A 108,961-nucleotide genomic window follows, 5' to 3' on the forward strand; every position below is an offset into this window, starting at 1 on the left:
CACTACTGCATACAAACACGTCACAGCTTAAACCAATGGTAACAGCTCAGCAGGGCTTAAAAGTGCCACAAAACTGCAATTCCCACCAACCAAAAGAGCCACATGACTGTCTTCCCTGTGCACCCCCCTATCAATACTGACTAGATAAGCATTACCTTTTAAATTACCAAACTAGCTCTTAAGTGTTGTAGTGTTCTTTCCCCACTACTGCAGAACCATAGCCAGCCCTTGCGCATCTGGAGTAAAGGAAAGGCTTTGCAAAAGCTGTGACGTGTGCAAGTTGTTGAGTTCTCTGGAACCCCTCATTAGACTGGGTGTTCAAAAATGCTTCCCTAGGTTAGAAATTCCCTTCAACGTGAATTCCAGTTTGACAGGAGTCCGGGTAGTTAAGACTCTCACTCCATGCCGAGCTCTCGGCTTTAAAGTTGTTTCCAACGACACCCCGTTTAGCGCCACATCAGCCCCGTCTCGTACACCAAACCCGTCTTCCACAACCCCTGACATAATTATCCTTTCCCTCCTCCTTTATTTATTGTCAGGCTATCAATCATTCTGTGTGCCCACAGGTCTGTTTTCCAGAGCACAGAGCGTAGACATAGCCTGTTTCTCTTCGCCACCTCATGACACAAGCAAAGCACAGCAGCCAGGCTTGTAACGCCTCGAGGGGCAACCTCGACATCGTTGTCATGTATTTTAAAAAGGCAGGTTTTGTCTTAGACCCAGATGAATGAGAAAACCCTCCAATTTCTGAAGAGCTCCTCCTTTTAAACTGGAGTCGCCGGGGATTGAACCTGGGTTTTTCTCCATGCCAAGAAGATGCTCTGCCACTCAGCCCCTTCCCTGTTTCATCACCACAGGAAGAGGGCCACCAGCCCTGGGACCCCCACTCACAACACCACCCTATATATGTGCTCCTGGAAGCATGTTCTAGACCAGGGGTGGCCAAACTTGCTTAACAAAAGAGCCACATAGAATAAATGCCAGATGCCTAAGAGCCACAAGACATGAACGTCAGATGTTTGAGGGAGGGAGGGAAGGATGAGTGGGAAGAAGTGGAAAGAAGGCAACTTTAACTTTACATGCGTTCTCCAAGCTATTGGCTGGCCTGGCTTGGAGAAGCGATTTAAGGAGACAAATGCAAGTCAGCCTGAGGGGCAGAGGGGCTTCGAGAGCCTCACAATGTGTGTGAAAAAGCCATACGTGGCTCCCCAGCTACAGTTTGGCCACCCCCGTTCTAGACTTCCAGATAAGGGGGTAGAGGACTGAAGACCAAGCAGTGTACAATGCAAATGCGTGCAGGACACTGCAGGCTCATTCTGCAGGCGGTGTGCTCTCTTGCTGACAACCACCTGGCTACTGGGACGAGTAGGCAGCAGTGAAGGATGGGGTGGGGGTTGCTGGAGAGGCTGGCCCCATTTACCTCCATTCCCACTGCAAGATCTGCAGCTCATGGTCCAGTCCCTCCATCTGCAGCTGTTTCAAGATGGGCCCCAACTCCATCCTATACTCACTTTCCTAGAGGGCAGGTGCCACACGGTGCAAAAGAAGTGCTAGCGGCAAACCGGAATTATATGCAGCTCCTGAGCCAGTTTGGTGTAGTGGTTAAGTGCCTGGACTCTTACCTGGGAAAACCAGGTTGGATTCCCCACTCCCCCACTTGCACCTGCTGGATGGCCGTAGCTCTCGCAGGAGCTGTCCTTGAAAGGGCAGCTGCTGTGAGACTCTCAGCCCCACCCACCTCACAGGGTGTCTGTCGTGGGGGGAGAAGACAGAGGAGATTGTAAGCCGCTCTGATTCAGGGAGAAGGGCGGGGTATAAAGCTGCAATTCTTCTTCTTCTTCCACAACTGAAATGAACAGATGTGAGTTCAGACCGTGCCTGCAGGAAACAAATTCCAAAACTGAAGGCAGGTGGGGTGAGGTGTCAGCAAAGAGAAAAGCAGGGCTGCAGCCTGGCCAGATTCAGTCCGAAGAACTTGACTCAACCCTCTGAATATCATGAGGGAAACCACACCAGCGCATTTTAACCTGCATTTTACTTACAGATAAACCACAAGTAAACCCCCCTCCCCAAAAAACCAAAAACTTCTAGGAAGCCAGTCATGGTTTTGTCAGAATTTTACTCTGATGTCTCCGTGCTTATTCAGAAAACCAATTTGTGAGGGTAGACGCCGTTGGAGAGCGAAAAAGTCGACCGCAGGTAGCCGTAAAGCTGAGGCGTCTTCTTGACGATGGGGAGGATCTGGGAGTCCACGGCCTTCTGGTCAGCCTTGCGCCTCTCCGTCACCTCGTATTTCTGAGAGAGCGGGACAGCCATTAGTGCCCTTTCGAGAGAAGAACTCATGGGGCCCCAGTCAGAGGGCTCCCCCAAGCCAGGAAATCTCTCGCTCCTTCCACCCATCCCATTCTGGGGGGTGGGATCACATGACCTACTCTGGGCATATCACAAGACTTGCGTGGGGCATTTTTAATTGGCTTCTAACAACAAAATTATCAATCACGGAGGACACCCGGGGCCCTGAAAGTGCAAAGGGACTCCATGCTGAAGGGCAGGGACTAAAAAACTTGATTCCGCAGAACGGATTTCATATTTGGCAGTCCAAGAGCAGCTGAAGATTGTGCAGACTGGAATCCTTGCTCAACTTGTCCCCCCGGCTCTGCAGGTGGCAGGTTTTGCTCTGCAGCTTGGCACAGAAGCAGCCCAGGAGGCCCAAGCGCCGGCAGGCTCCGCTCACTGGGCAGCGTGACCGTCCCTCGGATTCCACTGAGGACTGCAAGAGGCACCTGCACGTGACTATAAAGCAGGGGTCTCCAACATGCTTGAGCCTCTGGATATCTATTGAATCCTGTCAAGGGGTGGTGGACACAACCACAAAATGGCCACGGTGGGAGACGGAACCAACCAACCACACACACACATGCGCACACACGCAGGCACCCCAAGCGCCCAGGACAAGAGCACCGATTTCGAAGGAACACACTGCGGATAGTAGATTCAGGTGGGTAGCCACATTGGTCTGAAGCAACAGAACTAAGTTGGAATCCAAGGGCACCTTTAAGACCAACGGTTTTATTAAAGGCGTAAGTTTTTGTATGCAGGTATTTGAAGAAATGCGCATGCGCACATAAGCTTATACACAGAATTAAACTTCGTTCATCTTCAAGGTGCCACTGGATTCAAACCTTGCTCTAGTGGGGAAAGCACGAGAGAACAAAACCGCAACCAATTCTTGCTTGCCTGTCTGAGGGCACCGGACCAACCTTCAAGGGAGTCATACCCTAAAAACCCAGTCCCTCCCAGAACTACCGCCCCTTTCACAATGACAGCCCCACGTTCTAACGTCCGTAATGGAAACCAGCCGACCACTCCCCCCCACAAACCTCTTTCTCGGTGTCAAAGATTTCACCCTCTTGATGTTTGGGTTTGCGCAGCCTCTTCTTTTTGAAGTAAAGATCACTGAGGTGCTTGGGAATCTTGACGCCGGAGATGTCGATCTTGGTAGAGGTGGCGATGACAAACTTCTGATGAGCCCTCCGCAGTGGGACGCGGTTGAGGACCAATGGCCCTGAGGACAAAGAGGAGACAAAAAGCTGCTGACTTCACGTGCCAGGAAAGCCACAACACAGCTAGACAAGAGGTGACTCTCCCGCCATTCGACACGGCAGCATTTCCAACAGAAACCAGCAAACACCCCCAGAGACAAACTGTGCCCACTCGGCAATCCTAATGGTACATTATAAAACCATCTTACACTGTGGCTCCACTACATTTGACATCATTTATTCCAGCAGGCGGCAGCTCTCCAAGGACCTGGGCAAAAGAGGGTCTTTCCCAGCAATGAGGCCCTTTAACTAGAGATACCAGGGATTGAACCTGGGACCTTCTGTGTGCCAAGCAGGTGCTCTACCACTGAGCAAGACAAAGAAAAACTGAGCAGGGTGCACCCCTCCCCCCGCCAGCTGACACCAAAAGAGCAGCTTACCGGTCACCAGCAACAGTCCACTTCCCAGCTGCTTCAGGAAGACCACGCGCTGGAAACACAAGGAAGAGGGCTTGTCAGAGCGAAATGGGAGAAAAACACAGCAGGGCACTGTTCTGCTATCAAGTCTGGGGCAAAAACACCTTGTCTGGTTTTCCTCACCTTGCCTCGGTGGCGGCCAGTGAGAAGAATCAAGATTGTTCCCGGGGTAATTGAGGCCCGCAGTTTCCTCTTGTGCAGGGCAAAGTTCTTTTTCCCATGACTCAGGAGCTTACGTGGGACATCTTCTGTCGGGTAGTATCTAGGCTATCAGGAGGAAAACAAAAAGCCAATGTAACACGGCACTCCAAGAATCCCTTTCGGCGGCACAGTGCTTGCATTTGCCATATAGTAACCTCCAACATGTTTAGCTGGTTACTAAAAACGAAAGCCCAGTGGCACCTTATAGACCAGGGGTGGCCAATGTGAAGAAAAAGGGCAACTAGAATGATTAAAGGTTTGGGACACTTTCCCTATGAAGTAAGGTTAAAATGCTTGGGGCTCTTTAGCTTGGAGAAATGCTGACTGCGGGGTGACATGATAAAGGTTTGCAAGATTATGCATGGGATGGAGAAGGTAGAGAGAGAAGTACTTTCCTCCCTTTCTCACAATACAAGAACTCATGGACATTTGATGAAATTGCTGAGCAGTCGGGTTAGAATGGATAAAAGGAAGTACTTCTTCACCCAAAGGGTGATTAACATGTGGAATTCACTGCCACAGGAGGTGGTGGTGGCTACAAGCATAGCCAGCTTCAAGAGGGGATTGGATAAAAATATGGAGCAGAGGTCCATCAGTGGCTATTAGCCACAGTGTGTGTGTGTGTGTGTATATATATACACACACAGACACACACATATATTGGCCACTGTGTGACACAGAGTGTTGGTCTGAATGGGTCATTGGCCTGATCCAACATGGCTTCTCTTATGTTCTTAATGGTAGCTCTCTGGATGCTTTTTGCCTACAACTCCCATCAGCCCCAGTCAGCATGGCTAATGGCTGGGGCTGTTGGGAGTTGTAGGCCAAAAAAACACAAAACAACCCATCCGGAGAGCTACCGTTGGCCACCCGTTATAGGCCAACATTTGCGGCAAAGGATCAGTTTTTGTGTGTCACTGTTCACTTTGGTGTCTGAAAAAGTGGGCCATGACTCACAATAACTCACTCCCTGGCACAGATTTCGGTCTGGGCCCCTACCTAATGGAATGAGCTCCCATTGGGAGATCTGGGCCCTGCAGGACTTATCCAAGTTTCGCAGGGCCGGTAAGATGGAGCTCTTCTGCCACGCTTTTAATTGATCCAGCGGGCGTCCCTTGAAGTCATTGCTTCCCCCAGCACCTTACTACCTAGGTGCTTAAGTTATGCTGAATACTACCAGCCTATATGAAGAGCCCCGTAGCGCAGAGTGGTAAAGCTGCAGTACTGCAACTCTCTGCTCATGACCTGAGTTCGATACCAGCGGAAGCTGGTTCTCAGGTAGCCGGCTGCAGGTTGACTGAGTTTTCCATCCTTCCGAGGTCGGTAAAATGAGTACCCAGTTTGCTGGGGGGAAAGTGGAGAGGACTGGGGAAGGCCATGGCAAACCACCCCGTAAAAAGTCTGCCTGAAAACGTCATGATGCGACGTCACCCCAGAGTCGAAAACGACTGGTGCTTGCACAGGAGACTACCTTTTTGCCAGCCTTTATGTGGCTTTATGACTTGTTGCCAATGATGTGGATCATGGTTTTGATCTAATTTGATAATTTTGTAATTATGATGTTGATTAGCATGGATGTGGTTTATTTAATCTTGCTGCAAAGCTTTTAATATGGTACGCTGCCCTGAGACCGCTTGCAGGATAGGGTGGGGTATAAATTAAAAAATTAAATTAAATTTTGTTAAGTCTTTTACGACGCTTCCGGACTCTTGCTCTTTCCTGCTGCTACAGACAGACTAGCACAACTACCCCCTTTGATCTAGCTGGTTACTAAGCATTTAACCGCGGTAATCACAAAACTCCAAACATTTTCAATTCCTGCTCAAGCTTCCTCAGATCCGCGGCACAAAATGCTTGCTGAGGGATGGAAGAAAAGGATTTGTTATAATGCCCATTCATTCCTCTGAGAACGCGGTGCTATGCACTGACACACTGAAAATGACAAGAGCGTCAGAACAGAACTGCAAAAAAACTGAGTTCAAGCACTCTGCTCAGTGGGTGACTTTTGAGCAGATGCACATTCAGCCCAGTTTTAATTCCTGTGCATTACAACCCTAGATGCGCAGCAGGCAACAGGCATTCAGAAGTTCTGTGGCACATGCCTTGGACTCTGGCTGCAGGGATATGCCCAGCCACAGTAAACTGACAAGAAAAACAAAGGGTCACCGAGCTCATGGAATAACGGCAGTGCGAGAACTGGGCACTGAACTCACACCGTGGCTTTTAGCCAGCATGGCACAACGGGTCAAGTGCCAGACTAGGATCTGGCTGACTTGTGTTCAAATCCCTCTGCGCCATGCAGGCTTGCTGGCTGAAATTAGGCAACACACAGCCACGTTGCACACAGCTGCTATGAGGATAAAAGTGGGAAAGACACCAGCCGCTTTAGGTCTCCGCTGGAGAGAAAGTCAAAGCATCAGTGAAGGAAATCAATCTACTGACTAACAATTAGTGTGTACTTTATCCTAAGTTTCAAAATACCATTAAAAGTTCTATTTTAAGAGCCAGTCTGGTGTAGTGGTGAAGTGCGCAGACTCTCATCTGGGAGAACCGGGTTTGATTCCCCACTCCTCCACTTGCACCTGCTGGCATGGCCTTGGGTCAGCCATAGTGGTTAAGTGTGCAGACTCTTATCTGGGAGAACCGGGTTTGATTCCCCACTCCTCCACTTGCAGCTGCTGGAATGGCCTTGGGTCAGCCAGAGCTCTCATAGGAGTTGTCCTCGAAAGGGCAGCTTCTGTGAGAGCTCTCTCAGCCCCACCCACCTCACAGGGTGTCTGTTGTGGAGGGAAAAGATAAAAGAGATTTTGAGCTGCTCTGAGACTGATTCAGAGAGAAGAGCAGGGTATAAATCTGCAGTCTCCTTTTTACTCAATGAGCTCAGGGCAGTGCCATGTCCCCCCCCCCCCATTTTATTTCCACAACAATCCTGTGAGGTAGGTTACAATGAAAGGCAGCAACTGGCCCAAGATCACCCAGCAAACTTCATGACCGAATGGCAAGCTGAACCCCAGCTCATCCCTCTCTTCAGTCTCCTCCGGAAATTCTGCAGCATGGCACCCTTTACCCACCTTGTGTGCAACCAGACATGTTCTTACAGCCGCTTACTGCTTTTACACCCACCAACACGCCAGCAGGTGCACTGTCCTTCCCAAATAACCCAGCCACAAGCAACTTCCATAGATACACTTAGTCCTTATTGCTGCATAGGGGCTAGCCGCTTGCTCCTATCGGCCGGTCTCGAATTTGCCCTTTTTGGGCAAACTTATTGAGAGGGCAGTGGCGTTGCAGCTACAGAGTTTCCTGGAGGACGCTTCTGTCCTTGACCCCTGCCAGTCTGGCTTTCGCCCGGGCTATGGGGCGGAGACAGTACTGGTCGCCCTGGTGGATGACCTTCAGCGGCATCTGGATCAAGGCGGCTCGGCGGTGCTGATGCTGTTAGACCTATCGGCAGCGTTCGATACGGTCGACCATCGGTTGCTGGCCTGCCGTCTTGCCGATGTGGGGATTCAGGGGCTGGCCTTGCAATGGCTTTCCTCTTTCCTTGACGGTCGGGGACAAAGGGTGGCGATTGGGGATGAACTGTCCCAGAGACACACGCTTGATTGCGGAGTGCCTCAAGGGGCGGTACTCTCCCCGATGTTATTTAACATCTATATGCGCCCCCTTGCCCAGATTGCCCGAAGGTATGGGTTGGGTTGTCATCAGTATGCTGATGACACCCAGCTCTATCTACTTATGGACGGCCGGCCTGCCTGCGCCCCAGAAAATCTGGACCGGGCGTTACAGGCAGTGGCTAGGTGGCTTAGGCTGAGCAGGCTGAAGCTGAATCCGGCGAATACAGAGGTCCTTTGCTTGGGTCGTTGTGGCCCGGGAAGGGAAATCCCCCTGCCAGTTTTTGACGGAGCGCCGTTGACAGCGTCGGGCAGGGTCAAAAGTCTGGGGGTACTATTGGAGCCTTCATTGAGAATGGAGGCTCAGATAGCAGCCACTGCCAAGTCTGCATTTTTTCATCTTAGGCGGGCGAGGCAGTTGGCCCCTTTCCTGGAGCACGACGACCTAGCAACGGTGATTCATGCCACGGTCTCCTCGAGGTTGGACTACTGTAATGCCCTCTACATGGGGCTACCCCTGTGCCGAACCCGGAAACTGCAGTTAGTGCAGAATGCCGCTGCCCGGCTGTTACTAGGGCTCCCAAGATGGGAGCGCATTCGGTCGGGGCTTCGGGGTCTGCACTGGCTGCCAATAACATTCCGAGTCCGGTACAAGGTGTTGGTCATTACCTTTAAAGCCCTATATGGTGTAGGACCTGCCTACCTTAGGGACCGTCTCTCCCCACATGTTCCCCAGAGAGTACTACGATCGGGCTCACAAAATCTGCTAGTAATCCCCGGGCCAAAGGAGGCCCGTCTGAAATCCACCAGGGATCGGGCCTTCTCGGTAACGGCGCCTTACTGGTGGAACCAGCTGCCGGAAGAGGTGAGGGCCCTGCGGGACCTAGGGCAGTTCCGCAGGGCCTGTAAAACAGTCCTCTTCCGGCTGGCCTACAACAACTAACTGACACTGAGAATTTCTGGATGGAATTAGAATGCATTTAACAGAGCGCTGGTTTTTATGTCTTATGTCTTATTAATTTATTGTTTTAATCCTTATTATGTAAATGTTTTTAAGATAAACTTATGTAAGTTTATGTGTTGCGAGCCGCCCTGAGCCACTTCGGTGGGAAGGATATAAGTCAAAATATAAATATAAATATATATATATATATATCTAGGCTAGCCGCAGACGTGCCTGGCAATGGGAAGCAGTGGCCCCCAAAAGGCTCACTTCAGCCAGTCCAGCAGCTAAGCCCACCATGGCTTCCACAAGCCCCCCTTCTCACACATTACCAGTTATCTGTAGCCCGTCAGGGATCAAAAAGCCAACTTCTCTCAGGAGTCCTTGCCTGATGGGGAGACTTCAAAGTCTGGGACAAGCGACCACTTAACAAGCAGATACTTGTAATTAACACATGCCCTTGACTTTGGGCGAAGACTTCTTACCATTTTGCGAAGCTTGACCACCCGGTTGCCTCCATTCTTATCCCCACCGACAGGTTTCGTGATCGTGGCCGGCTCCTTCTCGCGCTTTTTCTTTTCTATCTGCAGACAAAAAGACGTGGGAACATTAATCTCTTGCAAGGAACCGCTTTGCACAACAAGCAAACCTTGCTAGATCAGTCTAAAGGGCTGTCTCGTCCAGAAAGCAGCCAATCAAAAGCCACTGGGAAGATTACGAGGGAGGCGTGATGCCAAGAGCGCTTCCCTCTCTGATTGCCCCAAAGTGTAACATTTGCAGATACACTCGGGGATGCTCCATTTAGCTGCTATAGCTAATTTCTGTCAATAGATCTCTTTGCTACCACGAATGCACCCAGTACTTTTAAACAGCCACTGCCCACAGTGATAAACACTGTTTCTAAGGGGAGTAAATTCCCTGTGTTATACTCAAGATCCCTTTATTCTGAGGAGCTTCCAACCCCCCCTACCTTTGTTTCTGGAGCCTTGTACTTGCGCTTATACATGGCCTTTCTGGCGTACATGGCTGATCGGGAAAACCTCCCAATCCCCCGGATCAGCATGGGGTTTCGGCTGGCGTGGCATTTCCGAATCCTCTTTGCTTTTGGCTTCTTCTCGTCCGCCATCTAACCAACGGAAAAATGAAAATTAGCAACCGGGGGAGGGGGGGGGGGAGAAAGTAAAGAGAAAACAGATGACAATTTTGCACCTTTTGAGAATAAGCATGTCTTCAGCTCTTACACCCTAATTCTATAACTTCCTCCAAATAAATTACAGCACTGAATACTTATGAAACCCATGAATACAGCACTGAATTCCAATATGAAGTTCAGCTTTGCTCTCCCAAAAATTCATATCCATACAAATCAGAACAGGCCAACTATAATATGCAAAGCCGCTTGCCTGTCCAAAAATGTGAGCTTCCCCAGGTGCTGTAGCATAAAGTGCTCCTTTCCAAAATGAGATACTTGAGCAAGATTTAGGAGTGTATAAAATCTACTGGTCACAGAACTGAGGCACAGTTCAGTGATCAAACTGATCCTCTGCCCACATCTCTCAACAAATCAGAGAATCATTGTGGAAGCTCATAATGCAAATTGGGAGGGATATCTGAACCTCTCCCAGCTCATCAATAAGAGAATATCCCAGTTTATCAATAAGATAATATTCATAAATGATCATCAATCACAATGAAGAGGAGGAGAAAACCAGGTGAACAAAGGAGTGAGGGTGGGGAGAACCAGATGCTGGTTGAAATGGCACTAGGGCAGAGTTGGGGAACCTTTTTTCTGCCAAGGGCCATTTGGATATTTATAACATCATTCGCGGGCCATAAAAAAATTGTCAACTTAAAAAACAGTGCTGCGTTGAGGGAGAATGATTCAGGCCAGCAAAATTAATGCAAATAATTGTTTTTCTATTTGAAGTCATGAGGGGAGAGCCTAATCTGGCACACACACACCCGGCCTGCCCCCTAGGCAAATGCAGAGGTCCAGGGCTTTTTTGTAGAAAAAGCCCAGCAAGAACTCAGTAGCATATTAGACCACATCCCCTAATATTAGCATATTAGGTCACACACTCATTAGCATATTAGGTCACACCATCTGGGATAATCAAGTGCAAACTGAACGGTGACAGTAACTTTTCCAGGTCCTGCAGCAATTCTGGCCGGCCAGTCAGGCCCCAGGGAGGCTGCCACATGGCAATCTATGTACCTGTCCAGCAATCCCCGAGGACCACACCAAGTGACCCCAAGGGCCGTATATGGCCCTCGGGACGGAGGTTCCCCACCCCTGCACTAGGGTGTCACAAGGGGCCTTTGGCCCCATCATATACTTTGTGGACAAACCCAAAGGAACTACCTCAACCAGCCCCTGTAGAACCAAGTTTGAGTCCAGTGAGTACCTTTAAGACCAACAAAGTTCAGTTCTGGGTATAAGCTTTTGTGTGTGCACACAAAACTTGGTTGCTCTTAAAGGGGCCACGGGACTCAAACTTGGTCCTATTGCTTCTGACACGCATGGCGACTCACCCGAATCCTACAGTTACATTTTATGTTCAGGCCCACCCCTGGTGCAATGAGTAAAACTGATCGCTTGGAAGAAGGAATACACAACTAGGTTTCACACATGCAAGGGAAGGAGGGAGAAGAGCCGACTGGGCCACTTCCAGGGGCAGATAAGAACATAAGAGAAGCCATGTTGGATCAGGCCAATGGCCCATCCAGTCCAACACTCTGTGTCACATAAGAACATAAGAGAAGCCATGTTGGATCAGGCCAATGGCCCCTCCAGTCCAACACTCTGTGTCACAAAAGAACATAAGAGAAGCCCTGTTGGATCAGGCCAGTGGCCCCTCCAGTCCAACACTCTATGTCACACAAGAACATAAGAGAAGCCATGTTGGATCAGGCCAGTGGCCCATCCAGTCCAACTCTCTGTGTCACATAAGAACACATGAGAAGCCATGTTGGATCAGGCCAGTGGCCCATCCAGTCCAACACTCTGTGTCACATAAGAGAAGCCATGTTGGGTCAGGCCAGGGGCCCATCCAGTCCAACTCTCTGTGTCACAGTGACCAATTTTTTATATATATATACATACACACATATATATACACACACTGTGGCTAATAGCCACTGATGGACCTCTGCTCCATATTTTTATCTAACCCCCTCTTGAAGCTGGCTATGCTTGCAGCTGCTACCAACTCCTGTAGCAGTGAATTCCACATGTTAATCACCCTTTGGGTAAAGAAGATGCCAGGCTTTTATTACACGCTTATTTCGCTATAGCTCATCTTTTGCACCAAGTCGATCAAGCTAGTGTAAGAAGCCCTGTGCAAACAACCAGCACCTAGAAACGTGCACTTTCCTCCAGCCTTCCGCAGACTGGCTTAGCTGGGTTTCTATCTGCGAAGATCCTTTGATTCCAAAGCTGCGGCTTTTTCCAATACGCGACTCTCCGGCGTGTTGCGAGGCCCGGCTCTCTACCCGACGCTCGCATTCCCTTGCATGTGTGAACGCGGGTTTCGAAGCACGCCGCGCACGCCACTCGTCTTCTCATTGGGGAAGGAGAAAAACCCACGAGAAGGCTTCCACAGGGAAGACTAGCTACCACCGCGGCTATTTTCACACGCAGCCTGCTCTGCGGCGCGAGACTCGCCGGTGCAACCCGCAGCCCCCCCCCCCCCCGGCTTCCCAGTCAAAGCCGCGGCAACCCCCGCGGCCTACTCCGACCCCCGCCTCCGCTCAACATAACCACCGCGCACCGTCCGCCATGCAGCCCCGAAGTGGCCTGCCCACGTCCGGCGGGCGGAAAGCGCCCCATTGAGGCGGATGGCGGTGGATACCAACTGCCGGGCCCGGCTGCGAAGCACTCGAGGGCCGCCATTCTTACCTTCGGAGAAGGGAAAAGGAGGCAATATCCGGGAACTCGACTCTAAAGAGAAGCGGATGTGTGACGTCACTGCATGGCTCCTCTAGGCCCTCTGGGAGATGTAGTTTCTGTAGTTCCATATAGGCGGTTAAGTGGAATTCAGGAGGAGAGGGTAGATTGCTGCTATGCGAAACTATAGGGGCACGACTCCAGAACCTTCGCCGTTGCTTTGTGGTTGTTTAACAGCTGCGGGAATTTATTTCAGAGAGGCGTCACCTCTCTAGTCTATTGCCTCAAAAACGAATACAAATATACAGGACTTTTTTTGGCAGGAAAAGCCCAGCAGGAACTTATTTGCATATTAGACCACACCCCCGACATCACTGTTGTTGCACACAGGGGTTTTTTGGTAGGAAAAGCCCAGCATGAACTCATTTGCATATTAGGCCACACCCCCTGACAGCACTGTTGTTTCACACAGGCATTTTTTGTAGAAAAAGCCCAGCATGAACTCATTTGCATATTAGGCCACACCCACTGACATCACTGTTGTTTCACACAGGGATTTTTTTTGTAGGGAAAGCCCAGCATGAACTAATGTGCATATTAGGCCACACCCCCTGACATCACTGCTGTTTCACATGGATTTTTTGTAGAAAAAGCCCAGCATGAACTCATTTGCATATTAGGCCACACCCCATGACATCACTTGTTTCACACATGGATTTTTTGTAGAAAAAGCCCAGCATGAACTCATTTGTATATTAGGCCACACCCCCTGATGCCAAGCCAGCCGGAACCACGTTCCTGTGCATTCCTGCTCAAAAAAAGCACTGCAAATATATTCCTGCAGAAGCGCGGGGGGGGGAGGGGCTCCAGTCGACTAAACTCCTGTGCAATTTATGCTGCCAAGCAGAGGTGGTTTGCCATTGCCTTCCGCGACAAGAGGCTTCCTTGCAGGTTCCTCCAAGTTTAAAAAAACAACGCAAAACTATTGATACTGGTATTTTAACGTTGCTTCATTTTTACAACTTTATTGTATTTCTTTGATTTAAGCTGTCCTGAGCCATTCTCGCGGGGAAAGGTGGCCAATAAACTGAATCGATAAAATTAATAATAAAATAAGAACAGACCCTGTTTAGCTTCTGAGATCTGATGGTGTATGGCAGTACCGTGCCGCCTTTTCTACGAATGACGTAAGACAGGAAAAACAATGTCTTCTGCCAGCTTGGATTGTTCACAGATGCAGGCAACTTGACTGCAGTGGACTGAATAGAGATGAAGCGTTTCGCCCCTGCACTGAGGTTTATATTAGCCTAGCTAGGGGATTTTATTGTTGTTGTTGCTGCTGCTGTTGTAGTTGTTTTTCAATTATATTATTTGTAGTCTGCTTTTCTTGCTGAAACTTAGATTACATAGTGTAAGTTAAACACAATCAACAGGATGAGACAGTGGAATTGGGTTTGGACTATAGAAATCTGATGACAAGTAGAGATCTGAAACGGAGCTGAAACGAAGCAGAAGCATTTAAACATATGTAAATGGTGTCACAATGACCTAAACTGGAGCAGATTTACATTGATAGACAACGGTGTAGGAGTACAGGCCTCCGTCCTTTACAAGTGCAGTTTTCTGAATAATTTAATTATAGTACAGAACTATTTGTGTGTGTGAAGTGCCATCAAGTTGCAGCTGATTTATGAAGCCCCCGTAGGGTTGTCAAAGTGGTTTGCCATTGCCTTAATGAGAGCCGGTTTGGTGTAGAGCTTGGGTGTGCAGACCCTAATCTGGGAGAGCTGGGTTTGATTCCCCACTCCTCCACCTGCTGGTATGACCGTGGGTTACTCATAACTCTGTCAGAGCTGTTCCTCTCAAGAGCAGTTTCTGTCAGAGCTCTCTCACCCCCACCCACCGCTAGGCTTCCCAATCCCCAGGTCCCAGAGGGGGATCCCCCAGTTTTACAGGCTTCCCCCTTCCCCCAGTCAGCTGGCTGGCGGGGGAAGCCCCGCCCCCAGAGCCATCATGCACCTCTATTAACGATTCCCATAGGGAATTATGGGGAATTGATCTGCGGGTATCGGGGGCTCTGGGGGGGCTGTTTTTTGAGATAGAGGCACCAAATTTTCAGTATAGCATCTAGTGCCTCTCCCCAAAATACCTCCCAAGTTTCAAAAAGATTGGACCAGGGGGTCCAATTCTATGAGCCCCAAAAGAAGGTGCCCCTATCCTTCATTATTTCCTATGGAAGGAAGGCATTTAAAAATTTGTGCAGTCCCTTTAAATGTGATGGCCAGAACTCCCTTGAAGTTCAATTATGCTTGTCACACCCTTGCTCTCGGCTCTGCCCCCAATGTCTCCTGGCTCCTCCCCCAAAGACTCCTGGCTCCACCCCCAAAGTCCCCAGTTATTTCTTAAATTGGACTTGGCAACCCTACCCACCGCACAGGGTGTCTATTGTGGGAAGGGGAAAGGCAAGGAGACTGTAAGCTGCTCTGAGACTCCTTTGGGTAATAAAGGGTGGGGTATAAAGCCAATCCCTATTCTCTTCTTCCTCCTCCGCAGAATCCTCTACTATGGTTGTCTCTGTCGGAGCGGGAGTAGCAGAGTGAGGGAGATGACTTGCCCGACACAGGGCTTCAGGAAAGAAAATCAGGCCGACACGTGCAACTAGTGCCAAAAGGTGTATTAACATATATACACGACAAGTGCTCTCTTGTGCAGTCTATACAATATCACCTCCACGGACAAAGTGCTTCGCCTAACCACCATCTCACAGGGAGAGACCTGTGTGATGCACACACAGATCATATATAGTCCAAGCAGCCAATCCTGGCCGTGCTGACTCAGCAGATTGCATCACTTGGCTTCTGCCGGCTCAAGCCGGTCTGCTGATCAGGTCACTGTGACCTAGCCTGGCAGCTAGATCACCAGCTGTCATACTGTAGCTGTCAGACTGGGTTTATGTAGATTCTTGCTCCAACACACCTCCTAATCTATTTAAACCCAGTGCACCAAAACACTTTACACAGTTTACATACATGTCCACCAGCAACATTACAGTTCATATTTACGTAGCTCGGAACCCTTTCCGGAATTCGTTCAGGAACTCATCATGATTGTAAAACACATCATCGTGTTCCTGTTCAGCCAGCTCTTTCAGACGCTTGGCTTCAGCCTCCTTCTCCCTTGCCTCGCACTCTGCCACCCAGGCTTTCCATTTCTTAGCCTTTTCTTTTAACATTTCCTCAAATCCGGGTGGGTCTGGATTGACAGTCAGAGTGACATAGGGACACTTGTACCTAGCGGGACGTTGGCCTTTGGTGGACCTGGCAGACACCCGTGGCCCTGTGCTTGGACCAGCTTTGTCTTCTTCGGGTTGCTCTGTTCCCACCTCCTGGGCTGGTTGCTCTGCCCCTGTAATTGGGTGTTGAACCTCCTGACTCTCACACTTTACCTCCAGTTCCTGCATTTGAGGCTCTGCCTCCTGACTCTGCTCGTCGGGCTCTGTGCCAGCATTCGGCTCACCTTCTCCAGCCCCACTGGGTGCCACCTCCTGGGCTGGAGTTCTGGGCTGCGCTCCAACATCGTTATCGCTACTTGGCAGCAGGACAAATTGTTTCTGCAAGGAGTGCAACCTTGGCCAGCTGCTTTCTTCATTGAACTGGGCACTCTTACTAAGTGTTATCTTGCTTTTGCTATTGCAGAAACGATAACACCTGGCCCTTGGCTTGTAGCCCAGAAAAATTAGGCTCTCTGCCCGGACATCCCCCTCCCCGCTACTCGTGGAGTGGATGCCAACCCGAGCCCGTGACCCAAAGACTTTTAAAGAACTCAAATCTGGGGTCTTGTTCAACAGTAACCTGTAAGGCACATTTTTCACAGTATTACACCAAACCCTATTTTGCAAAAAAACAGCTGCATGTATGGTTTCTGCCCAATAGGTCATTGGCAGTTGTGCATCCTCTAACATGCAATACATCACATTCTGCAATACAGCCCCATGCCCATTTTCTCGGGGCGTTGCCGGGTTCGTCAGACGGTGGGCAATGCCCTTGTTCTCCAGCCAACGTTTCATCTGGTTAGATAAGAATTCCCCCCCTCTGTCGGTTTGTACAGCTAGGAGATTAACCCCTAATTGTCTCTCCACTGCTTTGACCCACTTGGTGAATGTCTTATACACCTCAGACTTATACACCATGGTGAAAACCCACGCGTACCTCGTGTGGTCGTCGGTGGCCACCAAGCAGTATCTCCTCCCCGACAGACTCTTTGGCAATGGGCCAATAACGTCTAAATGGACTAGTTCCAGGGCTCGTGTGCTTTCCCTTGAGCTTTCTTTAGCAACAGCACACGCCTTGCTTTTGGTCTTCTTGCAGACCTGGCAATCCAAGTAACATGTGCAAGGATTCACTTTCAAACTAGGCACAAGCTCCAGGGTTTTCTTTAACGCCCTAAATCCGCAGTGCCCAAGTCTCCTATGGAGCAAATGTATACAATTATTGTGCACAGGCTCATTCGACACCTGAGCCACCTGGGCACAATCACTCTGGACCACATACAGTTTACCTTCCCTCTTTCCTGTCACAAGCAACTTTCCCCCACCTCCCAGGATTTTGCAGCAGGTTTTCTCAAATCTCACCTGGTATCCCTGGTCAAACAGTGTGCTAACACTCAACAGGTTAGACTGCAGTGAGGGTACATACAACACATTTTGCAACATACATTTCAGTGCAGGAAATTCCACATTGCCTGAGCAAACAGAATTGGCAGTGGTCCCGTCAGCCAATCTCACATACTTATGCTCAGGACTGTCAATGTTTTTCAACAACTCCTTCTCGCAGCAGAGATGGCTCGTTGCCCCGGAGCCTAAAATCCAAGCAGACCCTGTGCTCTCTACTGCAGACGTGACCAGCCGGGTTGCTTCCTCACACGGGCTGGCGGTCCTCCGCTCTCGCCGCACACGCCCCCGCCTCTTCTCCCTCTCAGGGCAAGCTCGGAGCAGGTGCTGCGACGACCCGCATCCATAGCAGCGACGGACTGCAAACGCAGTCGGCTCCACTTCCTCCACCTTCGGACGCCTGCCAGCAGCAAAAGCTGGCTCATTCTTGGCTGTCTTCCCGGACACACCGATAACAGCACGCTGCCCGGCCGACACCCCCGGACAGCTCACGGCCGCAATTCTCTCTTGGAAGTCAAGCAGGTGGGCACAGACGTATTCCATGGTCAGGGTCGCTACGTCCACCGTCTCCAGAGAAGTTATCAGGGGAGTGTACTCAGGTGGCAACGACGACAGCAAAATGTACACTCTGTCGTCTGGAGCTACAGTCTTGCCTCTTGCCTCCAGCTCAACGAAACAGTCCGTTAGCCGTTTGATGTGATCTTTCACACACCCTCCAGCCGGCATAACGGTGCGGAACATCCTCCTTGTCAAGGCCATGAGGGAACCAGCAGTGGTGCTAACATGCACCGCACTCAACGCGTCCCAGGCAGCCTTGGGAGTGTCCTTCCCTCGCACATAAACCAGCTGGTCATCTCCTATAGATAGCACTATGTTGGCCAGTGCCTTATCCGATAACACAGTCTCGGCAGGAGATAAGTCAGCAGGGGGGTTACTCACGAACAGCCATTGCCCTTCACGCTTGAGGTAGTGTTGCATTCTCAGGCTCCACACCGCGTAGTTGGCTGAGGTGAGCTTCTCAACGGCTACTCCAAGCTGTTGCTGAGCCATCGTGCCGACTCCTCCTCACAGCTGGCTGCCGACGTCCCTCTGGCTCTCAAACAGAGAACGGTGGTGCTTCTGTGTCCTTCACCGGCGTTCCTCGCCTCCGGCTCTTTCCAACCTCACAGTCAGCTCAACTCTCAACTCTCTCCTCCGCGCAGCGGAACCGCCCTGGGCCCATAACCCTGTCGGAGCGGGAGTAGCAGAGTGAGGGAGATGACTTGCCCGACACAGGGCTTCAGGAAAGAAAATCAGGCCGACACGTGCAACTAGTGCCAAAAGGTGTATTAACATATATACACGACAAGTGCTCTCTTGTGCAGTCTATACAATATCACCTCCACGGACAAAGTGCTTCGCCTAACCACCATCTCACAGGGAGAGACCTGTGTGATGCACACACAGATCATATATAGTCCAAGCAGCCAATCCTGGCCGTGCTGACTCAGCAGATTGCATCACTTGGCTTCTGCCGGCTCAAGCCGGTCTGCTGATCAGGTCACTGTGACCTAGCCTGGCAGCTAGATCACCAGCTGTCATACTGTAGCTGTCAGACTGGGTTTATGTAGATTCTTGCTCCAACAGTCTCCCATCCAAGTACTGCCCCAGCTTTGCTGGCTTGGCCTCATGGGGTGTGGCCTAATATGAAACTGAGTTCTTGCTGGGCTTTTTCTACAAAAAAGCCCTGTGTGAAACAATGGTGACATCAGGAGGTGTGGCCTAACATGCAAACGAGTTCCTATTGGGCTTTTTCTACAAAAAAAGCCCAGACTTTGCTGGAAGCCAGGAGAGAGGGAGTCTTGCTGACTTCCTCAGGCAGGTCATTCCACAAGGTGGGGGGCCACAACGGAGAAGGCACCGCAGTGTGTGGGCCACTTGCAGGTTGGCACTGCGAGACGCACCTACTGACGCGAGAGAGGCGGTGTCGCAAACATGAGGGTCCAAGACCTTGAGGGGCTTGAAACTGAGCCCAGATTCAGGTGGGCAGCCATGTTGGTCTGAAGCAAGCAGCAGAACAGAGTTGGAGTCCAGTGGGCACCTTGAAGACCCACAAAGTTCTGGGTGCAAGCTCTCATGCTTCGAAGAAGTGTGCTTGCACCGGTAAGCCTATACCCAGAATGAAACCGCGCTGGTTTAAAAGGTGCTATTGGACTCAAACTCTGCTCTGGAAAAAATAAAGAGTTAAATGCTTATCACTTCCGTTTTCCTCTGGAACGCCGCCATGCGAGGGGCTCAAGCATCATGCAAGCATTAAGCAAAAACGGCCAGCACTTCCTTCTCCCTTGCATCCAAGAAACACAGAGGCAGGTAACAGGGAGAAGAGCCGCTCTTCCTCCAAATCGCCACCTCCCGCCTATTCTTATGCCTGTTTTTCTGAACGGTCGCTTGAGAACCGGCCGTGTCCCTCTAATCCTCGCGGAATAGCCGGGCGATCTCTTGGATGCCGACAACGCGCACGCGCACCACGAGAGCGCCGCTCCCCGCCCGGCCGCCTTCCTCCGCCACCCCGCACTGGGGGGGGGGCGTGGCCCTGCGCGTCGCGAGCCGATGACGCGCCAGGCTCTGCGACGTGTTGCTCTGTGTGGCTCCCAGGCCCGAATGCGGCTGGGCCGGGGTCGGCGCTCGCTCTCCGTCCGGCGACGGGGCCTCATGTGAGGAAGCTGGAGGCGGGCCGAGGTGGGAAGATGACCTCGAGGAGGTGAGGCCCCGAAGGCGAGGAAAGCTAGGCCCCGCCTCGTCGCTTCCCCCTTCCGTTGCTATGGCAACGTTTGAGGGGGGGTCTAATCCCTCCGGGCCTGGGGGGAGGGGCAGCTGGAGAGGGGGAGGGGCTGCCTGATTTAGGAGGCCGCCAAGGCTTCGCTCCGTCCAAACCGAGGAGAGGAGGGCTATTCCGCCCTCCCGCCTGCGGAACTCTCTGCCACAAGAGAGCTGGACGCAGAGGAGGAAGCGCGGCAATGCAGTGTTATCTGTGGTGAGGAAAGGACCCGGATCTACATGTTTTTTGAAGGGGGCAAAATTTGAAAAAATGACATCCCCCTATGAGCCTATTCTATCTTATTGGACCATAGAATAGAATGATGATGATGATGATATTGGATTTATATCCCGCCCTCCACTCCGAAGAGTCTCAGAGCGGCTCACAATCTCCTTTCCCTTCCTCCCCCACAGCAGACACCCTGTGAGGTAGATGAAGATATTGGATTTATATCCCGCCCTCCACTCCGAAGAGTCTCAGAGCAGCTCACAATCTCCTTTACCTTCCTCCCCCACAACAGTCACCCTGTGAGGTGGGTGGGGCTGAGAGGGCTCTCACAGCAGCTGCTCTTTCAAGGACAACCTCTGCCAGAGCTATGGCTGACCCAAGGCCATGCTAGCAGGTGCAAGTGGAGGAGTGGGGAATCAAACCCAGTTCTCCCAGATAAGAGTTCGCCCACTTAACCACTGCACCAAGCTGGCTCTCCGTGCTTTCCTGGGAGTTAGCCCACTCAATTACATGGGGCTTAGTTTCCAGCAGACCGATTGAGGTTTGCTTCCTACAGTGCAGGTCTTCTTTTCTTGTTCAGCTGATCTGAGTCCTTCTGGTTGATGGGTATTTTCCAGCCTACCACTAGCTCAAATACTTTGGCCCCCATGACCCAGTTCTCCCAGATAAGAGTCCGCACACTTAACCACTACACCAAACTGGACTCCATACACAATTTGGTGCCCCCCCTTCAACAGCACCCCCTCTGCCCCCCTGCTAGATCTAGCCCTGGGTGAGGACGACAAGCCCAATCTCGTCAGATCTCAAAAGCTACCCAGTCGAGAGGACATGAGCACGCGGTATTCATTTATTTATTCCTTCAGGGCCCCCAATCGGGGTCAGTCACCGGAGGACATGACTTCCAGGTGCAGATACACACACCCCTCCCCTAAAATATACGAACCCCCAAAACAAGGTCCTGTGCAGTGTTCCCTCTAAGCTGAGTCAGCGTGAGCTAGCCCACAGTTTTTAGCCTCCGGCTCACACATTTTTGTTTCAGCTCGGGAAGGATGGCCCCAGAGCACACTTCATTTTATGCAGCAGCTCGCAACTTTAATGCCAACAGCTCACAGAGTAGAATTTTTGCTCCCAACACTCCGCAGCTTAGAGGGAGTATAGGCTCTCTGTGTTTTAGCCATAAGAATGGAACTTCTACATCAGAAGATAATGTACTTCTAAATGCTGTTGTTGAGGAAATGGTTATTGTGTTCCTCAGTTACTGGGCTCAGTTAAAGGTATTGGCTGTTCGTGGCCTTGGACCTGCAAGACCGCCTCTGCCACTGTGCTTCCCCCCCTCCCCCCAGCTTAGCTTATCTGAGCGGGGCCTTGCGCAGGTGGTGCCTTCTGGGAAATGGGCAAAATTAACAACTGTCTCTACATGTGCTTTCTCTGTTGTGGCCCCCACCTCCTAATAATAATAATTTTTAATTTATATCCCGCCCTCCCAGCCAAAGCAGGCTCAGGGCGGCTTACAGGACAGAAATACATCATTACAGTAATACAACAATAAAATTCATAGCATTTAAAAGTACAATTACATTTAAAACAACATTTAAACTAATAATTTAAAACCACAGTATGATATGGTGATACAGTCTTGGTATATACCTATCAACATAGTTTTCATGGCAATGATACAATGGTTCCACCTTAAAAGGCCAGCTGGAAGAGGATGGTCTTGCAGGCCCGACAGAACTGATTAAGGCTCCGCAAGGCCCGCACCTCTTCTGGTCGCTGATTCTGCCATTGGGGTGTTATAATCGAGAAGGCCCACTCCCTAGTCACTTTTAGTTTGGCCTCCTTTGGCCCAGGAATTTTTAGCAGATTTTGTGTGCTAGATCTCAGTACTCTCTGGGGAACATATGGGTAGTAACCAGCACCTTGTAATGAACTCAGTACACAATTGGCAGCCAGTGCAGTTCTCGTAGCCTGACTTCTGGCAAACTATGCGGAACTGACTTATTCCAGGAGGCTTTTCTACACAAGCAGTAAGATTGTACTGTACAAAAGAATTTGTAAAGTTACTTGGATAAATGATTAGGCACTGTCGTCTTTATTACTGTTTTTATTGGTTTATTACTATTGCTGAAACAAGGATCCCACTATGTGATTTTTGCATTGCTTGATGTGTCAGGTTGAGTAAGATTTATGCTTTGCTTCAGCTCTGTTTTTAGGCTTCTGGTTGGTTCTACAACCCTAATTCCTCCTGCGCTGTTTATTGAATGACCCAATAGTATTGACCATTCTGTGTAATCCGCCTTGAGTCCCAGCGGGAAAGGTGGACTATTAAAAGACGTAACCGAAATTTTGTATTGCCTTCATGACCTGCTTGTTGGCTTTCCTGGGAGCATCTAATGGGCCGCTCTTGGAAACGTGGTGCCTTGGGTCTGATCCTGCAAAGCATCCCTAAGGGCTTGTTGTATCTGGAGCCACAGCACCTGCTTCACAATGAGTTTTGTGCTTTTCATGCCCTTTCCCTTAATCTTCCTGCCCCCCTCCTTTAGAGTTTTTTCCTCATTTCAGGGAAGGCACCCTCAACGGCAGTAGAGATGTAATAAAATTGTGTTTTTGGCTTCTTACCAAAGCCTTGTGCTTTGAACAGCTGCAAGACAGGCAAAAATTCAACAGAGGATACTTCTCCTGACAGTTCACTATTTGCAGGGCTGCCTGCTGCGCCACACTTAAAGGAACAGGCCTGTTTGTTAGTTGGAAAGAGGTTATATGTGTGTGTGTGGTTTTTCTAAACATAAAGGGTATCTGTTGTTTGGGTAGGCAGTGAAGGAAGTTAACAGTATTACAAATGTAATAATTTTTGAGTGATTTCCTGTCCTTCCTTTGATGCCTTATTTCCCCCCTTCTTACAGTGGGTTGGAAACCATGACTCTGTTTTCTTAAAGACAGGCTTTTTTGCCCAGTGCAAAGAGCCTCCCCCTGTTGCAAGTGGAAGGAGCTGTTTGTTGGGCAGAAAACCACCCTGTTAAGGAGGCTGGTTCTTCGGGATACAGCCCATAGAACGTTCACAGTTTATTCACTTTTTAAAATGTGCAATGAACTCATTATTATTATAAAGCAAGAGTCAAGTCGTACCTTTAAGACCAACAAGGTTTTATGCAGAATGTAAGCTTTCGTGTGCTCTAAGCACACTTCATCAGACAGTGAGCACATGAGCCCACGAGCCCACGAAAGCTTCCGTTCTGAATAAAACTTTGTTGGTCTTAATGGTGCTGCTTGACTCTGCTTTGTTCTGCTTCAGACCAACACGGCTGCCCACCGGGATCTATCATTATGTAATGATTCCAAGATGCGTTCAATTCCTGTCTCAGAAATGCCAAGGACAGGGCCTGTCTACCTTGAAAAGTATTGTTTCTCTCCCATCCCTGTTTAAAGTATGTGTTCATTTCATCAGTTGTGTTCCATGTTCTCCGATCCTGTTTTTGGCTGTATCTGATGAAGGGGGATGCTTTGACTCTCCAAAGTTTATACTCTGCAAATCTCGTTGGTCTCTCAGGTGCTCCTGGATTTGAATCTGGTGGTCCTACTGTAGACAGTAGAGAGCCAGTTTGGTGTAGTGGTTAAGTGTGCGGACTCTTATCTGGGAGAACCGGGTTTGATTCCCCACTCCTCCACTTGCACCTGCTGGCATGGCCTTGGGTCAGCCATAGCTCTGGCAGAGGTTGTCCTTGAAAGGGCAGCTGCTGTGAGAGCCCTCTCCAGCCCCACCCACCTCACAGGGTGTCTGTTGTGGGGGAGGAAGGTAAAGGAGATTGTGAGCCGCTCTGAGACTCTTCGGAGTGGAGGGCGGGATATAAATTCAATATCATCTTCTTCTTCTTCTAGACCAACATGGGTATCCTCTGAAACTGTTTTCAACCATGTTAGCATCTGAATTCTATATAAATACTGTCTCTGCTCTAGCAGTGCCTGTGAGATCAGAGGTCTTAGCAGGAGGTCAGATGAAGTTACTTCATATGGACTAGTGTGGACCATTGATTCACCCAGGTCACGGGTGGCCAAACTTGCTTAATGTAAGAGCCGCTTAGAATAAACGGCAGATGTTTGTGAGCAACAAGGAAGGAAGGAAAGCAAATAGATGGGGGGAGGTGGAAAGAAAGCAACTTTAACTTTAAATGCATTCTCCAAGCCACTGGCTAGCTTGGCTTGCAAAATGATTTAAAGAGAGAAATGTCTTCTCCAGGCCAGCTGACGGACCAGTGGGGGCTTCGAGAGCCACACAATGTGAAAGAGTCACATGGCCACCCCGACCTCTGTCAATGTTGCCTGTGTTGATTGGTGTAAGCGGTAGCCAGTCTTGATGGTCTCAGACAGAGAGGGGTCTTTCCCAGCTCCTGCTGCCCCGGAGGCCTTTAGCTGGAAGGACTGGGGACTGAAGGATTAACCATAGGTCTTTCTATTGTCTGTCTTTTCGGAAGGGATGGTGGCTCAGTGGTAGAGCATCTGCTTGGTAAGCAGAAGGTCCCAGGTTCAATCCCCGGCATCTCCAACTAAAAAGGGTCCAGGCAAATAGGCGTGAAAAACCTCAGCTTGAGACCCTGGAGAGCCGCTGCCAGTCTGAGTAGACAATACTGACTTTGATGGACCCAGGGGGGTCTGATTCAGTAGAAGGCAGCTTCATATGTTCATATATCTAGTACATACATGCAAGCAGGAGCCTTGAAATTGAGCTGTGGCATATGTTCACAGCCGTGTCATTTTTATTGCATCCCCATCATTGTTTCTCCCTTCCACGTATTTGTAGTGTAAAATTGGAACTGTCTGTATAACCCGCTTCACGAGTCGGGGTAGGCCGTATATCTTACAAGTGCCTAAAAGGTTCCAAGCGTGGTTGTTCCGATCACGTCTCCGGAACCACTTCTCGGCCCACAACTGACTCAGAACACCCCCAGATCCTTCTATTTCGAGCCCTTGATAAAATGTGCCTTCCCACTTCAAGCCAAATATATCCGGAGCACCAGATTGCTGTAAATAGTGCAGCAGCCTTGGGCAGCCCCAGTTCGGACTTCGGGGAGCTCTTTTCTCCCTCCAAGTTCCATTGGGCCGCTTGGATCTGAAAGTGAACATGAAACAAACAAACTCCGCACCCCCTTAATAGTCTCTGTTCTTCTGATGCTTCCTTTGAATCCTGTGCACACCGTCTTTAGCTCTGCAAAGTGCAGGTTTGCTGGGTTTTTTCAGGATTTGCCTTTGAAGCATCTGCACTAGGAAACTGTTCTCCTGGATTCTGACACTGGGTGGCAGAAGGCCAGAGGGGAGGGGGTGCTGGAAGGAAGAGGACAAGGGGGAGGTGGGTGAGAAGTGATCTGCAAGCTCCTTCCCCAGCTGTGCTCACCCTTTTTGCAGCAGTGAGGTGCAGATCCGAGGACAAGCTGCGGAGAGAAGTTGGTTGGTTTGCCATTTCCTTGCAAAACTGCTCAGCCCCCACCGAAATCTCACATTCTAGGGATGCCCTTTGGAAATGACTCGCTTGGAGGAAATGCTGGGTTCCTCTCTCGTTGCTGGCAAGGGTTCTGAATCCACGTCCTTCGGGTTGTGTGGGGATTGTAGGTGACGGGGTAGGTCTATAGACATATTCCACTAGCAGGAGGTGTGCGACAGCTTTTTATCTGGGCCAAACAAAACACAGCAAGGGGTTTTGTGTGCATGTGTGTGAGTGAGTGCGTCTTCCTCAGAACTTGGGGTGGAATTTTCCAAAGGGACAGAATAAAAACTGCTCTGAATTTCTGCTATATTTGGGCAGGGCTGGCCTTGGCAGGGATGTGTATCTTTCTAGAGCATCCCTGGCATATAGTGTGGCATTCCTTCTCAGAGGCAAAGACTTTCATAAGAGGGATATATAATAGCAGTTTTCAGAACTCCACTAGAATGTCCAGGTTTCCACTTTCCAATATTGCTTGTTCAGGATATTAGCTTTAAAAAAAATTATGCCTTTTTATATCTCTCCTTTTGATAAGATCTGTGAGATACCTTACAACAAGAATGTTAGCCTCATCATCAGGGTTACAGGAGAGAGAGAGAAAGAACTCATAACATAAGGCAATAAAAAACCCCTCAGGTTTAATTTTTAAAACTCAGAGATTCAGCAGAACTAGTTGCCAAGCTGATCAGAACTGCTCTTCCCTGTTGGATATGTGCTGTTATCCACAGCCAGCAAAATAGCATGCCGTGGCCCCGCATTTGACAGCAATAGATGGTAGAACCAACTTGATCTCACGTGGCATAACTGTGCCTCAGCTGGAGCTTCCCGTTGCAACCCCCTCCGTTCACTTTTGGCCTCCTTGAGACATTTATAAGTGGGAATAGGTGGGTTTCGCATTGGAAGCAGACAGTTGTGGGTGTTTTGGGCACCCCTAAATCACAAGTCTGGGGAAGGCAGTTGCAAACCACCCCGTAAAAAGTCTGCTGTGAAAACGTCGTGATGAAATTCTATGCCTGGCTAGATAAGAACATAAGAGAAGCCATGTTGGATCAGGCCAACGGCCCATCCAGTCCAACACCCTGTGTCACACAGTGGCAAAAAATTTTATACATACACACACACTGTGGCTAATAGCCACTGATGGACCTCTGCTCCATATTTTTATCTAAACCCCTCTTGAAGCTGTCTATGCTTGTGGCCACCACCACCTCCTGTGGCAGTAAATTCCACATGTTAATCACCCTTTGGGTGAAGAAGTACTTCCTTTTATCCGTTTTAACCTGGCTGCTCAGCAATTTCAACGAATGCCCACGAGTTCTTGTATTGTGAGAAAGGGAGAAAAGTACTTCTTTCTCTACTTTCTCCATCCCATGCATTATCTTGTAAACCTCTATCATGTCACCCCGCAGTCGACGTTTCTCCAAGCTAAAGAGTCCCAAGCGTTTCAACCTTTCTTCATAGGGAAGGTGTTCCAGCCCTTTAATCATTGCCCTTTTCTGGACTTTCTCCAATGCTATAATATCCTTTTTGAGGTGCGGCGACCAGAACTGCACACAGTACTCCAAATGAGACCGCACCATCGATTTATACAGGGGCATTATGATACTGGCTGATTTGTTTTCAATTCCCTGAGAGCAAGTGTGCTCTTCTAAGACGAAGATTGGGTCAGCTTATTGGAGGGGCGGGTGCGTGATTTCCCCTGGACAAGGTTGAGTCCTGTGGCAACTGTAAGGCCAGCAACGTTTTATTTGTATCCCGCCCTGAGCCTGCCCTGGCGAGGAGGGCGGGATACAAATAAAAATATTATTATTATTATAACCAAGACTTTTAAGATTCTCTGATGTGAACTTATTTTTTTTTCTTTTTCCCCTGTATTTTATATTATAAAATTTATCTTTACTGGAATTGTCAAAATTACTAGATAATTTTAACAAAAGGTGTATACTATAAAATTTGAAAATGGACTCTGTGCAGTTGAGACAAAATAATAGGGGACAATTTATGTAAAGAAATTATTGTAGAATTAAGCTTGTTGAAAGTATTCCTATGCAAAATAATACCGGAATGTATTGTGGTTTTTTTTATTTTCCCATTCCCCATCCCTGTCTTTTCTTGAAACTAATAAAACTTTTTGAAAATCGAAAACGTTGTGATGCAACGTCACCCCAGAGTCGGAAACGACTGGTGCTTGCACAGAAGACTACCTTGACCTTTTAAAATCACAAGTGTTGACTCGCTTGGACACTTACAGTGCCTGGAGGCTAAAACAGCACAGGGTTCTTCATCATGATGTTGAGGAGCTGACATCCTGGAAGTTGCCTGAGATCACCAAGTGAATTCCTGCTTCGCTGGCGATTTCTAGCGCATGCTTTGAAACCAACACCTTCCTTCCCCAGCTCTTCACTTTGTGTGTCCTTTTAAAACCGGCAATAATGTTCATCTTCTGTATTGATCTTTGTGAGAGGTTGTTGTACTTGCTCAGGGTCTTTAGTGTCAGAGAGGAGTTGACACAGAGCTGGTATGTGATGTTGGAGCATTTTGCCTTTCCCTGCGGTCTTTGGCTTGGCTCGCTTGTCAGAGTAATTCGCTGAGAGCAAGCGTGCTCTCTTAAGACCAAGATTGGGTCAGCTTATTGGAGGGGCGGGTACGTGATTTCCTCTGGATAAAGTTGAGTCCTGTGGCAACTTTAAGACCAACAACGTTTTATTTATATGAAGAAGTAGTAACTGGAGAAGTGTGTGCCCAGAATTAAATTTCGTTGGTCTTAAAAGTGCCACTGGGCTCAAAACTTTATTCTGGTGTTTCAGACCATCATGGCTACCCACCTGAATTCCCCTGGAGCAGAGATTTCTGACTGTGATTTTGTAAAGAAGCCAGGGCGCTTTTTTTTTTTTGCAGAAAAAGCCCAGCAGGAACTCATTTGCATGTTAGGCCACACCCCCTGGCGCCAAGCCAGCTGGGTTCCTGTGCATTCCTGCTCAAAAAAAGCCCTGAAAGAAGCAATTATAGTCGGTTTTTGCATTTGCAAGAGGGATGATTCTCTGCGATTTGAACAGGTTTCTTGGTAGGTCTACTCTTAGTCAGAGATGTCACCAATCCTCTCCGCTACTCATGTACTTCCCATTCCCGCATCTTAGTCTAAGGTCTTGTCTCTTCTTATATCTCTCTAAGCACCATGTGTGTTAATTATGCTCTATGACAGCATTTCCCATTTGCAGGGTCGTGACCCGGTACCGAGCCACGGAAACCTCACTACTAGGTCATAAGAAAAACCAAAGCTAGCCCCGCCCCCAGCAAAGCTAGCCCCGCCCCATCTCTGTGTTGTGCAGAGAGGAGCTGGGCTGCCTCTCCTTCCTTCTCCCCCACTCCCAGTGTTTGAGAGAAAAACTGGCATCCACTGGCACTTTAGACCCATGAAGTGTTCTTCACGGTATGAACTTTACTGTGCCTTGCAGTATGTTCTTTTGGGGAGATTTCCCCGGGAGGCCTGGGCAGCAAAGAAGGGTGTGTGTGTTATTTTTCAGCCGGGAGGGGTGGGGAGTGGGCATTCTAGTAGCTGGGGTTTTTTTACCAAATGATACCTGGGCAGAATTGTTGCTGGCTGCGGTCATCTGTTGGTGAGGGAGGCTTTTTTTTTTCTTTGCCCCCCCTTTCTTCTTTTCCCTGCAAGTGATGCTCTGTCTGTATTCTTGGTGCGGGGGGTGGGGAAGCAACAGTGGGAGGGTTTCTAGTGCCCTGGCCCCACTGGTGGACATCCTGGTGCTTTTTGGGGATTGTATGAGGGAATTTTGGACTGGATAGTCCACTGGCCTGATCCAACATGGCTCCTATTATGTTTATTCTTTCCTCTCCTCTCCTCTCCTCTCCTCTCCTCTCCTCTCCTCTCCTCTCCTCTCCTCTCCTCTCCTCTCTTCCCCTTCCCCTTCCCCTTTCTTTCCCTCCATTTTTGCTGGATGAAACTTTTCTGTTCATCATACTGTTGTTGCAGACATAGTAGCTCTGCCAATGAAAAGTTGGCACCCCCAGTTGTAGCCAGGTGGCTTTCTATGAGATTTCTGTGTGAGTGAGTGAGAGTAAGAGGTGTGGGACAGAAAGAGATTATTGGAGATTACTGTGGTATATCTCAACAGCACTGGAAGAGATGGTACTATGAACTTGGCACCATTTTACTGGTCCTGCTTTTAACAGCTGTCTGACACCAAAATTAAACTCCTCCTGTAGATATTACAAAGGATGAAAGTAGTTCACTGGCTGTATCTGCACAACAGGTTGCTTTTAAAGGCATGGGAAACACAGCCAGTAAAAAGCTGCAAGCCCCTCATAAATATCCTTTTTTGGATAACTGCAGAAAAGCTTGTATGAACTTCATATAACTTGAAATTAATTCATTAATTGCAGTATAATTCTCTGCTACCTTTCACAGCAATTTCTCAGTGTTTCAACCAAAGAAAAGTATGAAAAATAGCTGTCGAAAGATTTTTTTGAAACCAAGTAAGGTTGATTGTAGCTTGAGGCAGGGTTCCAGTAGTAGCAGCTGAAGGAAGGGCCTACTAAATGTGTCAGCATATTTTGAGGTAGAGCAACTGCCAGGGCCCAATGTGGGTGGTACACAGTGCTGGTATTTCTGATGGCAAGGGCAACAGCACTCCCAACTGCATACACTGGCCAGTGCTGTTGAGGAAGGGATGTGTAGGTGGTGCAGGCAATTGAACATGGACATTAGGAGTGCCTGCAAGCTAGAGAAGAACACACAAACAGATAGGTGCATGCAGGTGTGGGGGTGAAAAGAGAGGGCCGCCCACTTTCCACCCCCATTTTGGCTCAGCATGAGTTTCAGAGAGATTTTTCTGAAAATGTATTTACTTCCGAAGAAGAGGCAGGTTGGGGGAGTGCCCTGGAAGTGACATCACAGGAAAAGGTGGAGTTTTGGTTCAGTGTTTCCTGGAAGTGACATCACTTGGTCCTTGACACCACAGGAAATGACATAATTCCTGGCTCCACCCCCAAATTTTAGTGGGCCACAAAGGGAGAAAGTGTAAAAATAACCATGCCGCGGGAAAGAAAAGTTTGGGAAACCCTGTTCTAGAGGACAGCCTGCCCATGCACGACCCTGTTTTCTATGCCCCCTATCTTTGGGGTGGTGACTCTTGGAGATGGAGCCTTATCTGTGGTGGCACCTCATTCCTACAATTCTCTCCTCATGCATGTTTACCTGGGGCCTGCCTTGATGAATTCTGGCTGCCAGATAAAAAAATACAACCCAGGTCTTTAGGGGAGTGTTTGCGTCAGGCTGCTGCTGTCCTCCTATTGCTATTGTCAGTTTTTGTTGTTTTATGGACAGCTTGCCATGGGTTTTGATGCATCTTTTGAATTACTGTAAGCCTCCCCAAGGACCCTACGTGTCGGTTGGCAGGGCATAAATACATATAAAAAAATCAATGTATGCAAATCCACACTTCCAATAATAACTCCTTAGGCTTTTCAGGAATCTTGACTTTTCACTGTGGGGTGGGAAGCGTAGCATGAGCCAAACTGTCGGCGTAATTAACCAGATTTCTAATAATAAACTGGAGGAGGCTGACACCGTACCAGGTCCAAGGGGCAGTCCGTCTGGAGGCCTCTGCCGGCCGGATTCTATATTCGTCCCTGGGAAGGATGGCTGGCTGTGGGTGGCCAAAACCCCGGCCGATATATGGAGGGCAGCCGTGTCCGAGTGAGGCACTGTTGGGCTCTAGCGGGAAATCTCTTCTGCATTCTGCCAGCCCTGAAACTCTGGAGGGATTCTCCGGCCCGTAAAGCCGTTCCGGGCAGGGGCGTCTTCCCAGTTGCCTTTTGCTGCTGATTGACGTGCTGTCGGGAAGCATGAGGTTGTACCCGAGTTCCTAGTCTGTCTTGTTCTCTCTCTCTTCATACCTGTGGTCCTTCCAAGGGGTTCCTCCCCCAAATTGGGAGCCAGTTTGGTGTGGTGGTGAAGTGCGCGGACTCTGATCTGGGAGAACCGGGTTTGATTCCTCACTCCTCCACTTGCAGCTGCTGGAATGGCCTTGGGTCAGCCACAGCTCTCGCAGAGCTGTCCTGGAAAGGGCAGCTTCTGGGAGAACTCTCTGAGCCCCACCAGTTTGGTGTAGTGGTTAAGTGAGCGGACTCTTATCTGGGAGAACCGGGTTTGATTCCCCACTCCTCCACTTGCAGCTGCTGGGATGGCCTTGGGTCAGCCATAGCTCTGGCAGAGGTTGTCCTTGAAAGGGCAGCTTCCGTGAGAGCTCTCTCAGCCCCGCCCACCTCACAGGGTGCTTGTTGTGGGGGGAGAGGGGAAAGGAGATTGTAAGCTGCTCTGAGTCTCTGATTCAGAGGGAAGGGCACAGGGTATAAATCTGCAATTCTTCTTCTCCCAAATAAAGATGGAAGTAACTCAAGGAGAGAGGGAGCTTTTCAGGTGACTTCTCCCCACCCCCAAGCACCTGCACATTCTGATTTTGTCGCTTCTTCTTAATACATGTGAGAGCAGCTGTTTCCTTGGTCACCTGGAGTGAGGCATGGGCTCCACTGTGCGACACTGCGACAGCCACTTGGGCTCCCTTCTGCTCATCTCTCTCTTTTTCCGCAGCTTGGCTTCTAAAACGCACTTACCTTTTTTTTTTTTTTGTGGGGCGACTTTTCTAGATGGTTTCACCCCAACATCACCGGAGTGGAGGCAGAGAACTTGCTCCTGACGCGGGGAGTCGATGGCAGTTTCCTGGCCCGGCCTAGCAAAAGCAACCCAGGAGACTTCACTCTTTCTGTGCGGTAAGTTGCTTGCGCGTTAAGAGGGGTTCTCCCCCCCCCTGACGTCCAGAGTGAATCTGAGACACGTTTTGTGACCTTTGTGGATGGCCAGAGGAATATTCTGTTGCAATGGTGAGACTTACGCACCTCTTAAGGCTTCCTCCTCACAATCTTTTGGTTCTGTGCAGGGAAGCTGAGAAGGATTTCCAGCTTCCGAGTTTTTCGAGCCACTGGCTTCAGTGCACGTGCGAATGCCATATGCGTTGTGTGTGCTGAGTTGCACACGTGGATGGTTTGCACCCCTCCTTTGCCAGTCGTTTAGCACAGCCAACCCAACAAGCCCCAGGAGGAGGGGTACCTGCGGAGGTGACTCCTGTTCTCTGGGGCTGGATGTAGGAAGGAGAGAGCCGGGCCATGGAGAGGCCAGCAGAGAGCTGGTGGCATCGGTCTAGGGCAGCCTGTGGGGTTAGAGAAGCCAAGATGCTCTGGGATTCTCTGGGCAGCAGGAGGAGCGCTGCACGCTTGTGTTGGGAAAAGGCAGCCAGGATTCCCTTCCTCCCCCTCCCCCAACTTTCATTGGGTTGGAGTTTCTGTAGTGCCCAGTAGACCTTCTAGCCCCCTCCCAGCTCCCTGTGAGGAGGCCAGTCTAGGGATTTACCGCCAGGGCACTTTAAGTCTAATATCAAGGGGGAGGCAAAGCTCTTCCACCTTCCCTCCAGGTTGCTGCCACCAGACTGGTATTTTTTGCAGGGCCCAATCCACCCTGGTTCCTCTGATGGATCAACCATCTCCAGATAACCAAAGAGACGCTTACAGCGTTCACACCTTCTTCTGAGTAGGGCCGAAAGGCACCGGTCCCTTTGCAAGCCACTGACACCAAACAAAAGGTTAAGCGACATTTTATTCTAACGGGGAAATCAGTTCCTTCAATCAACCCGGGTCCTGCAGGCAACCCCCTGTCCCCTTGTCCCCCATCGGCTGACTTAATGGATCTGACTATGGAAGCCTCTCTAACTGGCCCAAGAGCACCCCAACATAACGGCTGTATTTTCACTGATGACGCCAGGGTGCTAGAAAGGATATCCATTATTGATGGACTACCAGCTAGGGAAGCCACAAGGAATATCCGCGTTGTCTCCTGGGACACAGCTGGGTGGAAGAGTCAAGTGAATGACTCCGATTGTTTTGGGCTTTTTGAAATCCTTTGCTTGTGTCTCCCTTCAGGAAACCTGGGCGGAAGGCAGTTTTAGATTTTAAAGTTTTTCATCTCCCTGCGTATAGAACTCATTCTAAAGGTCGCAGTGAAGCAGGCCTGGCCGCTTTGGTGAAATCCAACTTACCATTTAAGGTCGTCCTCTTGGATCCTTGCCTGCCATGTGCCCAGGTTTTTTTGCTGCCCTCTCCAGCACTGACTCTAATCATGATTAATGTTCATTTAGCCCCTTCTAACGGAGAGCTGGAGTTTGATGCTGTCGGGGAGAAATTTTTCTGATTGTGTGATGTCTTTGTCTAGGAAAATCCATACTGCTCGGCTCATGATGTTTGGTGATTTTAACGCTCGGATAGGCAGTAATAATCAGAAATGGATCTTTCCTTTTGGCTTTGAAGCGGCTGAATCCCTTCCGCTACAGTGATGTGTGCCCCGTTGTTCTAAAGATTCTTTAACGGATAAGGCGGGTCTTAGATTAATTGAATTCTGCATAGCGCACAATGCTCTAATATTTAATGGTCTCTCCAGATTTCCAGCCGCGACTGATTTCACTTTTTTTCCCGCACGGGGTTGCGGTGTGATAGATTTTCGTTCGGGTTCACCCAACCTTCCGTCATCTATTGATAACTTTTACATTGATTCGCAGTACTGGTCTTTTCCTAGTACCATGGAACAAAATAACAAAAAGCTTTAAAAAGCTGCCTGGTTCCCTTGACCCTCAGGCCAATTGTAGAGAGCGAAAAAGGTTCAGAGTTCCACAGGCGCTCCCTTCTGGGACGCTCCAGTCAAATCCACCAAGGTTCCAAGAACACTCTTACTAACCCTCGGGTCACCGCAGTTCCTTGCCTCTAAGCGAGCGGCCAGAAGACTAAAACTAGGAGGCAAAATTTCTTCTTTCCCTAGCCCGCCAGCCTCTAATTGGCGATCAAGGCCTGATGCCTTGCAGCTGGCGGCTCCACCCTGGGGCTTCCAACGGAAGGTGAGAGATCCTGTAGAGCTTAGGTCAACTTAAAACTTAACCCCGGCACTGCGGCTTCAACGTGGAGGTTTGCGAGTGCGGGAGAGCCGACCTGCTCTGCTCGGAGGGTGGCCTCGCGGATTAGCCCCGGAGCGTGCTTGGCTGTTTGCATTCTTTAGTCGTGCTCTCAGCCTGGAAGAGGGAGCGCCTGCAGCTTCCTGGAGCGCTTCCATTTCTCCCTCCTTTCCTTCAGCAGGCTGGCTCTGGTGGATCCGCCCCGCTAGGCGAACAGAAGGAGAGGAGGCTTCCCCTACTGCTAGAGGTCTCACGGCAGAGAAAGTGCCTCTGCTAGCGGGGCAACCGACGAGATCTCGTCTGCTGTCTCAACTCCGGAGGTGGTCTCCTTGGGACGAGGCCCACTTTCTTTCATCCTCCCCCCTTCCTCTGTAAAGAACCCCGTCGGCTGCCCAGATGGCAAAGCGCAGAGGGTGGCAGGGAGCGCTGTGCAGGACTTGGCAAATATTTGTGCAAGCATTTGGGTCTGTCTTAGCTTCAGGCGTTGAATTCAGCAGGCGCTCACAGGAGCCCAGCTCCTGAACCTGTCTGAAGGTTCCCCCTCCTCCTCCCCACCTACCTTGTCCATTGAATAGCAGGTGCAGCTGCATAACCATCCCTGGATTAGGAGAGCGGGCAGCCAGCCGGCCACCAGGGGCTTTGCCACGCCCCCAGCAGCCCTCATTAACCCCTGGAGAAGCCCACGCCACCCTTTCTCCTCTTCTTACGTGATTTTGGGTGACGGGTGGCTTGCTGGCCTTTTGACTGTGGAGGGGGTGGCCAAGGAGAGCCCCAGGTGAGCGAGGCCTGCTTGGGCTGGCTGGATCTCTAGCCACCCAAGCAGGCCTCGCTCACCCAGGGCTGTCCTTTCTTGCATCGGGTTGCTTTTGGTTGGGGTGGGGTGGCATATGCTAATGAGTTATGCTAATGAGCTCTGCCACCTATTTTTCTACAAAACCACCCTTGCTTAACTTACATGACCTGCATTTACCTTGCTGGGTCTACAGTGCTGTGCTTGGGATTCTCAGTTGTGTGTGTGTGTGTGGGTGTGTGTATGGTGGGGGAACAAGGGTGGAACGAGATCTCCCTCGTCTCTCTGTTCCAAAATCTCTTGTGTGGGGGCACAGATGTCTCCAGTTGTCCTCAAGAATTCATCTAGTGCAGGGGCGGCCAACCGGAGCTCTCCAAATGTTTTTTGCCTACAACTCCCATCAGCCCCGGCCGTTGGCCATGCTGGCTGGGGCTGATGGGTTGTAGGCAAAAAACATCTGGAGAGCTCCCGTTGGCCGCCCCTGATCTAGTGCAGTTTGTGTCACATGCCTGTCGGTTCAGAGAACAGAGGGTGGAATGCCATTTTGGAACTTGTTTCCCTTTGAAACGCTGCTGCCACCCAACAGAGGTGAATGCCTGCGCAGAGCAGACAGGAAGCCGTTCTGTTTCCTTCTTGGGTGAATAGCAGAAGCTTGGGGCTGGAGGATCGAGTCATTTTTTTGTCCTTTGTCTTTCTCCGTCCGTCCTTCCCATCAGGCGGAATGGAGCCGTCACCCACATCAAGATCCAGAATACTGGCGACTACTATGACCTCTATGGAGGGGAGAAGTTTGCCACCTTGGCAGAGCTGGTCCAGTACTACATGGAGCATCATGGGCAGCTGAAAGAGAAAAACGGGGATGTGATCGAGCTCAAGTATCCGCTCAACTGCGCCGACCCCACGTCGGAAAGGTGAGGCGCACATGAGTGCAGCAGGGTGTGGCCAGATGGACTGAATCTCCTCAGTAAGAGGGTTTCCCAAGATTGAGGCTAACATTTAGAGAGCCAGTTTGGTGTAGTGGTTAAGTGCACGGACTCTTATCTGGGAGAACCGGGTTTGATTCCCCACTCCTCCTCTTGCAGCTCCTGGAATGGCCTTGGGTCAGCCATAGTAGTTAAGTGTGTGGATTCTTACCTGGGAGAACTGGGTTTGATTCCCCACTGCTCCACTTGCAGCTGCTGGAATGGCCTTGGGTCAGCCAGAGCTCTCTTATCTGGGAGAACCAGGTTTGATTCCCCACTGCTCTACTTGCAGCTGCTGGAATGGCCTTGGGTCAGCCACAGTAGTTAAGTGTGTGGATTCTTACCTGGGAGAACCGGGTTTGATTCCCCACTGCTCCACTTGCAGCTGCTAGAATGGCCTTGGGTCAGCCATAGTAGTTAAGTGTGTGGATTCTTACCTGGGAGAACCGGGTTTGATTCCCCACTCCTCCACTTGCAGCTCCTGGAATGGCCTTGGGTCAACCACAGTAGTTAAGTGTGTGGACTCTTACCTGGGAGAACCGGGTTTGATTCCCCACTGCTCCTCTTGCAGCTGCTGGAATGGCCTTGGGTCAGCCATAGCTCTCGCAGAGCAGTCCTTGAAATGGCCACTTCTGGGAGAGCTCTCTCAGCCCTACCTACCTCATGGGGGGTAGGGGAGGGAAGGTAAAGGAGATTGTGAGCCGCTCGGAGATTCCGAGTGGAGGGTGGTATATAAATCCAATATCTTCTTTGTCGTCTTGAAAGCAAACTCAGAGCTTGGCGTGGTAACTTGATCTATGCCTGGACATCAGCCTGCACAGTCAGCTGCTTTACAAGATCTGAATGACCCTTTTGTCATCTGTGCCCTTGATGGCTGCAGCTCCACCCTCCAGCCAGGGGCCTTGGTGGTGCAGCAGGGATCAAACTAGCCACACCCTTTCCCTGTCTGATGCCGCGCCGATGCCGGTTGTAGGGCGCCTGTTCCCTGCTGCTGGAGCCCTCCAGTTTGAGACCCCTGGCACCTTTGGAGCCAACCAAGATGGCTAGCTGTGTCTGCCCACAGCGGGAGAAGAGAGCAGCAGTCCTGTAGGCCGTTAGAGACTAACAGCGTTTGTTCTGTGAGTTCTTCACGGACGCCCCTGCCCTGCCCCAAATGTTGTTAGTCTTTACGGCATTACTGGACTCTTGTTCTTTTCTGCTGCTAGAGCCAACCGTGTGTGTCTGGAGGGGCTGCTTTGCCAGCTTTATTTATTTTCGAACATTTGGGTGCAGGCTGACTTGCCTGAGGCCTCTTGCAAAACACCTAAATACTTTGTATCCTGCTTTTGAGCCAGGACTCGATGGTGCGGTCTCATTTGGAGTACTGTGTGCAGTTCTGGTCGCCGCACCTAAAAAAAGATATTATAGCATTGGAGAAAGTCCAGAAAAGGGCAACTAGAATGATTAAAGGGCTGGAACACTTTCCCTATGAAGAAAGGTTGAAACGCTTGGGGCTCTTTAGCTTGGAGAAACGTCGACTGCGGGGTGACATGATAGAGGTTTACAAGATTATGCATGGGATGGAGAAAGTAGAGAAAGAGGTACTTTTCTCCCTTTCTCACAATACAAGAACTCGTGGGCATTCGATGAAATTGCTGAGCAGTCAGGTTAAAACGGATAAAAGGAAGTACTTCTTAACTCAAAGGGTGATTAACATGTGGAATTCACTGCCACAGAAGGTGGTGGCGGGCCGGCCACAAGCATGGCCACCTTCAAGAGGGGGTTAGATAAAAATATGGAGCAGAGGTCCATCAGTGGCTATTAGCCACAGTGTGTGCGTGTATGTGTGTGTGTGTGTATATATATATATATATATATATATATAATTTTTTTTTGCATGGCCACCTTCAAGAGGGGGTTAGATAAAAATATGGAGCAGAGGTCCATCAGTGGCTATTAGCCACAGTGTGTGCGTGTATGTATATATATATATATATATATATAAAATTTTTTTTTGCCACTGTGTGATACAGAGTGTTGGACTGGATGGGCCATTGGCCTGATCTAACATGGCTTCTCTTATGTTCTTATGACTTGCCCATGAGGCAGTTCATTCCCAAGCTCTGTGCTGCAAGAAAGAAACTAAAGAAGAAGCAGGGTTTGCCCTAAATCTTAAATAAGCCTCTCTTGGAGGAGTCTGCCTGTTGCATCTCTGCGTGAGTTGTTGCTCTTGGCAGTCAGGGGGAGCTCCTCTGAGGCCGTGTGAATCTTACTTTTTGCACGCTCTGGAATGGAAACCATTTGACTGGAATAATTAAGTACTGCAAGCTCTTCATTTTTAAAAGTTTTAAATTGAGGCTCACATCTGTTAGAGAAGAGGGAAATATTGTTCTGACCTTGACAACCCCTGGCTTGGGAGAGGGGGCCTGTGACTTTATAGCCAAGTTCCTGTGTTGCATGCAGGTGTTCCAGCAGGAAGGTCTTGCAGATTTTTTTTTGGCAGTCCTGAAACTTTGGAGAGCTGCTGTAAAAGGAGATGGGGTGGAGCAAAAAGACTAGTCCTTTGGTTTGCTCTAGGGGCAGCTCTGCGCGTTTGGGTGGCAGGAGCCGAGCACAGGTGACCCGCGGGGCAGCGAGAAGCCACCACCCTCCTCCTTTTCTGCTCTTTCTTCTGAAGGTGGTTCCATGGGCACCTTTCTGGGAAGGAAGCAGAGAAGCTGCTAACGGAAAAAGGGAAACACGGGAGCTTTCTCGTCCGTGAGAGTCAGAGCCATCCTGGAGACTTTGTCCTTTCTGTCCGGACGGGGGACGATAAAGGAGAGAGCAACGATGGGAAGTCAAAAGTGACGCATGTCATGATCCGGTGCCAGGTAAAGGAAGCGGGAGGGGTGTATTGGGGAGCATTCTTCCTGGGTACCCGGAGCTGAGCATCCCCCTTTCTGCATGGCTGCATCCCCCTCATATTTCTGCATTCCCCTTCACCTATTTGGATAAAGGAAAGGAAAGGTCCCCTGTGCAAGCACCAGTCGTTTCCGACTCTGGAGTGACGTTGCTTTCACAACGTTTTCACGGCAGACCTTTTTACGGGGTGGTTTGCCATTGCCTTCCTCAATCATTTACGCTTTCCCCCCAGCAAGCTAGGGACTCATTTTACCAACCTCGGAAGGATGGCTGATTCAACCTCGGGCCGGCTACCTGAATCCAGCTTTCGCTGGGATAGAGATCAGGTCGTGAGCAGAGAGTTCAGATCACAGTACTGCAGTACTGCTGTTTTTACCACTCTGCACCACTGGGCCGCTATTTGGATAAAAGGTGTGCAGAAACAGGTGTATTTTCATTATGGGGCTGATGCCTGCTCTCGGTTCTTCCGAAGGATCTGAAGTACGATGTCGGAGGCGGGGAGAAGTTTGATTCCTTGACGGACCTCGTCGAGCATTACAAGAAGAACCCCATGGTGGAAACGCTGGGGACAGTCCTTCAGCTGAAGCAGGTGAGAGCCATGCCCCAGACCGGCCCGAGATCTCCTGCAGCACACGTCAGTGAGCAGGGGCTTGCCAAAGGCAGGGGCGATGCAGGTGTGCTGTCATCGATGGGCAAGTGCTTCCTTGTCCCCCTAAGTCAGGAGTGTCAAACTCATTGGTGATGAGGGCCAGATCTGACATAAATGGGACCTTGTTGGGCTGTGTCAAGCCAGGCCACGCGTGTATCTATTTAAGATCAGGTAGCAGAGATATGAATTTTATAAAGGACACAGGCAAACACAATTAAAGATTTTTTTTAAAGAAACTTAAACCATTAGGGTTTGTAGAATCTTTTGGGCTCAAGTGCCGTGTTCTACTGGAGAAAGTTTTCCTTCCAGACGTTTCGTTCTCAGCTGCGGAGAACATCCTCAGTGGCGTTGCAGCCGGAGCAGGCGCTCTGACCTTCTTGGCTGCTGTGCGTTGAGTGGGGCCAGGGCTGCTGGAGAGCTGCTATTTCTAGGCTGGAGGGGGTGTGATGAAAGGGCAATTGGTTTGGATCCACAAACCAATTGCCCTTTCATCACACCCCCTCCAGCCTAGAAATAGCAGCTCTCCAGCAGCCCTGGCCCCACTCAACGCACAGCAGCCAAGAAGGTCAGAGCGCCTGCTCCGGCTGCAACGCCACTGAGGATGTTCTCCGCAGCTGAGAATGAAACGTCTGGAAGGAAAACTTTCTCCAGTAGAACACGGCACTTGAGCCCGAAAGATTCTACAAACCCTAATGATGTTACCAGCCGTGAAAACCTGAAATCTTTGAAAACTTAAACCATGCTTAAAACATTAGCACTTGTTGGTCTTAAAGGTGCTTTCTTTGAATTTCTCCCATAGGATTCAGGGGACTGGGCAAAGGAAGCTCTGGCTCTTTCCCTCCCTCCCCAGGGGACTCGGAAGGGGAGGCGCCTCAGTCTTGACTCAATAGCTCTGCTGTGTGATTGAGAGAGCCTGACAAAGCAAGCTCTGCTTCCCCCCCCCTTCCTCCCTGTGACGGAAAGCAATGGGTTAACCATAAACTGAAGACGCACAGGGCTGCGTCAGGTGACCTGAGGGTGGGGGCAAAGTGCTGAGAGCTCTCAGGGAGGGAGAAAAAGTAGTTGAGTGAGAGAAACTGCTGAGGCAGGAGTTCAGTCAATTGATGTCTGACAGAGTGGAGGCCTGCCAGAGAAGTCTGTCAGTGGTGAAGTCTGACAGAGACTGAAAGGGTCAGTTCGGGCCTGGTAGAGGCTGAGAGGACAGCTGATCCTGTGAAGAAGCTGGAGACGGAGACGGGGAAGTCTTCCAGAGACTGCCAGCTTGACCAAACCAGCCAAGAGGGCTGTGTGTGTGTGAGTCAGTTAAGACCGGAATGGTCACAGACACCAGGAAACTACTCTAAAGATCTAGTGAGGAGGTTGAGGGAGTGGATGTGGGTCTGAGACACCAAGAAGGGCTGAGAGGAGAGACTCCAGTCGAGGGGTGAGACTAGACACATCGATCCCAAGAGGCCAGACCTTGGCTAGAGGTGGAGAGTGAGTTGAAGGGAAACTGTGAACCGTGTAACTGTGAAAGATCCAAGAAAGAAAAAGTGATTGTAAGCTTGAAACAACTGAGCAACGTGTTAGCCTGTGTAAATATCTCCCATATCCCCAGTTTAAGACTTTTTGTTACAATAAATCTGTGGTTTAAGTTAAAGTTCTCGTGAGCCTATATATTTTGTGTAAAGAATAAACAAAGCTGCTGTGGTCCCATCAAAAGAAACAAGTAAAAATAACCCGAAGAGACGAAAATATAGAGATCCAGTGAGGCCTTGAGGCGGGCGCTGCTATACTCCCTAAGGGAGGACGCTCAGTCAATGGAGAAAATAGAGGTTTTGCTCTGTAGCTCCTGTGCAATTGAGCAAGCCTTGCAAAGCAAGCTGTTATGCAGAAGGAAGCAAGAGAGAGGGAGAAGGAAGCAGAGGACAGCCAGTTGCTTGGGGCCTGATTTGGCTCCTTGGGCCTTATGTTTGACACCCCTGCCCAAATCTTCAGCTCTTGCTGATGCAAGCAATTTGTGACTTGTTGGCAGCTCTCAGCAAGTATGTCGGATGAAAGGTGGGTGTTGGAGGGAGAGAGGAGTCGGGAGCAGGGGCCCTGGAAAAGCAGCTTCCACATGTCCATCTGAGAGGCTTCAAGGAAGGCAAGCAGCTGTCTCTCCCTGTGGAATGAATGCCTGAAGTTTCCTTGCTCCCAGTCAGTCCATCGGTCCATCTAGCTGTGCTTTCTCCGTCTCGATTGGCTGCAGTGTTCCAAGGGCAGGGGCTGAGAAAAGTCCCTGGGGGGGTCTTTCAGCTTGCAGCAGCGAGGGCTTTCCGTGGTGCTTGGGGATAAACTTGCAGTCCCTGCGGGGATGAAAAGTGGGGTGGAAAGGAGGAAAGGAAAGGTCCCCTGGGCAAGCACCAGTCGTTTCCAACTCTGGGGTGACGTCGCATCACAACGTTTTCACGGCAGACTTTTTACTGGGTGGTTTGCCATGGCCTTCCCCAGTCTTTTACACTTACCCTCCAGCAAGCTGGGGACTCCTTTGACCAACCTCGGAAGGAGGGAAGGCTGAGTCAACCTTGGGCCGGCTATCTGAACCAGCTTCCACTGGGCTCAAACTCGGGTCGTGAGCAGAGCTTAGGACTGCAGTATTGCAGCTTTAACACTCTGCGCCACGGGGCTCTTCAAAAGGAAAGGTCCCCTGTGCAAGCACCAGTCGTTTCCGACTCTGGGGCGACGTTGCTCTCACGTTTTCATGGCAGACTTTTTACGGAGTGGTTTGCCATTGCCTTCCCCAGTCATCTACGCTTTCCCCACAGCAAGCTGGGGACTCATTTGACCGACCTCGGAAGGAGGGAAGGCTGAGTCCACCTTGGGCCGGCTACCTGAACCAGCTTTCACTGGGATAGAACTCAGGTCATGAGCAGAGAGTTCAGATCACAGCACTGCAGTACTGCCGCTTTACCACTCTGCGCCACGGGACCGCTAAAAAGTGGGGCGAGAGTTACCTAAATAGACAAATGTGCTCCACTCTTCTGTATATGATGAGCTGAAGAATTGTGGGCCTCATTTCAGGCTTGTGGGAGTTGATGGCAAGGGGGGGTGGGTCTGTGTGATTCCTGGGCATTTTGGTGCTTAAGTCATGTGGCCAGTTCTGCCCGTGGCGCCTGGGCGTCTCAGTTTGGCCTCTCCTCCTGAAGAGCTCTGGGATTCCTGAAGCGCTCTTAGAGCTGTTCCGGCGTAACGCTTCCCTCCTCCGTTTAAATGAGGTTCTCGCGGTCAGTGTCCCCTCTAAGCTGGGATCCAAAATTCTGCTTCGTGCCGTTCAAGTCGTGAGCGAGCGATTTGGCTTCCGCATCAGTTCGTTTGCTCTGGGGGCCGTCCTTCCTGAGCTGAGGTAAAAAGGTGCGAGCCGGAGGCTAAAAAATCGTGAGCTAGCTCACGCTAACTCAGCTTAGAGGGAACCCCGCTTGCTGTCTAGTAGGGACCACGGAGTCACAGAGTTGGAAGGGGCCAGACAGGCCGTCTGGTCTATCCCCCTCCCCTCCCCTTCAAGACCAGCCTGGAGCATCCCTCTCAAGCGTTTGTCCAGCTGCTGTGTCAAGACAGCCAGGGAGGGAACCATGCTGTCTTCTTGCTCCTCTGTGGGTTTTGGGAGAGGGGGGGTGGCCTGAGGCGATACCTTTCAGGGCTGGGCCAGCTTGAGGGGCGAGGCAGAAGCTCAGGCCCGAGGTCATCCCAAAGAGGCAGTCTCTCGTGCGAGCACAGCCTTCAAGATCAAGGTGGCAGAGGAAGGAGAAGAGGTGCTGGGAGCTGGTAGAGGGGCAGGGACGGGCAGCGACCGATCTCAGCAGTGGGGCGGAGCAAGGCGAAGAGCCCGTTGAGCGACTTGGGTCCCTGTGGGTTCCCGTAGGGGTGCCACGGCTGAAAGCAGTAAAGCTTCCAGAAGGCAAACTGGGGACTCGAGAAAGCCACCCGCCTTCAGTGTCTCAGCAGAATTAATCGGGCTGCCAGTTTGGTGTAGTGGTGTAGTGGTTAAGTGTGCGGACTCTTATCTGGGAGAACCAGGTTTGATTCCCCACTCCCCTGCTTGCAGCTGCTGGAATGGCCTTGGGTCAGCCAGAGCTCTCGCAGGAGTTGTTCTTGAAAGGGCAGCTACTGGGAGAGTCCTCTCTAGCCCCACCCACCTCACAGGGTGTCTGTTGTGGGGGAGGAAGGGAAAGGAGACTGTAGGCCTCTCTGAGACACTGTCCTTGAAAGGGCAGCTGCTGTGAGAGGCCTCTCCAGCCCCACCCACCTCACAGGGTGTCTGTTGTGGGGGAGGAAGGGAAAGTTGATTGTGAGCCGCCCTGAGACTCTTTGGAGAGGAGGGCGGGATATAAATCCAATATCTTCTTCTTCTTCTTCTCTGACAGCCCCTCAATACCACCCGCATCAACGCAGCAGAAATTGAGAGCCGAGTTCGAGAACTGAGCAAGCTCGCCGAGACCACTGACAAAGTCAAGCAGGGATTCTGGGAAGAATTTGAGGTAATTGGGGGAAATCGGCCCTCCCCTCCCTCCCAGGCATTCTTAAGGGAGGGCCTTGTTTGCAGCGGAGCAGCTGTTCTGGCGGTGCCCATAAGGACACCAGAAAAGCCCTGCTGGGTCAGACCCAGAGGCCATCTAATCCAGCATGCTGTCTTCCACAGTGGCCAGTCAGTTCCTCTGGACTGCCTGCAGTGGCACAGAAACCATGGCCTTCCCCTGATGTTGCTGCCTGGCTCTGGGATGCAGAGGATTAGCGCCTCTGAATGTGGAGGTTCCCTCAGTCACCGCAGCTAGTAGCCGCTGATAGATTTCTCCTCCATGAATCTCTCTAATCCCCTTTGAAAGCCTGTGGCCATCGCTGCATCCTCCGGAAGTGGATTCTGCGTTGCAATCACTCTCGTCAAGTAGCATTTCCTTTTGTCTATCCTGAGACTACTGCCCGTCAGTTTCATCGGATGCCCTGGAGTTCTGGGAGAGGGAGAAACATTTCTCTTTGTCAACTCTCTCCATCCCAGGCGTCATTTTATAAACCTCTATCATGCCCTCCTCTCCCTCCCCCCCCCCCCCGGTTTAGTCGGTTTCCTTTCTAAACTGAAAAGTCCCAGACGCTCCAGCCTTCCTTCACAGTGAAGGTGCCCCAGCCAGTGGCTCATCATCTCGGTTGCCCTCCTGCTCTGCAAAACCCACCTGAGATGTGCGTGGAAATGTTGCTTCTTTCGTTTTCTTCCTGGCAGCCAAGGACCCACCCTGGGATTTTGAATAGCTGTCCCTCATTTGTTTCTGTTTTTGACTCACCGGTTTTAATGGGAAATACATTTCCAGCTAGAACTTTTGTTTGTTTGTTTTGCCTGACCTCCAGCACCGCTGACTGATTGACCACAGGATACTGAAGAGAAGGTGATTGTAAGAGAGACAGTTTGGTGTAGTGGTGAAGTGTGCGGACTCTTATCTGGGGGAACCAGGTTTGATTCCCCACTCCCCTGCTTGCAGCTGCTGGAATGGCCTTGGGTCAGCCATAGCTCTTGCAGGAGTTGTTCTTGAAAGGGCAGCTGCTGTGAGAGCTCTCTCAGCCCCACCCACCTCACAGGGTGTCTGTTGTGGGGGAGGAAGAGAAGGTGATTGTAAGAGAGCCAGTTTGGTGTAGTGGTTAAGTGTGCGGACTCTTATCTGGGAGAACTGGGTTTGATTCCCCACTCCTCCACTTGCACCTGCTGGAATGGCCTTGGGTCAGCCATAGCTCTCGTAGGAGTTGTCCTTGAAAGGACAGGTGCTGTAAGAGCTCTCTCAGCCCCACCTACCTTGCAGAGTGTCTGTTGTGGGGGCGGGGGGTGGTAAAGGAGATTGTGACCGCTCTGAGACTCTGAGATTCAGGGTACAGGGAGGGATATAAATCCAATATCTTCCTCATTCAGCAGCAACCTGAAAGAGCCATTGAGGGGAGAGCAGGGCACAGGGGAGCGGAATGGAGATATATGTGGAACATCCCATCTTGATCTGTGCAGACTGGATTTGTGCACGGGGACTTTGTTTCTTTTCTTTCAGTTTTATTGTTAATTTCAAAAAGGACCATTTTGTTACTGTTGTTTCGTATGGTTTTTTTTTTTGTTATCCCAAGTGCCATCAGGAAGTTCAGCGGAGGATTCCCCACTCCTCCACTTGCACCTGCTAGCCTGGCCTTGGGTCAGCCATAGCTCTGGCAGAGGTTGTCCTTGAAAGGGCAGCTGCTGTGAGAGCCCTCTCAGCCCCACCCACCTCACAGGGTGCCTGTTGTGGGGGAGGAAGATAAAGGAGATGGTGAGCCGCTCTGAGACTCTTCGGAGTGGAGGGCGGGATATAAATCCAATATCTTCATCTACCTCACAGGGTGTCTGTTGTGGGGGAGGAAGGGAAAGGAGATTGTGAGCCTCTCTGAGACTCTTCGGAGTGGAGGGCGGGATATAAATCCAACATCATCCATCAGTGGGGCCAGGACACTGGAAGCCCTCCCGCTGTTGTCCCCCCACCCCCAGGCACGAAGAATACAAGAGCATCACTGCCCCAGACAGAGAGTTCCATCTATACCCTGTGGCTAAGAGCCACTGATGGACCCCTGCTCCAGATGTTTCTCCAATCCCCTAAATTCTAGTATTCTCCAGGGACACTCCCATAGCCAGATTTCAGAGAGATGGGATGAAGGGGCTTCCTTAAAGGGAAACAGCAACACGGACAAGACTGCAGCGACTGCGCTTGAAGGACAGCAGCATGCGAAGGAGGCAGACAGGCCAAGGGCATTTGGTGGCACAGGGAGGGGAAGGCATTGAGGCAGGTGGGCGGCAGCAGCAAGACCCTGAGTTAGATTTGCCTGGATGGGGGTGGGGAATAAGATTTGGAGAGCAGCGGGCAAGCAGGGGCGGGCAAGGCCGCAAGGGAGTTCGTGGCACAACAGGGCGGGCACCCCGATGAGAGAGGAAGGTAAGGTCCCCATAGCCTTTCAAACTGGAATCCCTCGCACAAACCTCGTGCGTATAGCTTGCGGTCAGTCAAGAGAGCCCAGAGCCTTCATTCCTTTCCTTCCCACAAGGCAGGGGTGGCCAAACTTGATGGACGTAAGAGCCGCATAGAATAAATGTGAGATGTCTGAGAGCCGCAAGACATGAGCATCAGAAGTCTGAAAGCTGCAAGTCAGGAAGGAAGGAAAATAGATGTGTACAATTCTGGTCACTGCACCTCAAAAAGGATATTCTAGCATTGGGAAAAGTCCAGAAAAGGGCAACTAGAATGATTCCAGGTTTGGAACACTTTCCCTATGAAGAAAGGTTAAAACGCTTGGGGCTCTTTAGCTTGGGGCTCGACTGCGGGGTGACATGATAGAGGTTTACAAGATTATGCATGGGATGGAGAAAGCAGAGAAAGAAGTACTTTTCTCCCTTTCTCACAATACAAGAACTCGTGGGCATTCAATGAAATTGCTGAGCAGACAGGTTAAAACGGATAGAAGGTAGTACTTCTTCACCCAAAGGGTGATTAACGTGTGGAATTCACTGCCACAGGAGGTGGTGGCGGCTACAAGCATAGCCAGCTTCAAGAGGGGGTTAGATAAAAATATGGAGCAGAGGTCCATCAGTGGCTATTAGCCACAGTGTGTATGTATATATATGTGTGTGTGTGTGTGTATATAGGCCGCTGTGTGACACAGAGTGTTGGACTGTGGGCCATTGGCCTGATCCAGCATGGCTTCTCTTATGTTCTTAGATGGGGAGAGAGAGAGGTGGAAAGAAAGCAACTTTAAATGCATTCTTCAAGCTTGGCTTGACAAGGTGATTTAAAAAGATAAATGCCTTCTCCAAGCTGGCTAAAGAGGTGGCGGGGGCTTCAAGAGCCTCACAATATGTGTGAAAGAGCCACACGTGGCTCCTGAGCCACAGTTTTGCCACCCCTGCTCTAAGGTATGCTGGGCTCTTCCTGTGCCTTTACTCAGACAGTGCTTGTGCTCAGTGCTCCCTCTTGCGAGCAAAGATTCCACTTTGTGAGCTCCCGGCACTAAAGTTGTGAGTGAGCGATTTGGCTACTGCGTGAATCAGTTTCCTCTGGGGCCATCCTCCCTGAGCCGAGACACAAATGTGTGAGCCGGAGGCGAAAAAGCTGTGAGCTGGCACACACTAACGCGGCTTAGAGGGAACACTTCTTGTGCTGCAAAACCGCGGAGGCCAAGGCTGCCGTATCAAAAGCGATCAGCGAAATAAAAGAGAACTACGGGTGTTTCCATCGTAGGCTGTTTCGTTTCATTTTCGTATTCATTACACTAATTACTACATGCCCCATTTTTGTATTGATTGTAATTAACGGAAGATAACGCACCCGGGTGGGATGGCAAACCACCCTTCGGGCTGCTGTGTAATTCTGCCAAGGTACCACTAGGGGGAGGCCTGAGACTGGGGGATCGCTCTGGCCTCCCTGGTCCTAAAGGGCTGTCTGCAGAGAGCAGAGAAGCAGCCGGGTGAATGGATTTCTGCAGCAGAAACAGAGTTTGAGCGTTGCTAAGGAGGCAACTTATGAAGCTGGCTGAACGCAAGCAAGGGACATGAGTTGGCGCCTGCGTGGCTTGGAATGCATCGAACCTGGGCTGCCCCTCCTCCCCTCCTTGCCACATAGGGTGGCTTGTGGCCCTTGGTATTGCAGCGCCAGGGAGCCTTTTATGTCAGAAATGGACATATATTTTTGGGTCTAAGAACACAGCCTGCTTGGGAGGATTTCGAATGGGATCCCAGCTCTTCCTGTTGCTGAAATGGGAAGAAGAAAAAAAAAGATATTGGATTTATACCCCGTCCTCCGCTCCGAATCTCAGAGTTTCAGGGTGGCTTACAATCTCCTTTTATCTCCCCACCCCCACAACAGATACCCTGCGAGGTAGGTGGGGCTGAGAGAGCTCACCCAGAAGCTGCCCTTTCAAGGACAACCTCTGCGAGAGCTGTGGCTGACCCAAGGCCGTTCCAGCAGCTGTGGGTGGGGGAGTGGAGAAGAAGAAGACTGCAGATTTATACCCTGCCCTTCTCTCTGAATCAGAGACTCAGAGCGGCTTCCCTTCCCTCTTGAAAATATATATATATATAAAAAAAATTTTTGGCCACTGTGTGACACAGAGTGTTGGACTGGATGGGCCATTGGCCTGATCCAACATGGCTTCTCTGATGTTCTTATGTTTTACAATCTCCTATATCTTCTCCCCCCACAACAGACACCCTGTGAGGTGGGTGGGGCTGAGAGGGCTCTCACAGCAGCTGCCCTTTCGAGGACAATTCCTACGAGAGCTCTGGCTGACCCAAGGCCGTTCCAGCAGCTGCGGGTGGAGGAGTGGGGAATCAAATCTGGTTCTCCCAGTTAAGAGTCCACGCACTTAACCACGACACCAAACTGCTGGAAGAGCTGGCATCCCGCTCAGATCCTGTTCCAAAGCAGGAACAGACCCTGAAGTGGCCCGCCTGCTGTCCCAGAGGCTCTTAAGGTATTTGGAGACGCCTCAGCCCCCCTTGCCGGCGCTGCAGCCCCCCAGGGCTCATATTCCCAAGGCATGACTGCTCAAGGGCTGGGAGAAATGTCCTTGTTGGCTAGGGCGTCATTTGCCTACCTCCACTCTGGGCGTTTCTTGCTAGAGATGTAGCATCAACATGCTGCGTGTTTTACTGGCTTCTGGGCCAAAGCCCTTCTTGGCAAACATGAGCACTGCTATCAGGCCTTCTCCTGCAGCCTGGGACTGCCGCAGACTTCAGCGAGTGCCAGTTCATGGTCTGGCCACCCGGCTAAGTGCTTCGAAGTGTCTTGTCCAGAGAGGTTCTCTGGGGTAGAGGGGATGGCCGCTGCCTTGGATGTTCATCCTCTCTTCTTTGGGCCTCTTGGTGGGTTGGGTTGGCGGAAGGCCGGGGATGGAGAACCACAAGAGGATCGTAGTTAATTCCCTGTGTTCTTCCCTTCCCTCTAGACTCTGCAGCAGCAAGAATGCAAACTCCTGTACAGTCGCAAAGAGGGGCAGCGGCAAGAGAACAAGAACAAGAACAGATACAAGAACATTTTGCCCTGTGAGTCAGCGGTCGGGCGGTTCTACCCTCGAGGCTCTTCTCGCCGGGGGAGGAGGGGGGGGCACGTGTGATCCATTGGGGTCTCCCGGTTGCTCTTGTCACTTCTGTGACTTGTGGCTGTCTGTTGATCTGCCACGTTTTTATCCCGCCCTGGCTCCAAGAAGCTCATGGCGGGATAATGAAGAAAGGTTAAAATGCTCGGGGCTCTTTTGCTTGGAGAAACGTCGACTGCGGGGTGACAGGATAGAGGTTGACAAGATTATGCAGGGGATGGAGAAAGTAGAGAAAGAAGTCCTTTTCTCCCTTTCTCACAATCCGAGAACTCGTGGGCATTCCATGAAATTGCTGAGCAGTAGGGTTAGAGTGGATAAAAGGAAGTCCTTCTTCACCCAAAGGGTGATTAACATGTGGAATTCACTGCCACAGGAGGTGGTGGCGGCTATAAGCATAGCCAGCTTTGAGAGGGGATTGGATAAAAATATGGAGCAGAGGTCCATCAGTGGCTATTAGCCACAGTATGTATGTATGTGTGTATGTGGTCCATCTGTGGCTATTAGCCACAGTATATATGTGTGTGTGGTTCATCAGTGGCTATTAGCCACAGTATATATGTGTGTGTGTGTATACACACACATATATTGGCCACTGTGTGACACAGAGTGTTGAACTGGATGGGCCATTGGCCTGATCCAACATGGCTTCTCTTATGTTCTTAATGGCCATCTACTTGGCTTTTCCATTTTCTAATTTACCTTTACAGCAAGCAACCCTGGGAAGAACATGAGGGAGGGAGAGAGGCAAACCCAAGGCCATCCTGAGAGCTTTCATGGCGGAGTGGGGATTTCCACCCAAGTTTCCCCCCCTCTTCCTAGGATGACACTCTGAGCACTTCACCGCACAGGCTTGATGCAGAGTGCTGGAGCCTTGTGGCTCAGTGGTAGAGGATTTGCTTGGCATGCAGAAGGTCCCCAGTTCAATCCCTGGCATCTCCAGTTAAGACGACCAGGCAGTAGGTGATGGGAAAGACCTCTGTCTGAGACCTCGGAGAGCTGCTGCCTGCCTGGGTAAACAATACGAACCTTGAGGGACCAAGCAGGGGCCTAGTTCAGTGCGAGGGAGCTTCGGATGTTCTTTTGATCCTTGACATTTTCCTGTGAAATAGATCTAGGCTACGAGAAGAGAAGGGAGCCTTTCAAGACCTGTTAGGAGGAGAATACCAGGCAGCTCTATCTGCTCTTTCACGCAAGGTGCTGAGATCTGCTGGAAGAGATTGGGGGAGGGGGACAAAATTCTGCTGTGGAGAGCTGGGCAAGGAGCCAGTGGCGAGAGGGGCAGGGAACAGGTCAAAGGGCCCTTGGTCTAGCTCCTGCCTCTCAGCCTGGCCTGTTTCACAGGGTAATTGTGAAAGGGAAAAAGGAGGGAGAGCAGAGATCGCTGTACGTTGCCCTGATCTCCTGGGTGGAAGGGTGGGATGGAATGCAAAGGGTGTGGGGCGCAGAGAAAGGGAGCCCGTGCTTTGTCTGTGGGTGGCACCACGTGATCTGTTTCAGTGGGGCCTGGGTGGGGAGAGGGGAGGCTCACTCTGGGGCTCAGGGGGAGGTTGGCGATGTAGCCGGACATTTTCTGTGATTTCTCACAAATACGGAATTTGGGTTTGGTGGGAGAGTTTAGACCGTTTAGGGGAAGGGACGGTGGCTCAGTGGTAGAGCATCTGCTTGGGAAGCAGAAGGTCCCAGGTTCAATCCCTGGTATCTCAAAAAAAAAGGGTCCAGGCAAATAGGTGTGTAAAGCCTCAGCTTGAGACCCTGGAGAGCCACTGCCAGTCTGAGAAGACAATACTGACTTTGATGGACCGAGGGTCTGATTCAGTATAAGGCGGCTTCATATGAATAATTAGCTCCTGCATTCAGTGCTAAAAAAAAAAAGTACGTTTCTGGCTCCCACGGAGGTACGTACATTGCAGTATCACCTCCTTACCCGTGACGGGGCAGGGTGAGGGCAATCAGGATGGGGGGTGGGGGGAGGAGCCAAATTGAACCAGACCCTGGATGTCTGGTGGGTGAGCAGCCTAGTGGAGTTGTCACCATGCAGGCTCCTTTATGTGGCCCCCAAAGACACATAGCAGGCTCACTACTTAGGAAATTGCTGGCTCCCGAAACCGATGGGGGGTGTAGTCCAAGCGTGCAAAAATATAACCGCTCAAATCCTTGAAAAACCCTTTGATTCTTTTCCTAATCCCCACCTCTTAACTTAACTTTCCCCGCCTTTAACATCCAAACGTTGCAAGCTTAGATGCCTGTTCTCCCAGAGACAATTTTTGCTCGCCCCAGGCGAGCCAGCCCGATTGAGTCCTTTTAGCTGCTTTGCAGAGGGTGCCTTGCTATGTGTGTGTTTCTGTTGCAGTTGACCACACCCGAGTCGTCCTCCACGACGGCGATCCGAATGAGCCTGTTTCGGACTACATAAATGCCAATATTATCATGGTAAGACTTTTCTCCCCTCCCCTGTGGAAACAGGCAGTGCACTTTCACACCCCCCCCCCACTGCAACAGGAGCTAGGGCTACCAAGCCCCTGGGTCGGGCCGGGGTTCTCTCACCCTGGAAGTTCCCAACCCACTGGCCCACATTGGGCCTGTGGGGGGAACCTACCCCTATGTCACCGATGCGATGACATCACATTATAGCATTGGAAAAAGTCCAGAAAAGGGCAACTAGAATGATTAAGGGTTTGGAAAACTTTCCCTATAAAGAAAGGTTAAAACACTCGGGACTCTTTGGCTTGGAGAAACATCGACTGCAGGGTGACATAATAGAGGTTTACAAGATTATGCCTGGGATGGAGAAAGTAGAGAAAGAAGTACTTTCCCCCCTTTCTCACGATACAAGAACTCATGGGCATTCGATGAAATTGCTGAGCAGTCGGGTTAGAACAAAAAAAAGAAAGTACTTCTTCACCCAAAGGGTGATTAACGTGTGGAATTCACTGCCACAGGAGGTGGTGGCGGCTACAAGCACAGTTTCAAGAGGGGATTGGATCAACATATGGAACAGAGGTCCATCAGTGGCTATTAGCCAGAGCATATTGTTGGAACTGTCTGGGTGTTGCTCTGTATTCTTGGTACTAGGGGGGCGGGCAAAGTGGAAGGGCTTCTAGCCCCACTTGTGAACCTCCTGATGGCAGTTGGGGGTTTTTTGGCCACTGTGTGACACAGAGTGTTGGACTGGATGGGCCATTGGCCTGATCCAACATGGCTTCCCTTACGTTCTTATGTGACACAGAGTGTTGGACTGGATGGGCCATTGGCCTGATCCAACATGGCTTCTCTTATGTTCTTATGTCTGGGGCAGTGATGCTCTGTCTTCTTGGTGCTTGGGGGGGTGACAGTGGGAAGGCTTCTAGTGTCCTGGCCCCACTGTTGGACCTCCCAATGGCGCCTGGGTTTTGGCCACTGTGTGACACAGAGTGTTGGACTGAATGGGCCATTGGCCTGATCCAACATTGCTTCTCTTATGTTCTTGTGTCGCCCGCAAGTGACATCATCGCACTGGTGATGTCGCACGCCAGCTGCTCCAAGCATTTCCCGGAAACACCTAGAGTGGCTGGCGCGCAACGTTGCCGGTGCGATGACGTCACTTGCGGGTGACATCATGGTGCGCGCACGCAAAAAAGTCCCCTGCTAGAGGACGCAGGGAACTTGGCAACCCTAACTGGAGCTCATTTTCTGACCGGGGGCGGGGGGGGGGAGTGGAATTGAGTGCCCAGCCTTTTCAATCATGTCTCAGGTGATGTGGTAAACTTGGTGGGTTGTACCATGTATCTTTGCAAGCAGGAGTCCAGGTAATTTAAATGTTTCTCTGCTAAAAAAAAAGAAAGAAGTTATCCAGGTTGGATTACTTCCATAGATCCAAGTGGGCAGCGGTGTTGGTCTGAAGTAGGAGTCAAGTGGCACCTTTAAGACGAACAAAGCTTTATTCAGCATGGAAGCTTCCGTGTGTGCATGCGCACTTCTTCAGACGAGGAATCGGGTACAGTGAGCAGAGCTGCATAGAGCTGGTGGGCAGTGGTTTAGAATGCAAAATGGTACCGATTTAAAATCCAACGACAGAATAGTAAAATTAACACTAGAGTGATTAGCAGACATTCTCACATTTTTGACATGTTACTGTTTTATTAGTTTCTCACGCTCATGCTGCCCAGATCAAAGGTTGGCTCAATTTGTTAATTTTACTATTCTGTTGTTGGATTTTAAATTTGTACCATTTTGCATTCTAAACCACTGCATACCAGTGAGAAAGAAGTCCTTTTCTCCCTTTCCCCCAATACAAGAACTCGTGGGCATTTGATGAAATTGCTGAGCAATCGGGTTAGAATGGATAAAAGGAAGTGCTTCTTCACCCAAAGGGTGATTAACATGTGGAATTCACTGCCACAGGAGGTGGCTGCGGCTACAAGCATAGCCAGCTTTAAGAGGGGGTTAGATAAAAATATGGAGCAGAGGACCATCACTGGCTATTAGCCACAGTGTGTATATATATATGTGTGTGTGTGTTATATATATATAATTTTTTTTGGCCACTGTGTGACACAGAGTGTTGGACTGGAGGGGCCATTGGCCTGATCCAACATGGCTTCTCTTATGTTCTTATGTGACGCAGAGAGTTGGACTGGATGGGCCACTGGCCTGATCCAACATGGCTGCTCTTATGTTCTTATGTGACACAGAGTGTTGGACTGGAGGGGCCATTGGCCTGATCCAACATGGCTTCTCTTATGTTCTTATGTGACACAGATTGTTGGACTGGAGGGGCCACTGGCCTGATCCAACATGGCTTCTCTTATGTTCTTATGAGACACAGAGTGTTGGACTGGAGGGGCCACTGGCCTGATCCAACATGGCTTCTCTTATGTTCTTATGTGACACAGAGTGTTGGACTGGAGGGGCCACTGGCCTGATCCAACATGGCTTCTCTTATGTTCTTATGTGACACAGAGTGTTGGACTGGAGGGGCCACTGGCCTGATCCAACATGGCTTCTCTTATGTTCTTCTGTGACACAGAGTGTTGGACTGGATGGTCCATTGGCCTGATCCAACATGGCTTCTCTTATGTTCTTATGTGACACAGAGTGTTGGACTGGATGGTCCATTGGCCTGATCCAACATGGCTTCTCTTATGTTCTTATGTGACACAGAGTGTTGGACTGGAGGGGCCACTGGCCTGATCCAACATGGCTTCTCTTATGTTCTTATGTGACACAGAGTGTTGGACTGGATGGCCCATTGGCCTGATCCAACATGGCTTCTCTTATGTTCTTATGTGACATAGAGTGTTGGACTGGATGTGCCACTGGCCTGATCCAACATGGCTTCTCTTATGTTCTTGTGTTACCAGCTCTATGTAGCTCTGCTCACTGTACCTGATTCCTTGTCTGAAGAAGTGTGCACGCACACACAGAAGCTTACATGCTGAATAAACCTTTGTTGGTCTTAAAGGTGCAGCTGGACTCTTACTTTGTTCCATTAGTTCCAGGCACCTCGTTCTTTCTCCTCCTGGCAGAAGGCACTGGCATGGCTCCTTATTTCTTTTTCATTTAACTAATTTTTCACTGGCGCTCAAGGTGGATTATGCAGACTAAGTTGATGCAGTCAGCAGGATGAAACATCCAACAAACAATGCTGTCGGGTTTGGATTGCGAAAATCTGGAAGCGACCAGAAATTCTTATGCTGCAGGGGTGGGTCTGTCATGATCTTAGGCCTGGTGCGGCCTAGAGAGCAGGAAGAAGCCTACCTAGGAGTTGCTACTGGGCCTACATTTCCCAGGATCTCTTCTGTCCCTCTGATTGAGTGGGCAGCAGTTTTTGGAGGGAAAACTAGCCTAGAAGGGTGGGACCTGGGAGGAAAGCGCAAAAAGGTCGGCTAGACAGGGAAGAGTGTTCTCTTTGAAAAGGCTGGCCTGGAGGAGGCTTCATCTGGGAAGAGATCCCTCATCCAAGGAAGAGATGAGTGTTGAAATTAGAGGAAGGGAACATCTAGTTGGAAGCCTCAGGGCTTTTATTTCTTTATACCAACCTTTACTTTTTTCATATTCACTCTTGGGCTAAAAGTTCTTACAAACCACTTACTGTTTCTGAGCACTTGTAATAAATCTGTCATCGTTACACTGTCATGTTACACTGCCCGGGTCTTTGCATCTCATTTGGAGTACTGTGTGCAGTTCTGGTCGCCGCACCTCAAAAAGGATATTATAGCATTGGAGAAAGTCCAGAAAAGGGCAACTAAAATGATTAAAGGGCTGGAACACTTTCCCTATGAAGAAAGGTTGAAACGCTTGGGACTCTTTAGCTTGGAGAAACGTCGACTGCGGGGTGACATGATAGAGGTTTACAAGATAATGCATGGGATGGAGAAAGTAGAGAAAGAAGTACTTTTCTCCCTTTCTCACAATACAAGAACTCGTGGGCATTCGATGAAATTGCTGAGCAGACAGGTTAAAACGGATAAAAGGAAGTACTTCTTCACCCAAAGGGTGATTAACATGTGGAATTCACTGCCACAAGTATAGCCACCTTCAAGAAGGGTTTAGATAAAAATATGGAGCAGAGGTCCATCAGTGGCTATTAGCCACAGTGTGTGTGTGTGTGTGTATATATATATATATATATATATATATATATATATATATATATATATATATTTGGCCGCTGTGTGACACAGAATGTTGGACTGGATGGGCCATTGGCCTGATCTAACATGGCTTCTCTTATGTTCTTATGTTCTTATCTCTTCGGTCCTAGGCGAAAAGTTTTGTGGATGAGGAAGACACGGGGGTTAGGCCCCAGGCAGACCCTTCCCAGAGTGGTGACAGCCACTTCCAGGCCCCCTGCTTGCATGACGGGGTCATTGGAGCAACTTACTCCCATAAATGTTATTAGCGTCCCAGGGACTATGGCCAGGCAAGAGGTGCATTTCCCCAGCAATCAGGGCGTAGGAACGCACAGAAACGCAGTTCCGGCTGGCTCGGTGTCAGGGGGTGTGGCCTATTATGCAAGTGAGTCCCTGCTGGGCTTTTTCTACCGAAAAGCCCTATGTAAAACAATGGTGATATCAGGGAGTGTGGCCTGATATGCAAATGAGTTCCTGCCGGGCTTGTTCTACCCACAAAGCCCTCCTGACCACCATTTGTGAGCAGACGTAGTCAAGTTTTTCATAGGCTTGCTCAGCGGCAGCAGCGGCATTTACAGCCTCTGGAGACGCTGGCAAGGAAGACCTCTAGAAAAAAGGGACGGGGACAGCACGGACCCCAGAGATGTCCTTCCTCAGAATTTCTGCCTGAGGGCGTGCCTCGGTGGCCATTTCCGAAGACGTCCAGGGGAGGGTCTCCCTCATTCTCTTTAAGGCCTTCGGACGTCTCTCTGGTGCTGAAGCGTCACAAGTTAGGGACGCAGCCGGATAGAAGAGCCCGCTGACGGCCCTTGCTCTCATCCGCAGCCGGAGTTTGAAACCAAAAGCAACAACGCGAAAGCCAAGAAGAGCTACATCGCCACCCAAGGCTGCCTGCAGAACACGGTGAACGACTTCTGGAGGATGGTGTTCCAGGAGAACTCTCGTGTGATCGTCATGACCACCAAAGAAGTGGAGAGAGGAAAGGTAAGAGAGAGAGAGAGAGAGACACCCCCAGTGGCTGATCTTGGTGCCCCCTGTGGTTAACGCAGCCTCTTCTGGGCAGGTTGTGCTTGGACCTTTGTCGCATCATTCCATTGTCTGTCGGGCCTATTGGAACATTGTTGGTTCCAGCTCTGCACTATGGCCTGATAAGTTGTCTTCCCCCTGAAATGGAGACATTTTATTGTTTTTATGGTTTATTTGCTTCTAATTAACCAGCATTCGGAGGTCTGGGGGTTTCCTGCTTCCCCGTTCAGCACTTGTAATAAATCTGTCATTGTTACACTGTCACGTTACACTGCCCGGGTCTTCACATCTCTTCGGTCCTAGGCGAAAGGTTTTGTGGATGAGGAAGACACGGGGGTTAGGCCCCAGGCAGACCCTCCCCAGAGTGGTGACAGCCACTTCCTGGCCCCCTGCTCGCATGATGGGGTCTTTGGAGCATTTTACTCCCATAAATGTTATTAGCGTCCCAGGGACTATAGCCTGGCAGTCAACACGTTCTGCTCCAGCACTGCTGCTGACTCGACCCAGCGACGGGAGAAGCAGCTCTCGGGCATGCCCGTTTGGCCGTGCCTCCTTGACGTGTTCCAAGCGAGCAGTTCCGCCTTCCAAGGCAAAAGGCAGGCTAAGGGGCAGTAAGCGGGAAGCCTGCCCAGCTCAGGGGTGTGGGGTGGAATGGAGAAGGCTTGCTACACATAGGGTCAGTCGCCATTTGGGGGGATATGTGTGACCAGCTTTACCCCAAGAGTGACTAAGTGAGGTGCCTGCCCTGCATTCCATCAAGATGGGGCAGGAGTTTATGGTAGGGAGAGAGATGGGAGCCTTCTTGCCTATGTTTTGTTTCAGAGGCGGCCAAACTTGCTTAACATAAGAGCCGCATAGAATAAAAGTTAGATGTTAGAATCCTAGAGTTGGAAGGGACCTCCAGGGGCATCTAGTCCAACCCCCTGCACAAGGCAGGAAACCCACAAACACCTCCCCCTAAATTCACAGGATCCTCACTGCTGTCAGAGGGCCATCTAGCCTCTGTTGGAAAACCTCCAAGGAAGGAGAGCCCACCACCTCCCAAGGAGGATGCCTGTTCCACTGAGGAACTGCTCTGATGGTTAGGAATCCTAGAATCATACAGTTGGAAGGGACCTCCAGGGTCATCGAGTCCTACCCCCTGCAGAATGCAGGAAACCCACAAACACCTCCCCCTAAATTCACAGGATCCTCATTGCTGTCAGATGGCCATCTTGCCTCTGTTTAAGAGCCACAATGCATGAACACCAGATGTTTGAGAACTGGAAGGAAGGCAAATAGATGTGGGGGGAGGGAGAGGCAGAAAGAAAGCAACTTTAACTGTAAATGCATTCTCCAAGCCGCTGGCTGATGGGGTGGGGTGGGGGCTTCAGGAGCCACACAATGTGTGTGAAAGAGCCACATGTGGCTCCCAAGCCACAGTTTGGCCACCCCTGTTTTATTTCTTATGTTCATTTATGATATGTCTGTAAATCCCGCCTATACTGAAGTTGAATCAGCACCATAAAATGTTTTTAAATTGTGCTTTTTTGGTTTTAAATTGTAACTATAGATATCTGAATTGATTGCTGGCTGCCCTAAGAGGGTGGGATAAGAATTGAAGGTAACAAATAAATAAATAAATAGTTGCGAGTTTTAAATAAATCTGTTGAAGGACTGAAGAAGTCCCTCCGTACCACATAGTTCCCCCGACTGCTTGGAAATGCTAGGAGTGGGGCAGGGAATCCCTAGGAAGGAGAGAAATTGCCAACTCTCCAGGGGAACCCCAAAGATCCCTGGGAAGCCCCGGGGGAGTTCCCAGTGACAGTTGAGGGAGGCGAGGAAGCTGGCCCGCCTAAACAGAGCCCTAGATAGGGTGGAAGCAATACCTGGAGGCAGTGGAGTGGAACAGCCCCTTTGGCTCAGAATTCAAGGAAGGGTAGGCAGAGCCGGTTAACGCAGGCCTGGTCCGCCACAGCAGCCGAAGGCCTCCGCCCTTGAGGCGTTCACCGACCAGCTCTTGATTTCTGAAGGCAGTGCCGTGGGCTCCCCCCCGAGCACCTCAGCAGGATATCTGGGGTCGGGTCCCAGCCGCGAGGGCTCCTACGTTCTCAGTTTCCTTGAAGGCCATCTGCTTCAGTTCCTTGCTCCTTTTTTTCAGTGAGCTGCGAAATGCTTGCCAGGAACCGTGCCAGTCGCTGTCTGGCTGCTGTCATCGCTTGGCTTAGGAAAAACGAACTTGAGCAGTTTTTGTTTTTGTTTCGCGCGTCTCCAGATCGTCTCTGTATCGATTAAACACAAGGCAGCAGGAGGCGCGTCCCGGTCTGCGCAGTGCTCCGTGTGGGAAAGTTCCAGTAGGGTGGGAGGGGGGGCAGGACAGCGTGGAGGTGGGGGAGCAGCGGAAGGATTGCGGGCCGAGCCAAGTGTAACACATGGGCCCTGTCTCTGAACTGGGTCCCAGAGCAAAGGTAACCAGGTGGAGATCTAGAGACAAGCTAGGAATAATCCTGGGGCCAGAAACTGGGCTCCTTCTGAGTGATTTATGCTTGCCTGGCAAATAAAAAGGCATAGTTCCCCTGCCCAAATATGCCCCAAAGAGGATCAATGACTTCAGTGACGCTTTGCTGCCTGGTTACCTGGATGGATGCAGTTCTTGCTCACCCTAGATGACGAAGACTGTTGTGGCCTGAAGCGGGTTGCAGAATGTGAGCTACCAGCGTGCAAAAAGTTTGGAGCAGGCAGGCTGAAGCAAAAGAAGAGGAGGCGTCGATGTTTCTTTCTGATTTTAGCTGAACTTGAACTGCTGTGATCAAGCCTCAGTACGCAGTGCTGTGATCAAGTCAGTTTGGTGCAGTGGTGAAATGTGCGGACTCTTACCTGGGAGAACTGGGTTTGATTCCCCCAGTCCTCCACTTGCAGCTGCTGGAATGGCCTTGGGTCAGCCACAACTCTAGCAGGAGTTGTCCTTGAAAGGACGTCTGCTGTAACAGCTCTCTCAGCCCCACCCACCTCACAGGGTGTCTGTTGTGGGGGAAGAAGATACAGGAGATTGTAAGCCGCTCTGAGTCTCTGATTCAGAGAGAAGGGTGGGGTATAAATCTGTCGTCTTCTCCACTCCTCCACTTACAGCTGCTGGAATGGCCTTGGGTCAGCCACAGCTCTAGCAGGAGTTGTCCTTGAAACGGCAGCTTCTGTCAGAGCCCTCTCAGCCCCACCCACCTCACAGGGTGTCTGTTGTGGGGGAAGAAGATACAGGAGATTGTAAGCCGCTCTGAGTCTCTGATTCAGAGAGAAGGGCGGGGTATAAATCTGCTGTCATCTTCTCCACTCCTCCACTTGCAGCTGCTGGAATGGCCTTGGGTCAGCCATAGCTATCGCAGAGTTGTCCTTGAAAGGGCAGCTTCTGTCAGCCCTCTCAGCCCCACCCACTTCACAGGGTGTCTGTTGTGGGGGAAGAAGATACAGGAGATGGTGAGCTGCTCTGAGTCTCTGATTCAGAGAGAAGGGCGGGGTATAAATCTGCAGTTCTTCTAAACGCACAACTCTCCCTCCCACCCGGTTTTTGTCTTCTAGAGCAAGTGTGTGAAATACTGGCCGGATGAGCACGCATTAAAGGAATACGGTGTTATGCGCGTCAGGAACGTCAAAGAGAGCGCAGCTCATGATTACACGTTACGAGAACTCAAACTTTCAAAGGTTGGGCAAGTAAGTTCGCAAAGTCCTTGGGGCGCACGGTGTCTCTGGCATTTTAGCAAAACCCCCCAAACGAGTGCAGCACAAGCGTGTGCCTGTTTCCCCCCTTTATCCCTTCTGTCCCCTTCCCTAACGCTGAAGTTTAAACTGTGACCTCAACAGCTGCTCACGCCCCATTTTTTTGCAAGTTGCTTTACTGTGAGCGGTAACGGCATTCTTATTCATGCAATTAGCGGTGTGAATGCGGCTGCAACCGTTAAAGCATGCATTTGGGAAGGGGGGGGGGTGAAGTCTTCTGGCCCGGAACACAGCAAAAACGGCCAGTCAGAAAAGAGGACTAGCATGGCTCAGTGGTTAATGCCCGCCTAGGATCTGGGGAACCCAGGTTCAAACACCAAGTCTGCCATGGAAGCTAGCTAGGTGACTTTGGGCTGCTTTCACCCTCTCAGCCCAACCTACCTCATAGAACAAAGTAGGAGTCCAGTAGCACCTTTAAGACCAACAAAGTTTTATTCAGAATGTCAGATGCCACGTTCAAGCACACTTCGTCAGACAGTGAAATGGGGTACAGTGAGCAGTGCTACATATAGTTGGTGGTTAAGCATACAAAGTAGTACAAAGTTAGAAGCTTCAAGAGGGGACTGGATAAACATATGGAGCAGACCTCCGTTAGTGGCTATTAGCCACAGCATATTGTTGGAACTCTTTGCCTGGGGCAGAGATGCTCTGTATTCTTGATGTTTGGGGGGGCAACAGTGGAAGGACTTCTGGCGTCCTGGCCCCACTGGTGGACCTCCTGATGGCACCTGGGGTTTTTTTTGGCTACTGTGTGACACAGAGTGTTGGACTGGATGGGCCATTGGCCTGATCCAACATGGCTTCTCTTATGTTCTTATGTGACGCAGAGAGTTGGACTGGATGGGCCATTGGCCTGATCCAACATGGCTTCTCTTATGTTCTTATATGACACAGAGAGTTGGACTGGATGGGCCATTCGCCTGACCCAACATGGTTTCTCTTATGTGACTCAGAGTGGTGGACTGGATGGGCCATTGGCCTGATCCAACATGGCTTCTCTTATGTTCTTATGTGACGCAGAGAGTTGGACTAGATGGGCCACTGGCCTGATCCAACATGGCTTCTCTGATGTTCTTATGTGGCACAGAGTATTGGACTGGATGGGCCACTGGCCTGATCCAACATGGCTTCTCTGATGTTCTTATGTGACACAGAGTGTTGGACGGGATGGGCCATTGGCCTGATCCAACATGGCTTCTCTTATGTGACACAGAGTGTTGGACTGGATGGGCTATTGGCCTGATCCAACATGGCTTCTCTTATGTGACACAGAGTATTGGACTGGATGGGCCATTGGCCTGATCCAACATGGCTTCTCTTATGTGACACAGAGTATTGGACTGGATGGGCCATTGGCCTGATCCAACATGGCTTCTCTTATGTGACACAGAGTGTTGGACGGGATGGGCCATTGGCCTGATCCAACATGGCTTCTCTTATGTGACACAGAGTATTGGACTGGATGGGCCATTGGCCTGATCCAACATAGCTTCTCTTACGTTCTTATGTGACACAGAGTGTTGGACTGGATGGGCCACTGGCCTGATCCAACATGGCTTCTCTTATGTTCTTATGTGACACAGAGTGTTGGACTGGAGGGGCCATTGGCCTGATCCAACATGGCTTCTCTTATGTGACACAGAGTGTTGGACTGGATGGGCTATTGGCCTGATCCAGCATGGCTTCTCTTATGTTCTTAATCCAGTGGTAAAATGGTGAAATTAACAAATTGAAAGAACACCAGGTTTGGTCTGGATAGCATTTGTGTGGGAAAACAACCAAGGCAGTAACCATGTCAGAATGGGAGTGATGAGAGTGTCACAAGGCAATCAATACAGAGGCATAATTGCTCTATCGCTCCTCTACTGAGAATATGTTCTTCTCAGAGGTGTTCCTGTCCACCTAATTTGCTTTTTAACATATAGCATACATTATAAACCTCATTCCAGTTGGTCAATACAGAAAATAATACATTAGAATATAGCGGAAGATGGGGTTTAGCATATGTAATGAGATAAACAACCAATATCCCTTATTTAAGTTTGGTAATACAAAATAGACATTAGTCTGATACACTGTTCCACAAGAGAAATGCGTTGGAGTATTGTGAATGTATAGCTCTACTTGGTAAAAAAGGGTTCAGCACATGTAATGAGATAAGAAACCAGTATCTCTATTCAGTCCCGTGGAGCTGTTTGTTCCAAGTTTCATAATAACTTGTAATTCAGCTATTTCTTTCTCCATTCTGTTCTTGAAGTTCCTTTGCGGTAAAAGTGGCTGAATGAGCACACACTAAAGGAATATGGTTTCATGTGCGTCAGGAATGTCAGAGTGCAACTCATTCCTCATAGGCTTGTAGTGAGGATAAAACAGAGGCCTCTCGTAACCCTCTCCCTCGACGTCTCATCTAGGGCAACACCGAGCGAACAGTTTGGCAGTACCACTTCCGGACCTGGCCTGACCACGGAGTGCCCAGTGACCCCGGCGGAGTCCTGGATTTCCTTGAGGAGGTTCACCACAAGCAAGAGAGCATTGCAGAGATTCTGGCCCAGTCGTGGTCCATTGCAGGTATAGCAGGGAGCGCACTGGGCTGTCGCTAGGCTTTGTCTTAAGCCAAAAGAGGCGGAAGTGAAATCTTTTTTTTCTCCCCTCTCGACAGTGCTGGGATTGGCCGAACCGGGACGTTCATTGTGATAGACATTCTCATCGACGTCATCCGGGAGAAAGGTGAGTCGTTTTCTTCCTCGACAAAAACTCATTGTAGGTATAGCACTAAATCACGGATCGCCGTGGCTAGATTGTGGTTACCGTCGACCACATCCATGAATACATCCATAAAACTGCCTTATATCCTTGGTCCAGTAAATTGGTATTGTCTACTCCAGGGGTGTTGAACTCATTTGTTATGAGGGCCAGATCTGCCATAAATCAGACCTCATTGGGCTGGGTCACGTTGGGCCGGCCATGTGCGTACCTATTTAAGCTTAGGTAGCAGAGATATAAATTTTATAAAGAACACAGACAAACACAAATATATACATTTTAAAAAACTTAATACCTGCTCATAATGTTAGCACTCATTAGTCTTAAAGATGTTATATTTGTATTTCTCCATGGGATCCAGGGAACTGGGCAAAGGAAGATCTGGCTCTTTATTTATTATTTATTTATTACTTTAAATTTCTATCCCGCCGTCTCCGCAAGCGGACTCAGGGCGGCCGACAACCGTGCATTTTTACAATTTAACCAATAAAAACTACAATTTAAGATTATTTAAAACACTTAAACATTAAAACATTCCATCGCATCTTTGGTGCTGTATCACTATGATATACTTTAACACAAATATGCATGGTGATCCTGGTACTCTGTAATGGTGTAGAGCGGCAGCTCTCTCCCGAATTAGGTTAGATCTCAAAGGCCTGTCGAAACAGTTCGGTCTTACAGGCCCTGCGGAAGGTGGAAAGATCCCGCAGGGCCCTTATGGCCTCTGGGAGAGTATTCCACAATTCTGGCGCTGCCACCGAGAAGGCCCTTGCTCGCTTCTGCCGCAACCTAGCCTCCCTTGGTCCAGGGATGGACAACAGATTTTTTTGTCCCTGAACAAAAGATTTTTTGTCTTTCCTTCCTTCCCCAGGGGACTGGGGGGAGGGAGGAGGAGGAGCCTCAGCCAATAGAAGGAAGAGAGGCTTGGCTCAGTAGCTCTGCTGTGCAGTTGAGAGAGACTGGGAAAGCAAAGCAAGCTATTCCTCCCCAAGGGAGGAGCCTCAGCCAATGGAGAAAATAGAGGTTTTGCTCTGTAGCTCCTGTGTGATTGAGCAAGCCTGGCAAAGCAAGCTGTTATGCAAAAGGAAGCAAGGGAAGGGGAGAAGGAAGCAGATGACAGCCAGTTGCTTGGGGGCCTGATAGAAGTCCTCCAGGGGCCTTATTTGGCCCCTGAACTGCATGTTTGACACCCCTGGTCTACTCTGCCTGGCAGGGGCTCTCCAGGGTCTCAGGCAGAGAACGGTCTTTCACATCATCTGCTGCCAAACCTTTTAACTGGAGATGCCAGGGATCGAACCTGGGACCTTCTATGTGCCAGGCAGATGCTCCGCCACTGAGCCACGCTATGTTGCCTTAATCCCCCCCCCCCCCCCCCGCTAAAGATCGCAGATGTACAACAGAATCATAGTTTAGCCTGCTGGGTTCATCCCTAACCCTGGAGGGCTTGTACAGGGAGATGCCGAGGGGACCCCTATGCTGACTTGAAAGCAGAGAGGCTGCAAGGGGTGTGGAAGCAGCCCATGACCTGGGTTTGCAGACGATGGAATTTGTGTTTGGGCTTCTGCCAGCTTCGTGTCGTGGTTAAGTGTGCGGACTCTTATCTGGGAGAATCGGGTTTGATTCCCCACTCCTTCCCTTGCAGCTGCTGGAATGGTCAGCCATAGCTCTCGCAGAGGTTGTCCTTGAAAGGGCAGGTGCTGTGAGAGCCCTCTCAGCCGCACCCACCTCACAGGGTGTCTGTTGTGGGGGGGAGAAGATATAGGAGATTGTAGGCCGCTCTGAGCCTCTGTCCCTGAAAGGGCAGCTGCTGTGAGAGCTCTCTCAGCCCTACCCACCTCACAGGGTTTCTGTTGTGGGGAAGGGAAAGGAGATTGTAGGTCACTCTGAGCCTCTGTCCCTGAAAGGGCAGCTGCTGTGAGAGCTCTCTCAGCCCTACCCACCTCACAGGGTGTCTGTTGTGGGGGAGGAAGGGAAAGGAGATTGTAAGCCGCTCTGAGCCTCTGTCCCTGAAAGGGCAGCTGCTGCGAGAGCTCTCTCAGCCCTACCCACCTCACAGGGTGTCTGTTGTGGGGAAGGGAAAGGAGATTGTAGGTCGCTCTGAGCCTCTGTCCCTGAAAGGGCAGCTGCTGTGAGAGCTCTCTCAGCCCTACCCACCTCACAGGGTGTCTGTTCTGGGGAAGGGAAAGATTGTAGGTCGCTCTGAACCTCTGTCCCTGAAAGGGCAGCTGCTGTGAGAGCTCTCTCAGCCCTACCCACTTCACAGGGTGTCTGTTGTGGGGAAGGAAGGGAAAGGAGATTGTAGGTCGCTCTGAGCCTCTCTCCCTGAAAGGGCAGCTGCTGTGAGAGCTCTCTCAGCCCCACCCACCTCACAGGGTGCCTGTTGTGGGGGAGGAAGGTAGAGGAGATTGTGAGCCACTCTGAGACTCTTCGAAGTGCAGGGTGGGATATAAATCCAATATCATCATCGTCTTCTTAATTAAGACTCAGGTGTTCAGGGGTAACTCTCAAGTGTAGCCTGTTCCCTTAACTCTGGTTAACTCTTTTTTTACGGTAACCGGAAAAAAGCCCCCGGGGAAAAAACCCACATGGAAAAATATGTAGATTTTTATAAATTTTTATAATTATGGATAACCATTAATAATATTTGGTTATTATTTTAAGATCCACATGCAGCAAAGTGACCATTTTGTTATTTTTATATGGTTCTTTCAGGATTAAAATAGGCTTTCCCCCTAGAACCCTCAGGCAGGGAGGGGGCTTTGTTGGTCTGGAGGCCGAGGGCTTGAACCTTGGTCCTTCGTTGCAAAGGGCGAGGTCGACCCCTGCATCCCCTTGTGCTGAGCATCTTCCCCCCCTTCCCTTAGGCGTGGACTGTGACATTGATGTTCCGAAGACCATTCAGATGGTGAGGTCCCAGAGGTCTGGCATGGTACAGACCGAGGCACAGTACCGGTTTATTTACATGGCAGTCCAGCACTACATCGAAACGCTACAGCGCAGGATCGAGGAAGAGCAGGTACCTTCTTCGAAGCGGCCTTTGGGGGACTCGGGGACCAGAACGGCCCAGCTGGAGCACTTTCTGATCAAGGGTTGCATTTCGACGCGTGGGTGCTGTTAGCCAATGAGCTCTAAAACTTAGGAAGCTGCCCCTGCAAATCGATCTGCTGAAGCTAATAAACCGCAGTTGGTTTATGCGGCTCCCGAGCCGCAGTTTGGCCACCCCTGTTGGAAGCCGGTTAAATGCTCTTAACTGAAGAGAAGTGGCATAAAAATTGAAATGGAGAAGTAAGTGAAATCAAGAAAATAGAAATTATCAAAGATTTCAGGTTTTCACGGCTGGTAACATCATTAGGGTTTGTAGAATCTTTCGGGCTCAAGTGCCGTGTTCGACTGGAGAAAGTTTTTCTTCCAGACGTTTCGTTCTCAGCTGCGGAGAACATCCTCAGTGGCGTTGCAGCCGGAGCAGGCGCTCTGACCTTCTTGGCTGCTGTGCGTTGAGAAGCAGTCAGTGCACAGCAGCCAAGAAGGTCAGAGCGCCTGCTCCGGCTGCAACGCCACTGAGGATGTTCTCCGCAGCTGAGAACGAAACGTCTGGAAGAAAAACTTTCTCCAGTAGAACACGGCACTTGAGCCTGAAAGATTCTACAAACCCTAAAAATAGAAATTGTCAATAAATACGTCACCTGCCCACCTCTGTGGGGGCCTGGGCAGAGTTACTTGGGGTGGGTGGCGATGCCGTTGTTCTTTGAGGCAGAATAAAACATTTTGTGCACGTGACAACAATTCTGTAACTGCATTTTTTTGGTGGGGGGGGCGGATTTTCTCATTGCAGAAGAGCAAGAGGAAAGGGCACGAGTATACCAACATCAAGTATTCTTTAGCGGACCAGGCGAGCGGAGACCAGAGCCCCCTCCCGCCCTGTACTCCTACTCCAACCTGTCCCGAGTAAGTAGCTGCCTGTGTCTGATCTCTCAACGCTTGCCTTTGCCAAGTTGCTCAGGATCCAAGGACTTGGTGTGTGTGGGGAGCAATTTAGATGTAGGGGGTGGGAGCAGGCACAGAAGGAGAGTCAGAGGTGTACAAAGAGAGTGTTCAGGGGTGTACAAAAAGAGAGCCAGTTTGGTGTAGTGGTTAGGTGTGTGGACTCTTATCTGGAAGAAATGGGCTTGATTCTCCTCTCCTCCACTTGCACCTGCTGGAATGGCCTTGGGTGAGCCATAGCTCTCACAGAGTTGTCCTTGAAAGGGTAGCGTCTGGGAGAGCTCTCTCAGCCCCACCCACCTCACAGGGTGTCTGTTGTGGGGAGGGGAGGTAAAGGAGATTGTAAACCGCTCTGAGTCTCTGATTCAGAGAGAAGGGCTGGATATAAATCTGCAGTCTTCTTCCACCTCCTCTTTTTCTTTCTTCTTCCTTCTTGGTGCTGTTTTTTCTACATTGCTATTGTTAATCTTCATTTCACCTGTTTTCATTGTCAGTGTTCCTGATTATTGTTTTCGTTTTCCACCAATTTTGCATGATTGACCCTGAAAAGGCTAAAAAGCTAAAACTTGTGTCCGTTTGATGGCAAAAAGTTTGACACATATCAGCAGTAATGGCCCAGGAATGCATGTTTTATTCACTGAAGCTAAAACGTGGCTGAGGGGGGGGATTGGTGTCAACCCCAAACAGAGGGATTGTGACATTTGATAGAACCCCTCCTTCGGTGACTTTCCAGATTTTCCAAATGCATTTTTTAATTTAAAGGTTCTGTGAACCCAGAGTGCCCCGGAACCCAGGCTGTCTCATCTCACTATGATTTATTGTTGCAGCTTTTCTCCTTCTGATCAGCCACCTCCTGGGGGCAAGTAATTCTGCCTGGTTGGGTGGCTTTGGGTAATTTGGGCGCTCCCAGTGCAGCCATGTTAGCAGAACTTACGTGGCTTTGATGAAGCTCTCCTGTTGCATCTCTGTTGGAGTCACTGTCCCGCGCCCAGTGACATGTACAGAGATGTGACAAGGACACTCCTCTTCTTGTGTGCTTTAAAAGTAAATCTCATTGTTTAAAAAATAAACCTGCCTGCCTTCACACTGTTAGAAGCTTGGGAAGCAGGGTCTTCGCACCCAGAGCAATGCTTACATGGATTTTCTGCCTCAAATACGTAGCAGAGATTGTGGCTGAAGGTGGCTTGGTTGCACTTATCCTGCTTTTCACCCTTTTGCAAAAAAGGTTCCCTTTGAAGCTGTGACGGAACCGGCCCGATTCTTCCTTCAGACCCGGTCCCGTCAACTCCCTTTTGAGTTGCCAACTCCTGGAGGGAGCTTATCCTCTTTCCACCACTAGGGCACGCTGCCACCACCTGTTCAATTTAGGGGTTCCTGACCGAGAGGAACAGGGACTCCCAATCCCCCTTCCTGCCGGTTCTGAGGCCTGGCCTCAAGGTCCTCTGCCACCCCAGCACCTGGTTATGACAGAGACCAAAGTCCTTCTTTGGGAGACCCCTGGAGGATTGGCAGCCTTGCCAACTGCATGCCTTCCCTGGACTCCCCTCTTGCAGTAGCGGTTGGGGAACCTATGTGGGATGGAGGGACTACCTTTTTAAACAGACAAAATATTTATTTAAAATTTATAACTCTATATAGGCATTTTTAAATATAGGGTGAACAGAAGTAATAAATGAAAGCAGGGATAAACGCTCCTGCTTTCTCCGTATGAGCCCCAGAGAGCGCTGAGGTCAGCTGGAAAGAACCAGCTGAATATCCCTGGGCCAAGGGAGGCCAGATTGAAGACCACCCGGGATCGGGCCTTCTCCATAGCAGCTCCCCTACTGTGGAACCAACTCCCGGAGGAGGTGCGGGCCCCTGCGATATCTAGACCAATTCCGCAGGGCCTGCAAGACCCACCTCTTTAAAATAGCCTTCACTTAATACTGAGCCAAGAAAGTCCTGCTGGATATGTTTTATGTTTTAGTCACTGAATTTTATGGAAGATCTCAACTATAGCACCATAATGTTAATCTTAATGCAAGTTTTAATGATTTTAAGGATGATTTTATAATTGAAATTGTAATTATTGTATATGGTTTTACTGTACATTGTATTTACGTGTTGTGAGCCGCCCTGAGCCTGCTTTGCGGGGAGGGCGGGATATAAATAAAAAGTATTATTATTATTAATATATAACTGACCCTGACCATACCGTCCAGAACTGACTCAGCAGTCACCAAGACGCAAATCAAAACTCAACTGACTGTCAGCTTCCCCTGACAACTTTTAACTGCACGTTTCCCTCCAAAAACCTCTAATATAAACCCAAGTTCCCGTCCAGGATCTGGTTTTCCCTCCTGCAGCCTTCTGGGAGAGCAGCCTGAAAGACTTCCTGCTCTCTAGGAGGCCTCCTCAGAATGGCTGCTTCCAGGCAGGAGCGGGGAAAGGAGGAATAGACTAGGCCGAAGCCTTGCCTAGAGTTTTATAGACTCCTCTAGCCAACTCCCAGACAAGCACAGGCCTAAAATGGTGCTTCTCCACAGAAGCAATAAATCAATTCCAGCAGCATGTTAGCATTTCAGTCAGAGCTGTAAGCGTGAAATCAAGAGCCTCCGTTGAATCCGTCCCTCGAACAAGCGGGAGCCCCCGCGCCTCCGTGCTTGGCCTGATTTTGCGACTCTGCTCTTCCTCCAGGCTGCGAGAAGATAACGCCATGCGAGTGTATGAAAACGTCGGCCTGATGCAGCAGCAGAAGAGCTTCAGATGATGAGACCGTGCGAGGAGAGGTCCTGGCGGGGAAGGTGCGACCGTCATTTAAGCCACGGTGCTGGGGAGAGAGGAGCGCTCAGTATAGGTCGATTTCCCCTCGTTCTGCGGGGGGGGGGAGGGCAAAGTTGTTTAACTTAAGAGCTGCATAGAATAAACGTCAGATGTTTGAGAGCCACAAGACACAAACATCAGATGTTTGAGGGGAGGGAGGGAGGAAGAAAGGAAGGAAGGGAGGAAAATAGATGGGAGAGAGAGAGGTGGAAAGAAAGCAACTTTAGATACATTCTCCTTAGCTTGGAGAAGTGATTTACAGAGACAAATGCCTTCTCCAGGACAGTCAACGGGGTGGTGGGGACTTCAAGAGCCACATGTGGCTCCCTAGCCATAGTTTGGCCACCCCTGTTCTGGAGGAAGGATGACCACTGACTATCCCGAGGGTGAGGGGGGGGGTGCTCTTGGTCCATCTTTCTTTGCCCTTCCACTGATGTTGGCTTCGTCCCTGTCCTGCCGTTGGGGCTTTCCGCCTCATACTCCGCCCTGCAGGTTTCAAGCTGGCCTTTCCCCTCTCTGCCGCCTCTTTCACCTCTTTTTCCGCCTCCTCTTTTTCCAGCGGTGCTGTAGCCGTGGCCCGCTGTGGAGCCAGTCCGGTGAAAACTACATTCCCCTCTTCCTGACTTTGCTTCCCCCTGAGTCCTGTTATTGTGGAGGCGGGCAGCGGGATGTATACTGAGTGCTGAAGCCTTGGCTGTGTAAAACCCTGCTCAGGGCCTCCCCCTTCTCAAATGCTGCAGGATATTCCGCTTTCATATCTTGCGCTGTCTTCTTTAGAGGCGTAGGAGCTAGGGAACTTCTTTCTCGCCTTGAAGCTGCAGTCCTCAGGGTGCCGCATTCCACTTCCGATGGGCCGTTCCTGCGCTTGCGTGGGATTTCGGAACATGCAGTCGCAGGTATACTTCTGAAAGGGTCGCCTCAAGGATCTCTCTCTCGCTTTCTCTTTTTGCATCCCTTTGCAGAACTGAAATTGCCACTTTTTAAGAAAAGATGAGGCAAGGCGTCTCGGGAAAAAACAACACGACGTCCTGCAAGGAGTGGACTTCGACCGCTACATAGAGCCTTTTTTTTTTTAATTTATGGTATTTTAACCCTTCAAGAAGGAGCAGACCTTCCAAGAAAATTCTGATGCCTTTTCTCAAACGTCTGATTTCTACAATTGCTGACGTCTCGTTTCCAGTTTTGAACACAAAAGGGGTGGATCTCTCAGACCCATTTCTGCCAACGGTGGCGCTTTCCTCCCAGGTTCTCTTATAAGGTCCTCTTTCTTAGGGATGGGGGGGGGAGGGAGGGAGTGGCGCTGTCAGCACGACAAGTTTGCAGGATCCGCTCCGAAGTTCTCTTTGTCTCTGATGCAGACCAATATACTCTGTTGTACTTGAAAGGTTTTTATTTCCCTTCCTGCATTTAGACATTTTAAAGACGTTTCAAATTAGATTTCTTTTTTTTTTTTTTCCTTTTTTTAAACCCCTATTTCTCGCCCTTAAGAAATCACAGAGTGGCAGGTCAGTATCAATATTCATGATAACGGGGAGAGAAAGCAGTTACACTACTCAGCAGCTTGGTTCTCTCTTCACTTCTCTCCCCCCCCCCCCACCCCGCCTCCAGGGAGAGGCCAAAAGCTCCCCCACGGACAGGTCTTGTCGATCAGCTAGCCTAGCAAAGTAGCTAGTCCTCACGCGTTCCATTTTGTGTTTTTTTTTTTCCTTGAAATGAAGATGCTTTTCTCAAACTTCCAGCCATGCGTTTTTGCACCGTTATTTAAGCTAGCTTCTGCCTGAGAACTGCCCTGCAGTTGCCCTGTGAAATATTGACAGCGTCACCTGCAGCTCGCAGACTCAAGCGATGGCGTTCTGGAGTTGCAGCTCAAGCCCGCCGGCAGTCGGCTTGTACAGCTTAGGAGCTTCCCGAGTGTGTCTAGGCAGCCCAGGTGGAAGACTAGATGGGCCTCTTGTCTGATCCCCCCCCCCCCAGAGCTCCTTAAAAGGGCAGGCAGTAGGCTTCCCAGGGGGTGACTGGTTTGAGTCCTGTGTTGGCCAAGAGGTCTGCAGCCCCTCGTTTTGGGGGCCTTCCGAGGCTCAACTGCTTGCAATAGCTGCACACCCTCCCGTGTCCCATTAGGCCGTTCCGTCTGCAACGTTCTGCCTTTCCAAGTGCCTTTTATCAAAGCTGTATCAGACTACCTGGTGTCTTTTCCCACCTGGAGTTGCATCTCTGATGAAGGGGTGGGGGGGAAGTCTCTTTCTAGCCCTGGAAGGGTTCAAACCCACCCAGCGCATGGAGCGGCAGCCTCTTCCAGCTAGCCTCCCGGCCGCCAGGGACACCGGCGAGCAGTCGGGAGTCCTGTGGCCAACCAGCCCCGTTGCAGGCGTTCCAGGAAGGTCGCTGTTTTTCAGTTCTGCAATATTTCTGCAATTGCTTTTTTTTGAGAACAGGAGCTGGTTTGGCCACTGGGTTAGCAGAGTCTCAGCTGAGCCAGAAACTGTTAAAACCCACTGGTTGTCTCCAGGGCTCTGTATGTGTCTGTGTTTTGGGGGGTTTTTTTCCCATCCAAATTCTGCTCCAAGAAAGGCTTTGTTTTGCCATCTGCATAATTGTGTTCCATTTCTCCCCTTTTGAACAACTCATTGGGGGGGGGGGTGCGTGCATGTGTGCTATTTTCCCCAATAGTATCCTGGTTTTTCTAATCTGGGGGAAGGGCTGGAAACTGAGCCACGCCCCACCGCTGGAGATTCCCTCAGTTAACGTCTCCTTCCAAAAATGTCTGCGTAGTTTTCAGCGGATCTTCACGGCTGAAGAAACGTACCCCCGTTCTCCCCGCCCCCCTTTCTGGAAGCGAAAAGGCTCTTTGGAAGCTGAATTCCCCACGCCCAGAATCACAGCCATTCACACAGCCCTGGAAGCCTGCTGAGCGTGGCTGTAATCGAAAGCTGGCGGGTCGCTTTCTTTGTCTTCCGCCTTCCTTGCGTATTTGGAACCTCGGAACTCCGGTCACCACCAGCTTGCCCAAAGTCTCGTGTCTTACGTCGTAGCTTAGTCGTACGGTCTGATGCGTGGCCTGCAGGGTTTTCCTGTTGAGGTTGCTGGCTTCTCTGCTCAGCTCCTGGCCAAGCGACTGTTTGGACCAGCAGGGTCCCACTTCTGGCTCGCTGGGTTTGGGTGGGAGGTTAGCTCATGGGGGGGGGGTGGAGGTCCTCGGGCTGGGCTAGTGCTGTAGTGCCCTGTGGCATCAGCGTCGCAAGCAGAAGTGAGGGAGGAATGAGGAGTTTTGTGCTAGTGGATGGAGCTTAGAATGGCCTGTGCAGTGGGGCTGCTGCGCCGCATTGGAGCGCCCCGTTCATGTGCCAGAGAGCCCTCTCCTTTGAGGTGTTTGGGCTCTCCTGGCTGCCAGGGACGAGGCAGTGCCTGGTGCCCTCTCCTAGCGCCGGGAGGTCCGTACGGCTTGATGGAACCAAGGAGTGTATTTTCTTTCTCTGCACTGTGTTTTCCAAAGCTGAACCCACAAATGCAAGTTGGCTGGGAAATTTGAGGGTAGAACTTAAACGTTACAGCAGAGAGCCAGTTTTTAAGTGGTTAAGTGTGCTGGCTCTTATCTGGGAGAACCGGCTTTGATTCCCCACTCCTCCACTTGCACCTGCTAGCATGGCCTCGGGTCAGCCAGAGCGCTCTTATCTGGGAGAACCGGCTTTGATTCCCCACTCCTCCACTTGCACCTGCTGGAATGGCCTCGGGTCAGCCAGAGCTCTGGCAGAGGTTGTCCTTGAAAGGACAGCTGCTGTGAGAGCTCTCTCAGCCCCACCCACCTCACAGGGTGTCTGTGGTGGGGGAGGAAGATAAAGGAGATTGTGAGCCGCTCTGAGACTCTGATTCAGAGAGAAGGGCAGGATATAAATCTGCAGTTCTTCTATATGTTGCACTGCCTCTGAGAACAGCACCCTTATGCAATGTTCCCTCTAAGCTGCGGAGTCTTGTGAGCAAAAATTCTACTTTGTGAGCTCCTGGCATTAAAGTGGTGAGCTGTTGCATCAGTTAGTGTTGCTCTGGGGTCATCCTTCCTGAGCTAAGACAAAAAAAAACCCGTGTGAGCTGGAGGCTAAAAATCTGTGAGCTCGCTCACCCGAACTCGGCTTAGAGGGAACGCTGGTCCTAAGCAGAGTTCTCCCCTTGCATGTCGGCTGATGGGCAGATCACATTTCCCCCTTCGTCGCAACCAGTACGTGAAGGTTCATGCAAATGTGCAGTGCTGTGACATGGGACTCGCTGAGTCTTAGAACATGTTCCCTTGGCATGGGGAGAAGAGCACAGAGATGCCCTTTTTAGTGGCAGCCCTTCGTTGATCCTAACATGTCCTTGTGACCCAGGAGTCCCATCTAATGGCTCCCAAAGTAGGGGCGTGTGCCATTTCACACCTGCTTCGCTCAGTGTCATCGCTTAATGCCGGACTGGCCTTGGGTGCAGAGATGTCGCTGGTTTGGAAATTCAAAGGATGGAACTTTGCTTTTACCCACAGAGAGAGAGAGAGAGTGTTCCTAATATGACCTCTCTTTTCGGCCAGGAACATATGAAGCTGCCTTCTACTGAATCAGACCCTCCTCGGTCCATCAAAGTCAGTCTTGTCTACTCAGACTGGCAGCGGCTCTCCAGGGTCTCCAGCTGAGCTTTTTCACACCTATTTGCCTGGACCCTTTTGAGTTGGAGATGCCGGGGATTGAACCTGGGGCCTCCTGCTTACCAAGCAGATGCTCTACCACTGAGCCACTGTCCCTTTCATATATATGAACATATGAAGCTTCCTTCTACTGAATCAGACCCTCCTCATTCCATCAAAGTCAGTCTTGTCTACTCAGACTGGCAGCGGCTCTCCAGGGTTTCAAGCTGAGGTTTTTCATGCCTACTTGCCTGGACCCTTTTTAGTTGGAGATGCCGGGGATTGAACCTGGGACCTTCTGCTTACCCAAGCAGATGCTGTAACCACAGAGCCACCATCCCTCCCCAAATGTGATGAATGACCTGGGATGTCTTGAGGGGGCATCTCTTCTCTTCCCCTACCCAGTCCTTGCTAGATCTTGAGCTAAAGTGCCCCCCTCCCTTGCACAAATGGCAGAATGGGTGACTCTTGCCAGGTTGTGTCTCTTGCACTTGGGGCCAGAGGGAGAAAAGATGCTGCCGTCTTTCTGGCAAGCTAGCTTGCTATGGGCAGGGGGCTTGTTACAGGTGACAGATACAAGCCCTTCTCTCCACTCCCCTACACCCCCTCTCCCCCGGGAACAGTCTAATCCAGATAAGCTTCGCAACCCAGTTCTCTCAGTTTTGGTCTTTCGTATTGGCTGAAATGCAGAATCTAGAATGTGTAAATCTTAAAGAGGATGTGGTGGAATGTTGTCTTGAAACTTGAAAAAAAAAAGGACTTTCTAGAAGATTTGCAAGCAAAAAAAAAGCTTGAGAATCTTTGGGACTTGCTGAAAACCAAAGGAGATGTTGAATGAATTAAGAACGGAACAAAAACACCCCAGCCCCTTTTCAAGAGAGTGGGAATCTCTGAGAGGGTCTCCTGTGTGTGTGACCCCTGCCGAAATGAGAGGGCTGAGCGAAAGGTGCCCCCCCTCCTTCTGCCCCCCCCCATGGCTGTATCTGTGGTCAAGGGTGGGGGTGTCGTTTTCACGTGTCTTAAGTTTTGAATGTGTTCTTTAGTGATGCAGAAGTGGACGTGGCAAACTGGCCCTTGGAAGGCAAAAGGGGGCTTTGGTTCTCCTGAACTTTCTGATGATGATGAAACCAGAGGCGGGATTCTAGCAGGAGCGCCTTTGCATATTAGGCCACACCCCCTGATGTAGCCAATCCTCCAAGAGCTTACAAAAAAGAGCCTCGTAAGCTCTTGGAGGATTGGCTTCCTCAGAGGTGTGTGTGGCCTAATATGCGAAGGAGCTCCCGCTAGAATTCTACCCCTGGATGAAACCACCCCCTCCAGCAAGTGTGCCAAAGGGACGGCGGAGGCGATTCTCAAGCGTTTGCGGCAGAGGAAGCTTTCTGTATGAAATCCGGTTGGGACGTTGTGATTTTCTTTTTCAAATTAAATCCCATTTTTCATGGCCTTGTTTTGGCTTTTGGAAAGCACGCTTTAAAAAAAATTTTTTTTAACAAAAAGTTGTGAAATCTGAAATGCAGATTCTTTGGGTTGTTTCCTCAGCAGCAAGGAAAACCGCATTCCCCAATCTGATGTGTTTCATTCGGGAGACCACTCTGAATCCCCTCATGGCCAGTTGGTCTGACCCTGGGTTGGATCTGTTATGCAAATTGTGTCATTCCCCCCCTCCCCCCCGGTGACACAGGGAAGGCTTCTTATATTGGGGGGGGGGCACCACCATTTAAAAACATAAGAGAAGCCATGTTGGGTCAGGCCAATGGCCCCTCCAGTCCAACACTCTGTGTCACATAAGAACATCAGAGAAGCCATGTTGGATCAGGCCAGTGGCCCCTCCAGTCCAACACTCTGTGTCACATAAGGACATCAGAGAAGCCATGTTGGATCAGGCCAGCGGCCCTTCCAGTCCAACACTCTGTGTCACATAAGGACATCAGAGAAGCCATGTTGGATAAGGCCAATGGCCCCTCCAGTCCATCACTCTGTGTCACATAAGAACATCAGAGAAGCCATGTTGGATCAGGCCAGTGGCCCCTCCAGTCCAACACTCTGTGTCACATAAGGACATCAGAGAAGCCATGTTGGATCAGGCCAGTGGCTCCTCCAGTCCAACACTCTGTGTCACATAAGGACATCAGAGAAGCCATGTTGGATCAGGCCAGCGGCCCCTCCAGTCCAACACTCTGTGTCACACAGTGGCCAAAAAAACTAGGTGCCATCAGGAGGTCCATCTGGTTTTTTGCATAGAGGATGTGAGGGAATGCAAAGATGGCTCCTGTGTCGGTGATTCTTGCACTCTGCCTGTCTGCGTAGGGGTGAGAGAGCGGCGGCAGTTCTGCTGTGTCTCTGCATGAGCTGCTGTACTGGGTCTTCCCATCAGCCTCAAGGGTGGATGCGTCAATTCAGCTCCGTTGGGTGTGATTTCATCATTCGGTCACTCCCGGCGCAGCAAGTTGGCAGAATTTCCTGCCTTTTCAGGAGGGCTGCTTGTTCTTCTCTGCAAGAACGCCTTGTGTGGGTCGTCTCCTTCCAAGAACTGATCAGTGAGCTGTGCAGGGAAGCACAAGGGATGGGCTCCTCTTGGGGGCAGGTAATGGCCTACTCATGAAAGCAAACCTATTGGGATGCAAGACTGTAAGCGCACCTCCATTTTAAATTCAGCAGAAGAGCGTGACCTGCTTTCCAGAAGTCATCTGGGAAACGGCGCCCTTGTGGGACGACAGTTGCCTGCAGCGCCATCGCTTTCAAACGTTTGATAATCGATCCAAGCGGGCAGCCGTGTTGGTCTGAAGCGATAGAACAAAGTAGGAATTCAGGTGTCACCTTAAAGACCAACAAAGTTTCATTCAGAGCCAGTTTGGTGTAGTGGTTAAGTGTGCAGACTCTTATCTGGGAGAACCGGGTTTGATTCCCCACTCCTCCACTTGCATCTGCTAGAATGGCCTTGGGTCAGCCAGAGCTCTGGCAGAGGTTGTCCTTGAAAGGGCAGCTGCTGTGAGAGCCCTCTCCAGACCCACCCACCTCACAGGGTGTCTGTTGTGAGGGAGGGAGATAAAGGAGATTGTGAGCCGCTCTGAGACTCTTTGGAGTGGAGGGCGGGATATAAATCCAATATCTTCATCTTCTTCTTCTTCAGAGAATATAAGCTTCTGTGTGCTAGAAGCACACTTCATATTGTCTGACGAAGTGTGCTTTCTAGCGCACGAAAGCTTACCTTCTGAATAAAACTTTGTTGGTCTTAAAGGTGACACTTGACTCTTACTTTGTTCACATGTTTGATAATGCGTATTTTTGTGTGTAGCCAAATGCTTAACAATACCTTTCCTCTTGACCAGATCTCCTGTGACCCCTGTCAATCAAAAAGTGTTGTTTAAAATTGACTGTAACTTTGGCTTTCTTTCTGATGAATGACAGATTTTGGTACTTGTTTTAGGTGGGAGGGATGGCAAAAAAGAAAGAAATGTAACGGGCAAGGGTGAAAACTTTGATGGTTAGAAACTCGATACGGGCTGCAAGCAATTCGGAATGGTCTTAACCTCAGAGACTAAGATGGCCTTTGGATCAACATTCTGTTTTTTTTTTTCTTTTCGTTCTCCAGTTTCTTCCTTTCTTTTAAAAATTTGAGTAATTTCAAAGCCTGTTTGTGTTTGAAATTATTTATGAATCCCTCCCTTTGTGTCTTCTTCAATAGTAATTTTACTGGCTCCATGAGAAAAGAAAACTCCCTTTGGTCTCCTCTAGGCTGAATCCTCTTCGTCTCTTTCCCAGCAATGTATGAAGTATTGTAACCAGAGTATTAAATGAAATGTAATATTTTATTGAGGGGTGGGGGGGGGGGGAGAATTCAGCTTTTCTCCTTTAAAAGGAATACATGCCGAATGTTACTAATTTTTTATATGGAATCATGTACTTGCTTCAGATGTGCTGTTTCCCTCCCAGATTTCGGATGGGACAGGGGAGGGGGGGCAGGGCTTCCCTGTGCTGTTGCGGCCGTGTTGAAGCACCGGCTCTCGCATGGGGGGCTGGCGGAGTTTGCCCCTTTGGTGTTTCGAACCATGCACCTATTGCCTTCTGCCCACATGTTCTGTAGACCATGCTCCAGTTGTCAACGTGTGACATTAAAAGAAGCAAACGAAAAAAACAAAAAGATCATGTATAGAACCGTTCGTTAAATCGTCTGTCCGTTTCCCACCGTTTTATGGGTGTCGCATCTGGCTGCTTCAGTGGCAGTTCAGTTTTGTTTTTTGTTTTAGTTGCTCCAAGGCTTAATGATGAGAGTAAAAAGCATTTATTTGTAAAACATCAGAACTTTAAAAAAAAATTAGGAATTAAAAAAAACATCCATTTTCTTACACCCGTCTCTGGAATGTTTTTATAAAACTCCGTCACCTCGAATGCTCACGTGGGGTAGTAAGAATAACTGGAGGGGGCGAAAGAGAGACACTTGCTACCTTCATCTCAGTGGAAAGCTGAGACCAATGCAGCTGGTATAAACGATGCAAACGAAATATTGGCCGTAATATTTAATATGAAACGCAATCCAATATTTTATTGAGGGGAGAAAGGGCTGAACTTTCTCTTTTAGAAGGAATATATGCAGAATGTCAGTCAGGGTTTTTAAAGATGCATCAGGTATGTTTCTGGTGTGCTGCTTTCCTTATTTTGGGGGGTGGGGGTGGGGGTAGAAGGGTTACCTGTGCCAGAGGAGCCGCGTTGAAGAGCTCTGTGCTCGCGCAAAGGATCGGTGGGCTTGCCCCGTTGGTGTTTTAAAACAGCTACTGCCTTGGGCAAGTCCTCTGAAAAGAGATGTCATGGCTCTGCACCTGAAAGTGAAGGGGTATTCCAAAAGGGAGGGGCCATCACTGAAAAAGCCCTGCCTCTACCTACCACTCCTTGCCCTGTGCAGCGGTGGTGGGGAGTACAGGCAGTGACATAAGAACACAAGAGAAGCCAGGTTGGATCAGGCCAGTGGCCCATCCAGTCCAACTGAATGTGTCACATAGTGGCCAAAAAAACATGCCATCAGGAGGTCCACCAGTGGGGCTATAAGCCCTCCCACTGTGCCCCCCCAAGTACCAAGAATACAGAGCATCACTGCCCCAGACAGAGTTCCAACAATGCCCTGTGGCTAATAGCCACTGATGGACCTCTGCTCCGTATGCTTATCCAATCCCCTCTTGAAGCTGTCTATGCTTGTAGTCGCCACCACCTCCTGTGGCAGTGAATTCCACGTGTTAATCACCCTTTGGGTGAAGAAGTACTTCCTTTGACCCATTCTAACCTGACTGCTCAGCAATTTCATTGAATGCCTACAAGTTGTCGTATTGTGAGAAAGGGAGAAAAGGACTTCTTTTTCTGCCTTCTCCATCCCATGCAGAATCTTGTAAACCTCTGTCCTGTCCCTCCCGCAGTCGACGTTTCTCCAAGCTCAAGAGCCCCAAGCATTCTAACCTTTCTTCATAGGGAAAGTGTTCCAACCCTTTAATCATTCTAGTTGCCCTTTTCTGCACTTCTTTCCAATGCTATAATACCTTCGTTGAAGTGCGGTGACCAGAATTGTACGCAGTACTTCAAATGAAGCTGCACCATCGATTTATACAGGGGCGTTAGGATACCGGCTTCTCCAGCAATGGGGCTGGAGAAGAGAACCGTAGCTGATGTGCTGGCCAGTTGTAACTTAGCCGGGTTTCTAGTCTTCCTGGCTCTGAAAATGCCTCAGGGGTGCTGGACTAAAATCTCCTAAAGAGCGTGGCTTCCAGTTTAATTTAATTTAATCTGCAATTTATACCCCACCCTATCCCGCAAGGCGGGCTCAGGGAGGCTTTCAACATTAAAACATTGCAATAACCATAAAGAAAACATATCCAATGAAACACAACCAATTTAAAATATCTCATAAACATAATACGTAAATAGGAGGTCATAACTCCAACAATAGCACAGCCAGAGGCCACAGTTCAGCAGTTGGTACGACTTCAGCTAGTTAACTCCACATAGCACAGCTTTAGATCATTGACGACACTTAAGGTTGTAACTCAGACCCTTATCCAGGGGTCATTTTGTAGAAAGACAGGTGGTGGAGCTTGTCCAGGGATTGTTATGCAGCTGCACTTGCTATTCAACAGAAGAAGAAGGAGGAGAAGATGATGATATTGGATTTATATCCCACCCTCCACTCTGAAGAGTCTCAGAGCAGCTCACAATCTCCTTTACCTTCCTCCCCCACAACAGACACCCTGTGAGGTAGATGAAGATATTGGATTTATATCCCGCCCTCCACTCTGAAGAGTCTCAGAGCGGCTCACAGTCTCCTTTCCCTTCCTCCCCCACAACAGACACCCTGTGAGGTAGATGAAGATATTGGATTTATATCCCGCCCTCCACTCTGAAGAGTCTCAGAGCGGCTCACAATCTCCTTTCCCTTCCTTCCCCACAACAGACACCCTGTGAGGTGTGTGGGGCTGGAGAGGGCTCTCACAGCAACTGCCCTTTCCAGGACAACTGCAAGAGCTCTGGCTGACCCAAGGCCATTCCAGCATCTGCAAGTGGAGGAGTGGAGAAGAAGACTGCAGATTTATACCCCACCCTCCTCTCTGAGTCAGAGACTCAGAGTGGCTCACTATCTCCTATATCTTCTCCTTCCACAACAGACACCCTGTGAGGCAGGTGAGGCTGAGAGGGCTCTCACAGCAGCTGCCCTTTCAAGGACAACCTCTGCCAGAGCTCTGGCTGACCCAAGGTCATTCCAGCAGGTGCAAGTGGAGGAGTGGGGAATCAAACCTGGTTCTCCCAGATAAGAGTCCGCGCACTTAACCACTACACCAAGAAGATATTGGATTTATATCCCGCATTGTACTCTGAATCTCAGAGTGGCTCACAATCTCCTTTGCCTTCCTCCCCCACAACAGACACCCTGTGAGGTGGGTGGGGCTGGAGAGGGCTTTCACAGCAGCTGCCCTTTCAAGGACAACCCCTGTTAGAGCTATGGCTGACCCAAGGCCATTCCAGCAGCTGCAAGTGGAGGAGTGGAGAAGAAGACTGCAGATTTATCCCCCGCCCTTCTCTCTGAATCGGAGACTCAGAGCGGCTCACAATCTCCTATATCTTTTCCTTCCACAACAGACACTCTGTGAGGTGGGTGGGGCTGAGAGGGCTCTCACAGCAGCTGCCCTTTCAAGGACAACTCCTGCGAGAGCGATGGCTGACCCAAGGCCATTCCAGCAGCTGCAAGTGGAGGAATGGGGAATCAAACCTGGTTCTTCCAGATAAGAGTCCGCACACTTAACCACTACACCAAACTGGCTCTTTCAGACAAGGTGGGAAGGAGGGGGAGCCCTCAGAAAGGTTCAGCTCCCAGTAAATCCGAGGCCTGCCCTTGACCCAAGTCAAGTGCATGGATAATGAAATGCTGGGGGAAGGTTTCAGAGGACGCCCAGAAGATTAGAAGCCTGGCGAAAAAGCTCTGTTTTAACAGGCCCTGTGAAACTTAGGTAAGTCCCGCCGAGCCCGGATCTCCAATGGGAACTCATTCCACCTGGCAGGGACCCAGTTGTTCAAGATCAGACCAGCAGACACTCCGCAGAGCTCTTTTTCCGTACCGCAAGCGCAGAAATCAATTATGTATACTATGCAAATCTCCTTGGTTTGTGTAATGCAGATCCCAGTATTTTAGGCTACCTTGGCATACAAACGGTAATTCTTTTTGGAGCAGAGCCCGCATGTAGCTCTCGGAAGCCGTTTCTCAGCTTTTATGGTCTTCCAGAAACGACCAGCGGTGCATTTGGCACAAGGGAGGGCTCATCTGTCTAGCAACTGCGTCCAGAATTTGGCAACGCTTTTGAATGCCGTGGAGGGGCGAGGCTGATTTATGTCCTGGTTGCCCGATGGGATGCGATTGAATGCGCAGGGCGGCAAGCGGAACGGCAGTGCGGTTCCAAAGGGCCGGGTCTCGAGCCTCTGGCGTCGGGGGGAAAGCGATGCCAACAGCGGAACAAAGTCCTGGGGTCAAACCAAGAAGTGCTTCTACTGAAGGGGGAGGGAAGGATGAAACCACTTTATTTATGACGTTTTAACTGGACTTTCTCCAAGGAAGCACACAGATGCGTGTTAATAAAAAAGAAGGGATTCAGCAATCTTAAAAGAGTCCCAACTGCACAGCAAAATGCTGCCTCCAGTAGCTCAGCTTTGCCAAGCTGCTAGAATAACAGTCAAGTGAGAGCTTTTGTGATGTTCTCAGGCAAAGATCTGGAATGAGCAGATGCTGCTCTTAGCTGCCTGCAGAGCATAACGGAGATACTGGAAGAAGATACTAGATTTATATCCTGCCCTCCACTCCAAATCTCAGAGTCTCGGAGTGGCTTACAATCTCCTATACCTTCCTTCCCCACAACAAACTCCCTGTGAGGTGGATGGGGCTGAGAGAGCTCTGACAGAAGCTGCCCTTTCAAGGGCTCACTGTGAGAGCGATGGCTGACCCAAGACTATTCCAGCAGCTGCAAGTGGAGAAGTGGGGAATCAAACCTGGTTCTCCCAGATAAGAGTCCACACACTTAACCACTACACCAAACTGGCTCTCACTGTACAGAGTTGTAGGCAAAAAAGAAGAAGAAGATGATGATGATATTGGATTTATATCCCGCCCTCCACTCTGAGTCTCAGAGCGGCTCACAATCTCCTTCCCCTTCCTCCCCCACAACAGACACCTTGTGAGGTGGGTGGGGCTGAGAGGGCTCTCACAGCAGCTGCCCTTTCAAGGACAGCTCTGCGAGAGCTCTGGCTGACCCAAGGCCATTCCAGCAGATGCGTGTGGAGGAGTCAGGAATCAAACCCAGTTCTCCCAGATAAGAGTCCACACACTTAACCACTACACCAAACTGGCTCTCACTGTACAGAGTTGTAGGCAAAAAAGAAGATGATGATGATATTGGATTTATATCCTGCCCTCCACTCTGAGTCTCAGAGCGGCTCACCATCTCCTTTCCCTTCCTCCCCCACAACAGACACCCTGTGAGGTGGGTGGGGCTGGAGAGGGCTCTCACAGCAGCTGCCCTTTCAAGGACAACCTCTGCCAGAGCTCTGGCTGACCCAAGGCCATGCCAGCAGATGCGTGTGGAGGAGTCGGGAATCAAACCCGGTTCTCCCAGATAAGAGTCCACACACTTCACCACTACACCAAACTGGCTCTCAATGGTGGTTATGTTGGGTCCCGAGTCTGGAACTTGATAGATCCATCACCGGGACCTTGTTGGGGTTCTTGGAACTTGCCTCCCTGAAGTCATGAGATAATTAACTGAGCAAAGTTAGAGTCCAGTCGCACCTTTAAGATCAACCAAGTTTTACTGAGAACTCTCTGTTTACGCAATCTGAACATATATGAACATATGAAGCTGCCTTCTACTGAATCAGACCCTTGGTCCATCAAAGTCAGTATTGTCTTCTCAGACTGGCAGCGGCTCTCCAGGGTCTCAAGCTGAGGTTTTTCACACCTATTTGCCTGGACCCTTTTTTGGAGATGCCAGGGATTGAACCTGGGACCTTCTGCTTCCCAAGCAGATGCTCTACCACTGAGCCACCGTCCCTCCCCTGTCTTAGGTAGCTTAAGGTTACAGACCAATAGAATAGTAGCCTGCACGTATTTGCCACCTGAGCTAGGTGAGAAGAGGCATAATTAGCCAGTATTGGGATGCTCCAAATTGGTTGGACTGGAGAGTAAGGGCTGAGTTTCTGTTTTATGGCCCTTGGCCCTAATATCTCTGGTCTTCCCTCACAGAAGAGTTAGAAGTCTCTGAGCAAACTTGTAGGTTGAGTAGCTAGACAGGATGTTTTCCTGTATTGTTGCTTGTGATTTTCAACTCCCAGTAAACCCTTTTATTAGTAAGTAAAGTTTTCTGTTTTGAGCTAATACATTTGCTTTGCTGCGTTTTTATCTCTGCTGCATTTACATATATCTAATAAAGGTAAAGGGTGCAAGCACCAGTCGTTTCCAACTCTGGGCTGACGTCGCATCACGACGTTTTCACGGCAGACTTTTTACGGGGTGGTTATTGCCTTCCCCTGTCATCTACTCTTTCCCTCCCAGCAAGCTGGGTACTCATTTGACCGACCTCAGAAGGATGGAAGGCTGAGTCAACCTTGGGCCGGGTACCTGAATCCACCTTTCGCTAGGACTCAGGTTGTGAGCAGAGAGTTCAGATCACAGCACTGCAGTACTGCTGCTTTACCACTCTGTGCCACGGGGCTGCAGCAATAGATGTAAGGAAAGGAAAGGTCCCCTGTGCAAGCACCAGTCGTTTCCGACTCTGGGGTGACGTTGCTTTCACGTTTTCATGGCAGACTTTTTACGGGGTGGTTATTGCTTTCCCCAGTCATCTACCCTTTCCCTCCCAGCAAGCTGGGGACTCATTTGACCGACCTTGGAAGGATGGAAGGCTGAGTCAACCTTGAGCTGGCTACTTGAACCCAGCTTCCGCCGGGATCAAACTCAGGTCGTGAGCAGAGCTTAGGCACGGGGCTCTTCTCATTTACTGAATAGACTTTGAATTAATCTAGGAAACTAGCAGGCAACCCACAAAGCACTTTCCTGAGAGGAGGAATATACACATGGTGGCTAGCTCTGGGTAAGTAGGCGAGTTGCCACATTCTGTGTCAAGTTTCCTACTAGTCTTCAAGTGGCAGCCCCGTGTAGCGTGCACTCCCAGCCTCAGGGTTACAGCACAGTGTCGCCAGGTCAGGGGCTAGCTTCCAGGGCAAGTGAACACAGGAGGCATTTGTACATGCTTAGATTCTGGAGAGAGGAGCAAACCTCGCACCCCTAGTTCTGTGCCCCAGAACTCGGTTCTGAAACGTGAAGCAATTGTGTAAACCGTATGCCACCTTGCAGAGAAAGGCTCGAAGCTCAACCAACATGGGACCGTCTCTCTCCACATGTTCCCCAGAGAGTGCTGAGATCGGGGTCTCAGAACCTCCTCATAATCCCTGGGCCAAAGGAGGCCCGTCTGAAAGCGACCAGAGACGGGGCCTTTTCGATCGCAGCCCCCTGTTGGTGGAACCAGCTCCCGGAGGAGGTGAGGGCCCTGCGGAATCTTGAACAGTTCGCAGGGCCTGTAAAAAAGCCCGCTTCCGGTTGGCATACAACTGACTGATACCTGGATGCCGAATATCCAAACCTATGAACATCATAATATTTGAATACTGGAATACTTGAAGAACCGACTTAAGGAAGAGGTAGCATAGTATATCGATGTGTGTTTTATCTATTTTTATGTATTTTACTGTATAAATTATTAATGTATTTTAAATTGATCTATTGTTAGCATTCTGTGTTGTAAGCCGCCCTGAGCCCGCTCTGGTGGGGTAGGGCGGGATATAAATCGAATGAAATAAATAAATAAATAAAATGGAAGGGCCCTTTCTTTCCCGGTAGCTCTGGCTGCCTCTGATGCTTCTCCAAATGCTGTTGATGCTTATTCCCGACTGCCTTGAGGACTGGCAGGTTGGATATCTTTAAGGCGACGACGACATTGGATTTGTATCCCACCCTCCACTCTGAATCTCAGAAAGGCTTACAATCTCCTTGATCTTCCTTGAGCTTCCTTCCACAGACACCCTGTGAGGTGGGCGGGGCTGAGAGAGCTCTCTTAGAAGCTGCCCTTTCAAGGACAGCTCTGCTAGAGCTATGGCTGACCCAAGGCCATTCCAGCAGCTGCAAGTGGAGGAGTGGGGAATCAAACCCGGTTCTCCCAGATAAGAGAGCTCTGGCTGACCCAAGGCCATTCCAGCAGCTGCAAGTGGAGGAGGGGGGAATCAAACCCGGTTCTCCCAGATAAGAGAGCTCTGGCTGACCCAAGGCCATTCCAGCAGCTGCAAGTGGAGGAGTGGGGAATCAAACCCGGTTCTCTCAGATAAGAGAGCCATGGCTGACCCAAGGCCATTCCAGCAGGTGCAAATGGAAGAGTGGGGAATCAAACCCGGTTCTCCCAGATAAGAGAGCTATGGCTGACCCAAGGCCATTCCAGCAGGTGCAAGTGGAGGAGTGGGGAATCAAACCCGGTTCTCCCAGATAAGAGAGCTCTGGCTGACCCAAGGCCATTCCAGCAGCTGCAAGTGGAGGAGTGGGGAATCAAACCCGGTTCTCCCAGATAAGAGAGCTCTGGCTGACCCAAGGCCATTCCAGCAGGTGCAAGTGGAGGAGTGGGGAATCAAACCCGGTTCTCCCAGATAAGAGAGCTCTGGCTGACCCAAGGCCATTCCAGCAGCTGCAAGTGGAGGAGTGGGGAATCAAACCCGGTTCTCCCAGATAAGAGAGCTCTGGCTGACCCAAGGCCATTCCAGCAGCTGCAAGCGTAGGAGTGGGGAATCAAACCCGGTTCTCCCAGATAAGAGAGCTATGGCTGACCCAAGGCCATTCCAGCAGCTGCAAGTGGAGGAGTGGGGAATCAAACCCGGTTCTCCCAGATAAGAGAGCTCTGGCTGACCCAAGGCCATTCCAGCAGCTGCAAGTGGAGGAGTGGGGAATCAAACCCAGTTCTCCCGGATAAGAGTCCACGCACTTAACCAGTACATCAAACTGGCTTGGTGAGGGTGTGTATTGTAGGGTCTTGGGGACAGAAAGTTAGCATCTGTAGCGAGATAAGAATCCTGTGTTCTTGCTTGGCCTGGGGTGGTCGTTGTGCCATCGTTCTGACCATGTGAATGAACTCAGGTTCAGCAATCTGGCAGTGTAATCTCCGCTCCTGAGCATGTGGAGAGTGCCCCTTGCCAAGTAACTTCAACCAATCTTTTGTGCTTCTAGGATTAGAGCAAGATTAGAGCAAGATGAGGGCAATTGGAGTGAGTCAGAATCTCTTCCTGTTTGGCCCTCTTTCTCCTGTCCATGGCCTTGTCCCCCCCCTTCAGTTAATGAAGCTGGCCACACCTTTGCTTCCACCAAATTTGGTTTCCTCCCATCTTTTCCAGCTCTTGCTGTTTGCATATATAGGAAGTTGCCCAAAAAGACCAACACGCCCACTTTTAACTTTAAAAAGGGGTAACTTCTCTGAGATGAGGAGCATTTGAAGAGGAAACTGAAAGGAAAGGTAAAAAGGGTCAAACCTCTTGAGAAAGTTTGGAGATTATTTCAAAACTTCAATCCTAGAGGCTCAGAAAAAATGTATACTGCAGGTTAGGAAAGGGACAGATAGGTATAGTAAAAGGCCTGCATGGTTAACAAACTAAGAAGGATTCCTTTAAGTGGTGGAAAGCTAGTCCCAGTGTGGTTAATAAAAAGGAACATAGGCTGTGGCAAAAAAAATTGCAAATCTGTGATCAGGAAGGCAAAAAGGGAATACATGGCGCATATTGTAAACAAAAAAAAATAAAGACCAACAATAAAAATTTCTTGAAATACATTAGAAGCAGGAAACCAGCCAGGGAGGCAGTGGGGCCCTTGGATGACCAAGGGGTAAAAGGATTACTGAAGGTTGATAGGGAAATGGCTGAGAAGCTGAATGCATTTTTTTTTTCATTTTTTGCTGAATGCATTTTGTTCTGGTGCATGCAGTCCAAAATTTGCACCCATTTCCCAATGCCTCAAGGGGCCCAAAGCAGGCACATCTGGGCCCCTTAAATTATATGTGTATTTATATGTAGAAAGAGCCCCGTGGCGCAGAGTGTTAAAGCTGCAGTACTGCAGTCCTAAGCTCTGCTCACAACCTGAGTTCGATCCCTGGTGGAAGCTGGGTTTTCAGGTAGCCGGCTGGAGGTTGACTCAGCCTTCCATCCTTCCGAGGTTGGTAAAATGAGTCCCCAGCTCGCTGGGGGGAAAGCGTAGAGGACTGGTGAAGGCAATGGCAAACCACCCTGTAAAAAGTCTGCCGTGAAAACGTGAAAGCGACGTCACCCCAGAGTCGGAAACGACTGATGCTTGCACAGGGGACCTTTCCTTTCCTTATATGTAGAACTCCACGCAGTGGGGGTAGAACCCATGAATCTGTTCCACAAATAGAGGCGCTTTCTGATGGAACGAGCCTTCCCCAGTGCAAGAGCTCCCCTTTTAAGGGAAACTACCTCTGCGGGATCTAACCCAGTATTGTGCTTTCCTTTGTGGTTTGCGTCTAATAATTCTCCATGCTTTGGGCGTTGTTCCCTTGTTCTAGGTAGGTGCACAGCTGCTTATAGTTTGAAATGGATGCATGTTTTTTTTTAAAAAAAAATTAAATCCCTTAATTTAGCATCACTGAGTACCAGTGGCGGAACTGAGGTCCCCTGGTTGCCATGGCAATGCTCCTCCCCCTCCCTCTTCTGAGGTGGCCTGTTTAACCTGGAACTGACGCTTCCATTTATCTGCAAGACAGGAAGGAAATTTCAAAGCAAATCCTCTTTGAGCAAATTGAATCCTCAAGTTTTGTGGGAGATGGGAGGGGAGGGGGTGGGCCGGCCACTTTATGCAGCAAACTGTCTTGAGTCTGTTTGCAAATGATTATGTTTGGTTATGTATTAAGAGCGTGGCAGATGTAGCCCAGAGAGTCAGTGCCCTGTGCTGTGATATTTTGATAGCTGTTCATCTCCCCCCCCCCCCCCCCCCCCCCCCGCCTTCCAGCTCTTTCTGGAACTCTCCTTATTCCAACTGGGGCCAACCCATTTCATTTGCCCACCCTCCCCCAAGCCTAGAGGAACTGGTTGGTTGCCATGAGAGACAACATTCTGTCTGTCTATACTATCAATACAAAATATTGGTACAGAGACAGGGGAAAGCAGAGAGAACACATTGCTTTTTTTAAATGCCTCCAAATGAGCAATTGCATATTTAAATAAGCTTCCAAAAATATACAGTAAATTATTCTTAGGGTGACTGTTCCTTACAGTTACTTTTGTTCACTGTCCCATAATTCTAGGGTTTACACACACACACATACACGAGCATATGAAGCTGCCTTCTACCGAATCAGACCTACGGACCATCAAAGTCTGGTTACCGCACCTCAAAAAGGATATTATAGCGTTGGAAAAAGTGCAGAAAAGGGCAACGAGAATGATTCAAGGTTTGGAACACTTTTCCTATGAAGAAAGGTTAAAACGCTTGGGGCTCTTTAGCTTGGAGAAACGTCGACTGCGGGGTGACATGATAGAGGTTTACAAGATAATGCATGGGATGGAGAAGGTAGAGAAAGAAGTCCTTTTCTCCCTTTCTCACAATACAAGAACTCGTGGGCATTCAATGAAATTGCTGAGCAGTCAGGTTAAAACGGGTCAAAGGAAGTCCTTCTTCACCCAAAGGGTGATTAACATGTGGAATTCACTGCCACAGGAGGTGGTAGAGGCTACAAGCATAGCCAGCTTCAAGAGGGGATTGGATAAAAATATGGAGCAGAAGTCCATCAGTGGCTATTAGCCACAGTATATATATATATGTGTGTGTGTGTGTGTATATGTGTGTGTGTGTGTATGTGTATGTGTATGTTGGACTGGATGGGCCACTGGCCTGATCCAACAGGGCTTCTCTTATGTTCTTATGTGACACAGAGCGTTGGACTGGAGGGGCCATTGGCCTGATCCAACATGGCTTCTCTTATGTGACACAGAGTGTTGGACTGGATGGGCCATTGGCCTGATCCAACATGGCTTCTCTTATGTTATTAAAGTCAATCTTGTCTACTCAGAATGGCAGCGGCTCTCCAGGGTCTCAAGCTGAGGTTTTTCCACGGCTGTTTGCCTGGACCCTTTTGAGTTGGAGATGCCGCGGATTGAACAGGGACCTTCTAACACTCACACCCCCCCCCCCCACACACACAGCATTCAAAATTCATCACAGCAACTGAAAAATGGCTGTCTTGTGGAAGTTCCACTCAATGATGCTGCTGTCTTGGGGGCTGCAGCCAGGAGAACCATGGTGCAGGTAGCTGCGTTTCAGATCAATCAGCATCAGCCTTTGTCTTTGAAGCTGACTCATGTGGATGAACTGGAATCCTGGTGGATGGCAGGAGGGCAACATCCGTTTACCGCCTGGACTTCCAGCAGGCTTCAGGCTTGGGGGAGAGATCCAGGTTGAAGAGCTTCTCGTGCCTCTTAGGCCTGCTTGTCTTCAGCGTTGATGATGTAGAAGATGATATTGGATTTATACTCCGCCCTTCACTCTGAATCTCAGAGTCTTGGAGCAGCTTACAATCACCTAAATCTTCTCCCCCCATAACAGACACCCTGTGAGGAAGGTGGGGCTGAGAGAGTTCTCACAGAAGCTGCCTTTTCAAGGACAACACTGCGAGAGCTATGGCTGACCCAAGGCCATTCCAGCAGGTGCAAGTGGAGGAGTGGGGAATCAAACCCGGAACTCCAAGCAAGCGCCTCCCTGCATAGGGTCTGGTAATACCGCTGGTCAGGCATTGTTTTGGTAGCAGGAACTTCTTTGCATATTAGGCCACACACCCCAATGTAGAAGAAGAAGAAGATGATGATACTGGATTTATATCCCACCCTCCACTCCGAAGAGTCTCAGAGCGGCTCACAAACTTCTTTACCTTCCTCCCTCACAACAGACACCCTGTGAGGTAGATGAAGATATTGGATATATATCCCACCCTCCACTCCAAAGAGTCTCAGAGCGGCTCACAATCTCCTTTACCTTCCTCCCCTGCAACAGACACCCTGTGAGATGGATGAAGATATTGGATTTATATCCCGCCTTCTACTCCGAAGAGTCTCAGAGCGGCTCACAATCTCCTTTACCTTCCCCCTTCCCCACAACAGACACCCTGTGAGGTAGATGAAGATATTGGATTTATATCCCGCCCTTCACTCCAAAGAGTCTCAGAGTGGCTCACAATCTCTTTTATCTTCCTCCCACACAACAGACACCCTGTGAGGTGGGTGGGGCTGAGAGGGCTCTCACAGCAGCTGCCCTTTCAAGGACAGCTCTGCCAGAGCTGTGGCTGACCCAAGGCCATCCCAGCAGGTGCAAGTGGAGTAGGGGGGAATCAAGCCCCGTGCTCCCAGATAAGAGTTTATCATCCTGGAGCTTACAGCAGGCCCTGTACTAAGAGTCCTGTAAACTCCAGGACGATTGGCTACCTCTGGGGTGTGTGGCCTAATATGCAAAGAGTTCCTGCTACAAAAAAAAGCCATTGTGCTGGTACTTTGCGACAGTCTACCAGCTCTGCAAGGGAAAAATATTGGGAAGAATGCTTTGTTGGGACAGGCAACAGAAAGAGGAGGACAGAAGCCCAGCGGTGCCTTAAAGATGAACAGCATTTTCCCCACCTTGTGCATTGTGAATTGGAGCTCTCTTGACTGACTCTGTTGAGTGTCCACAGTACAGCAGCACCGATGGCATATCTTCGAGACAGGCACTGCGCAGGGTTTGATCCGACAGGCTTTGAGTCACCAAGTGTATTTTAGCCTGTGCTCCTAGCAGCCCAATAGGCAGAAAGGAACTTGCCGGTGAAGGTCTCCCAGCCAATCGCGTAACGCCACGGGTCTGAACCTGGAACCTTCTGCAGGCTAAGCAGAAGGCTCTGCCTTCGCGCCACCCATGGCGCCTCTCCATGGGGACCATTTTGGATCTCTTCCACCTCCTTCCTGGCTTGAACTGGCCTGCAGCGAAGGGACGTCATCCCGTTCCATTAAGCAGTGGTGCTGGTGGGAACACAGTTGTGCTTAGGGAAAGGAAAGGTCCCCTGTGCAAGCACCAGTCGTTTCCGACTCTGGGGTGATGTTGCTTTCACGACGTTTTCACGGCAGACTTTTTGACGGGGTGGGTTGCCCTTGCAAACTAAGGGATTTAATGTTTTTTTAAAAAAAACATGCATCCATTTCAAACTATAAGCAGCTGTGCACCTACCTAGAACAAGGGCACAACGTCCAAAGCAGGGAGAATTATTAGATGCAAACCACAAAGGAAAGCACAGTACTGGGTTAGATCCCGCAGGGGTAGTTTCCCTTGAAAGGGCAGCTCTTGCACTGGGGAAGGCTCATTCCATCAGAAAGCGCCTCTGTTTGTGGAACAGATTCATGGGTTCTACCCCCACTGCGTGGAGATCTACATATAAGGAAAGGAAAGGTCCCCTGGGTAAACACCAGTCGTTTCCGACTCTGGGGTGACGTTGCTTTCACAACGTTTTCATGGCAGACTTCTTACGGGGTGGTTTGCCATTGCCTTCCCCAGTCCTCTACGCTTTCCCCCTCCAGCAAGCTGGGGGCTCATTTGACCGACCTCGGAAGGATGGAAGGCTGAGTCAACCTCGAGCCGGCTACTTGAAAACCCAATTTCCGCTGGGGATCGAACTCAAGTCGTGAGCAGAGCTTAGGGCTGCAGTATTGCAGCTATAACACTCTGCGCCACAGGGCTCTTAGTTGTGCTTAGAGCCAGGCCTTTTTTTTTGTAGCAGGAACTCCTTTGCATATTAGGCCACACCCTTCTGATGTTGGGGTTTTGGCAACTTCACCTCCTGACGTCACGAGTTAATGAATTGTTTATGCATGCTGATGCTTAGCTCGTTTAGAGGTAGGACCAATGGGCAACTCTGCACTTACTTCCCGCCAGAGGCTAGGTGTCAATATGCCTATTAACCTGTATTGGTAAGCTCTGATTGGGTAATCAATACATCGGGGATGGTGTTGGGAGAAAGCACTGGGTTTTAGGTTTACAGTCTTTTGTTTAAGCCCCCAGACCTCCACACAAGCTGCTTTTTAGAACTTAGAGAGTGAACATGTAGTTAGAGAAGACAGATAGGATGTTTATCCTTCTCGTTTTGTAGAACTCCAAGTTACCCTTTCCTCACTAGATATGTAAAGATTACTTTTAAAGCGAATGCATGCGACTGACTGCTTTCTGCATTACTCTGCTAAAGAAAAGCTAACAGATGTGGCCAGTCCTGCCCTAAAAGCCCTGTAAACTCTTAGAGCAAGGGCATCGAACTCATTTGTTATGAGGGCCGGATCTAACACAAGTGAGACCTTGAGGGGCTGGGCCATATCAGGCCGGACTGAGCCATGTCGGGCCGGGCCATGTGTGTACCTATTTAAGATTAGGTAGCAGAGCGATAAATTTTATAAAGAACACAAACAAAAATATATATTTTTTAAAAAACTTAAAACACGCTTAAAACATTAACACTCATTGGTCTTAAAGGTGCTTTCTTTGTAGTTCTCCCAAGGGATCCAAGGAACTGGGTAAAAGAAGCTCTGGCACTTTCCTTCCTTCTCCAAGGACTGGGGGGGGGGGGGGGGCTAAGGCAATAGAAGGAAGAGAGGTTTGGCTCAGTAGCTCTGCTGCGCGATTGAGCAAGCCTGGCAAAGCAAACTGTGATGCAGAAGGAAGCAAGAGAGAGGGAGAAGGAAGCAAATGACAGCCAGTTGCTCGGGGGCCTGATAGGAGCCCTCCGGGAGCCCAATTTGGCCCCTGAACTGCATGTTTGACACCCCTGTCTCAGAGGATCGGCTACATAAGAGGGGTGTGGCCTAATATGCAAAGGAGTTCCTGCTACAAAAAAAAAGCCCTGCTCGGAGCCAGTTGAAGTGGTCCCCTTTGGGAAAGACCTGCTCGTTCTGTGCGTGAGCCCCGCCCCCCCGCCGGCTGCACGCTTCTCGTTGCCAAGGAAGATGGCGGGATGGCTTTCCCCTCCCAAACCGCCCACCTCTCATTTGGAGGCTTTCAATTATGCCAGTGGTGGGGATTTCCTTTTAATTGCAGCAATTGAGATGTTTGGTTTTCTGGGTTAATCGCTAATTGCTTAGCAAGATGTGTCACAGCCGGGGGTGGGGATGTGTGTGTGGAAGGGGGGGGGGATTCCCTCCATCGCTGTCAGGAGCCCACCAAGAGTAGGGAGGGGGGATTGCCCGCCTTCTTCAGATGCATTGCGGGGGTCCCTTCCCTCGCTTCACTGGAGGGCTTGTCAGCTTCCAGGGGGTAGCTCAGCGGGTTCCAGAGATGATAGCTGAGCGGGAGGATGTCAGAGCAGCAATTTTCAGATTCACGGCCCGCTGGGATTATTTGGTGCATAACTATGTCTTCTGCAGAGCTCCTGTGCTTAGCTTTGGAATCTGTGTGTGTGGCAGAAAGTTCTGGGAGGTCACATGGAGCATTCCTGCTCTTGGTTTTCGGGCAAAGCCTCTTTGGCCAATGTTATCTATTTATATTGAAAAATTCCATATACTGCCCCCCTGACCAGGGTGACTTACAGAAGGGAGGTCCACAGGTAAAGTGATAATGCAACCAGTAATCTGCAGGCTTTTCAAATAGGTAGTAGATCCAACCAGGTGGTTCCCAGTTGTGTTCTTAGCAAAATATGCTACAAAAACAGGACTCTTGTCCGTGCACAAAGTGCTCATCAGGGATCCTGGGTGAATTGAAAAATTTCTCCTTGGGGTCTAGTGTTAGGGGCTGTTTTTGCGAAGGGAATTCTGAAGTCAAAGGAGCCACGGCAGAAATGGCCCTGCCATTATTGCAAGGACATAAGAAGAGCTGGGCTCAATCAGACCAGGAAGGGTCCACCTAGTCCAACATCTTGTCTCACACTGGCCAGTCGGTTCCTCTGGAGGGCCAACAACAGGGCAGAGAGGCCTTCCCCTGAGAAGAACATCAGAAGAGCCCTGCTGGATCAGACCAGGGAGGGTCCATCTAGTCCAGCCTCCTGTCTCACACAGTGGCCAACCAGTTCCTCTGGAGGGCCAACAACAGGGCAGAGAGGCCGAGGCCTTCCCCTGAGAAGAACTTCAGAAGAGCCCTGCTGGATCAGACCAGTGAAGGTCCATCTAGTCCAGCCTCCTGTCTCACACAGTGGCCAACCAGTTCCTCTGGAGGGCCAACAACAGGGCAGAGAGGCCGAGGCCTTCCCCTGAGAAGAACCTCAGAAGAGCCCTGCTGGATCAGACCAGTGAAGGTCCATCTAGTCCAGCTTCCTGTCTCACACAGTGGCCAACCAGTTCCTCTGGAGGTCCAACAACAGGGCAGAGAGGCCGAGGCCTTCCCCTGAGAAGAACATCAGAAGAGCCCTGCTGGATCAGACCAGCGAAGGTCCATCTAGTCCAGCCTCCTGTCTCACACAGTGACCAACCAGTTCCTCTGGAGGGCCAACAACAGGGCAGAGAGGCCGAGGCCTTCCCCTGAGAAGAACCTCAGAAGAGCCCTGAAGATCAGACCAGCGAAGGTCCATCTAGTCCAGCCTCTTGTCTCACACAGTGGCCAACCAGCTCCCCTGGAGGGCCAACAACAAGGCATGGAGGCTGAGGCTTTCTTAAGCACATCAGAGGAGCCCTGCTGGATCAGGCCGCTGGTCCATCTGGTCTGTCATCTTGTCTCACTCACTGGCCAACCAGTTCCTCAGGAGAGCCAACAACAGGGCATAGAGGCTGAGACCTTCCCCAGATGTGGCCTCCTGGCTCTGGGTTTCAGAGGCTTTGAATGTGGAAGTTTCCCCTCAGCCACCACGGCTAGTAGCCATTGATTGGCCAAGTGGGGGGGACCAGAGACCACTGCTCCCCTGGAGCCACCGATGCTCCTTCCCGCTTGTTTCCCCATCTGTCTTGCAAGACGCCAGGAAGCTCCACGCATGTGGGTGCGTTTGTTGCACTGCCTTTGAAGAGCCTTTGCACTGCCTATGTCATCCTTTTTTCTTATGAAGCCACCTCAACCCGGTCCTGTCATGGCCTATCTTAGTCCCAGCCATTCTCGGAAAGTCTTGGTTGAGTAGTCCTATTCCAAAGTCAAGCCTTGCTCTTCCTTCTTCGGATAAAAGACAGAGTTCTCCTCTAGAAACCTGACCCCCTCTTGTCCTGCCTGATTGAAAGTGATGAGTCCCCGGCTGCAGGGCTTTTTTTGTAGCAGGAACTCCTTTGCATATTAGGCCACCCCCCCTGATGTAGCCAATCCTCCTGGAGCTTACAGTAGGCTCTGTACGAAGAGCCCTGCAAGCTCTTGGAGAATTGGCTACATCAGGGGGTGTGGCCTAATATGCAAAGGAGTTCCTGCTACAATAAAAGCCCTGAGCATATTATGCGTTTCCCACCTACAGTGCCAATTTTTTTTACCCAGTTACCTATGGATAAGTTGTCATTTCCTGATGTGAACAGCCATGGGTTTCCTGGTAAGCTAAAGAGCCTTTCATTCTCTCTTGCTTGTGCTGGTATCCGATTGGGGTTACTGTGGCAGTTTGCAGCAGAGAAGCCCTACTCATCCAGGCTGGTATTGAATCCCAAAACGCCTTTGTTTGGGGCATTAAATGCATGCTTGTGGGATGGCCACGGGTGGTCTGGATATTGTGGCTGAAGTTACTGAACTGTCTCCTTCTCCTCCTTGTTCTTGTTGGTCTTTCGAAGCCTGTTGGGTGGAAAGTAGAGATTTGATGGAGAACCCATCAAGGGAATTCTCAAAGGATTATCCCTCCTGTAATCTTCTTTTGCTTGAGCTAGGGAATTGTAGGTGGAGGGAGGGAGATGACATTTGGGACTAAAAATATATGCCTTTTCTCTTGGGAAACGTTACAAGGAAGCAGTGGGAGTGTGGGGTGTTGGTGAAATGAGACGATTTCTGTAAGGGCTGTCCTGCACATGCAGCCACTAACCTGGGATTGTGACCCAAGCAAACACAAGTTGCCTTGTTGATCTAACAGGAAATTTCCCAACATGTTAAATGGGAGGCTGGGGTGGGTTTTTTTTTTAATTCTTTGTTTTCTTTCACATCTTGAGGAGAGGCTGCGGCTCACTGGCTGAGCACCTGCTTGGGATGCAGAAGGCCCCGGGCTCAGTCCCCGGCATCTCCAGATAAAAAGAGCCAGCAGGAGGTGATGTGAAAGACCTCCGCCTGAGAGCTGCTGCCGGCCTGAGTAGACAATACCGACCATGATGGAATGATGGTCTGATGCAGTAGAAGCCAGCTTTGTGCGTGTTCCAATCCCCTCCCCTGACCAGAAAGGAACTGAACTGGTGGTGATAGTAGAAAGAAGAAGAAGAAGATATTGGATTTATATCCCGCCCTCCACTCCGAAGAGTCTCAGAGTGGCTCACAATCTCCTTTCCCTTCCCTCCCCCATAACAGACACCCTGTGAGGTGGGTGGGGCAGGAGAGGGCTCTCACAGCAGCTGCCCTTTCAAGGACAACCTCTGCCAGAGCTCTGGCTGACCCAAGGCCATTCCAGCAGGTGCAAGTGGAGGGAGTGGGGAATCAAACCCGGTTCTCCCAGATAAGAGTCCACACACTTAACCACTATACCAAACTGGCTCTGGTAGGAAGGAAGGAAGGAAGGAAGGAAGGAAGGAAGGAAGGAAGGAAGGAAGGAAGGAAGGAAGGAAGGAAGGAAGGAAGGAAGGAAGGAAGGAAGGAAGGAAGGAAGGAAGGAAGGAACTGGATTTGAAGCTCACCCTTCACTCTGAATCTCAGAGTGGCCTACAATCTCCTTTACCTTCCATCCCCACAAAAGATACCCTGTGAAGTGGGTGGGGCTGAGAGGACTCTCACAGAAACTGCCCTTTCAAGGACAAACCTCTGCCAGAGCTATGGCTGACCCAAGGCCATTCCAGCAGGTGCAAGTGGAGGAGTGGGGAATCAAACCCTGTTCTCCCAGATAAGATTCCGCACATTTAACCACTATACCTCAAAGAAGGGTCTTGGAAGTCTTCACATTTAGCAGAGCACAGATTACAACAGATACTCTAAACAAGCACTCAGTCCTTTCTAAACCAGTTTGGTGTAGTGGTTAAGTGTGCCGACCCCCCAACCCCCATCCCCCATCCCCCAATCACCACCAACAACCACCACCACCACCAACCACCAATTGCCCACCGCCCACCTCCTCCTCCTTCCTTCCTTCCTTCCTTCCTTCTTCCTTCCTTCCTTCCTTCCTTCCTTCCTTCCTTCCTTCCTTCCTTCCTTCCTTCCTTCCTTCCTTCCTTCCTTCCTTCCTTCCTTCCTTTCTTTCTTCTTTCTTCTTTCTTTCTTTCTTTCTTTCTTTCTTTCTTTCTTTCTTTCTTTCTTTCTTTCTTTCTTTCTTTCTTTCTTTCTTTCTTTCTTTCTTTCTTCTTCTAATGGCTTATCACCAATAGCACTTTTGGTGCACAAGTACTTTCTAAATTTTCTAAAACGGTATTTTATTGGATTTCAGCTTTCCTGTGATTCTCCTTATGTGTATTGTCCTCACCTGGAGGTTTGCAGCCTAGAACTGGGCCTGTAATCCGCCCCTGCTCCCATGGAATGTCTCTTGCGTGCAAAACCTTCTGCTGTCCTTCGGATTGAGGAAGGCGCCTTGCACAGGAGAAAGTGCCGCCCTCTGCAGAAGGCATTCCCCGGGATCCACCCAGCCTGCTGCTTGGTTAGCGCTTGGAAGGTTTCACTCTCAGCTCCACACTCCCGGAACTGTAACCTTCAAAAACACCTCTCAGTGGACTTCTTACAAAAAGTGTAATTTAATTGAACTCACCCCTAGCTTGGCTATAATCCCACAAGAGATGTCCAGGTCATCTTTGAGCAAATGTCAGGCATTTCCTTCTCTCTCCAACTGGGTTGTCTCCCTGAAGGAGGATCTACCCTCTCTGACCTTTGGATCTCCGTGACATTCAGATCTACTCTCAGCACCCCCCGCTGTGCCCCCCCTTTGTGTAGAGACCCCATAAGAACATATAAGACATGAGAGAAGCCATGTTAGATCAGGCCAATGCCCCATCCAGTCAAACACTCTGTGTCACACAGTGGCAAATTTATATATATATATATATATAATATATATATACACACACACACACACACACACACACACACACACACACACACACTGTGGCTAATAGCCACTGATGGACTTCTGCGAGTTCTTGTATTGTGAGAAAGGGAGAAAAGGGACTTCTTTCTCTACTTTCTCCATCCCATGCATTATCTTGTAAAACCTCTATCATGTTCACCCCACAGTCGACGTTTCTCCAAGCTAAAGAGTCCCAAGCGTTTTCAACCTTTCTTCATAGGGTCCAAGAGGAGGGTCTCTGTTGGCAGCTTCTGAGTTAGGCTGTCTGTCTGAGGGCATCTCCTTGACTTGTTTCTGTGGCCCATTGGCAAAGCCTCTGCTTGGCATGCAGAAGGTCCCAGGTTCAATCCCCGGCCTCTCCAGTTAAAAGGACCAGGCAAGGGGTGATGAGAAAAAACCCCAGCCTGAGACCCTGCAGAGCCTCTGCAGTCTGAGTAGAGACTGACCTCAGTGAACCCGGGTTCTGATTCAGTCTAAGGGCAGCTTCACGGGTTTTCAGAGAGCCAGTCTGGTGTAGTGGTGAAGTGCACAGACTCTTATCCGGGAGAACCGGGTTTGATTCCCCACTCCTCCACTTACAGCTGCTGGAATGGCCTTGGGTCAGCCATAGTTCTCGCAGAAGTTCTCCTTGAAAGGGCAGCTTCTGTCAGAGCTCTCTCAGCCGCACCCACCTCACAGGGTGTCTATTGTGGGGGAAGAAGATATAGGGGATTGTTAAAATGTGTGGCTTGCTTTTATTGTATATTGTTCTTAATATTCTATGTTAGGGGTGGCCAACGGTAGCTCTCCAGATGTTAAGAACATAAGAGAAACCATGCTGGATCAGGCCAATGGCCCATCCAGTTTGTAGCTGCCACCACCTCCTGTGGCAGTGAATTCCACTGAATTCCACAGTGAAAATATTTTTTTGCCTACAACTCCCATCAGCCCCAGCCATTGGCCATGCTGGCTGGGGCTGATGGGAGTTGTAGGCAAAAAAAAAAAATCTGGAGAGCTACTGTTGGCCACCCCCTGTTCTATGTGGTTTTTAACTGTTGTTAGCCACCCTGAGGCTGTTAGGGGAGGGCGGGATATAAATTTGATAAAATAAAATAAATAAATAAGCCGCTCTGAGTCTCTGATTCAGAGACAAGGGTGGGGTATAAATCTGCAGTCTTCTTCTTCATTGGGGAGGGACGGTGGCTCAGTGGCAGAGCATCTGCTTGGGAAGCAGAAGGTCCCAGGTTCAATCCTGGCATCTCCAAAAAAAGGGTCCAGGCAAATAGGTGTCGAAAAAACCTCAACTTGAGACCCTGGAGAGCCGCTGCCAGTCTGAGAAGACAAGACTGACTTTGATGGACCAAAGTTCTGATTCAGTATAAGGCAGCTTCATATGTTCATATGTTCATTACTCTAGGACAGCTTCACCTGTCCCCAAAGCCCTCCTAGACTCCGCTTGCCTTGATTAGTATAGATGCATGGTAACAGCCAGTTAAGTGATTTCTTTTGTTATTTAGAATTTTTAATTTTAATTTAATTATGACATTTCATTTGGGTCAAGGTCAGGTGGGGGTGGGGTGGGCAGGTGAAAGTTCTGTCCGGGGCCCCAGGATGACTTCCAGCAGCCTTGCTTCATTTCCTCAAGGTTCACTGGCCCCAGATTGGGAAAGATTCTCTGTGTGCTCCAGCTGCCGTCACAAAGCTCTTTTTGTCACAGCGAAGAGGGAATAAACAGTGACACACTGAGTACTCCCTTTATTCAGGCCGATCGATAACATGTACTTGGCAGCAAGATGACTGAGACTGCATTGGCCGAAATGCACGTGCAAAACCACCAACAGCCCTCTGCTGCTGCGCATTTAATGTTGCGTGCGTCGCATGCCAATAAACATCCTGGAAGTGAATGCTGAATTCTGCCTCTGGCAAATCTCCGTTTTCATTCTGAGCAAAGCAAGCTCCTAGGAGCCCTTGGGATTTGGAGGGCAAGCTTGCAAATCCAGTTGAAATCTCAGATGAGGATGGGGCGGAGCAATTCCATTAGTGCTATTAGTGCTATTAGCCACAGTGTGTGTGCGTCTGTGTGTATATATATATAAAAAAATTTGGCCACTGTGTGACACAGAGTGTTGGACTGGATGGGCCATTGGCATGCTCCAACATGGCTTCTCTTACGTTCTTATGTGACACAGGGTGTTGGACTGGAGGGGCCATTGGCCTGGTCCAACATGGCTTCTCTTATGTTCTTATGTGACACAGAGTGTTGGACTGGAGGGGCCATTGGCCTGATCCAACATGGCTTCTCTTCTGTTCTTATGTGACACAGAGTGTTGGACTGGAGGGGCCATTGGCCTGATCCAACATGGCTTCTCTTCTGTTCTTATGTGACACTGAGTGTTGGACTGGATGGGCCATTGGCATGATCCAACATGGCTTCTCTTACGTTCTTATGTGACACAGAGTGTTGGACTGGATGGGCCATTGGCCTGGTCCAACATGGCTTCTCTTATGTTCTTATGTGACACAGAGTGTTGGACTGGATGGGCCATTGGCCTGGTCCAACATGGCTTCTCTTATGTTCTTATGTGACACAGAGTGTTGGGCTGGATGGGCCATTGCCCTGATCCAACATGGCTTCTCTTATTTTCTTATGTGACACAGAATGTTGGACTGGATGGGCCATTGGCCTGATCCAACATGGCTTCTCTTATTTTCTTATGTGACACAGAGTGTTGGACTGGATGGGCCATTGGCCTGATCCAACATGGCTTCTCTTATGTTCTTATGTGACACAGAGTGTTGGATTGGATGGGCCATTGGCCTGATCCAACATGGCTTCTCTTATGTTCTTATGTGACACAGAGTGTTGGACTGGAGGGGCCATTGGCCTGATCCAACATGGCTTCTCTTCTGTTCTTATGTGACACAGAGTGTTGGACTGGAGGGGCCATTGGCCTGATCCAACATGGCTTCTCTTCTGTTCTTATGTGACACAGAGTGTTGGACTGGAGGGGCCATTGGCCTGATCCAACATGGCTTCTCTTCTGTTCTTATGTGACACTGAGTGTTGGACTGGATGGGCCATTGGCATGATCCAACATGGCTTCTCTTACGTTCTTATGTGACACAGAGTGTTGGACTGGATGGGCCATTGGCATGATCCAACATGGCTTCTCTTACGTTCTTATGTGACACAGAGTGTTGGACTGGAGGGGCCATTGGCCTGGTCCAACATGGCTTCTCTTATGTGACACAGAGTGTTGGACTGGAGGGGCCATTGGCCTGATCCAACATGGCTTCTCTTCTGTTCTTATGTGACACAGAGTGTTGGACTGGAGGGGCCATTGGCCTGGTCCAACATGGCTTATGTTCTTATGTGACACAGAGTGTTGGACTGGATGGGCCATTGGCCTGGTCCAACATGGCTTCTCTTATGTTCTTATGTGACACAGAGTGTTGGACTGGATGGGCCATTGGCCTGGTCCAACATGGCTTCTCTTATGTTCTTATGTGACACAGAATGTTGGACTGGATGGGCCATTGGCCTGATCCAACATGGCTTCTCTTATTTTCTTATGTGACACAGAGTGTTGGACTGGATGGGCCATTGGCCTGATCCAACATGGCTTCTCTTATGTTCTTATGTGACACAGAGTGTTGGATTGGATGGGCCATTGGCCTGATCCAACATGGCTTCTCTTATGTTCTTAATTCCAGTGACCCAGATGAAGAGTGCCTCTCTTTGGCTATTGTCCTATCCCAAAACTAGTAGAAATGAAGTAAGAAGGAAAAGAAACAAATTGCAAACATTTGCCGAGCTGGGATTGTAGAATTTGGCACCAAGATTTCAAAACTGATTTTAAAAAAGGATGCAAAGCCAAAACAACCATGGGGGGTGCTGCTCTGAAGGTGGTAGGGGACTTCAGTGAGGGAAGGGGCTTCAGGCAGCCATGGATGCAGGACCCTTGGTCATGCCTGGATGAGGCCTTGGTAGGAAGAGGGCCTAAGAAATGCTCAGGAAACACCCTGGTTTCTTTTGCTAAAGTAAGCTAGGCTGGAGGCTGAGGCAGAATGGCCAAAATGGGTGGCTAGTCCCAAGCAGGAAGCACTCCAGAAAGGGGAGGGGAGCCAATGGGTTGGATGATGCCCAAGCGAAGGAATGCTTTCCTATGGGCTCCAGCATCAATGAAGAATCTGCATGTATAAAACAGCTGTAACAAATAACTCACTACTTGGCCCAGTGAAGATTCACCAATCTCTCCTGGGCCCGTAACCCCCACAGCCAGGCTTGTGCTGCTGTTTTCTGCAGAGACAGAGGCCCTGGGGGGATGACCATTGCATGAGATCATGCCAATGGCTAGGAGCCAGCTGAACCTCTGTGTGCATTGGTATGTGCATTGGTCGCAGGCACACTTGCCAGAAACAGCTGGGAACCAAGCGAGCAGCTGAGGAAGTGTGCGTGCACACAAAAGCTCACGCCTTGAATAAAACTTTGTTGGTCTTAAAAATGCCCACTGAACTCGAACTTTGAGCTACAGGAACGTTCTCTGTTAGATGTGGACAATTGGAGTAGATCTGGTCCAGGTGCTGAGCTCTGGCCACGTCTCTAGCAGCGTTTGGGGAATACCATCTTCAAAATCATCTAAATTTCAGAGGCAGATTCAGGGACCTCCAGCTGTTGCCAAGGGAGGGGGTACCCCAATGCTCCATTTGTAAAAAGGGAAATGACAAGAGGCCACCTTCCCTGGCAGGTAGAATTGCTCCTCAGGTTGCAGTGAGAAGATGCAGGTTGCAGTGAGAAGATGCAGGGCTTTTTTTTTTTTAGCAGGAATGCACAAAAACATTATTCTGGCTGGCTTGGTGTCAGGGGGTGTGGCCTAATATGCAAATGAATCCCTGCTGGGCTTTTTCTACCCCAAAAGCCCTGTTTGAAACAATGGCGATATCATGAAGTGTGGCCTAATATGCAAATGAGTTTTCTACAAAAAGCCTTGTATGAAACAATGGTGATGTCTTGGGGTGTGGCCTAACTTGCAAATGAGTTCCAGCAGTGCTTTTTCTACCAAAGAAGCCCTGTGTGAAACAATGGTGATGTCATGGGGTGTGGCCTAATATGCAAATGATTCCTGATGGGCTTTTTCTACCAAAAAAGCACTGTGTGAAACAATGGTGATGTCATGGGGTGTGCCTAATATGCAAATGAGTTCCCGCTGGGCCTTCTCTACAATAAAACCAGTGTGAAACAATGGTGGTCATGGATTGTGGCCTAATATGCAAATGAGCTTGTGCTGGGCCTTTTCTACCAAAAACCCATGTAAAACAATGGTGATATCATGGGGGGTGTGGCCTAATATGCAAATGAGTTCGTGCTGGGCCTTTTCTACCAAAAAAACCCTGTGTGAAACAATGGTGATGTCATGGGGTGTGGCCGAATATCCAAATGAGTTCCTGCTGGTCTTTATCTACAAAGAAAAGCCCTGGGGAGACTTCAGGTGCTCTGCACATTCTTGGAAGCACACTTGGCTTCTTTGTTTTATTTAAAGAAGAGGTGTGGAGACAGAAGAGATAGTGATGCTAAGTGGGCGTGTCTAAAGGAGGAGGGATAAGAAGATCTCCCCTTCCCCCACAACATACATCCACCATTGGACAAAACTCTCATGCTGCCATTTGGGGTGAGGCGCAGTTCACACATTCATCTGCCAATGACTGGCACTTGAGGAATCCAGGCAATGAGGTTGCCTTTTTTGTGAGCAGCCCTCTAGAAACAGGTCACTTCTGCTCATCCAGCTGCCTGCAAATGCAGCATTCTTTGGGGCTGGAGCCTCCGTGGACCTGCGCTCCCTGCATTTTCTTCCCAACAAATGATCTTCTCCCCAGAACTGAAGTCTGGGAAAACTCATTCTGCAGCTTCAGAGCAGAAGCTGATTGTGCACAGCTCTGATTGGCAAGCACCTGTGACTTCATGAAATACTGCCTCTCCCTCTTCTCAGAGGAGTTTTTCATCTCTACAAAAAGCACTATTTTTTTTTTAAAAAAGGAAAACAGTTAATATTGATTGCCTAAAGCAAGAGGTATCTGGCAGGGATCTGAGTCTCTGCTTAAACCACGAGGAAGTCCAATTGTGTCCAGCGCATTGCAGAGATGCAAGGGACCCAGGAATACCCTATGGGAGAATATACACCCCATGGCTCCTGTTTTTAAGGTGCCTTCATATGTATCCAGAGAAAGACTATTTAAGGTTTCGAGAGAGACAACTGTGCTATTGTTCTGTGATGTATTATTCTCCTGCAATCCTTCTGAGCTGCTGGGCAAACAGAACTAGATGTCCCTTTTTTCATTTGTTAGTTTGTCTTGGCCTTGTCCTTTGACATTTTAGAGGCCTTTAAATCCTGTCAGAGGAGGGATGGGCTGAATGCGAAATTCTCATTTATTTTGTAACTGTTCGTTGATGGGTTTATCGAATCGATTGTCATTTATAGTCCTCCTTTCTCACCGGGACTCAAGGAAAATTAACAAGTCCGATGGAACGATTCAGTCCTTTGGTAAGCTGATTATGAAAGATGGTAACATTTGAATGATAACATTGCTTGGATTTCGTAGCGCAGGTTCCTGGTTGACTAAAGCTATTCAGCCAATCAGCAAGCGGGTCACAAAAAGATGATAACAGCATTTGGGTCTAGTGGCAAAGATTTTGAGTAAAACAACACAATGCCACGGGGCTGGGAATGCAACGGGAAGGAAAATCAAAACCAAACACTGTCCCTAATGGAAGTCACCTCCCAAGAGGTTCCATTACATCATAACTCTACACCTTCTACAAGAATGGCCTCCATACCAATTTTGCTTTGTACACTTGGATGGTGTGGAATTGTTTTCTGTGGCCCCAGAAGATAGAGCCAGAACCAACGGGTTGAAATTAAATCAGAAAGTTTCCGGCTCAATATTAGGAAGAACTTCCTGACCGTTAGAACAAATCCTCAGTGGAACAGGCTTCCTTCTCGGGAGGTGGTGGGCTCTCCTTCCTTGGAGGTTTTTCAACAGAGGCTAGATGGCCATCTGACAGCAATGAGGATCCTGTGAATTGAGGGGGAGGTGTTTGTGAGTTTCCTGCATTGTGCAGGGGGTTGGACTAGATGACCCTGGAGGTCCTTTCCAACTCTGTGATTCTATGAACTGCCTGACTGTTAGAGCGATTCCTCAGTGGAACAGGCTTCCTCCTCGGGAGGTGGTGGGCTCTCCTTCCTTGGAGGTTTTTCAACAGAGGCTAGATGGCCATCTGACAGCAATGTGGATCCTGTGAATTTAGGGTGAGGTGTTGGTGAATTTCCTGCATTGTGCAGGGGGTTGGACTAGATGAGCCAGTTTGGTGTAGTGGTTAAGTGTGCGGACTGCTATCTGGGAGAACCGGGTTTGATTCCCCATCCTCCACTTGCACCTGCTGGAATGGCCTTGGGTTAGCCATAGCTCTGGTAGGAGTTGTCCTTGAAAGGGCAGCTGCTGTGAGAGCCCTCTCCAGCCCCACCCACCTCACAGGGTGTCTGTTGTGGGGGAGGAAGGTAAAGGAGATTGTGAGCCGCTCTGAGACTCTTCGGAGTGGAGGGCGGGATATAAATCCAATATCTTCATCTACCTCACAAGGAAAGGAGATTGTGAGCCGCCCTGAGACTCTTTGGAGTGGAGGGCAGGATATAAATCCAATATCTTCATCTACCTCACAGGGTGTCTGTTGTGGGGGAGGAAGGTAAAGGAGATTGTGAGCCGCTCTGAGACTCTTCGGAGCGGAGGGCGGGATATAAATCCAATATCTTCATCTACCTCACAGGGTGTCTGTTGTGGGGGAGGAAGGTAAAGGAGATTGTGAGCCGCTCTGAGACTCTTCGGAGTGGAGGGCAGGATATAAATCCAATATCTTCATCTACCTCACAGGGTGTCTGTTGTGGGGGAGGAAGGTAAAGGAGATTGTGAGCCACTCTGAGACTCTTCGGAGTGGAGGGCGGGATATAAATCCAATATCTTCATCTACCTCACAGGGTGTCTGTTGTGGGGGAGGAAGGTAAAGGAGATTGTGAGCCGCTCTGAGACTCTTCGGAGTGGAGGGCGGGATATAAATCCAATATCTTCTTCTTCTTCTTCACCATGGAGATCTCTTCCAACTCTAGGATTCTGTGACTTTGTGAAAGGATAGGGGTGTGTGTGTGTGGGGGGGGGTGGCTTCCTAAAAATGCCCTTGTGTGTGCATGTCAAGTGCCATCAAGCTGCTTCCAAGTTATGGTACCTGATGGATTAACAACCTTCAAAACATCCCATAATCGGCAGCCTTGCCCAGGTCTTGCAGATGGAGGGCCCTTGGGGCTGCCTTGGCTGAATCCATCCATCTCGTGTTGGTCCTCTCTCATGCCCTGTTGCCTTCAAGTTCTCCTAGCCTGCTTGTCTTTTCTGTTGACTCTTGTCTTCTCATAAGGTGACCAAAGTATGATGGCCTTCGTTTGGTCA

At 49.9% G+C, this 108,961-nt stretch overlaps 2 protein-coding genes and 1 non-coding gene across 3 annotated transcripts; 1 reads left to right on the plus strand and 2 right to left on the minus strand.

The window, feature by feature from the left end:
- Positions 1–531: 531 nt before the first annotated feature.
- On the minus strand, positions 532–671 carry LOC132579793 (small nucleolar RNA SNORA17). The gene has a single exon (XR_009556010.1). It is a non-coding gene; the product is annotated as a small nucleolar RNA SNORA17 (small nucleolar RNA).
- Positions 672–2,102: 1,431 nt separating this feature from the next.
- Positions 2,103–12,760, minus strand: RPL6 (ribosomal protein L6). The gene is made up of 7 exons (XM_060250305.1): positions 12,675–12,760; positions 9,747–9,902; positions 9,262–9,360; positions 4,142–4,285; positions 3,983–4,031; positions 3,381–3,565; positions 2,103–2,295 (listed from the first exon to the last, which is right to left on the minus strand). Exons 2-7 carry the CDS (start codon positions 9,900–9,902, stop codon positions 2,143–2,145), a joined length of 786 nt encoding a protein of 261 aa, XP_060106288.1. The 5' UTR covers positions 12,675–12,760; the 3' UTR covers positions 2,103–2,142.
- A 7,165-nt stretch (positions 12,761–19,925) lies between these two features.
- PTPN11 (protein tyrosine phosphatase non-receptor type 11) lies at positions 19,926–72,590 on the plus strand. Its single transcript, XM_060249710.1, is given in 17 exon segments — positions 19,926–20,071; positions 32,493–32,615; positions 36,344–36,538; positions 39,246–39,438; positions 39,942–40,058; positions 44,501–44,614; positions 50,070–50,166; positions 52,570–52,649; positions 57,656–57,814; positions 61,409–61,540; positions 64,018–64,143; positions 64,146–64,174; positions 64,266–64,333; positions 67,237–67,388; positions 68,205–68,317; positions 71,030–71,136; positions 72,118–72,590. Coding segments are annotated over 16 exon segments (1,785 nt in total). The 5' UTR covers positions 19,926–20,057; the 3' UTR covers positions 71,103–71,136; positions 72,118–72,590.
- Positions 72,591–108,961: the final 36,371 nt, after the last annotated feature.

This window comes from Heteronotia binoei, chromosome 11, assembly GCF_032191835.1.
Source record: "Heteronotia binoei isolate CCM8104 ecotype False Entrance Well chromosome 11, APGP_CSIRO_Hbin_v1, whole genome shotgun sequence".
Classification (NCBI taxonomy): Eukaryota; Metazoa; Chordata; class Lepidosauria; order Squamata; family Gekkonidae; genus Heteronotia; species Heteronotia binoei.

What these genes read in the sequence shown, in the direction of transcription:
- RPL6 (XM_060250305.1), bottom strand. Translation starts at nt 9,902, where the DNA reads ATGGCGGACGAGAAGAAGCCAAAAGCAAAGAGGATTCGGAAATGCCAC. An exon ending in CTGGCCGCCACCGAGGCAAG is followed by an intron (nt 4,032 to 4,141) that starts GTGAGGAAAACC and finishes TTGTGTTTCCAG; the next exon opens with CGCGTGGTCTTCCTGAAGCA. An exon ending in TGGACTGTTGCTGGTGACCG is followed by an intron (nt 3,566 to 3,982) that starts GTAAGCTGCTCT and finishes CTTTGTCCTCAG; the next exon opens with GGCCATTGGTCCTCAACCGC.